General features: G+C 34.6%; 1 pseudogene across 1 annotated transcript; it reads left to right on the top strand.

Moving 5' to 3' along the window:
• The first annotated feature begins 50,093 nt into the window (after window positions 1-50,093).
• On the top strand, window positions 50,094-137,183 carry LOC308639499 (11-beta-hydroxysteroid dehydrogenase type 2-like; annotated as a pseudogene). The gene is made up of 4 exons: window positions 50,094-50,193; window positions 50,360-51,001; window positions 133,677-133,827; window positions 137,009-137,183. The product of its transcript is annotated as an 11-beta-hydroxysteroid dehydrogenase type 2-like (transcript).
• Window positions 137,184-144,179: the final 6,996 nt, after the last annotated feature.

Here is a 144,179-nt window from a genome sequence, read left to right as displayed (position 1 = left end):
TTAGTTTTTATTTTTCATTTTATCATTGATTTCTAATTTCATTCCATTGTGATCTGATAAAATGCAGGGTAGTATGTCTGTTTTTTTGTATTTCTTAAGAGACGTTTTGTGACATAATATATGACCTATTTTAGAGAAGAATCCATGTGCTGCTGAGAAGAAAGTGTATTTACTCATTGAAGGATAATATATACTATATGTGTCATTTAAGTCTAAGTTATTTATTGAATGATTGAGTTCTATAGTTTTTTGTTCAGCTCTTGTTTGGAAGATCTATACTTTTGTCAAAGAGGTATGTCAGAGTCACCAAGAATTATTGTGTTGTGATTGATTTTACTCTTGAACTTGAGTAAAGTTTGTTTGATGACCATATGTGCTCCATTGTTTGGGGCATATATATTTATAATTGTTACATTTTGTTGGTTTGTGGTTCCCTTGAGCAGTATGAAATGTTCTCCTTTGTCCCTTTTGATTAACTTTAGCTTAAAGTCTACTTTATTTGATATGAGGATGGAAACCCTTGCTTGCTTCTGCAGTCCATGTAAGTAGTATGATTTTTCCCAATCTTTCACCTTCAGTCTGTATATGCCTTTTCCATAAGATGAGTCTCTTGGAGGCAGCATATTGTTGAGTCATTTTTAAATCCAATCAGCTAACCTATGTCTTTTGAATGGTGAGGTTAGGCCATCAACATTGGGGGTTAATTTTGAGACATGCTTTATATTCCTACTTGTTTTGTTTATTTTTGGCATTTAACTGGACTTGATTTTTCCTTTGATTAGTTTTTCCTTTAGTGTAATAACTCCCTGTGTTTATTTTCATTCTTTTTTTCATTTCCTCTTTATAGAATATTTTGCCAAGGATGTTCTGTAGTGCAGGTTTTATCCAATTGGTGGGGTTTTCTGTTCTTAGTACCACCTGAGGATGGTAAGAGTTACCAGGGTGAGGGTTGGTCTTGGGTGCAGGGCACCTAGAAGTGGGGTATGGCACCTACCGGTCCCATTGAGATACTGCACATCAAGGATATCCTTTGGGTTCTGCTCCTGTGATGCGGGTGCAGGTTTATCTCCTCATTTCACTTGTAGACCTCACAGTTCCTGCCCTCTAAATTAGTCTCTATAGTGTATCTCCATCACCCTCTCCCTTTTTATTTCCTAATCAGGAACATTTCTTTCTGGTGGTTTTGTTTGTTGCACTCTGGTGGCTGTGCACCTGTTGCAGAGGGTTGTTTTGTATTGGGCACTCACTCTGCCAAGTCAGTGGCTGCTGGGAATTGGTGGGAATTAGAAAACTATGGGTAACTGGCTATACAGTGTTCCAAACTGGTAGTTGCCCCAACTAAAGATGGTAATGGAGGTGATCCAAGATGGAGGTAGCTCCTTTCAGTAATGGGGTGTTGGGTCCAGTGGGGGAAACTGGGTGATGGCATTGTGTGATATATTCAGAGATGAGCTTGGTGGCATGTAGTGTTGCAGCTGTCAGATTTCTTATGAGCCCAGGTACAGGCAGGCTACCAAGAGTTGAGGACTATGGCAGTCCCAAGATGGAGGCAACCGGGGGAATGCCACATTAGTAGATGGGGGTACACAAGGGAGTGACAGCTGAAATTCCTGTGGTTGGGTAGCAGCTGAGTGTCCTTTGTGGGAGTGGTGTCTGGGAATTCTGCACTGATGCTGTTGGTGGTGTTATGTTAAGGCACCCAAGAGACCTGCATGCACAAGTAGTCGGGAGTTGGGAATCCTTTTCTAACTTTAAGGCCCAGGGCCCTGTGTGACATGGCACAGTGATTCCTGCATGGGATCAGCTGTGGAGGGGTCCTGTATCACTTTCAGCAAAGCAGTATTCCCACTAGTTGAGACCCTGGTCAAAGAGCAACAAAGAATGTTGCCTCTCTCTGGCCTGCCATCTTGAATCTCTTAAGTAGTTTCTTAATGATAAGAGTTTTAATAAGGAGCTGGGGATGTGGCTCAAGCAGTAATGCGCTCGCCTGGCATGCGCGGGTGCTAGGTTCCATCCTCAGCACCACATAAAAATAAAATAAAGATGTTGTGTCCACCGAAAACTAAAAAATAAATATTAAAAAAAATATCTCTCTTTCTCTCTCTCTCTCTCTCTCTCTCTCTCTCTCTCTCTCTCTCTCACTCTTTAAAAAAAAGTTTTAATGAATTCAGTAACAAATCTCAAGGGTACTAGGAGTATCATAGATATAAATACAAGATTAAAATGTATTATTTTATAGTTTATTGAAATAAAAATGACACTTGTTAGAATACCAAATTTATTAGTCTAAGTAATAACAATTTTATCAGTGTCCTTACACATGCTAGGTAAGTACTCTACCACTGAGCTTCATTCCAAACCTCTAAATGATAACTTTTTACATAAACTGACTATATTCATTTTTATAAGTGGCAAGTATAAACACACATATAATACAAAGTACTCTACCACTAAGCAGTACTGTGAATGATGATATTAGCAACAGGGAAACTTGTAATAAAAATATTTGTTTTCTTTTGGTTTATCTTTGATTTGATGCCATAGAAAGCAGTAGGCCTTTCATGTAATAGTGCTATTTTTTATTAAATTCCCATTTAGTGTTAATTAGTTAAAAGTATCTCCTTTTTCCCACTTACCTCAAAATTATACAATCTCAGGGGTAAGCAATTATTTTTCAAAAAATATTTTAATATATATTTTTAAATTGATACAAAATAATTTTACGTATTTATAAATAACAGAGTGGCATTTTAATATACTAATGACGTGTAATAATCAGATCAGGGTGATTAGTATATCTGTCACTTTAGATATATATCACTTCTTTGTAGATATTCTGACTGGGGAAATGTACTGTGAAGCATTCCTTTGGTAAGCAAACTCCTGGAGGGTAACAGGTGCTCTGTTTTTTACTTTTGGAATGCCCAGCAGGTTCTCCTTGAAGCTAGAAAGATAACCATACAGGTGCAGTTTCTAGTTACTATGGTAATATCCTTAGAGAAATGGCCTCTGTGTCTTATCAGCTTGGATTTTGAACTCAGTTATCTAGCACCTGGGATTAAAAGAATACTAAATAATAATAATGTAGTCATGGCACTAACAACCTGGTATAACTTTTGATATAAATAAATGCAGCTGCTTGAAGGGGCAACCACTTCTTTTCCTGCCTTTGCATCTTGTCTCTGTGTCTCCTTTTATTTTCCTTACACTTCTTTGTATTGGAAGTTTCAAAATACATAAAAGCATTTCATTGAAAAGAACACAGAAGTTTTACTGAGAATGAAAGCATATGAAATTCATTTAAGAGATACCAAGATATGACATGAAAAAGTTGTATGTCTGTTCTACTAGAAATTATTTACAGAAATTCATAAAAAGATAGCAAAAAAAATCTTCAGAACAACATTTTTTTTCATCAAACTGAATGGTTAATGAAGTGGATAGGAGCTTGAGTTGCTGGGATTACAGGCATGTGCCACCACACCTGGCAGGAAACATAATTCCATAATAATGTGATAGTAGGAGCAAATGTGACTCCATTTTGTTTTATGAATTCATCCTGTAAAATAACCATGCCAAGTAGAAGAGTCATGACTGGAGCAAGATGTTCTTTTCCTTTTGCTATAGAAACCTTTAAGAACACAAAACTACCTAATGGGGTATTGTTTCTGTAACTAGGGTAGCGGGGCTCTGTTTCTGTAACAGGGGTGACTGGGCTAACTGTGATTGGTTAGGCTTCCCTCCGCTTGACTGCACTGTCCCGCTTCTGTAACCTGGCTTGCTTGCATTGGCTAGACCCCCTGAACATCCCTTTTGCGGTTTTCAGGCTTATAAGGAGTGCCCTTGCAATTGTTCGGGGCTGATCAGGGGAACAGCTTTATGTTCTGGTCAGCCGCCACCCGTGTGCTTCAATAAAGGCTTGATTCGATTATACATGAGTGGTCTGGAAGTCAGTTTATGAAACCCTGGGAAAAAGCTTTAACTATAACAATAACACTTCTACATCCTATAAATATTTTAATTCAATCACTCATAAAATATTTTAAAAGTTCTATGGTTGGAACCCTTTTAATCTAAGATTTGTTTTTAAACACTTGTTATAATTTACCCAAACAATTGCTTAATTTTGTATTTTTAAAAATTTATTTATTTATTCATTTATTTAATCTGAGGTTGATAGTAATCTTTGCAACAGAAAATGTATTCTTTGGAAAAGAATGGTACATGTGCTTCAGTTTAGCCTAATTTTAGGGTCATCCTAACATGGATGAGGGTAGCAGGCAAAATCCACTGTCTTATTTTAGTTGAGCCTGGCCTTTCAACAAAACTTAGATAAAATTTTTACATTTGAAACTTATCCTTGTCCTTATTAAAAACATTATTCTAGTTAAAAATATAAGGAAAAACAGTTTTCGTATATAATTTCCTGTGTCTGTCTGAATGTTAGTTAACATATTAACATCACATCTTAAAACTGAATCAAAGAGAAAGTCTAAGAATGTTTTTAATTTATTCTTTGTAGGAAAACCTAGAAACATATCGTCATGTTGTACATTGCCAAACTTTAAATCAAGCAGACTCTCATTATCTTTCCAAACAAATTTAGATTCCCACCACAGTGTAAATAATAATGTAATCATCCATAAACTTATTGATAACAGATTGCTTTTATTCACCTGCAAAATATTAAATGACATAAATAGATCACTATTTAATTTTCTTTTAAGAATAAATTAAATGTCAAAAAATTAAAATGTATTTGTTTACAGATGTACTCCCTAGGTGATCAATGCTCTATTATTTTAATTATTGGAATATCACATTTTAGAATGCCAAGCATTTGGGCCATTTAATTATATTTGTTAAAAAAATGATTGTCATAATACCAATAAAAGCATGCAAACATAAACAAGAAAAACTCTGTGCATACACAAAAAATTTTAGTTTGAATGAGACCACAGGTAAAGTGTTTTCCTAAACTTTGAATTTTTTAATACTTGTAAGCCTAGGGAACTAAATACATTTAACGTACTAAGAGGCCAGTAATAATTGGAATCATAATAACAGAGAAATCATATATACACATGTATTACATTTGGATACATATATATGTATATTGCATGTATTTATATTATGTATGTATGTATGTGTATATATATATATATATATATATCACTTATTTTTGAAGTAAAATTTAAAATCTATAGATTAATTCCAGAGAAGCATTCCAAGGCAAGTGTAGAGTGGAAAGTGGAAGGCTTTATTAAAGGACAGCAGAAAAATCTCGCCCCCCCCCCCAGGAGGAAGAAGGGGCCAGAAAGGCAGAATCCATGGAAAGGGGAAGTCTTTCTTCTTTTATATCTAGGGTCTTCTTTTGTCTTCCCACATCCCTGTTCTTTATTTTACTCTATCCTGCATATGCTGGAAGATGCAGGTGGGAAGGACAAAAGGTGGGAAACAGGTGGACTGATGGGGCAGGGAGGATTAATCTGGGAAGGAAGGGCCTAGGGTGGTTTGATTAACATCTCCCTGTTTTGCTAGGAGCTATTTTATTAATAGTTAATTAGGATGGACCTGGGGCCTTGAGGACATTTATATTATTTCAATTGCCCCAGTTGTTGTTCTGATTTTCTAAGGCTCATATCAGACTCCATTTTCTTTATGGACTCCATTTTTGATATGGTCTCCATTTTCCTTTTTGGACACAATATTAGACCCGATTTACCTAACTATACTAACTGCCTATCTTTAAATCTGGCTTTAATCTCCTAAAATGAGAAAACAATGCTAATTTCCACAAATAGTATTTATCACCTAACATACAAGTGAATCTCATATATTCAATAACAGGTTTCCCAGTTACACTGCATGCATTGAACCTATATATTTTTAACTTTACAAACTCTTATAGAACATTTAGATAAACCTTATGTGCATAGCATATTTATCACTCAAATATATACACATCTGTAGTAAGAGAAATATAGGTTGTTGGTAATTTATTAAATTAAGTTTCAAAGCAATCATTCAAAAGACTGTAAAATATATAGGTACTTAAACATACACTGATTCTGTTAAGATTTAATTTTCCTAAGTAATAAAAACCTAAGAGATACAAGAAATCATTTTGACAAAACCTGTTAAGATCTGTAAACAAGTCAAGATGGCGCCTGGCATTTTGCCAGAGGGAGTGGTTTGTGAAGTAACTCCAGAGAGCCATTAAGTGTGGAGATTCCTTATTGGTTGACTTCTGTATCTAGTTTATGTTAATTAAGATAAGCTGTGTGGAATGTATATATACCCCTCCTGTCCTACAATAAAGGGCTCCCACTCCTGCTGTATCAATCTACACAAGTTGCTCATCACCCCCCAGTTATTTTGCTGCAGCCGGATTGTGGCAAAAACCCAAAATATTTTTTCTAAAAACCAGTTCTTTGTAAATGTTATTAAGAAAATGTTATTCTAAGAAAACTTTGTTACTTTAAACATAGAGAATTAGATTCTGGTTTTATATCAGTACATTAAATTTTAACCTTAGAAATAAACTTATAGCAAATGTAATCACATACAAATTTTCTAAGATTTCTCTTCCATAAACATTCAGGAACTTAGACACTCTACAACTTATTTATACCTGTATATTTGTCATTTTTCTCTTTTATCTTTCTTGGACACTAGGACAAAGATCTTATTTTATCATGCAAAATTCTTTCTCATCAAAAAGCATTCCTTTTCCTTCTTTACTTTCCAAAACTTACCCACACCAGTAAATTTCTTGTATCTTTCTCCTATTTTCTGATGTTTTTCCTCTTAAATTTACATTATGAAACAATCCTTAACAATATTTCTAAATATAGACAAATTGCTTTTTTTCAATAAAATACTTCATGCTTTTTATACCTTTTAAATTAAGCCAGTTTAAATTATTGCTGTTTGATTGTATATCCTCCTCTGAGAAGTGTCTGTTCAGGTCCTTGGTCCATTTGTTGATTGGGTTATTTGTTATCTTATTGTCTAATTTTTTTAGTTCTTTGTATACTCTGGATATTAGGGCTCTATCTGAAGTGTGAGGAGTAAAAATTTGTTCCCAGGATGTAGGCTCCATATTTACCTCTCTTATTGTTTCTCTTGCTGAGAAAAAACTTTTTAGTTTAAGTAAGTCCCATTTGTTGATTCTTGTTATTAACTCGTGTGCTATGGGTGTCCTATTAAGGAATTTGGAGCCCAACCCCACAATATGTAGATCGGAGCCAACTTTTTCTTCTATCAGACGCAACGTCTCTGATTTGATATCAAGCTCCTTGATCCATTTTGAGTTAACTTTTGTGGATGGCAAGAGAAAGGGATTCATTTTCATTTTGTTGCATATGGATTTCCAGTTTTCCCAACACCATTTGTTGAAGATGCTATCCTTCCTCCATTGCATGCTTTTAGCCCCTTTATCAAATATAAGATAGTTGTAACTTTGTGGATTAGTCTCTGTGTCCTCTATTTTATACCATTGGTCCACCCGCCTGTTTTGGTACCAGTACCATGCTGTTTTTATCACTATTGCTCTGTAATATAGTTTGAAATCTGGTATCGCTATACCACCTGATTCACACTTCCTGTTTAGAATTGCTTTTGCTATTCTGGGTCTTTTATTTTTCCATATGAATTTCATGATTGCTTTATCTATTTCTACAAGAAATGCCGTTGGGATTTTGATTGGCATTGCATTAAACCTATAGAGAACTTTTGGTAATATCGCCATTTTGATGATGTTAGTTCTGCCTATCCATGAACAGGGTATATTTTTCCATCTTCTAAGATCTTCTTCTACTTCTCTCTTTAGGGTTCTGTAGTTTTCATTGTATAAATCTTTCACCTCTTTTGTTAGGTTGATTCCCAAGTACATGAAAAAATGCTCACCATCTCTAGCAGTCAGAGAAATGCAAATCAAAACCACCCTAAGATAACATCTCACTCCAGTAAGATTGGCAGCCACTATGAAGTCAAACAACAACAAGTGCTGGCGAGGATGTGGAGAAAAGGGTACACTTGTACATTGCTGGTGGGACTGCAAATTGGTGCGGCCAATTTGGAAAGCAGTTTGGAGATTCCTGGGAAAGATGGGAATGGAACCACCATTTGACCCTGTTATTGCCCTTCTTGGACTATTCCCTGAAGACCTTAAAAGAGCATGCTACAGGGATACTGCCACATCGATGTTCATAGCAGCATAATTCACAATAGCTAGACTGTGGAACCAACCCAGATGCCCTTCAATAGATGAATGGATTAAAAAATGTGGCATCTATACACAATGGAGTACTATGCAGCAATAAAAAAATGACAAAATCATAGAATTTGCAGGGAAATGGATGGCACTAGAGCAGATTATGCTTAGTGAAGCTAGCCAATCCCTAAAAAACAAATACCAAATGTCTTCTTTGATATAATGAGAGCAACTATGAACAGAGCAGGGAGGAAGAGCAGGAAGAGAAGATTAACATTAAACAGAGACATGAGATGGGAGGGAAAGTGAGAGAAAAGGGAAATTGCATGGAAATGAAGGGAGACCCTCATTGCTATACAAAATTACATATAAGAGGTTGTGAGGGGAATGGGAAAATAAACAAGGAGAGAAATGAATCACAGCAGATGGGGTAGAGAGAGAAGATGGGAGGGAAGGGGAGGGGGGATAGTAGGGGATAGGAAAGGTAGCAGAATACAACAATTACTAATAGGGCATTATGTAAAATTGTGGATGTGTAACCAACGTGATTCTGCAATCTGCATTTGGGGTAAAATTGGGGGTTCATAACCCACTTCAATCTAATGTATGAAATATGATATGTCAAGAGCTTTGTAATGTTGTGAGCAACCAATAAAAAAATATTGCTGTTATATTTATGTGCAGTATGTTAATATAAACTTCAACTCTTAGTAATCTTGCTTTTAGTGAAGATCCAACACAAAGCAAATTCAAACTGTTTTTCCACATATCAATTCATGTTACACACACACACACACACACACACACACACACGGTTTTTTTGTGTATATATATGTACAAAGAAAGTGTGTCTCATGAGACAGTGAAAGGGAGAGATATAGAGAGGTTTAATATTTTTAAAATATTGCATAGACTAGGACTCTATTTTCACATGGAGAGGATAAGAGAATCTATTTTTTATCTATCTATCTATCTATCTATCATTCATATCTTATAGAATTTAATAAGCCAAGGGTATTTGAATGTGTATTTAGCAATTTATATTTCAATATTTTAACTTACCAATGTATGTGTTAACAAATACATTTATAACTCTTTTTTCCATTTAATCAAATCTAATTGCCCTTTTTTTTACAACTATTTTTATGTTACCCATGGAAACCATGTTATCAGATAAGCAGAATGTTTTAATCAGTTTTTTATTGCTGTGATCAAAGTACCAGACATGAACAACTTAGAAAAGAAAAAGTATAATTTTGGTTTCATGATTTCAGAGGTCTCATTCTGTGGTGGGCAGACCTCATTGTCCTGGGTCCAAACAAGGCAGAACAACAATGCTGAAGGACATGGTGGAGGAAAATTGTTCAGCTCATGGCAGCTGGAAAGCAGAGAGAGAGAGAGTGGGAGAGAGCATAAGGATCCAGGGACAACATATATAATCCCCAAGGATACGTTCCTATTGACCTACTTACTTCAGCCACATTCTACTTGCCTACACTTGCCACCCAGAACACCCTTTTAAATTGTTAATCCAAAATATGGATTAATCCACTAATTATATTGCTGCTGACAATTTAATCATTTCATCTCTAAATATATCTGTCTTAATACATAAACTTTTGGTGGAACAACATATATCCAAACTATAATAGTTAATATTTTAAGTGACTTTTTTTTCCTGCCAAAGAGAGGAAAAAAAAAGAAACTTTAACAAAATGAACATTATTCTTCAAACATTTTAAGGGTGACAAATACAGTCTTGATTCACTAGTAACCTAGGCAAAAGCATGTGTTTTAATAATTCTAAAGGATCTTTACTTTTATCTTTCCAATGCATTTAAATTGATTTATTCATCAAAAAGTTTAAGTCATGTGAATTAGAGGAGTTTTGATGTATACTATTTTAAAATTCATTAGCACTCATTTTTTATAAGCAAAATTCATACCATGGTGACAAAACATATAATACACACACAGACACACACACACACACACACACACACACACACACACACCAATGTACATTAAAACAGAGAAAAAAATTAAGTTTTCATTTAGATTCATTTGCCCTTCAAAAAAAAAACTATATTGTTGATGTGATTGCCATATCTGTAAGCAATCCTTAATCTTAATTTTGAACTTATAAGGATTTAGTTTGAAAATGTCACACAACAACATAGACCGTAGTCTATACATCATTGTAAAATGTATAGGAAACTGCCCACTGAAAGCAAAACAGGTTTAAAGTTGGGACTTGTTATATTTAATTCTTCCAATGTATTTAAGAGCTAATAATTAGACGGAAACATCCTTAGAAATTAAAATTTATTTCATAAAAAGTCAGAAAAATCCAACTTTGGAGAACTATTTATTAAATTCTTCTGATATAATTTGTTTTTAAGTCATATATCATCCTTCAAAGAGTAAGAGAGAAGATTTTCTATGCTCACATAGCGTTGGATAGCTTCCTTTGAACTTTCCAAAGTCTTTTAAATTTATGCCCAGTGATATTTTTAAGAATCATTTTGTTAGAAGCTTGTCTGTTGTCTGGAGCAAGAGTTAATGATAGGCCTCATAGGGATTTATTTCAGATTCACAAATGGGCTCTCTCTCTCTCTCTCTCTCTCTCTCTCTCTATATATATATATATATATATATATATATATATATATATATATATATACAGTTTTTAAATATGCATAGACACGACCAGGTATTCAATTTCCATAAGGGGACAAGAGAGTTACAGATGCTCACTAAGCAGTGCTTGCACCATCTTAATATTCCAGAGACCAAAATAGTGCCTGTCACAGGTATAAGAAATAGGTAACAGAAGACACATACATGTAGAAAGCCTGTACACTTAAGAATGGCTGGGGAAGAGGGTATCAGTTGTGACTGATACTCACACAATGGTTCAGTGGCCTCTTGTCATTTATGAAGTGAACTTATGTCAAATATCATCACTGTTTATCCTTTTCTTTATGACTCTCTAAAGAGAAAGATCCCTTATTTTATTCTTCCTATATTCCCAAGTGAGTTGGAGAGTTAGCCCTTAAATAAATACTTGAGACACAAACCCTTGAACAACTGGCTTTCTTTGAAAAGAGAGCAAGTGAAAAATCTAGATAAATATTCAGATCTTTAATATCTTTCCCATTTACAAAACAATTCAAGCTTATTTTTTTATAACTTAAAAGTCCATTTTAGGCCATGTTTCTTCAGTTTCTAATTTATATTGAGGCCAAGCTTTATGAAACAAACAAAAAAAATTCAATTTCATTTTCATTAAATTCTCTGTCTTTTAAAATAATCCCTAGTATGTAATGTGCACACAAAGAATGAAATCTCAAGGACAGGCATTAAATTACCTATAATCTTGTAATTCCTGTACTGTATTTTCTCTTTTTTTAAGAAAAGAAAACAAATAATTTCTCAAGCTACTCTACGAATCCCTACTTAGATTAGAGTTTTATTCTGTCCTGTATTTCCACTTACTGATAATCAAGCATCCCTGAACTATTGGGGCAACTTAGATTTAGAATATAAAAATTCCAGCTCATACAATCTGCAAATTATCTATTCTACAAGCATCCCCACCTCTCATAAATGTGCATATTTCTATTCAGGATCTACTGAGCTCTCTCAAGTCTCTACAGGATCTTTGGAACTTGGGTAGTGAGTTCTTGAGAAGAAATAAATAAGTTTTTGTCCTTTATGAAATTTCCTGGAATTCCAAATAATCTAAGTGTGCTTGAAAATTTATGACTTTTAAAATAGTGAGGAGACAAAGACCCTCTATAGAGTTTTTAAGAGAATTAGCAAGCATTCTGAGATAGGAAATGATTAGGTAAATTTTAATAGACGTGGTTGATGTCTTATTCTAAGTAAAGAATTGGGATCATGTAAGTCTTACAGTGGCTTGGATTTTAAAGATATACTTTTTTTTCCCTTGCTCTCAAACACATCTGGGAGGCAACACAAACATAAGTTATATTCCACCACTTGATTAAAATAATTGAACTGAGAAAAGACAAATACAAGACAGGCAGAGAGGTTATCACTTTTACAATTAGTCCTGAAATTGCAGTATAAGTGAAAGGGGCAAAATGAAAGAATTTTTTCCTTAGTTGTTGATAGATGTTTATTTTATTTATTTATAGGTGGTATTAAGAATCAAACCCAGTGCCTCATACATGCCAGGCAAATGCACTACCACTGAGCCACAGTCAGCCCCCAAATGAAAGAATTTCAAAGAAAAAAAAAGTGAATTCCCAAATGATTTAATATTTCATTGACTCTACCAGATTTCAAAAAAAAGGCATCAATTGTCACCTTATTGCAATTTTAATCTACATGGCTCAGGGATTTCTCAAGAATTCAAGAAGTGGAGCCATGGCAAATAAGGTGAGTTGGGCCCTTATGTTATTTGAAAATGAAGAAAGCAGAAGGAAAGATGAGAAGTTCAGGAGATATTACAGCCAAAGCACAAAGAAAGGCAAACATGCCAAGGTTGGTGGCTCCATGAGCCCCACTTTGGGGACCAATGAGAGATGTTACCTGTGGAATTCCCAGAGAGGAGTATCTCAACTCAGAAAAAAATCTTGGCAAGTATCACAGAAATGAATATATGTATATCAGTTGGAGGTATCAGAGATTTATTTAGGAAAGCAGAGACACATTCTAGGGAGAATGTGGAGAACTTCAACAGTATAATGCTGCTTCTTGTTCTGGGCTTCTAGTATTTGTAGAGAGACAGTATCTAAGGTATAAACTAGAGGTGCATTGAGGACAGAGTAACACAGTTTACATTATTTATCTTTTTGTTGCACATTTCTCTCCTATCCTATTTGTTTTTACAGGCAAGGATGCAAGATAAGGACCTGGACTAGATTGCTCCCAAAGTTTTCCTTTTGCATTGCAACAATTCATGGATATTTGCTGTATACTCACTGGTTCATAGGATTTCCTGCACTCATGTGTTTCATTGGTGCTTCTGTTTGAGACATAGTTTATCTGTATTCCCAAATTCACAACTTATTCACTTATAAGAAAACTTAAAATAGTTTTTGTATTGTGGACAGAAATTGTTATCTCATATCAAAGACAATGTCATTGTAGGTGAAATCCATTTCCCTATCCATATCTGTAAGGGCATAGAAGATTTTGATGAAGACTGAGACTAATGTCACTGGCAACACTGTTGCAAACATCATTTGTTAGGTATACTAGGCATTTTGTATAATGTAAAATTGTGTTATTCTTCCCTGAATCCACCTCTAGTAAACCAATCCTGAACTTAAACAATAATGTTTGGAGAAAGAATTCCAAAAGACATTTTTAAATAGTTGGAAGTTTATTAGAAATCACTAGATACAAAATGATCTATCTTTATGATTTCAACCAGTATATACCTAGAAACACTCGGACTTGTATGGTGCATATTAAATTCATGATGTTAAAAAATTGAATTATTTTTATATATCCTAATCCAATGTTATCCATTTCAATGAAAAGCAACATTATATACCTATGAGCTAAGACCAGAAGTCTGTAAATCATATTTTATATTCTTTCTCTTCATCATCTCCTTGAACCAACCATTAACAACCTTTAGAATACACTGTGGAAATATTTACTTTTCTATTTTTCCAGATATATAATCTTAACCACTAATAACCCTCAACTGGGCTTTGTGGTAAATTCCTGAGTGGTCTTATTGTTTATTGCTATTCCTTACTTTTTACTCAGCAAAACCTCATTGGATGGTAAGGTATGATTTGAATATGACCTCACAATTTATGCTTGGAAATTAATTTACTAATTCATATTTTAATGATATTTGTATGTGGGTCCTTCAGATTAGATGAAGTCATATGGATTGAGTGCCTATGAGGACATCAGTAGCTTTTTAAAAACAGGAAGAGTGACCCAAAGTATTATACCTGCTCTATCCATCATGTGATGCTTTACAGTATATTATAATATAGCAAAAACACCTTCCCCAGATAGTGAGACACACTCTTGTACTTCCTAACTGCCAGAATCAACCAGAAGTCACATAAGCTTCTATAATTTATAAACTACTTGGTCTCAGATATTTGATTATAGCAATAGAAAGCAAACAGGATACACTATACCTTGGTTCTGGCATATTGAAGATGATCAATAAATATTTGTTCATGGGGATATATAAATGATAGAAGTAAAAAAAAGTGAAATGAATTAAAATTTAATGATTAAAATACAAATATGATTATTACTTCAGCTATCACTCAGTGGATTTCCATTGCTTCTAAAACTAAATATAAAATCTGTATTATACCTTATATGTTAGTTAATAATATTTTCACTATTTATCTGTTCAAGTTCTTCATTTGTTCCTCCCCTAACCAATGATCCTCTGAATTTTGTAAACTTCACATTAAAAATTTTCAGATTTCCAAGCATGGCATTTTTTTCTGTTATTTCCAGAAATACTCAGTTTGAGTCTCCTCCTTGAAATATTATTTCTTGTTTCATCTAAAAAACTTCTACTTATTCTTTAAATCATTCCCCTACCCCTCCCATTTCTTTTGGGATGATTCATATGTATGCCAATTAGTCTGAATTGGATACCCTCTTTCTATGCTCTCATATGCCTACTATTTCTGCATCTCTATGTTATTCAGTAATTTTTTTTTAAAAAAGCAATAACAACTCTTAAATCTGTGGCTATGTATTTAAAACATAGAACAAAGACTTCCACTGATCTTGTGCTCAATAACTATTTGTTCAATACCTTAGTAATGAACAAATGAATTATATCATAAGTAGAATCATTTATGGCCAATTGAAGAGCTAATATTCACCAGAAAGTTTTTGTTGCATATGTTGGCATGTATGACCTGGATATCCATTCATAAAAAGTGAATGTATTCTGCGCATACTGGCACTACTGCCATTAGACAAGTCTTTAGTAACCATCTTTTATTGGCACTGTTTCAGCTAAAGACGGGTGGGCTGCCAAATTTTATACTTACTTCCCAGTAGGTGTATACATTCAAATGCTTCATCATAGAAGCATCAAGACACATCTCTTGCCCTAATTCAGGACAGCTCTGCATGGTCACCCCATTACTGAAATTCCTCACAAAGTAAATTCAGGCTTTTAAGTCATATTTCCTTACAGCTTTACCTTACCCTCTTCCTAATTAAACTTTTTTTTCTCTCTCTTTCTAACAGGAATTGGTTGTAAGAGTGATATAGGACAAATGATGCTGGACACCTGGGGAATTTTCAGGAATCAAGTTTATTTAAGCTGCAGTAGTCCAGAGGGCCTAATGACTAAAAATCTCTGGAACCTAGGTATGGAAATTATTTTATATTTCTACTCAGTGGGGTGGTTATATGACAGTTGCTGAGTATACAACATTTACTCTTTGTCCCATAGTTTATTCAGACAGAGTTTTTACAAGTTTTTTACCAAGGAAAACAGAGACAGTAACTTTTAATGGAGCAAGCTCTCTTTGAGACAGAGTTTGTCACACCTTTTTCCTGCAAACCTGGCATTTACAAGAAAGAGGAAGCTTCAAACCATATTGAGCTCTCTGCAGAATTCCTGTGAAATCCTGTTGACAGTCTTTGTAAATTCTTGCTGACAAGAAACTTAATTATGGCTCTTTGATGTGTGTGGGGAGTACTTGGTGGCTGCATCAAGAATGCTAATAACCCCCTCTGCCTTCTAACCTTTCTATCAGAGCCTATTTCCTTAGGAGAAAACCCTAAAAGTGTCAGTGAATAGGAAAGTTTGAGGTTGTTCAACTTTTCAATAAATTAATAGTATTTTTTATCTTGGTTATTTGCTTTTGTCTCTTCCCTTTATCCCAATTCAATATCCATTTTCTCTACAGTTCTCTGTTCTGTCTTTGACACAGAAAATTGATCTTGATGACATTCCAAATATATTGCTTCAAACTATGGCACTTTGTCATTTGAGAAAACTGCTAAAAGTGGAAGTTCTCTCTCACTTTCCTCTCACCCTTCTCCCCTGAAACAGGTCATATACGCTAGGAATATTATTCTCTAATATTTTCCCACTCTGAATCAGGCCATAAGACCCTAATCTGAGACATATTTTTTAATACCCAGAGGGATACATTCTTATATGTGAAAACATTGGGATATAGAAAAGAAATTTGAACAAACAAGTTTTGGCAATCCCATTTCATTCTAATACCATTAGACTAAAATAGCCTGCGTTTTCTCCAATCACATTCTCTATGATTATCCAACTTTTTATGAAAACCAAGAATAGAAAATACATAGTTTTACCTATTTCTTTTGCCTTAATTTCTGAAAGATTTTACATCATATTAATTATATCAAATTAAAGCATATGTTGTTTTCTTTTTTAAAGATTTTTTTAGTTGTCAATAGATCTTTATTTATTTATATAAATTCCAGAGAATAAAACCCAGTGCCTCACATATGCCAGGCAACAGTGCTACAACTGAGCCCCAACCCCAGCCCGTATATTTTTTTTTTTCCTGGATGATCTATATTTTTCTACAAGGGACTGATCTATAAACCTAAGACAAGAAGAAAATATATTTATTGTCCTAGTTCTTCAGCCAGTAGAAGGAAGAAGGTGGAGACAAGATAGTTTTAAAAAAGAGTTCAAGAGATATTTGTTTTCTGACACTGCTCTGACACCAAATATAGCGGGCTAAACATATTTTTTTCCACACAAATTCTGCAATTCTCCAACAACAATCAAACTTTTGTCAATTTATTTCAATTCTGTAACTAATTCCTGGAGTTATTTCCGGCAGAACTTATAGGTTAAGAACTATCTCCTGTAAGACATTTCCTATTTCAGATTCCAGTCACAAATAGAGTTTCCAAGGTAACCACATTTCTTCCTGATCATATACAAGTTTAGAGGGATTTTATAGCCTTTTCTAAAGGATCAATAGTTTTCTAGAATGTCTTACAGTCCTCAGTGTTGCCAAAAGTTTGGTGTTTATCCTCAAAACCAATTCAATAATAAAAACAAGAAAAAGAAAAAAAAAGTTTTATTTTTTACTAACAAAGGAGAAACACAGGGGACTCCTGTCCCAGAGCATATGAATCTGATCATCAGGGGGAAACAGGATTTTTTTGTTTGTTTTTTTTTTTGGGGGGGGGTACCAGGAATTGAACTTGGATGCCCTGAGCCACATCCCCAGCCTACTTTGTGTTTTGTTTAGAGACAGGTCTCCTTGAGTTGCTTAATGCCTTGTTTTTGCTAAGTCTGGGTTTGAACTCCCAATCCTCCTGCCTCATACCAAGCAACTAGGAATACAGGTGTGCACCACTGTGCCCAGTAAAAGAGGTTTTATTGAAGGGGTGATTCAAAGTCTACATTCCAAGTGTGTCATTTTTGGGATTGTAATTCACTTAATTTGGGATATGTCTGTTTCTTAGGTCTTCTGGTGTCATCACTAAAGTCTAAATTACTCATTCTTGTGGTATGTGTGATTGTTCAAGGACAGATTACTCAGCCTAGGATAGGAAGAAGGGTAATTTTGCTTCCACCAAGATTTGGAGAGGGAGAGGGAGAAGAGAAGGAAGAAAAAAATAAGTCAGTTTTAAAATAAGCTGCAGTGGCAGAGAGTAAGGGTTAAGTTCACAGTATGAAGTGTGTCCCTGTTACATTTCCTTATTGTCAATTTCTATTTTCCTTTTCTATGAAAAAATGGGTGATGACATCTGCAAGCTAATTATTACTGAAAATAGATGATAAAAGGGGTCTTAGATTGGAAGGTTCTACTTGTAATATTTTTTTCTTTTGGAACTTTACTGCAAGGAATGGAGAGGTGACTTCAACCTTGGTGGGGACCTGGAAGAGTAGTTAATATTTGACTGAAAGTTGTACAGACTTCTGTAATCTAGTCTATTTCTTGATAGCCACATTTTCCCTTCTCTCTAGGAAAGCAGAAATTGTCTCTAATATATTATTTCTTTTTGGGATCAGTTTAAGTTTGCTTCCGGAGATACCCTCATTGAGGAGAACAATTGGCAAAACATTAACCCATTGCAGATAGGTTTTTTGTTATAATTTAACCACCATATTTTAAGGTACGATTATATATTTTTGTTTTTCCCTGTAAATCAGGGTCTCCAAAGGTATATGTAACTTCCATTGACTATTCACTGTCTGTTCATTTGGTGGGTCACTTGTAAAATGAAATATGGCCCATTGTCACTTTGTATCAAGGAAGGGAGCCCATATCTTAGGATCAGTTTCTTCAAGAGGACTCTGGTGATTTCTGTAGACTTTTCTGTTCTGGTAGGATAAACCTTGATTTATCTAAAGGAGAAATCCATCAGTACAAGCAAATATATGAAGTTCTTGTGGCACAGGGCATTTGGTTATAATATCTGCTTGTCAATCATTAAAATGCTGTATTATTGCACATTATGTACCTTTTATAGTAGGCTGCTTTTATGTTTTCAGATGGTTTTCGATGCATAAGACACAGTTCTCTCTCACTCTCTCACTCAATAGTCTTTTGGAGGTTTGGGCTTCCCAAGTTGGGCTTGATAAAATTCATCAAGCTATCTCCCCCATAGTGCATACTGTAATGTTAATGGTTTATGTTGGGTGCAGAGCAGGCTGAACTGTGTTGTCTGCAGGACAGGCTGAGCAGATGTTGGCTGCAAGATAGCCCATGCACTCACCCCTCCCATCTGGTCCTTTATCACCTGTTTGCTTCAAGTCTGAACATTCAACCCTGCTCAAGGCTGAACACTTAACACCCCCCCCTTGGGCCAACAAGGCAGCTTGCAGACCCAGAGGCCCCATTAGATTTGGGCTATAAAAACTCCCTCCTGCCAGGCCCCCCTCTCTCTTGCTCTCTCTATCTCTCTTTCTCTTGCTCTTTATCTTTCTTGCGTGTGCTCTCTGTCTCTCTCTTGCTCTTGCTCTCTCCCTGTTCATCTCTTCTCTTCTTTCTCTCTCTCCTTCTTTCCTTCTTTCTTTTCTCTTTGTTGCACTGCTGCAATAAAGATCTTTAGGTTGCTCCGAGTGTTGTGGTCACTTTCCTTTCAGTTTACTAAGGGTCAGACTAGTCTTTCAGGCAGGAGAATAAGCCCCCGGGAATTTTGTCTCCAATTGGTACTTCTATCACAAGAGTTAAAACCTTATATTTTAGCTCAATTTTTTTGTCACCTCACTATAAAGGGGTTTGTATTGGTTCATTTCTAACTGAGATATTAGGATGTCAATAAATTTTGATATTTGAATTGTTTGATAGGATGCCTTGTTACCTCCTCATCCTCTTAGCACTCAGTCACTACTCATGCTTCTGCCATGTGGTTAATCAGGTTTGACAAATAGGCCATTGGTCAGAATGTCTCCCAATGCCTGTAAGAGAATTTTAAAAGCTAATCTTTGTTTCTCATGCACATATACTCTGAATTCCTTTTGTTTGTAAAACTTAAGGAAAGAGCTTTCATGAGGCTTTGTTTTAACTTCTCAAAGGCAGCTAAGCACGCTGGGATTAAAGATTCTATCTTTGTTGCTTTTAATGCCTCATATAGGGTTTTCTCTATTAATCTAAAATTAGGGGTCAAGATAGAGTGGGATCCTGACATTCTAAGGAACCCACAAAACTACCTCCAGTTCCTAGGTTCCCAAAGGCTCAAGATAGTCTGCTTTCAATGTGACTTTGAATTTAAGGTTTCTTGGCTGATCTGTAATCTCCAGTAAATGACTTCTTTGCAAATCTGACCATCTTAATTGACATCTTATATCTACATGAAGGTAGATGGTTTAGTGTAGTAATAGTGTCTGAAAGAAAGTGTCCATAGATGGGGCTGGCTATAAGCAGAGCCACATACTTCCAAGGAATTCCCAATATATATTCCTTTTCAGTGTTTTCCTTGATTTTCATTAAGCAGAGTTGGTTATTTTTTTTGAGTACTTGAGAATTAACCCAGGGGCACTTAACCACTTAGCCACATCATCACATCATCAGCCTATATATATATATATATATATATATATATATATATATATACACTGAGATATTAGTATATATATATATATATATATATATATATATATATATATATACACTGAGATATTAGTATATATATATATATATATATATATATATATATATATATATATATAACATTTTGAGACAATTGTTGAGAGCCACAGCCAAGTCGGAATGGCCCTGGCATTTTGCCAGAAGTAATGGTTGAGAGGTGAGCCATTAGATGATGATAATTAAGTTAAACTGTGTATAATTGCTGTGACTGGATGATGCTGGATTGAAACAGGCTGTGTATTCAGTTGTATATAGACCCCTGCTGTCCAGCAATAGGGCGGCTCTGGCAATAGGGCAGCTCCTGCTGCCTCGGTGCCTGCTACTTTGGAGTTCTCACAGGGTTCCCATTGAGTTCTTGAGGAGCCCGGTAGAGGGAGTTTCAGTTGGTGTGTGGTATGCCTGAGAGGGCTGCGTGGGTGGAGTTTGGAAATAAAGTTTGTTCCTGCTTGAGTGGCTCGTGATTTGTGCCCAGACAGACTGTGGCAGACAAGATTTGGCTAAGTTGCTTAGAGCCTTGCTAAGTTGCTAAGACTGGTCTTGAACTTATGATCCTCCTGTCTCAGCTTCCCAAGTCATTGGATTACAGATGTGTGCCACCATGCCCAGCAGAATAGGAGAAATTTTAAATCTCTGAAGTATAACAGTTCAGAAATACTGGGTTGTTACTTGGTATGGGGTCCTAACACTCAAAAGCATATAGTTATTGGACTTCCTTTCCAAGGGGATAGCAAAAAAAAAAAATGTGAACCAGCCATAGTACTGGGGATTGAACTCAAGGGCACTCAACCACTGAGCCACATCCTTAGCCCTATTTTGTATTTTATTTAGAGATAGGGTCTCACTGAGTTGCTTAGTGCATTGCTTTTTCTGAGTTTGGCTTTGAACTCAAGATCCTTATGTGTCAGCCACCCAGGCTGCTTGGATTACAGGCATGTTCCACAGTGCCTAGCCACAGTGAAGTTTCTTAACATGCAGAATATTGTTGGGTATTTGGCAAAGCCAACTCAATCTACATTTTTAAAATTTGTCCAGAAAAAGATGGATTCCCATTAATGCCTCCTCTTAATGATATTTTCTTTCTGCCTGGAGCTATTACCACCTTCTCAAATTCTAGATTAATATAACATTAGTCAACTTTCATTTTGCCCAAATGGCCTTATTTACTTTTATCAGACTTTCAGCAGAGGAGGCTTTGTTTCCTTTTCCCAGATGGCACACAGGAGCTGGAATCACAGCCTGCACTCTGGAGTTTCTTGCAAATAGATTTATTGCTTTTTCAATAAGAAGATTATCTGAGTAATTGATTTACACAACAAATTTCACTCCAGGAGAGGGATCAATCTGGCATATAAAAAAACTGTGCCTTCATTGATATCTTCCCATGGTATATTCAAGGAGTTAGAGCACAGGACATTGTGGAGCCTGGCTTGTTAGTCTTATCACAATGATATCAATATTAAGTGAGTTGCTCACCATTAATTTTACCCAGAACCACTTTTGAGGTCTTTTCTTATGGTGGGTATATTGATATTAAATGGTGAAGACCCTTTCCATCCTTTACTTTAGACTCCCTGGAAGATCCCTTTGTAGAGACTGCCAAAGTTTCTATTCTTAACAGAAATTATATACCATAAAGACAATATCAACTAGCTATAAGGAGTTCTTGTCAGTTTGTCACCTCTGTCCACTGAAGCTTCTTTTTCTTATGTCCAGGGCACTCTGTCTAATGTTGGTCACATTAACTATACAGTCATTGTGAGGGATCTTTCTCTGCAAAAACCAACAGAACCAAAAGGCAGGTGACAGCAAACATGAGGACTCAAGGAGGTCCTTGTATTTCATCTCTGTGGAAAGCAAGCATGCACTCCACCAGAAGTGTCTCCTGGCATGTAAAAAACTCACCAGTTGATTCAGTTGTTTCAGGCTCCCAAGGTGGCGGAGCATGCACAGGCTGCTTTGGTCTCAGTTTTTATGATATAGTTAGGGCCTGAGGAGCTTAGTCCATAGGGCAGAGTCCAGACAGATGATTCCTCTTTATCTCTATGTGAGCACAACCCCTGCTGTTTGTGATGCAGCTGCAGTTTAGCCAAAGCAGTCCAGGCAAGGTCTCTACCTTTGCAAGCTGAACCTTAGGAACTTGTAGTTAGTTGCTTGCTCCAATTTTCATAGTTACTGCTTTTGTTCAGAGTTCAGGAGTTTGCATTTTTTAATTTACTTTGCCCATCTCCTATCAAGCTGCAAGCTGTTTTTTTCTTTCTTTTTCTTTTCTGTGTATAGGTGTTTATCCTATTAGTCCACCCTTAAATTTAGTTGGATGGGATGCTGTCAGACCAAAAATATTTTCCCCAGAAACAGATATTCCATGACCAAATGGGGTGTCCTATCAGATTTTAAAAGGGAGACAATTCCTGTCCCCAAGTCACAATCTAACAGTGTTGAACCCATTTCCACATACTTTGTGGATGGTAGCCTCCACCACTCAAGGGCAAAAGGAGCACAAAGGCAGGGCAGAGGCCAGGTCCTCTTTGCCCATTTCTTAAAGCCCTGCCAGCTTTCCTGGGTTTTGTTCCTCAATCATAAGATGGGTGTCCCTAATCCCTAATGAGATTATCTGCAGCTGCCTGGGGCCAGACTGAGAATCAGTGCCAGGATTACCAGCACTGGGTTGAAGGGATTAAAATTGTTTTTTTTAATATTTTCTTCTGGTGTTCTGCTTCTAAGCACATCAGAGACATTGCCTTTTTGCATTGTTGACTTAGTTCCTAGCTATTCAGACTCCTTATCATGCAACTGCATAAATGCCTGTGCATAAAAAATCTCTTTTACTTTGCCTCTGATAGAAAACTCTAACTGCAAGATTGTATAATTTGTAAAACCAGTCAAAGTCCTGATTGTATTATAGTAAAACATCATATTTTTCTCTAGACAGGTTTATACCTATAGGTGGCCATTTCAGTCACAATTTTTCCCAAGAGACTACCAGTAGGATCAACACAGCATTGCCCATGTCTTAAATGCCAATAACAGATACAAACAATAACACAGAGACATACAACCAGAGAGGCATACGTTGATACAATACAACAATGTAGCCCATGGCTTTTTAAGGAGGAGTTGTTAGATATATCACAATGGAACCATCATGGTGAAGATTTAAAAAGAATAGAAAAGAACAACCCAGGGACTCTGCCAGTTGGCACATTGACATTGTGGGCGTTAGTATCTGGTTTGCTTAGTCCAAAGCCTTCAATTCAGACAAAGGTAGAAGAAGGAGAAGACATATTGATTCAAGTAAAAGAGAAGGTCTCTCAAGTTAGTCAGAAAGAGGAAAAGATTCAAGTAAAAGAGAAGGTCTTTCGAGCTAGTGAGACAGAGGAAGGAAGTTTAGAGCAGAAAAAGCCATCAGCACCACCTCTACAGGAGACTGCTACTAACAGCATTCTATCACCAGAGGGCATAAGTGTCCAATCAACAGTACCACCTCCATATGCTAGGAGACTCCCAACCCCCGCAGTTGATAGTTTGGATCCTGAGACAGGATCTCAAGTATGCCCTGTATTTGAGGTAGGAGGGCAGCAAATTCACCATGCTTTAAATTTCTAAACAGTGAAGCAGCTAAAAGAGGCTGTAACAACCTATGGTCCTCAAGCACCCTTCACTGTAAGCTTGGTCGAATCCATTAACAACTTGAACATGACGCCAGCAGATTGGGCTAATATGTGTAAAGCTGTGCTAAATGGAGGACAATACCTGTTATGGAAGGTTGCCAATGAGGAATTTTGCAAGGAGACGGCTAGGCGAAATGCAGCAGCTGGTTATTCTCAGAGAAATCTAGATATGTTGTTAGGAAAGGGACCTTATGAGGATCCGCAGCAACAAATTGCATATGATCCTGGCGTATACTCACAAATTGCTGTAGATGCAGTTAAGGCATGGAAGACTTTACAAGGACATGGAGGTTTACAAGGTCAATTATCTAAGATAATACAAGGAGCTAATGAACCTTACGCTGAATTTGTAGATAGGCTTATTCAAACAGCTACCAGAGTTTTTGGGAATACAGAACAAGCAATGCCATTAATAAAACAACTGGCTTATGACCAAGTGAATCGTTGGTGCAGAGATATCATTAGACCATGGAAACAGGAAGATTTAAACACATATATTAAATTATGTAGAGACATTAATGAACAAGAGCAAGTCATGGCAGCTGCAGTAAAACAGGCTTTAGATGCCAGAGACATTAATGAACAAGGGCAAATTGTGGCAGCTGCAGTAAAACAGGCTTTATATACCAGGCCAAGAACATGTTACAATTGTCAACAAACAGGACATTTTAAAAGGAATTGCCCCATAGGAGGAGGGTTTAACAAAACTAGGTATCAAAGGAGTAGAATACCGGGTATTTGCCCACGATGCCGTAGAGGGAGACATTGGGCTAATGAATGCCGTTCTCAAACCACCATAGAGGGTACTCCATTACATTGGGCTAATGAATGCCGTTCTCAAACCACCATAGAGGGTACTCCATTAAAAAACGAACAAGGACAAGGTGTTTATCCACAATATCGTGGACAAAGGCATCGGGCTCCGTTGCCAAAAAATGGACAGGGGGCCCCAATGCTCCGGGGCCCCAAACCACAAATATACGGAGCACTGGAGGAACCCAGCAACCCCATCAGGGTAGTGCCCAGGACACACTGTCCATCAGATCCCTCATCAGACAAAGCAGAGGGAGCGCAGGGTTGGACATCTGCGCCTCTGCCAGATCAGTACTAACTCCAGAGATGGGAGTTCAAATCATTCCCACAGGGGTAAAAGGACCTCTTCCCAAAGGAACAGTAGGCTTATTATTGGGACGCAGCACTTCTACTCTAAAAGGGCTTTTGATAAGTCCTGGGGTAATTGATCCCGATTATGAAGGTGAAATAAAAATTATAGCCAGTTCTCCAAAGGGTATATCAGTAATTTCACCAAGAGATAGAATAGCACAGTTACTAATAATACCAAGCCTACATGATAAATTTTCCAGTCATGCTGTAGAAAGAGGTTCCAAGGGATTAGGCTCCACAGGTGTAGATTGGGCTATGCTTTCTTTAAATTTAGATTCTCGCCCCATGCTAAAACTATATATTCAAGGACATGAATTTAATGGGCTACTGGATACAGGTGCAGACCTTAGCATCATCTGTCGTCAAGAATGGCCAAAACATTGGCCATTAAAACAAGCCACTCAAACGCTTCGAGGCCTAGGAGTGGCGACTAATCCCGATAGAAGCGCAATGGTATTAGATTGGAAGGATCCTGAAGGATGTGAAGGAACTATACAGCCATATGTATTGGATCATCTTCCCGTAAATTTATGGGGACGAGATGTCTTAGATCAATTAGGTTTGACATTAACAAATAACATCAATCAAAATGCACCCACTATTATGGCTAGACAAGGTTTTAGGAAAGGAAAAAGCTTAGAAAAACAAGAACAAGGTATAGCAGCACCAATACAAATAGATCAAGGAACAGACAGACATGGGTTGGATTTTCACAAAGGGCCACTGAGACAATAAAAATTACATGGAAATCAGAAAGACCAGTATATAGTTAATGCTATAATATCCCTTGAAGATGCTGGTAGGATTTCCCCTTCTTCTAATGTTTTCTCTTTGTTTTCCACTATACAAAGTTCAATCTGGGACAGAAAACATCCATTCTTTATAGGACATATCAGGGCACATACGGGATTGCCTGGAGCCCTTAGTTTGGGCAATGATTTAGCAGATAAAACTACACATGACATACATACTTTCTCTACACTAGAAGAAGCTATAAATTTTCATAAAAGGTTCCATGTCAATACTAATACTTTACAAAAGCGTTTTAAAATAACTAAGGAACAAGCTAGACAAATAATAAAACAATGTCAAAATTTTGTGTCCTTTTTACCACAAGTTAATCTTGGAGTCAACCCTAGAGGATTGATACCTAACCATATTTGGCAGATGGATGTCACACACTTGCCAGAATTTGGAAAATTAAAATATTTGCTAGTTACAGTTGATACTTCTTCTGGATTTTTGATGGGCTCCCTTCATGCCGGAGAAAAAACTAAAGTTGTTATAGCTCATTGCTTACAAAATTTTGCCACTGTGGGCATTCCAAAACAGTTAAAAACAGATAATGCCCCTGGTTATACTTCTAGCTCTTTTAAACAATTTTGCTCATCATTTGGCATTACTCATATAACAGGAATCCCATACAATCCACAGGGACAAGGCATAGTTGAAAGAGCTCATCAAACTATTAAAATGTACTTATTAAAGCAAAAAGACGGAATTGGGAAGGGGTATATATTCCCCAAAGATAAACTTAAAATAACCCTTTTTACTCTAAACTTTTTAAATTTGGATTCATCAGGACTTAGTGCTGCAGAAAGGCATATGTGTCCAAAAAATGTACATAAGCCCAAGGTACTTTGGAAAGATATTCTAACAGGACAATGGAAAGGTCCTGACCCAGTAATTGTCTGGAGTCGGGGGTCTGTTTGTGTGTTTCCACAGGAAGAACAGCAGCCGATTTGGATTCTGGAGAGATTAACTAAAGTCCTGACCCAGTGATTGTCTGGAGTCGGGGCCTATTTGTGTATTTCCACAGGGAAAACAGCAGCCGATTTGGATTCAAGAGAGATTAACTAAAGCGATTTCTACAGACCAAAAAGAAGATGATTTGGCTCAAATCCATAACAGCTGATATCCAAAACTCCAATTTGGCTATCCTTACATCTGCGACAGAACCAGGATACTTTTTTCAATATCTATTTTATTATTGCCCTTTCCCATATCATGAAGTTCTATTTTGTTTTTTGAGCTCATACAGACCTAGGTTAATGTTTTGCTGTTCAGTTCTATTTTTTTTTTTTTGACTATAGAGTTTTTAAACATTGCAATGGAGATTTCACCTGTAAAAAGATATAAGGCCTTTACTATTATGTTATGTGTTGTATGTATTATATTATGTGTCCACACTTGTGTTTTGTGTTATATGTTTGAATGTACGTATGTCCATATATCATATATGATGAGCACTCATGAAAAAATGGATCCAAATATTTTTTTTTATTCACGTGATTTAAATGGTTTAATTTAAATTGGGTAAATAACTATTAAGAATTGTTTTAATATGTAAACAAAAAAAAAGTTTAACAGATCTGTTTGTTTACTTTCACCTTTCCTTTTCATTATATTTAATAATTCTCTTCAAGATAATGTAAATTGTTAAGAAAATTGGTTTCTTTTAGTGTCTTCTGGAATGTTACATAATTTTTTCTTTAGCCATTATTGCCAGAATTCCTATCTTCATCCCAGTGCCGGTGAAGACAAAGATAAAACTAATCTACAGCTTCTGCAATAGCCATCACTGAACTGCTTGCAGAACTTGCCTAAACTATGTGCAGGACTTGCAGAACTTGCCTAGACTTGCCTAGACTATGCATTGTGAACTATCTGTTGGTGCAGCGACTTGTGGTAGTGTTGGGGTATTTTTGCTGATGATGTCATCGGTGGTACAATTTTTCCAACAAGAGCCATCAATTGGCTTGGTGTATCTTCCTCCCTTCTGCTTGTCATGACAAAGACCTCTCCACAGGTGTGGCTGTATACTGGACAGGTAGTCAATGATGGGTAAGATCCAATTACAATGGTACCAACCTAAGACAGGAGGCTGACGCCCTGAGGTCAGCTCATCCGAAGACGGGTAAGGACCATATGTAGTATTGGACAACCTAAGGCAGGCACTGTCCCCAAGCCACATGCTTGTTGTTTAAACAGAGAGGGGGAGATGTTGAGAGCCACAGCCAAAGGGGCCCCAGCAAACTTCCAGCTGCCAGCAAACTTCCAGCTGCTGGCTGATGATTGGCTCACAGCAGCCCCAGCAACATCTAGCTGATTGGCTCCTCTGAGGTGATGTTCATTGGGCTGTTTCCCTGCCCTTCAGACTGCCAGCTGATGATTGGCTCACAGCGGCCCCAGCAACATCTAGCTGATTGGCTCCTCCACGGAGCTGCTCATTGGGGGACTTCTTTGGCTCCGCCCACACAACCCAGCCAATCGGCCTCAAGAACAGGAGGATTGTGGGAGGTGGTGAGGGTTGTGTGGGGGTGAGAGGCTTGTGGGAAGCCGGTGGTGGCAGTTGGGCTCTGAGGGTTTTTCCCTGAGGAGCTGTTTTGTTTGGCGTTTGTAGTTCTAAAAATAAAGTTAGTTTCTTTTGACAAGTGGCTCCTGAATTGTGCCCAGCCAGACTGCGGCAATGGCTGACAGATGAGAACCTCTAAAACAGACAGACCAGATGGCAAAGGGGGATTTCCTAAGTTTCATGTTTCCACTTAACCATTACTCCTATGCTAGTGGTGTCACAGATATTCCCATGAAGAGGTATCACATGTTTCCACATAGGGGAACGAGATATGTGCAATCAAGGGTCTCAGTGTGTACACCAAGGGAACTTACCAGATATCCAAGGTTTTACACATTTACTGCATTAAGTTTTGTTTTTCTCAAAGTAGACCAATTGAAGGAAAAAGCCCTACTGTTCAGGGAGAGAAGACAGGTGTTCCCAAAAGCAAATGGAGACTTGGCATCTGCTGAGATGATCCTGCCTTTTACTTAAAGGAACAGCTCCTTCATGTTGGCCTGAGGCTAACTCACACCTTTTCTTGATTTTCCAGCAGTGGTCTCTCAACAAGTTCACCAGACATATTGCATCCTCAGCATGGAAGGGGGCATTGCTTGGAGTACCACACCTATTCAAGAAAAACAAAGTGGGGCTGCTCTCAGGTCTCATATGTGTTGCTGATTTGTTACAAAAAGCTTGATCCTTCTCAATATCAATTCATGAATGAAGAAAGGTTTTGAGGGGAATAAAGGAAAAAGCAGTTTCTTTCTTTTTTTTTTTTTTTTTTGCTAACAAAGGAGAAACACAGGGGACTGCTGTCCATGTGGCTATGAATCTGATCCTCAGGGTGAACACAGTGTTTAAAGAGGTAATTCAAAAGATACATTCCAGGTGTGCCCTTTTGAGGGAGTGCATAACCCACCTGATTTGGGGGATATCCTGAATAGCTATTAAGTGAAATTTAATTGTATTTCCATACTTTATTCAGATCTTCTTCAAGAAAGTTACGTCCTATAAAACTTGCTTAAATTAAAGAAAATCTTTTTTCCAATTAGTCTGCTTTACAAGACACATGACCTGAATCTGAGATCACTTACATATTCCTGACTATATTGTTATTTACCTCTGAAAAATAAATGGAATAGTTTGCGCTTATGTACTGTGATTTGGTCTTGGCTACTTCTGAAATAAGTCAAGAAACCTCAAAAATTTAAGACAGAAACAAAATATGCACCAATTAATTTTTTTTGACCAGAAGGGTTATGACTAACTTCTTGTAAGAAAGTAAGTTATGATTTAAAGTTTTTTTAAATTAAAAAAAGACAGTTACAAAGGATTATGAACACCCTCTCTTCCAATGAAGATCTGCCTGATGACAGCTTCTAAATACATAAGCCCTGAAGGTAGGTAGTTCATACAACACTTTTCATTTCAAAATGTATGTAAATACAATAAAAATTAATTCTTGATTGAAAGGTGATGAGAAATCCCTAACAAAATAAATTTTTAATGGGTCTCTACCAGTTTACTATCATTTCCTCTTGATTATGAAAGCACATATATACAACAATTAAAACTTTTTTTCTACTGGCACAGCGATGTGCACAAAAGCATATAGCTCTCCTAGATTTCTTATTTTTAACAAAATTCTTGTATGTCTTACTTCATTCAAATTAACACTAGGTTAAAATTCTTCTTTATAATTTGTTTGAAGGGGTCACTGAAAACCACTTTAATCATCTTTTTTTTTTACAATTCTAAGGTTGATAATAAAGAGTTGGTGCAAATGAATTATTATGTAGAAGTAATTGAGCTTGATGTTTCCCTAAGGCTGGTAGACCACATGCATTATAATTTTCTATTTTTAGAGAAGCTGTAGAATTAGATTTGACTAGGAAACAAAATTATATAAGGTCTCTCTAACCCTTGGGAAAGATGAAATTAATTGTTTTTTTAAGATGATTCTATTAAAACAGTACTGTGTAGTTTGAAATTTGGACTTTGAAATACACATTGAATTTCTAACATAATTGTCAAAAAGTAATATATGTATTAAAAGATCTTAAAAATTTCTGAATTTCTCAATCCTATCTAAAGGGCAAAATTTTGGCACCCCAAAAAAGTAATTTGTCTTCATGTTATTGGCTAAAAATAGGAAATTGTTTAAGAAAAGGCTGGATGCATGGATCAGCTAACAAATTTTTATTTTATCTCTGAAAAAGAAAACTCAACCTGAGACATCAGATAATTACATACAAACATACATACATACACACATATACATGCATATTTAATGCATATAATTTTGTGTTTAGATAAAAGCATACACACGTGAAATTATCATCATATCATCAGAATCTAAATATTTCCATATATTCATCATGACCTGAAGTTTCTCATGTCCACCTTTTGTGTGTGCACACACAAGTGTTCATGTATATAATCAGAACATGAGACACACTCTCTTATTTTTTAACTATACCATACAGTGTTGTTTACTATATGTTCTACATTATGCAACAGACATCTAAAATTTATCCATTTGTATAAACAACACTGTAGGCATTAAATAACATCTACATACTTTCCTTATTACCATCCTCTGAAAAAGACCATTGTAATCTCTGCTTCTATGAGTATTATCACTTTACATTGCACATTTTTTGGAGAAGCATGCAGAACTTGGCCCTGATGACTATCTTATCTCACTTAGCAAAATATCCTTCATATTCATCCATATTGTCACATATTTCAGAATTTCCTTCATTTTAATGCTGAATGATAGTACATATATACTCAGCAGAAACAATACATGTTCTGATTTTATTTATTTATTTATTTATTTATTTATTTATTTATTTATTTATTTAATATCTATCTATTTATTACCAGAGATTGAACCCTGGGGCACTTAATCACTAAGCTACATCCCATCCCTTTTTAATTTTTATATTGAGATAGGCTTTCACTAAGTTGCTTAGTGCCTTACTAAATAGTTGAGACTAGCCTTGAACTTGAAATCTTCCTGCCTCATCGTACTAAGCCACTGGTATTATAGACATGTGCCACCAACAGTCTGATAATTTATATATACATGGTTATAATCTTCAAGTCTTCCTGATGAGTTCACTCTCATACCTTTATACTATTTCTTTCTTGTCCCTTGTGCCAGTGTTTAATTTATTGCCTATTTTGTATAGTATAACTATCATCACCCTGGTTTCTTTTCTTTACCATTTACATTTAAAAAAAAAAGATATATATATATATATATATATCTTTATTTCTGTCCCTCTCTTTTCATCTTAAGAGTGTCTGTAACTATAAAGTAGGTCTCTTCTAAATAGCACATGGTTTGTTTTCTTTTTCTTTTCAAATAATTTAGCCAGTTTACACTTTTTGATTGAGCTGTATTCACTTCATTTAAAGTATGCATATGAAAAACATCTTACTATTTTCAATTCACAAATTGTTTTCTGTCCAATTTATAGTGCTTTTCTTCTTCTATTCTTACCTTCCTGTCTTCTTCTTTGTCTTTCACTGCTTTATTTATTTATTTATTTATTTATTTATTTAGTTAGTTAGTTTTGGTACCAGGGTTTGAACCCAGCAGTGCTGAACCACTGAGTCATATCCCCAGCCCTTAAAAAATAAATTTTAAAAAAGGATCTCACTAAGTTGCTTAAGGCCTCTCTAAGTTGCTGAGGCTGTCTTTGAAATTGCAATTCTCCTGCCTCACCCTTCTGAGTCACTGAAATTTCAGATGTGCCCTGTGCTTGGCTCACTAATTCTTTTTTATCTTACTTTTTTTTCTATTGTGAATCTTTGATGGGTATTTTCTTTGCAGTTTCCATGAGGCTTACATAAAAATTTTATGATATAACAGTCAATTTTAAGCTGATACACATAAACTACAGTATCATACAAAATCATTACATTTTTATTTCTTTCCTCAACACACATTTTATGTTATTGATGTCAAATTTTATATTTTTTGTATTGTATGTACTATAATAAATTTGTGTTGTTATAGTAATTCTTAATACACTTATCCTTAAACTCTTATATTAAATTAAAATTGATTTATACATCAAATTTGCAATATTAAAGTATTACATATGTCTATATATTTACCTTTACTAATGAGTTTTATGCTATCTAATGATCACTTATTGCTTTTAGCATCATTTTATTTTTTAAATATTTATTTTTTAGGTATAGATGGACACAAAACAATTCCATTATTATTTTTTTTAATGTGGTGCTGAGGGTCGAACCCTGGTCCCACCCATGCTATGCGAGCGCTCTACTGTTGAGCCACAATCCCAGCCCTAGCATCATTTTCTTTCAATAAAGAACTCCCTTTGCCATTTCTTATAAGGCATGCATGATGAACTTCTTCAACTTTTGTTTGGGTAAAAGAAATTTCTCTCATTCCTTTAGGAAATAATGATTTGCATGGTATAGTATTTAGGGCTGAATTTTTTTTATCCCTTTGAATATGTCATTCCATACTGCCCTGGCCTTCCAAATTATCAGTAAGAAATTTCTCATTATCTTCTGGGATCCTATCAGTCTTTAGGGAATGATTCTGAGAGGGAAACACTTTTTACTCAGCCTTACAATAGTATCTAAGAGTCTTTAAAACTTTTCTATGGATGTGCATGCTCTACTTTTCCCCGTGTCATGTGAAAGAAGTCTGAGGATTTGTGCTTTCTTCCAATCTTGCAGAGCTGTGCTGGCCATAGTGAGCGACCTTCCCCTTTTTCCTAGGACACTGCAGTAAAAGAATTAGATATTGTTGCATGCTTACATTCTCATCTTCCTTCAGGAGAGGAGGGAAGTTGCAGTGTTTGTTGCTTTTTTCTATTCTCTCACAGCCATATTATCCATGTCATCTATCTTTGTGTCCTTTGTGCTGCTACAATAAAATACACAAGACTGGATAATTTATGAAGAAAAAAACATTTTTTTTATATTTCTGGGGGATGGAAGTCCAAGATCAAGGAGTCAGTAGGTTTTATTGGTAAAGAATGTTTTCTGTTTTTAAGAATATGTATGAATACTGTATCTTTCTAAGGAGAAATATGATGTGTCCTCACATAGTGGAAGAGACAGAAGGGCAAAAAGCTAACAACCTCTCTTTCTAAAGCCCTTTCATAATTGAAATAATCAATATAGGAAGAGCCCTTATGGCTTCAGTACCTCCCCAAAGGCACCAACTAGCAAAATTATTGCATTGGGGATTAAGTTTCCAATAGAAAAATTTGGGGAGACATATTTATATCATATCACTATCCCTGTGATCTTAGCTAATAGTTTTGTCACTGTTCTGGATTAGTTAAATAGAGTTAATTTTGACAGTGCTCTGAAATGCAGGGATGTTTCAAATATGGTCCACTAACTCCTTCCCTCCAGTTGGAGGCGTAATGAACCAAGGTGATTCCTCAGTTCTTTGAGCTGAACTGGCTTGAGGAAAGGAGTGATGGATATAAAATGAAATTGCTTTTCTTAGTATGTCTCAATATGCTTTTTCCCAATTTTGTGCTTTTCTGAGGTTTTGGAACTTATCAACGGCATTCTGTACTTCTTATAAAGATATTTTCTTACATGTATTGTTATTAAATTAGTCTTTCTGCAAGGATCTGAGTACTAGGGCTTTCTAGTCTTCGTTTTTTTTTGTTATATATTACTCCCTGACAAATTCAATGTTGCATATTATTCCACTAAAAAGGTCAATAAAACATTATTCCCTTTTCACACAGAAAATCTGATGAAAAACACACACAAAATAAATGTACATAAACCAACACTTTATTTGTAAAGGCATTGTACATTATGTAGTATTTCAGAAGTAGCCAACATTAGTCAAAATTATTTACTAGACATTAGTAAAATGTTATGAATTAGAACAATAATTTTTATATTCTGGATGAAGTATTTTGAGAGTTCATTTTAATATTGTTTATTTGTAGTCCTGTAACATTTATTAGCATATATTATTAAGAAATATGCTGTATGTGAACTGACCTTGCTCATAAGAACAGAAAAAAAAATGTTTTAAAATAAATTAGATAAATCTGTATGTGAGCATCTAGTAGTATAGTAACTAATATTTTGCTTTTTAATGTAATATCACAGTGAGAGCCGTAAGACATCAATACCCTGGCTCAAATTCAGATATACAAGTAGGTCTAGAATATCCTGGCAAATAATAGGCAAATATTGCTTATCATGTGTGGTTCTTTGAACCCATCCTGAATGGTCACAATTTATAATAGTATGCATAATTTTGTACAATGTTTAACAAGATGTGGGTGATTAATTTATAATGTATGATATTGATTCAGAATCAATAAAGCTACAAAATTGAAATTCTGATTTAAGAGACGTAAAGTGCTGACAGGTAAATAATAAATAAAGCATAGTGTCTTATGTAAGTAATTTTCAGTAGAGTAACAAAGCAGTTGGTGTTTGAGTATACATAAATATATAATTATGGCCTCATACTCATATGAATGAATAGATCTTAAGAATTAATCAATTTATCATTCATATGCTGTTGATGAAATATTCATTTTAAACAACAATGCTTAAAAACCTGAATGTTTCCCTTTATGGGTACAATGTAAACCTCCAATATTGACTCTGCAAAATTAATTTCCATTATTAATTGGCCAGGTATTCAAGATAGGCTAATTTTCTATTTGGTTTGGAACTAGATAAAGATACTGAAAATTAAAATTTAGTAAAAACGTAAAAATATGATCATATACACTGATACATTTCAATATTTGAGAGGCAAAATTTTTCACAGGTCATTCTATTTTAAGGAATAATAGAATTTTATCACAGAACACTAAACATTTGTATTGATATTATCTGAGTAACCATAAACTAACAGCTATCGATTAGCAATGTTGCCTAAAGATGGCAATAGAAAGCAAACACTATTCTAACTGAAGTGGTCAACTCTTAGTAGATTAATTATAAACAAGTACCTCTGAAAGGAGAAAAGGGGACTACTTCTCTTAGTTCCAAGTATGCTAGGATTTTTATTTTTTAACCATCTAATTATCTCAGGATTACCAATTATGCCTGTTAAAATGCAGATTGCTGCATGTCATCATAGATATCCTGAAATAGAGTATCTGGGATGCTCATAAAATTGTACATGCTGATAAGTCTCAAAGGTATTATGATGATGTAACTAAAATGCTGAGTAATTTTGTGCAAAGGCAAAGGTAGCAAGAAAGCTGCAATGATCAAGTAAGGTGCTGACTCAGAGACAAATTTTCTATTCAGGATTCAATTTAGATTTAATATTTTGAGATAAGATGGGATAGATAAATGTAATGCTATAGTAAGACACTTTAAAAGCTCTATATTGTCTTTGTCTTTTAAAAGGCAATCCATCCTAGTTACTCACAGTTCCAGAATTTTACTTGCATCTGTTAGGCAAGGGCTTCTCAAGAAAGGTATTTCCAGACTATAAAAGAATTAAATGAAATTAAATTAATCCACACTGTATGATAAAACTTTTGATGATCTTGTAAACATTTTTCTTAAGGATAATTTATACAATGGAGTCTTAGTGTTAAATGATTTTTCTGAAAATATCTATTCTGTTCTCTAAAAATTGATGAAACTACATTGTAGTTAAGAGTGTTCTCCTTTCCATCATATTATGGATTACTCTTATGATTTTATTTAGCTTGTCCAATTTTATTTCTCATGACCCCATATCTTAAATCCTGAATTAGTATTTTTTTTAAAAACATTACATTCTTTATAAACTTATTCAAAGTTCACTTCACATTCAGAATTATTACTAATTGCTTACATAATTTCTGAATCATTCTAAGTTCTTTGCAAAAATGTTTTTCTTCACATTTGTTATTTTTCTCTTAATTTATGAAGTCTTCCACATTTTTCTAACTAGTCTTAAGCACTTTTTATTTTTTGCCTCCTGTATGTGCTATAGCAGTGGAGGAAACTTAAAAACATAATTTCTTTGGCTAAAATGATAAAAATGATACCTACAGAAAAAGAACAAAGCTGAAAAGAGATTGCCCAGTGAGTAAAAACATGACTAATATATCTCCTATTTAGCATAATAAAACCCCACAGACATTTCCCACTCTTAGTCTCCATGAAGCTTTAATTTTTAACTGTTTCTCTGTTAAGATTATTTAAGCTATGTAAGTACCAGAGAACAAATCTTGGTGTGAATAAAGTAAGCAGTGTGCCAAGATTGGAGTTTGAGTAGTGACAAGTTCTTAGGTGGAGAGCTATATAATGTAATCTAGAAGCTAAATATTTAAAAGGAAGGCTAAGTGAATAACTGTATACAGCTCAAGAGTATGGTCTAAAACTAAGGCAGAAATGGTCTTTAGGGTTTCTTGCAAATAGATATATGAGTAGGAAAACACTTAGAAATGATCAAAATTCAGGAAAATTTTTCTAGAAAAGACAATTCAAATTATGATTTTGGCTAGGAAAATATGTATTTTTTAAACTATGTGAATGGTTTATTACAAGTATAAATGCTACATGAACACCAATACTTTGATACTGAGACAGGTGATCTGACACTGCGAGGTTCTATATATGCTCTTGATATTACTCTCTTACCAGGTATATAATATGCAAATATTTTATCCCGTTGTTTCAGTTGTCTTTATATGGAGTCTGTGAAGCAATTTTACAAAAATTTTAAAAATTTTGATATAATCAGATTATTTATTCACTATAGTTTTTACTATGACATTTAAGAAACCCTTATTATTGTAAATTAACAAAATTGTCTTTCAATCTTTTAAGTTTTATAGTTTTAGCTTTTAAATTTAAATCTTAATAGCAATATATTGTGAGGTAGTGGTACAATTTAATTTGGTGTTTTGAATTTTAATACCCAGTTGTATCACAAGATATTTCTATGATAATATTTTTCTTAGTGCATTCTAATTATACATAATAGTGGAGTTAATTTTGACAATTTTAATTTTAATTTTAATTATTTTAAAATTTTTATTGGTACCTTCTAGTCATAAATGATAGTGGTGATTCATTATGATATATTTGCATAGGCACATACTGTTATGGATCAGGCCGTATGGGCAATGAGCAAACAGACTCCATTTTTCCTTGAGACTCCATATCATGTGAAAACTACTACTTCCCTGGGAACACTCCACCTCTATACCCATCAATAGTTGCTTAGCAACATGTTCAGCACCACAAAATAAAAATTCTAATACAATTTAACATTTTTCTCTTTTTGGTTCCCATTTATCTTGGACAACCTGTCAGAGGTTGATTGTCTAGATGTAACCATTCATTAACTTGTACACAACTAGGGATGTTTTGACCCACTCCTCCTTTTCTGCTTATGATTTTAGATTTCATGACGTTAATTTATGGTTTTGAATCATGGAAACAGCCACCTATGATTAATATGGTTTTGGACTGCAAAAGGTATATTCAAACCCCACTAGGTAGTTGAAGGAAGTAGACTTGCAGCCTACCCCTTGGCATGCCAGCTGGTGGATCCAGGCGACCAACTGATAAATACAATTTCTGTCTTCTTTAAGATGGACTTGGTGATTTTTTTGCAATCTTCCCATAACAATAACATAAAATGGTCCTTTTCATTCTTCCTTACTTTCCCTTTCCTTCATATTCATATTCATGTGTTCCTATATGACCCAGCTTTTGAGGAACCTCTATACTGACCTTAGTTTATTGACCTTATGACTAAATTAGTACATAGTGGCTATACTAATTTACCACCCTGACAACAAGGCATAAATATTCCTGTTTCTGTGCATTCTCACTAGCATTTATTAGGTTTTATGCTACTCTAACTGGAATAAGATGAAATCTTGATGTAGTTTTTTAAAATTTTCATTCCATGAATACTAGAGATGTTGAATACTTTTTCATGTATTTTTTGACCATTTGTATCTCTTCTGAGAGATGTCTGTTTAGCAATTGGCCATTTGTTGTTTGAGTTATTTATATCCATGGCCAAGATTTTTTGTTATTTATATATTCTTGATATTAATCCACTATCAAAGAATATCTGGCATAGCTTTTTCCCCATTTTGTATGATTTCTGTTCACAGACTTAAATGTTTCCTTTACTGTGAAGAACATTTTAAATTTGATGCCATTCTACTTATTGATTCTTGGTTTTATTTTCTGAGCTTTAGGAAGTTTATTAAGAAAGTTGATGGTTGTGGCTCAGTGGTAGAGTGCTCACCTTGCATGTGCAAAGCCTGGGGTTCAATCCTCAGCAACACATAAAAATAAATAAATAAATAAAACAAATGTATTGTGTACTACTATAATTAAAAAATAAATTTTTTAAAAAAGAAAGTTGACTCTTGTTTCTATATTTTGGAATGTTGACCCTTTTATCTTCTAGGAGTTTCAGAGTTTCAGACTGAGTTCCTAGATTTTTGATCCACTTTGAGTTCAGTTTTGATTAGGGTAAGAGCTAGGAATCAAGTTGCATTCTTCTACATGTGGACATCCAGTTTCCCAACACCATTTCTTGAAAAGATTTTTTCTCCAATGTATGTTTTTGGCTTCTTTATCAAGCATCAGATGACTATATATATGAGGGTTTGTCTTTGTATCTTTTTTTATTCCATTGTTCTACATGTCTGTTTTTATCCAATGTCTCGCTGTTTTTGTGACCGTGGATCTGTAGATCTGTAGTATAATTTGAAATCAGGGATTGTGGTGGCTCCAGCATTGCCTTTTTAAAAAAAAATTATATATATATATATATATATATATATATATATATATATATATATATATAGATAGTTGTAGGTGAAGGTGAACACACAATATCTTTTCATGTGGTACTGAGGATCAAACCCAGTACCTCACGCATGCTAGGCAAATGCTTTACCACTGAGCCACAACCCGAGCCCTCCAGTATTACTTTTACTTATCAGAATTGCTTTAGATATTCTTGTCCTTTTATCTTTGCATAAAAATTTTAGGATTTTTTTCCATATTTCATTATTATTTTCATGGGGTTTGCATTTAACATGTATATCACTTTTAGTTAAATAGCATTTTTGCATTATTTTTTTGCCTATCTAGGATCATGGGGGAGCATTTATATATTCAAATTATTCTATAATGATCATCTAAATTTTAAAGATGTCTGTGGTAATATCTAATTTTTCCTTAATTTTATTAATTTTCTTCTCTTTTTTGGTATGTTTATGAACTAATTTGTCAATATTAAATTTTTCAAAGTGCCATTAAGTCTTTTTTTAATATTTATTTATTTTTTAGGTATAGAAGTACACAACTCAATGCCTTTATTTTTATGTGGTGCTGAGGACCGAACCCGGGTCCCGGCCATGAATAGGCGAGTGCTCTACCACTGAGCCACAATCCCAGCCCCCCATTAAGTCTTTTTATTCTTTTTCTTATCTATTTCACTAATTGTGCATCTTAAGTATTTCATTTCTTCTGTTGATTTTAGAATTGTTTTGCCATTGTTTTAATATTATCTTGTGATGTATCATGAGGTTATCTGGAATCTCTATGATTTTTTTATGGAATCACTCATAGCTATGAACTTCTCTCTTAGAATCAATTTCATCATATCTTTGAGTTTCTAGTATGTGGCATCTCTATTCTCATTTGAGTCTAGAATATCTTGAATTTATTTCTTATTTCAACTATAATCTATTAATCATTGCAAGTGTATTTTGTTCAATCTATGTAGTTATACAATTTCTTTTGTTTTTCCTTCTGCTAATGTCCAATTTTATTCCAGGTGTTCTGATAAATTGCAAGGGTTTATGTTGATGATTCAGTACTAGGTGAGCATTGTTTTGTGTGTTAACTTATGGTCTGTTTTGAAGATGCTTCCATGGGTAGATGAGAGGAAGTTAAATTCAAATATTTTGGGGTGAAATAGTCCATAGATATTTGTTAGTTTCACTTGAATTATGGCATTTTTTAGGTCTGAAGAGTTTGTTGAATTTTTGTCTAGATGTCATCTCTAATAAGTAGAGGGGTCTATTAAAATCTCAGTCTTATTGTACTGGGATTTTTCTAAGACTTTATGTCAAATAGTATATTTTATGTAATTAGGTGTACTGAGATTGGAGGCATACATACTATTACTGTTGTTATTATTATTGGTTTGTTGTTATTGCTATTATTATTACAGCTTCTTGTTGAATTGGTACCTCCATCAGCATGAAGAAAACATTATGTCTCTTCTGATTACGTTTGGCTTGAAGTCGTCATTGTCGGACATGAGTATCTTATTTTTGCTTGCTTTTGCATTCCATTTTCATCACATACCTTTCCAATCTTTCATTTTCAAATCTGTGGATGCTTTTATTTGAAAGATGAGTGTTTTAGAAACAACATATAGTTGGTTTGTGTTTGTTCATCTACTGTACAAATTTTGTCTTTTAATAAGGGACTTGAGCTTATTCACAATAAGTGTTATTATGAAAAACATTATTACTTAATGCCATTTTAATTCATTTCTGATGTTCAATCCATTCTTAGTTCACATTTGCTTAGTTAAATTTCTAATGAGATTCACATGTTTAGGAACCCTGAAGTCTGTTTTTTATTTATTCTGTGTGTAGTATTTTTTAAGTATCCTATTTAGTACTGGCTTAGTTGGCATAGATTTTTTTAAAGTTTATACTTATATAGAATTGTTTTTAATTCTGAAAAATAACTTAGCTGGATATAGGAATCTTGGTTGAAAATTATTTACTTTAAACCTTAGAATTACTCCAGCCTTTCTAGCTTTTAGAGTCTCTCCTGAGAAATCAGAAATTATTTTAATTAGTTTATTTTTAGATGTGACCTAAAATTTTTTGCTTGAGTCATTTAAAATTTCATCCTTATTCTCTAATCAGTTACCTTAATTATAATTCATTATGGAAAGGTTATTTTTTAATATTTACTTTTTAGTTGTAGTTGGCAACAGTACCTTTATTTTATTTATTTGTATGTGGTACTGAGGATCTAACCCAGGGACCCGCAAGTGCTAAGCAAGCACTCTACTGCTGAGCCACAACCCCATCCCAGAAAGGTTAGTTTTGATCTTCTGTATTGGGATTATGTATGTCTTTTGTATAGATGTCCTCATTGTCAATGTTTGGAATTTTTTGTTATTATTTAATTAAAAAGAGTATTCATGCCATTATCTTGTATCTCAAATCCTTTGTTCCCAATAATTCTTCAGTTTTGTCTCTTAGTGTCCCAGTGTTATTGTGTATTTTGATCATGGTTTCTTGTATTATTTTCCCTATTACTAGTTGTGTTTTCCTATTCAATATATTTTATCTCCAAAACCTGAAATTCTGTCTCCTCTCTTCTATGTAGTCTAATTTACTGGTGAGGCTTTGAATACAATTTTTATTACATTTCTAGAATTTCATTTTTCAATTTCTTTCATTTCCATGATTTATGTTTTTTTTCAGAATTTCTATTTTTCATAGAAAACTCTTTCACTTCCTGTGGTTTTCATTTATTTTGTTTATTCCTCAGATCTGTTTTTAGATCATTGAATATCTTAACCATCAGCTTTTTGAACTATTTGTTTGGGACTTCATCCCCATCAATATCTGATTTTACAGTTCTTGCACATTAATAATTTTTGGACATGTGTCATTATTCTATTTCTACATAAATCTAAACTTGTGTTTGTGCATCTTCTGGAATGGATTCATATTACTATTTTATATGAATGTTTTTTAGTGAGTAATGATCTGAATAATAAGCCTTGGCTAGAGATATATCTTAGATTCCACATATCTATATAATAAGTGTAAATTTCAAACATCTTAGCCTCTTTTAAAGGAAAATAACTTCCAGTAATATTGAAAATGTAAGAGCAAAACATATATCAACATATGCTACACAAGCTGTTATTTACTTAACTCTACAACTCTATTGACTAAAGATGAAAATGAGCAAGAATTTTGAATAAGTGAACAAGAGTAAGTATTAATGACAACATAATAGCTTGCATTGGATGAAGGGATTAGACAGAAATAATAGAGTAAAAAATGAAAAACGATATTTAAAAAGGTGGAGTATATAAGGGAAAATTTTAAAGTTGTTTAGTAGTGAAACAAAAGAGAGGGTAAGAGAACAGAGTTGGAAGAAAATTAAAAGTGTATTCAGAGAGAATTTGAATGCATAAGATTAGGTATAATTCTCATAAAACATAAAATGAGGGATAGGAATCTCTTAATATCACAGTGGTTGTAGTATCTGTTCTATAGAAATTCAGCTTTGTTTTCTTGCTAAGGTTTTTTAAAATAAAGACCTTTATTTGAATTTAGGGTCTCCTATTGAGAGGAAGGCTGGGTAATATAGTTACCCTGATGTTTATTCTCACCTGTGACACAAACTGGTATAATATGTTAGGGGCGTCTGCATGTTGAGATACACCCCTTTGTTGCCTAATAGATCTGTTGCACCTTCTCTGAAAGGTTGTGTTTGTGTTCTTCTAGGAGGTATGTGAGGTACATCAGCAAATCCTCCAGTTCCTTCTGATCTTTGGGGAGGTGGCACAGGGGACATCACTTTCCATCTGTCCCTGATCAGCCTCAATCCTCTCCCATCAGTCATTTATGTCTTTATTATAGAGGTCAGACCAAAGCTTCTCTCCATTCTTTGTTGCAGTGTTTACGTCAATGTCCAGATCAACTTAAGGTAGGGGCACTTACTAACACAGTGAATACTAGAACCTAAGTGTTTTATAGGTATTCCAAAAGCAAGTGTATCAGGAGCTAGTCAAAAGTTAAAAAAAAAATGAAAGCGGGGAAAAAGAACAAAAATAGAGAGTATAGTTAAAAACTGCATGAATTTATACTGTACCACTAGAGGAAATCCAAATAAAGAGTAATTTTTAGCCGTCTTTACTTGCTTTCTTTAACTTTCTCTGTGGGGCAGTAACAGAATTTTCTCACACTGATTCAGCTTACTATTTGTAAGCATTTTTATTGTTCATGCTGTGACTGTGATGGACAGTTGACTCTGCTTTTCTTAAACTTTGTAAGAGAAACGTCTTTGATTTCTTGGAGGGGGATTTTTTTTTCCTACTGAGCCACAGATCACTGGATGCTGCCAACATCTGATGCTTTTATTAATTTAAATTTTAATCTAGAAAATAATTTTATTTCTAATCTAGAATACGTGTGTGTGTGTGTGTGTGTGTGTGTGTGTGTGTTTCATCTGCTTCTTATACCTCTGTTTAGCCTACCAGAATTTCCCCACAATATTACTTCCTATCTGTTTGGATCTATAGAAGTGCTGCTTTAGTTTACCTTTATGAAGCTGCTACAATAATATGGGTTTGTCTCATTACTGAAAGTTCAGTCCTTGTCCTCTGTCGGGGTTTTTAGCCCTCGTTCCCTCCTGACCTGCATGAGAGATGGGGAGAGCATACCCTGACCATGATGAGCCAAGAAAGAATAGGGCTGACTGACCACCCACACCCATACCTCCCTCACTGAAGGACAATTAGAGACATCACGTCAGGGAGACCAGTCAAAGCAGGATCTCCTTTATTGAGAAAACACACATAGCTAATATAATGTACAGGAGCCAATCAGGATAAAGGTCAGCAGGGTGGGGAGAGTTCACTGGTACACCCATCCTACAGGCAGTAATGGGTGACATGAGCTGTCCACAAGGGCGGAAGTGTTCTGAGCCTATCCTAGAGGTGGACCGATTTTTCGTCACAACCCATGGCAACGCCTTCTGGCTGATCACCAGGCTCTATCTTAGCCACATGTGGCCTCAGGACCAGGAAGCGGGTAGCAGCCAGCAAGTTAGGTTTCCTCTTTTCTGATGCAACATGCCCCATGTTACATCATGCCCTACACTCCTCAATGCCAATCCAATAAGAGAACAAAGTTTTAAGAAAATGTAAAAATAAGATAGGTTTATTGCTTTCATACACATATTTATTTCTGCTTTATCATTTATAGCATTTCTTCAAAGTAATCATTTTTTCATACTCTGATTTTTGAGGGTTAGGGCTATTGATTAGTATATTTTGGATTGATTTTGTATCATCTTTTTCACAACTCTATTTCCCTTTGTTTTTTTTTCTCTCTCTTTTCTCTTGATAACACCCATATTCTATTTTTCTTTTATTCTTTCTTTAATTCTTTGAATTCTATTTCTTTCTCCTCCCCCACCATAAACAAAACATCCTGTGTTTCCTCTGCATTTGTGCTATTCACCTCTTGAAACTACAAATCCTTTTTCTACCCCATCACTTCTTCTTTTCTACCCCTTGTCATCTTCATACCTTTTAATGAACTCTACCTTTAAATTGTTCTAATACTAATTGGCTTATAAAATACTAGACCCTACCTCTAATGGTATAGCAACATTTGATACAATGGAAGTTATAAAAACACCTATTGCTTCATTTATGCTAAAAATAATTCATTATTACTTACTCATTATACAGATATAAATTTCTGAGCCTTCTATTGTTGTTTATTGTGTCAATTAGCTTTGTGTCAAAATAAAAATCAAGTACTTAATTTGGTGCTATATTTGTATTCATAGTTGTTTGCAATTATTTGGCTCCTTCCTAATCTGTGAGGCAAAAGAAAACTGCCAGATCACTAAAATCATATAGAATTGAAGCTCTGTTGCTTCAGATACACTTGACTACATGGCTAGATACACAAACAATATGAAAAAACAAGGGGAAAACAAAAGCAGAATGACTCAAGAGCAAACTTCACAAACACCACAGTGGATGATATATCAAAGAGAAGGAATTTAGAAAGTTCATAGAAAATACAAGTGAAATATCACTTCAATAAGGAGATAGTCTGATGTAGAATCAATCAGAAATCCTCAAAATAAAGGAATCAATAAACCAAGATAGAAATTCAATTGAAAGCATTACCTTTGGAAGAGAGATTTTTAATCAAGGAAGTACATAATCTTGAAAATAAATTTAAACAAGTAGAAAAGATGATAAGAAACCATGAACAGAATTTTCAAGACATCTGGGATAACATTAAAAGGCCAAACGTAAGATTCATAGAGGTAGCTGAAGGCTCAGAGATACAAATCAAAGAAATTTATGATCTTTTCAGTGAAATAACATATAATTTGTCAAATCTTAAAACTGAAATAGAAAATCATATACAGGAAGCATACAGGATTCCAAATATAAAAAAACTTATAAAAGACCCATTGCTAGGAATATTAATATAAAAATGCCTAAAATATAGAATAAGGGTAGAACTGAAAAAGTGGCTAGAGACAAATAACAAATAACTGGTCACATTTAGATTTAAGTCAATCTAGATCTCAGCTGATTATTTCGACCCATACCTTATGAAAGAACGAACAAGGCTCATCATCGGAGAAAATGCCCGTTTATTGAGGAACAGCTCTGTATATTTATAGAGCCGGGAGTGGTTTGATAGCTATGACAGTTTAATGGTTGAACGGTTTGACAGTTGGCATGGGGCGCTTTCTGATTGGTGGGTAAGGATCATGTGAGCCAGCAGGGCTAGTCTGATTGGTGGGTAAGGATCATGTGAGCCAGCAGGGCTCATCATTGGACAGCTCTTCTTGGGGGATGAGGAAGTTAGTCTTTGGAGCCAGGGCAACTCCCAAAACCTTAAAAAATAAGAGGTATTGGAATAATTTATACAAAGCTCTGAAAGAAAATGAATGTCAACCAAAAATACTATACTCAGAAAAATTAATCTTCAGATTTTAAGATGAGGTAAAATTCTTCCATGATAAAAAAAAAGAATTCACATCTAGAAATCTGTCACTATAAAACAAACTCAATAAAATACTTCATGAAGAAGAAATGGAGAATACCAGTGTAAACTGGCAGAAGGTGAAAATATAGGGGGAGAATTGTATATGAAAGGAGAATATAATTCAACTTACAAATTAGGAATAAATGAAAATACCAGGAAATAAAAATCATCTCTCAATACTAACAGAGATGTTAATGAACTAAACTAATCAATGAAAACACAAAGGCTGGCAGATAGAAATTAAAAATAAATTAAAATTTTTTTAAAAAACAAAATGCTTATTAAAACCAAAAAGATATCACATTATATACTTATTAAAGGGCTGGGGATGTGGCTCAAGCGGTAGCGCGCTCACCTGGCGTGCGTGCGACCCGGGTTCGATCCTCAGCACCACATACCAACAAAGATGTTGTGTCCGCCGAGAACTAAAAAATAAATATTAAAAATTCTCTCTCTCTCTCTCTCTCTCTCTCTCTCTCTCTCTCCCCCTCTCTTCCCCCACTCTCTCTTAAAAAAAATATACTTATTAAAGTATTAAACTACAATAATTTGCCATACAAGAATTGACAAGAATTTGGGGCAGCTAAAACTTTCATTGATTGCTGTTAAGACTGTAAAAATGGTACAAAAACTTTGGAAACCAGTTTATTTCTTTTTGTTTTATTTTATGTTTTCTGTTTTTTTTTTTCATGTTCTAATTACTTATACATGACATTAGAATGCATTTTGACACATTGTACACAGATGGAGCGCAACTTCTCCTTTCTCTGGCTGTACATGGTGTACAGTCAAACCAGTAGTGTAGTCATACATGTGTATATAGATTAATAACAATTTTGCAATTTATTAAATTGTTAAACACACACACATCCCCCCAAAAAACAAGATTCAACAATGTATTCTCTTCAAGAGACTACCCTAATAGGCAAAGATATCCACAAAATGAATGTTAAATAATGGGAAAAAAAACTATCATTCACATAAATCTCATAAACAAGCAAGGGTTTCTATTTTTGTATCTGATAAAGTAGACTTCAAGGCAAAGTTAATCAAAAGAGGTAGAGAAAGCAATTTCATGATGGTTAAGAAAGTGAAAAAACAGCACAAATAAACAGTCATAAGTATCTATGCCCCCCCAAATGTAGCATTTACATATATCAAGCAAACATTTCTCAATAAAAAGAATTAAATAGACCACTGCACAACAATGTTGAGTGACTTTAACATGTATCTCATTACTAGAAATATCATCTGAGCAAAATCTAAATAAAGAAGCTACAGAACTACAAAAAAGGATAATTCATAATATATATATATATATATATATATATATATATATGTAATATTTCATCTATCAGTGACTGAAGTGACTGAATACACTTTCTTTTCAGTTGCACATAGATCATTTTCCAAAATAGAGCATATTTGGTACACAAAGAAACTCTTAGAAAATGCAATATATATATATATATATATCCGTGCATTATATAAAATCATAATGGATTAAAGAAATCAATGATATGATAAAAAATAGAAAGCACTCTAACACCTGGAGATTAAAAAATTCACTATTAAATTATGAATGGATAGCAGAATAAATCAGGGATGAATTTAAAAAAGAATACTCAATGCTAAATGAGAATAATGATAAATGTATCAAAATCTTTGAGACAACATGAATGCAGTTCTAAGAGAAAAGCTCAGAGCATTGAGCTCACACATTAACAGAACAGAAAAATACCAAATAAATAAACTAACATTACATCTCAGTGTCCTAGAAAATGAACAAACCAATACCCAAATCAGCAGAATACAGGAAATAATTAAAATTGAGCTGACGTCAATGATGTCGAGATTTTTTTTAAATTAAAAAAAAACAATTCATAAAGTTTGTTCTTTGAAAAAAATCATCAAAATCAAAATTTATAAAACTTTAGCCAAAGTAGCCCAGAAAGAGAAAATGCAAATTACTAAATCCATGATGAAAATGGAAATATCTCTGCAGATACTCCTAAAATATGGAGGACAATCAGAAGCTATACTATATACTCCTGTAAGCTAGAAAATTTTGAAAACAGATCAATTTCTAGAGACATAGATCCTACCAAAATTGAAAAAGGAGGATATAGAAAATTTAAAAGATCAGTTTCAAGTAATGAGATCAAAGAAATCATCAAGAGCCTAGTGAAAAAGAAAAGCTAGAGGCATTCTCAGCTGAGTTCTACCAAATCTTTAAATAAGAACTAATACCAAAGGCTGGGTTTATGGTTCAGTGGTTGAGCATTTGTTCAACATGTATGTGGTTCTGGGTTTGATCCTCTGCACTACATAAAATAATAAATAAATAAAATTAATTTATATAGAAAATAACTAATATCAATCCTTCTCAAATTATTACATGAAATAGAAAAGCAGGTAACCCTTTCAAACTCATTCTATAAAACTAATATCATCCTGATACCAAAAACCAGACAAAGGAAATAACTGATAAATGTAGATGCAAAAGTTCTCCATTAAGTACTGGCAAATCTCAAAAAAAAATATTAAAAAGACAGTGTGCTATGATTAAGTGGGTTTCTTTCCAGGGATGGAAGTGTTGTTCAACATACAGAAAGTAATAAATATAATCCATTATAGCAATAGACTTAAAGATAAGAATCACATGATTATTTTAATAGATTCAGGAAAAAGCACTATACAGATTCAATGCAATTCTTATCAAAATTATAATGACGTTCTTTATGGAAATAGAAAGAGCACTCATGAAATTCATCTGGATAAACAATGAGTCCTAGAGTAGCCAAAATAACCCTTAGCAAGAAAAGTGAAGGAGAAGGCATCACAATAACAGAACTAAAATTATACTACTGAACTATAGTAACAGAAACGGAATAGTATTGGAACCAAAACAGGCAATAAGATCAACAAAACAGAGTAGAAGACACAGAAACAAACCCACACAAACACAGTTACCACATACTAAACAAAGGTGCCAATAATAAATATTGGAGAAAAAGCCTCTTCAACAAATGGTGATGGGAAAACTGGAAATGCATGTGTAGAATACAATTTAATCTCTATTTCTCATCCTAAACTAAATTCAATTCAAAGTGTATCAAGGACCTAGGTATTAGACCAGCATCCTGCACATATTAGAAGAAATGGTAGACCCCATACTCCAACATATCAACTCAGGAACTGACTTTATAAGACCCCTAAAGTGCAGGAAGTAAAATCAATATTCAATATATGGGTGGTATCAAATGGAAAAACTTCTACATAGAAAAGGAAACAATCAAGAGCATGAAGAGAGACCCTACAGAATGGGAGAAAATCTTTGCCATCTGCACCTCAGATAAGTATTAATTTTCAGGATATATAAAGAACTAAAAGTACTTAAAACACACACACACAGAGAGAGAGAGAGAGAGAGAGAGAGAGAGAGAGAGAGAGAGAGAGAAATCAATAAATGGACAAAGGAACTAAACAGACATCTCAAGAACGAAGAAATATGCATGGTCAACAAATTATGAAAAAAAAATAAATATCTCTAGCAAGTAGAGAAATGCAAATTAAAACAACACTGAACAGCACTTGCCTTGGCTGTTGGGTGGCAACTGTCTGCTCTTGGTTGCCCATATGCTGCTGTAGTTACTGCTTGCAGACCTGTGACTGGGCTGCCAGTTGCTGGCTGCACTGGCGAACTGCTGGCCTCACTAGACTGGCTATGCTGGCCACACTGGCCATGTTGGCTGCTCCCAGTTGGATTGCTTGTCCTGCCTAGCACGCCCACTGTGTCTGCCGATGGCTTCTTGCCGAGTACTCATCACTGGCTGTGACTCTGGTTTTGTCAAGGAGATGGCAAAGAAATTGGACACCAGGGTCTTCACATGCTGGCTACCATGTTAGAGTTCAAGAACCCCAGGGCCCTAAAGCTGCATGCCTGCTGTTTCCTTTGCCTAAGGCTATTGTAGATGGACCTCACTAAACTGCACACATTAGCTTTGCACTGAAGTTCACCAAGTCCCACACCAACAGCACTGGTGTGTGAGACCTGCTCAATAATGCAGGCTTCAGTGATGTGGAGCTGTCTCCAATGGCCACATTCTACAACTGCATGGAGGTGAACTTCTTTGACGCACTGTAGCTGACCAAGGGCCTCCTGCAGCTCTCACACCACTCAAAGGGTCGCATTGTGACAGTGGGCAGCCCAGCAGGGAACATGCTATATACGTGCTTGGCAGCCTATGGGACCTCCAAGGCAGCTTTGACACTACTCAAGGAAACATTCAGCTGTAAACTTCTTTCCTGGAGGATCAAAGTCAGTGTCATCCAGCCTGATTTCTTCAAAACAGTTAGTGAGAAATGTGAGTCAATGGGAACAGCTCAAGCAATTAAGAATACATTGAACACTTGCAAGGGCAGTTTCTGCATTTTCTGTGCCTGGCCCTGCCCAACCTCAGCTTGGTTGTAGATGCCATCATTAACATGTTGCTGGCATCTAGACCACACCACCCGCTATTACGCAGACCATTGCCTGGGGCTCATGTACTTCATCCACTACTACCTGCCAGAGGGCCTGTGGTGCTACTTCCTACAGAATATTTCCATCAGTCCTTGTCTTCCCAGAGCACTGCAGCCTGGCCCTATTCCTTCCCAGGACACACCCAGGACCCCAAACCCAACCCAAACCCTCCCCCAGTGTCAGCTCAGTAAGTTATGTGTATATAAGGCCCAGCTGCTCCAGCACAGGAGGATCTGTGAGCCCTTGGCTCTTCCCTCTATATTATGAGCCTCCAGGTCTACCCTAGAGCATGGCCTAAACAATCCAAGCCCCATTCACTGCAGATGACCACTCCAGGCTCAGAAGGCTGAGGTTTTTTTTCAGTAAGCCTCTGGGTCTCTCTACTGCTTCAAAAGCCCACAAAGACATCCTTGGTCATAGTGTTCTACCCTACAGCTTGTAGAACCCAGATGAATGGGGAGTTTAGTGCAAGATTTAGCTGTAGCCTTTGACAGGACCCTGCAGACAGTGTCTCTGCAAACCAAAGAGTGACCAGGTGATTAGGGACCCCTCCAGCATTATTTCTCAGCACCAGTGCCTCCGTGTTGCAATTCCATGGTTAAATTCCAACTATATCTTGACCAGCTCAAGAATTAGAAGCCCAACATCCCTCCCTAAGCCATAAGGAACAGCATAACCAACATGCCCAATTGCTACTTTTTAAATAGAGAAAAAATATTAGGAAAAAAAAATCTGCACTGAGATTCCATCTCACTCCAGTCAGAATGGCACTTTTCAAGAGTACAAGTAAAAATAAATGCTGGCAAGGATGTGTGGGAAATGGTACACTTTATACATTGTTGGTGGGACTACAAGTTGGTGCAACCACTATGGAAAGCAGTATGAATATTCCTCAAAAAACTTGGAATGGAACCACCATTTGACCAAGTTGTCTCACTCTTCAGTATATATCCAAAGGATTTAAAATCAGAATACTACAGTGATGCAGTTACATCAATGTCTATAGCCCCTCAACTCATAATAAATAAGTTATAGAACCAAACTAAGTGCTCTTTAAAAAATAATTGGGTAAAGAAAAGATGGTATATATATATATATATATATATATATATATATATATATATATATATATATACAACGCAGTATTGCTCAACCATAAAAAAGAGTGACTCTATGGCATTTGACACCAAATGGATGGATCTGGAGACTATCATGATGAGTGAAGTAAGCCAGTATCAAAAAACCAAAGGTACAATGTTTTCTCTGATATGTGGAAGCTAACCCAAAATAAGTAGAGTGGGGGCGAAGGGAAGAATAGAAGTGCAGTAAAGTAGACAAAAGGTAATGGAGGAAAAGGATGGAGTATAAGCAAAGGAAAGACAGGGTAATGAATCTGAAATAGTGCTATTAAAAATAAATTTAAACGAAAGATATAAAGAGAAAATGCTTTTCACATCTCTATGAAGTGTTCATGCTCTAATCAAAGTGTTTTTACAAAAAAATAAATTTAAAAAAATTAAAAAAAAATTACAGTAAGCTAAGATGAATTCATTATTAAAAGATTTTTGTAAATTGAATGTAACTTAAATGTATAATGTTTATAAAGTCCAAAATGGGTATGGCAAAGACTTAGGCCTTCACAATCACTCAGCCCTCATTCACTACTTACCTGGAAGAACTTCCAGTCACACAAGCTCCATCCAAATTAAGTGCCCTACACAGATGTATAATTTTTCAAACATGTTATACCACCTTTTATCTGTTTCTTATCTATATTGAGATAAACAAATATTATTCTGCATAATTCCTAAAATATTCACTATTGTAATGTGTTTTACAGGTTTGTTGCCTAGAAGCAATAGTATATACCATATATGTATGTATTAGACTATACCTTCTAGGTTTGAATAATTTATGATGTCTGAACAATGATAGAATAAATTATTGATGGATTTCTTGGAATATATATCCATTGTTAAGTGACACATGATTGTAGTTGAATAATAAAACAACATTTTTTTTCAGGAGAAGTCACTTATTAAATAAATACATGGGACATAGATAACATTGACTATTAACATTAATTGTTTTTAGTTTGCCATATAAGGTTTCTCATTTTATTAATATATACAGAATATTTTAGAATAGATTATTTTAATAGAGTTACTATATATCACAATTACATAAACACCTGTGTAAGTGTTTCTTATATTGCAATACTATAAACATAGCAAATGGAAGTAAGATATTTTGATACTTCTCAACTACCTACAGTATTTTAACATTTAAAAATTATGAAAATATTCTGTCAATTTTAAGAATAGTTTATTAATCAGAATCATCAATATATTTTCTTTATAAGTTTTTATTGAATAAACTGTCAATAATTTAAGTGGTCTGCCTTCAGCATATTAGATACTCTGTGTGAGTAGACATTTGTTTTTGCTTTCAATTTATGTGGAATTGGGTGCTTACTTTTAAGCTGAATATTCAAGATGGTAAAAGCAGGAAAGATAAGAAACAATAACTACAAAAAATCTAATGTATGTATATTAGAGAAGAGTGATAAAGCATCCACATTTCTGCTAATCTCCAGATTCACAGAAACTTTCCTAATTTATAAAAAATCAGAATTCTTATACACCATAATGTAGACTTAAAATAATATTTTCAGCTGTATGAAACAGCCTCTTGAATTCTTAAAATAAAACATTATTTTCTTTCAGGAAGAAATTAGTCATTTAGTTCAATTATCAATTTATTTTCATTCTTCTGTAACTTTACTAAGAAAAAATAGTAAATAGTCTCAAATTGAATTGCTTAATTATGAAGATGTTGTAAAATATCTCAGAAACAATAGAGTGATTTAAATAATTTCTGTCTATCCTTATCTATTCTTATTGGCTTACACTAGGATTTCTTATGTGTTATTTTCTCTTACATATTTAATTAATTATTAAATTCAAAACAAATAAATATTGGAGTGCCATGTAGATCAGTGGTAGAGCAGTTCACTACCATGAATAGGATGTGTGTTCCATTCTAAACACCACAAAATACTTTAATAATGCAAAATTTACTATAATTTTTATAATGAAAAGTAATGATGAAGCTATAATCATGCTATTTTAAATGGGCTGAAAGAAAAAGGAAGGAGGAAAACTAAAAATAGATACATTGTCTACTCAGTGAGATATTTCCATAGATGTTACACAAAACCTAGGAAAAATTAAAATTATAGTCTTAATGTCAATTAAAAATATGGAATATTTCTTTTTTTCTCCAGAATTTCTTTCTGTGCCTTCATTTTTGTTTAACCTCAGTAGTTATTTGCTTATCCTATCCAAACATAAGCATGCTTTTGCATTTCATGGGACAACACTTGACTTATCCTTGAAAGTATTCGGACATTCACAAGTATGGTGGCACCTCTAATAATGAATGCTGTAATATATGCTGCAGTAATATTAACTTGATTAATTCTCCCTTTATGTATATGTATAAAATTACTCCCTCTCTTCTTTATTAATAGTTGTACATTAATATTTAATTATGTGGCATTTTCTTTGCTTTGATTTATATAATGAGATTGTTCTTCTTTAGATTATTTATATATTATGTACATAGATTATTTAATTTGGGGCCAGCCTTACTTGATTTTAATAAAGCTTATTTACTATATATATATATATATATATATATATATATATATATATATATTTGTGTGTGTATACACATGTGTGTGTACTTATATATAAATATACATGTATATATAGATATATATTGCATTTGGTCCATTCATATTTTGATAAGAATTTATGTAATCTGTTAATCTGCAGTTTTTGTCTGGTGTTGGTATCAAGGTAATACTGGCATTGTAAAATGAGTTGGAAAAGTTTTCCTACAATTATATTTTATGGAAGAACTTATTTAGGATTAGAGTTAGTTTTTCTACAATTACATTGTAGAAACATTTGAAATAGTGAAACCCACAGGACCTGAACACTTTTTAAGATAATTTTACTCATTTATTCAATTTATTTGAAAATTAAACAGCTGGTATGTTTATTTATTTTGCTAATTTTTAATTTGACTTTTGTTAGCTCTTTTTATTGTAATCAGTCCATTATTTTAAATTGTAGAAGTCACAATATAAGTTTATATTTAGTATTAACTAATTATTATTTCTGCAAAACCTGTTCAAATCTTGATTGCCATTTGTAATATCGGTGGTTTACATTCTCTTTATTTTTATCAGTATTAGTAGAGGCATATAGAAGTATAGTGTAGATATTCTCATATGTAAGAAAGCAGATTTCAAACAAAAACTGATAAAAAAAAACACAAAGAAGTGCAGTACATGTTTGTACATGATTCAATAAGAAATTAACAATAGTAAATGTTTATGCCCCAAATATCAGTACACAAAATTAACTAAAAATACTTCTAGACACGAAATCCCAGATAGACCCAAATACAATAATGCTGGGTGATTTCAGTATTTTATATATACCAGACACACACACATAATAATGAAATAAAACCAGAAAACAATAGCAAAAAAATTATAGAAACCAAATAAACACATGGAGAATGAAATTACTCTTTTAAGTTAGGAATGGATCATAGAGGAAATGAGAGAAGAAATCAAGAAATTTTTAGAAACAAATAAGAGCTTAGATATAATACAACAAATATCTTCACTGTATGAGTTCAGTTTTAAAATGAAAGCTTATAGCCTGGGGTGCCTACATTAAAAAAAATAAGTAAATGAATAAAGCCAGGCACAATGGGACAGGCCTGAAATCCCAGAGGCTCAGGAGACTGAGGCAGGAGGATCATGAGTTCAGAGGCAGCCTCAGCAGAAGTGAGGTGCTAAGCAACTCAGTGATACACAGTCTCTAAATAAAATAGAAAATAGGGCTGGGGATGTGGCTCAGGGGTCAAGTGCCCTTGAGTTCAATCTCTAGTAGCCACAGAAAAGAAAAAAAAAAAAAAGAAAGTAGAAACATCTCCCAAAAGTAAGCTAATGCTAAACCTCAAAGTGATTGGAAAGGAAAGAAAAAAGTAATTCCAGAATCAGTAGAAGACATTAAAAAATTAAGATCAGAGTTGAAATTAATGAAAAGGAGAATTAGAAAACCACATGGGATCAACAGAAAAAAGATTTGATTCTCTTAAAAGGTAAACAAGATGAATAAACCCTTAGTCACACTAACATAAAGACAGAATGGGAATACCCAAATTAATAAATTTTCAGATGAAATAAGAAATATCACCACAGGCATTTCTGAAATACACAGATTCATTGCAAACTATTTTGAAAATATATTCTCCAATAATTTGTAAAATCTAGAAGACATTGACAGATTTCTAGACATGTATGACCAGACCAGAATGAACAAGAAAATTATAGAAATCTTAAATAGAAAAATATCAAGTAATGAAATTTAAACAGCAACTAAAATATTTCCAACAAAGTCCAGGACTAGATGAATGCTTAGCTGAGCCAGTTATTCTTTGAAGAAGAACTAACCAGTATTCCTCAAATTATCCCATGATATTGAAAGGGAGAGAACTCTGAGAAATACATTCTATGAAGCCATTGTAACCCTGATATCAAAACAGACAAAGGCACATCAAGGAAAGAAAAATACTGACAAAAATCCCTAATAAGCATAAATGCAAAAATCCTTAATAAAATATTAGCAAACCACACTCAAAAACACATCAAGAAGGTAGTGCACCATAATCAATTAGGCTTCATACCAAGAATGCAAGGCTGGTTCAACATTCCAAAATGTGTAAATGCAATTCATCTCATAAATAAAATTAATGACAAGAGTAATATGATTATATCACTAGGTAAAGAAAGGACATTGATAAATTCCAACATACATTCATGCTAAAAATGCTCAAAAACTAGTAATAGAGGTTACTTACCATAACATAATAAAGGCTATTATGAAAAACACAAAACTAACATCATAATGAAGAGTTTAAAAATATTAAAAAAAAAAACACTTCACCATAAGATTTCTAGAGCAGATATTCAAATATACAATTCCCTCCCCCAAAATAATTGAATACTTCATCTTATGACCTTACAAAAGGAAGAATGAAATAATAAATGATAAAAAGTATTGTAATATAAGATCAATATTCACAAATCAATAGCTTCCCTATACTCCAATAATGATTCTGCTGAGAAAAAAATATTAGGAAAAATATTCCATTTATAATAACTTCAAAAAATAAAATAAAATACTTGAAAAGTAACTTAAGCATGGAGGTAAAAGACCTCTACAACTAAAACTATAAAACAATGAAGAAAGAAACTGAAGAACTTCGAAGATGGAAAGATTCTTATATTCTTATATAAATTCCATATTTAGACAAATTTCTTATTGTTTAAAATTATCTAGGAGAAATATAAACATAGCCACTAAAATAGAATAGAAATAAAGGGAGAGAGAAGATACAAAGAGTTATTTCTTTCCCCTTCAATATCAAATAATTTATTTTTAATATATATTGCAGAAACTTATTTGAATTGATGCATGAAAGAAAAAAATGTAAATGAAGAAAAATTAAATTATTGCTAAACTACATTTTAAAGCTTTCAGAAGTTAATTCTATTGATAATGATAAAAATAATAAGGATTCTATCCAACAATGTTTTAGTAAAAACATATCTTAATTTTTTTGTATCAAGAAAGTCCATTTATCTCCTTCTAATTTGTCCATTTTTTTGAGGACTAGAAACTTATTTTACTTTCCCTACAACACTGATGCTTAAGAGTGTTTAACTACCTCTAAGCAAAAACGATCTAATGAGAAAACAAAAACAAGAGATCATACCTTAATCTCTGATGAAGCTTTGCCAAGGTGGTTTTTGTTTGTTTGTTTGTTTGTTTGTTTGTTTGTTTCTGAAACTGGATGTTTTCTAAGCTACCAGAAATTTTCAATAGTGTTCCCTGTGATTGATATTAATGTTGCTGTTCAAATTTTATTTCAATTGTGCCAGTTCATTTCCTGAAAACTTGTTAAAGGTCATACTGGCAGACTGCTTAATTATTTAACACATTCACAAAGATGAATACACTCACTTTGAATAAATAAAGTTAAATGCTAATGAGGAACTAAGTTTAAGATTTGGCTGCTTTAGATGATTAGATGCATATTTAGCAGAAAAAAATGGAAAAACATGTTACTTTAGATATGAAGACCTCCAGATTCAAGATTTATAAGCATGATTGTTTCACAAGATATTTTTGAAAAGTTAATAGAATTGATTAAAGATTAATTTACTCAGAAAAAGGTCAATGTTCTGGCCCCTCAAAATTATACAGGTTTATTTAGTATAATTTTCTAAAATGGTCCATATGCATTTTCCATTACAATTTCATGCACCTAGATTCAGAAGTAAATTGTATTTTCATTTTTCCTTAATATAAAATATAATTATTTGAAAACATAAAAAAATTGCAAATATAATACAGATTATTCCACATATTGTAACAGGGGTTCACTTTATGCTTTGACTATATATATCCCTTGTGGCTTTGAAATGTATATATATATATATATTTTTCCTTTTTCCCAAATTTCTTCTTCCTGATCTTCTCATTCCTGTTCTTTCCTCCCTAATCTCATTTCTCCAAATCACCTCTTTAACAAAAAATAAAAAATGAAAATAAAAATAAAAACTGTTTCTGCTGATGGGCAGAATCACAGCCTTTGGGAAAAGAGTCCCAATGTTTCTCCTTTACTAGCAAAGCAATAAACCAACTTTTTCCTTTTACTCAAAACAATGTCTTCATTATTAGATTGGCATCCAGGACAAGAACTAAGCTTTTGGCAGCAAATCTGGCACCCCAGATGGTACCCAAGAGCAGCCCCTTCTCCAGTTTTCTTGGGCATGTTTGGTACTCCAAGTGACCCTCACTTCTATTCTGAGGATACAAAGTGGCTGGTGAGTTTGTTAAGAGCCCATCACTGGAGAAATTGGGAGACTATGAGTTTGCCTCCAACTGAACCAGAGGAGTTCTTCCTGTGAGTAAAGCAGGGAGGGAGGGAGCATCCCATCAACTTCAGAAGCTCCTTTTGCTTCAAGGAAATCTCAGCTTCTCGCCCTGAACTGCACAAGTTGCTCCATCATTTGCTATACATTGAGAAAAAGGAAACTGAATTCAGGAAAGTCACAATACTGTTGGCCGTTTGGTAAGTCCTACAATTTACATGCCGAGACCCTAGGTTCCATACACCTAGTTACTCTTTGTGGAAACATCTGGACTCTCTTTCTGGGGACATCTTTGGCACCAGTGGTGTAGGAGTCATGGTTAAGTGGGACTTGAGAACATAGGGATATGAAGTATTCCTTTCTGATCTGTTCTAGGTTCTAATCTGTTTGCTGGCCTTGGACTTAGGAATTCCCTCTGGTTGTCTGGTTTGTTTGTATCTGCTACTGCCCACTTTTAAGACATGGCCATTACTGTATTGATTCTATTAGTAGTCACTTGGGAGAGATCTTGGCTGGTAAATTTAAATGATTCCATCTGTCAACCATGTTTTGGAGCTCTCATGGTGTTCTCTCTGTGCTTCTTTTTTGTACAATCTTGCAGTTGGAGTTGGTCTTTCAAAGGTAAAGCAAGTAAAACAAATTTGTATGTGCAGGTTTGTCTTTTTTAAAGTTTCCCATTTATCATCCCTGGTTTTGGTGATCCTATCTTGTCCTTTTTCCTGTATTACTTCCCCTTTAAGAAATGGGACATGCTGCATTTATCTTAAGGGTTGTGACTTGAACAAAAAGATCTTGGCTGCATGGGTCACCTATAGGTATAAGCCTGCCTAAGAAAAAGAGGGTTTACTGTAACAAAATATGGCTTTTAAATGGTTTTTCTGGATTATTGTACAATCTTGATGTTGAAGTTGGTGCCTCAGGGGTAAAGTATATAGAAGAGATTCTGTATGTACAGGTATTTATGCAGTTGCATTATAATGGGTCTGAACAGTCAGAATCTAAGTTGAAGGTGCCAAAAAGCACTGCCTATGATGTGCAAGGATAGAAGGACACCAGAAGAAATGATTAAAAGGATTTCAATCTTTTAAACCATGTGCTGCCACTGTGAGCATGATTTCTCAGCCTGGCCCCAGGCAGATAATTTCACTGTGGTCAAGCACACTAGTCTTAAACTGGGGGGAAATTCCCAGAAAAGCTGTCTGGCCAAAGAAAATCTGACCTCTTTTCTGCCTTCTAGGCCTTTTTACCCAAGGAGGGTGAAGATTCATGGCTATAAGGATGTGGCAGTCGTTTCCAGCACTATCAGTTTATGACCTGGGGACAGGAACAGTTCCCCTTTTAAGATCTGATAGGAGACCCCTTTTGGCCAGGGGATATTCATCATTGGGGCAAAACAATTCTTGCTATAAATAGTATCCTATCAAACTCAATGCCTGGGGAGATTGGCAGAATACATAATTGCACCCAGAAAGGAAAAAGAAACTGATGCCAACCTGTAGGCAGCCTCAGCAGAGGAATCTTTAAGGAGGCCCAAAGAAAAGGATGGAAAGGTCCTCCTCCATTGCATATTAGTATGTCTAGTATAAGAAAAAGGTCCAAAAGGAACCTCTAGGTATAATAGACATTGGAGGACTCAGTTAAAGTTGATGACATTGTGATAACGATAACAAATACAGGTCAAGTTCAAAAATATTCTGTGCTCCAAACCTTTGAATGCAACCTGGAAGAAAAAAAATATATTAAGACACAGATTTTTTTTTGTATATGCTGGATTGTCAAATTCGCTCCTGGGATAAAATTTGTTGTCTAAATTAAAAACACCAATACCATTCATAAGAACAGTTTCAGAATCTGAATTTAAGAATGGGTTCAAACTAGAGAAGATAAAAGAAAGTTATAGGTATGGAAATCTATTTTAGTATGGGAAATTAGAAGCTATCTTGTTTTCAGGATTTATTGCCTTTATTGGAATGAAAGAAAAGGCTGGTTATTTTCTATTTTATAATATTTTTAAATTACAAAATCAATATTTACATGAATAATACTCTTGGATAAAAATGCAAATACAATAGCAAAATGCCAAGCATATAACAAAAGTGAGCAAAGTATCATTTTGCTCAAACTTGATGTTGAATTTGTTTCTTATTTAAATTTAATATTGATTTAAGATAAAATAATGTTGTTTATGTGACACATTGTGATAATGTTTTCCCCTGTAAAATTTTGAATTTTAGTCTACAGATTGAATATTTATATGTCTGTCTTAAAAATATATAAAATGTATAACAATGTTTAATTGACATCAGAATCAAATACAATTATAGCAATTCACAAATTAAAGATGTTTACTGAGTATAAAAGTTAATATCAAATGGTGTTACATTGTGCTAATATATGAAAGGATATTTGGTGTACAGAATGATACATCCTATGGATACAAGTCACCTTCTTTCCACAATAAAGCGAGTACTCAAGGTGCTCATAGGCAGAGTACACATGATGGCAAGAATGGTGACAATTGTAACACAGGGTTATATGATTTCTGGAGGGTTCTTATCCCATGCAGGTGAAAAATGAAATATGCAAATGATGGATGGTTAGAATTCAGTAGCAGATTTATTAGAAGATAGCATGGAGGGTTTCTTCATCTAGGTGTCTTTATATTGTTTAGATGGAGAATGAACCTTTCATTGGAGGGTTCCCCTTTGTTGTTCTTTTTATTTCTGATTCAGTTGAAAGTATGTAATTTTAATTTCTTGTTATCATAATAGGACAATTTAATGTGCATATTAACCTGAGTTTGTCCTGTACTTTTCCTTAAAACAAAGAATTGCTTGAAGTTAAAACAACTCCCTGTGGTTGAATAATGTTAGGGTCATCAAGGAAGCCTGGGAAAACAACAGAATGTATGGGCATTTAAGCATGTGTAGGGCCTTGCAGTCAAGCAGCCAAAACTAAACAACAAAAACAAGCTCTATCCTAGGCTTTTAATCTGGGATGGTGGTCCTATCTAATTTTCCCCTCTGAATAGGTATCCCTGACTGCTATCAGGGGAAAGTGTTGATGACTATTCTGCTTCTTCAAGCTGATGTTGGGCTGTGGCAATCAGGTCAGGGATACCTCCCACAGAAGGCATAATTAAAAGGCCTTAGTAGAAGTCAGGAGGCAGTTCCACGTACTGTTATATTTAAATTAAAGAGCTGTTGCCTTTTTTTCTTAAAGTCCATTTGTGACTGTACTTTGTTTATACTTTTCTGTCAGTTTTATGAACCCAAGTTAGTCAAAATTGACCTTTTTCCTGTGTACTGTTAAGAGTCCACTGATATTAGTTAGAGGTCACACTTGGAAATTTTGAAAACCCAATTGGTTCCTTTAGCTTTCTTCTAACATTTGTATCATCTGCCAAGATGAGTCAGGGGCTTGCTAACCACACATGCTTCCCTGAAGCATCAGAGATATTTCCCTTTTCAATGGGCCTTGTCTTTGAAGAATATACACTGATTGTCTTTCTGTTCTCTTGATAACCCTGAGAGGGAAATTGGGAGACTCACTGGAGTTGTGGGACCCTTAGAAAAGTCCTGTTGATCCCTGAGTTCTCCCAGACTTTAGATGGCAAAGGCCAAAGTATTGCTTGTTCTTCCTTAGCCCTTTTAGTTCCTTAGCCTTAGTCTCCAAATTTTTGTTTTAAGCATCCAACAGACCAGTTTAACCATTTTTAAAGTGGGATTAATGGATTTTTACTTCAATGCCTATAATTTTACAGGTACCTATTTGCTTAATTAAGGGTTAATATCAGTACTAGGAAACAGCATTATATCTTATCTGTATTGGAGGTGATGCCCAATTGTCTTAACTCAGGCTGTTCTATTTTTGCATCCTCCAAGGTTTGGGAGGTAGAGAGTGAGAAGAGAAAAAAAAAAAAAAAACAACAGCTCTAAAATAAGCCACAGTTTCAGGACAACAAGGGTTACATTTAAAGCATGAAATGAACCCTTATTAAGAAAAAACAAATCAGACAAATTTTTTGAGATTTAACATATACAGATTTTTTTTAACTTAACGTAGATACTATAACTTGCTTACACCTTTTGTTTTCTGAGTTTATTTGAAAATTAACCCTGGAATATTTCATTTCTAAATAAATATATCAGGAAAAAGAAAAAGAAAACACAGAGGGCTAGAAACTCTACTTAGACAAAATAAGACTAAGTAATGCAAGACCAAAAGTGAGTTAATAAATATAAATAAATAAATTAAACAAAGCCAAAAAATGAAACAAAAATAACTTGAACTCAGAAGAAGACAGAGCCTTTGAAAACTGCAACAGCTATAATTGCTCCAGTAAAGGAATATATAGCACATCTTTATCAGACCAGAACGCAAGGAACTTACTGAAAGGACAGAATCCCAGAATATAAGAAAAGAATAAACAGTATTTTATGTCCTATAGAGCTTGGATTTAACATGGCACCTATTTTTGCTCTGTTCTCAGAAGCTTTCAATACTTGCTCTGTAGATTACATTTCAGTTGAACATCAGGAAGGCAGCTCATGAATAGGGAAAGCTGCCATTTTGAGCATGAGAGGTGAAAAGCTTATACATAGAGCATTTTGACCATTTGTTTTTTTCTTTTGGTAAAAACAAAACTAGTGGTAAGATTATGTTATAATTTGTTTCCCCCAAGAGATAATTTCTTATCCATCCTGCAGGTAATAATTACGGCAAGATAAGGTGCCAAGACATTTATTTCTTAAGGTCTGGGAATCACATTTATTGCCATTCCTTTAGAAGCATTCCAGAGGGGTGGAAGGAAATCTTATTTTCTATCTGTGAGATAAAGAAGTCAGGGCATCCTCTGAAATCCCCTTTTCCTATAATCAAAATGTCCTCTGATTTTCATTCCTTATTAGCAGATTCCCTTACATTTCTTGGACAACCATGAAGGGAGAATGCATCCTATTTGAGATTATTCGCCCTCAGCAATATGACCCCATTTTGAACCTCCTCTGGTGTTCTGGATGGTTTTCTGTGGAGAGCAGATGAGATCTCAGTAATTGGCTGATCCTGTGGCATTGGTAAATGCCAAGCCTGGGAAATATTCCTTGCCAAAGGAGAGGATGTTATCTGCCTTGACTCTCGGTTCTGATGCTAACAGTTATCAGCCATCCTAAGACAATGTGTTTCCTGGTTGCTGCATAATGTTCCTAGCAATGCAACAGTAGAACAGCTGCAAAAAAATATTTTTAGCTCTGTAACTTTTTAGTGCACAAAGATGTCTCTGACAACTCACAGGCCTTAAACAATTTACAATGTCCCTATACATAATTTTCTGATTATGATACCCTATATACTAAACTTGCAGAGCTAGTTCTGGGTCACTGTTCCTCCATCAGAGTGCAGTTTCCCATATGGCCTCAGCTTTACTTGATAATGTCTCTGTTTTTTTTTTCTTTGTCTCTGCATTTTTCTCCATCTCTAGTCACCTCTCCTTGAGACTCCCTTGTGCATGCTGCATGGGTCATGGCAGATTTCTAACAATCAGTTTAACTCTGTTCATTTCTGGGGTGCCTTGTTACAACCATGAAAGTAGCATTGGAGGTAGTGTTGGAGATCTATCTAGAGGGACCTCAATAATTTTGTGAAACAAATTATACAAAGGGAGAAACAGTGAGATTCTATCCAAGTCCCTTTCTTAAGGTCTATAGAAACTCTCTGATACCTAGAAGGCTAGGGGATTGATTTTGGGAGGTAAGTCTCTGGGAAAAAGATCAAGAAGCTTGAAAAAAAAAAACAACAATTTGCAGATTTGTGGAGGAGAACCCAAGATATTGGAAAAACATCCACCCAAAGTTATGTCATGGTGAAATCCAGTCACATGGGAAATGAAGTTATTCTCAACCTCCCAATAAAATAGGCAAGTGAAAAATAAAGGGCAGGAGTCATTCTTGTCACTCTGATGGATAGTTGGCAAGATTCAGATGCAGTTCAGGCCTTTATTTCACATCAGATAGTAGCTCCAACCTAAGACCCTCAGTTGCCCCTCGACTTATTCTTGATCCCTTGTGACATGCTGACTACACAAAGGTAAATTATTCACTCACTGAACCAACATTTCTGACAGAGTTGGGGGGATTAATTTCAGAGCACAGTAAGAAGTCTGTCATCTGACTCTTAAGACCAGCAGCATTGCTATTTACTTTTAACTGCCTGACAGGTGCCCAATATTTGGAGACATTTTGTCTATTAAGGAAAGCATCATCAAAAGGAGAAAGGAGAATGCCTTTGTCTATTTTACTCAAACCTCCATGGATTCAGGACAAGTCCCCAAAGATGTAACTCAGGGTCATGTGAGTGCTGGAGGGTTCTAATCTTGCATACTTGAAAGAGGGTGAAAATTCAGTTGCAGATTTATTAGAAGTAAGCAAAGAAAGCATGCTCCCAGAGCAGGGAGTGGTTCCAAAGATGGTACTGTTGTACTCTCTGCCTAGAGGTTTTTACATTGTTTGATGAAGAACTAACTTTTTTATTGGAGAGTCCCCTTTGATTGTTCTCTTTCTCTGACTTAATCAAAAGTATATAAATTAAATATTTTATTCCCATAATGGGATGATTTAATGTGTATGTTAACCTGAGTTTGTCCTATACTGGTACCTTGAAACAAAAGAATTGCTTCAATTCAAAACAAGTATTTAGGATTGACTAATGTTACGATAGTTTAGGAAAATTGACACAACGGAATGTATGGGCATCCAAACATGAGTGGGGATTTCCAGTCAGACAGTCAAAAACAAACAAACAAAAGAAGCTCTATGTAAGGATGTTAATCTGGGGTAGTCATGGATTTCCACTTACTAAGTTTCCTCTGGTTACCCTAGCTACTCAGTGTCTTACCTTCCAAAACCAGGTCAAAACTTGAATCAACAACAACAAAAAGAAGTATAGTATTATTTTCTTTTTTTAAAGAAAGAGAGAGAGAGAGAGAGAGAGAGAGAGAGAGAGAGAGAGAGAATTTTTTAAAATATTTATTTTTTAGTTTTCGGCAGACACAACATCTTTGTTTGTATGTGGTGCTGAGGATCGAACCCGGGCCTCACGCATGCCAGGCCAGCGTGCTACTGCTTGAGCCACATTCCCAGCCCTATTTTCTTGAATGTGTGCTAAAATCTTTATTTGATATTATCTAGGATGAGTTTTTATCATGGTCTTGACAAGAAACAAATGCAACATTCCAAAAGGACTTTTGAAATGAATTTAACAAAAGACCTCTTTACAAGTATGAGTTAGATTAAGGGAAATTAATAAAGCATAATGAAATGTCCTAGGTCTGTCAATAATAGAGAGTTCTTAACATCTTTAAGATGAAAGGATAAAAGACAAAGTGTGGTTGATAGAGACCCTAAGATAGTTCAAACAATAACTATAAGAGAGAGCTTCCCAGAAGTATCTGTAGTCTTGGGGAGAGAAATGCACCACTTCGAATGCATGGTTGGAAAGAACTAAGCCAAGGGAATGAATAATTTAATGTTATCTTTTACATTTTTAAATTGTTCTGAATATGCATCAGTTTTACAACCAAAAACCATAAGAAAAATTAGTCTGATTATTGCAGTTTATAAAGATAAGTATTTTGATATACAAGGAGGGAGGAAAAAAGAAAAGAGTATAGGCAGAAGAAGTAAGCTCATATATTTAGTTGGATCCCAACTTTCCATTTTTGTTTTTGTGTGGATTAAAAAAAGCATCCCAAACACAAGGATGACAAAAATTCTTTTTTTTAACTTTCCTTTCCCACATATAATCTAAAACACTGTGACTCATTAGTAGAGGATGGGTGTATAGTTAATATATCATGAAGCTTTTACCAATTCTGTTCCTTCTGTTATTTTCTCATGTTCTCATCCCCTTACCACGTGCTATTTTGCTTTTATGGTTAAAAAGCTACTGATCTGGAAATTGTATATAAAGGGTGACACAAGCAGAGTGGACAAATTGACTTTTCAAGATGCACTTGGTAAGAGTTCTGTTCCACTTAAAATAGCTGCTGAGTTATAACCAGATGTTAGCCACTTTAGAAGCAAGATCTGTGGATTTTCTGCTACTGAGCAAATGCCACACAGTAAGCATTATCAGAGGGATCTCATAATGCTGTATCTCCATGATAAAAATATGCCAGATAGATTTCTATATAAAAATTACAAGATAAGTCCTTCATTTTCATCAGTATCAAAAGTTACAGTTGCTATCCCTAAGCTTAGTGATTCTCTGTGTGGCTGAGAACATGAGAACAATAACAGAGGAAAAACTATAATCCCCAAGTATGTGTGTGTGTGTGTGTGTGTGTAAATATATATATAGTCTTCCTTTCTTTTTGAGACAGTGTCTTACTAAATTGCTTAGGACCTTGCTACATTGCTGAGGCTTGCTTTGAACTTGGAATCCTCCTGCCTTAGTCTTTGAAATTGCTGGAATTCGAGGGTGCACCACTATGCCTGCTGATGTATTGATTCTTGATGCCAGACACAATCTGGAGATTTGTTGTTGTTGTTGTTGTTGTTATTCTTTTCAAGTTTCCAATACCATAGAGTATATGTGTATGGCACTAGAATAAATTTAAACAATTGTTTCAATGATGCCAGTCTAACATTCAAAGCAGGGATTAGGCTTATTTGGCAAACTGTAATAACCTTGTTTCTTATTATAGCCTAAAAAGTTACTAAATTATTTTTTTTACTTCAAGTTTATTGCATGTTATTTAGAGAACAGATATCAAGGTGCTGTGAGGCTTAATTAATCATCATCTGAAATATGGTTTGAAACAGAGGCTACCCCAGAAACAGTGAAAACCAATGATTTTCAAACCATCAAAATGACAGAAAATTTAATATTTCTATTTAAAATAGTGTTTCTGGTGAAACCCTGAAAATTATACATCAATGCTGGGCCCCTAATGAATGAGTAATTGAAACTGAATAGAATACCAATGTATATGCTATCATATCCATCACACAGAAAAATTTAATTTAGGCTGGGCACATGCCTGTAATCCCAATGGTTAGGGAGGCTGAGACAGGAGGATCATGAGTTCAAAGCCAGCCTCAGCAAAAGTGAGGCACTGAACAACTTAGTGAGATCCTGTCTCTAAATAAAATACAAAAGAGGACTGGAGATGTGACGTGGTGGCTGAGTGCCCCTGAATTTAATTCCCAGTACCAAATAATAGTAGTAGCAATAGTAATAATAATAATATTAATGTGATGTAGGAATTTGGCTTCTCTGCATTTTTTGCTATATAAGTTATATTCCTGGGCAAGATATATCACTTATATTAGTGACTAACTAATGAAACACTTATAATAAAAGTTCATCATAAGGGTCTAGCTTATCAACTGGCATGTCAAACATTCATTTGTTTGTTAGCAATTTATAATTCATTTTGTCTGAAAAAGAATGTGGCGCATGGAAGGTACTTCTCCTAGGAATACTCCAATCCTATATTTAATCCATTGAAAAGCTGCATCATGATAAATTTCCATGAAAGATATTAAAAAAGAGTCAAGTTATACAGGTGCATTTTGATTTAAATCTTTCTAGTTAACTTGACAATTGATTTAACAAGTGTAAAATCATTCTGTACAAAAGTCATTTCACAACATATATAGAAAATGGGAACTTTTAGAACTCTGTTTTACAGTATGGAACAGGTGACTCACAGACATTAAGGAAATCAGGAACTCAAAATAGTAAAAAATAAATAAATAAATATGTAAAAACAGGGAAAAAATGAATAAATTTAGGACTAATGGAGAAAAGGAGGGATTCAAATTAATTTCATTTATCAAAATATCAAGATAGAGAATCTATACATTGATAGAAAGAAATGAAGATGTTCCTAAAATAAAACATCGTTACTTCATTTTGAAAAACACTGTAATGATCCTGCTGGCTTATTGCAATCTGAGGATGGAAAAAAAAATTAGGACACAAAGCATTAAAGAGCATAAACAAAAATTAAAATTTTATAAGATACTAATTAAAAGTTCCTTATCAAATAGGTGCAAAATAGTGTAAACAAAGGCAATGGAAGTGGAAAGTAGGTATGCAAGTGAATGAATACTGTATGCATGTACATATAGGTAAGGACAAATTTATTAGTATGTGCAATTGTTGCTCACTAATGCAAAAAGGGAAGAAAGCAAAAGTAAATGAATGTGTGAAAAAGTAGAAGGGTTTATATGACTCTTGATAGTAAAGTTTCATTAACTAATAAATGTACTTAATTTAGTTTTATTGCTGATATGTGATGCATCACAATACCAGACTTCAAATTATACTATAGATTTATGGTAACAAAAACAGTGCAGTCTTTGCACGAAAACAGACATAAAGACCAATGGAACAAAGTAGAAGACACAGAAACAAACCCCCATAGATACAGTCCTCTGATATTTGACAAAGATGAAAAAAATGTTCGAGAAAATATAGCCTTTTTAATAATGGTGCTGGGAAAACTGGGTATACATATGTAGAACAATGAAACTAGTCTTCCATCTCTCACCTTGCACAAAAGGCAACTGAAAGTGGATCAAAGACCTAGGAATTAGGCCAGAAACCCCTGAACTGCTTGAAAAAAAAATGCAGGTTCAACACTTTATTTTCCTTGGCATAGGCCCAACTTCCTTAACAAAACTCATAAAGTGAGAGAAATAAAGCCAAGGATCAAAAAAGTGTGACTGTATCAAATAGTAAAGTTTTTTGCATAGCAAAGAACACAAGAGTATGAGAAAAGAGCATACAGAATGGAAGGATATTTTTGCCACCTGCTCCACAAATAGGGAATTAATATTCAAAATACATAAAGAAATCAAAATTTAAGATCAGGAAAACAAATGATCCAATTAATAAATGGGCAAAATAACTAAACAGACATTTCTCAAAAGAAGAAACACAAATGACTAACAAATAAATGAAAAAAAAATCTTAACATCGTTAGCATTTAAGGAAATGCAAATTCAAACTACTCTGAGATTTTATCTCATTCTAAACAGAATAGCAATTATCAAGTACATGAATAATAATTGCTAGTGAAGATATAGGGAAAAAAGCACAACCCATATATCATTGGTAGGATTGCAAATTAATACAACAACTCTGGCAAGCAGAATGGAGATTCCTCAAAAAAATAGGGAAAGATCAAGCTACCCTACTCCTCAGTAGTTTCCCCCAAAGAATTAAAAATAGCATGCCTAGTAATACAGCAAAATTAATGTTAAGTCTAATTCACAATAGCCAAATCATGGAACTAGTGCAGATTCCAATCAAGAGAAGAATGGACAGAGAAAATGTGGTACATATACACAAGGAAGTTTTTATCATTAAGAAAAATAAAATTATGACACGTGCTGGTAAATGGATAGAAATGGAGAACAGGGGCTGGGGATGTGGCTCAAGCGGTAGCGCGCTCGCCTGGCATGCGTGCGGCCCGGGTTCGATCCTCAGCACCACATACCAACAAAGATGTTGTGTCCGCCGAGAACTGAAAAATAAATATTAAAAATTCTCTCTCTCTCTCCCCTCTCTCACTCTCTCTTTAAAAAAAAAAAAAAAAAAAAAAGAAATGGAGAACATCATGCTATGTGAAATAAGGCAATCTAAGAAAATCAAGGGTCATTTTTTTTCTCACATGCAAAAACTAAATGAAAAATAAGGAAAAGAAATGGGAGTAAATATACTATGAAAATAGAAGAGAGATCAGTGGAGTAGAAGAAGGAGACTAAGGATGAGGAAGGAAGAATAGGAAATGAGAGAAATGATAAAATAAAATTGACCAAATTATACTATATACATGTATGAATATATAACAGTAAATTTTACCTTTTTAAATTTTTTTTAGTTGCAGATGGACACAATGCCTTTATTTTTTTTTAATGTGGTGCTGAGAATTGAACCCAGTGCCCCACAAGTGTTAAGCAAGCACTCTACCACTGAGCCACAACCCAGGCCCTAAATTTCAACCTTACATAGCAATAAACATTAATTTAAAATAACCATATATAACTAGAAGGGAGACCAGTAGAATAGAATTAAGGAAACAAGCAGAAACAGGAGAGGAGGTAAAGGGGAAATACTGGGAGCAATATTGGAGCAACTTATAAGTTCATGCTTTTACAATTACATCAATAGGACCCACAATATTATGCATAACTAAAGTGCATTAATACCAAAATTATCTTTTCACATGTTAGCTTCAAAAGTCATCTGGGAAGATCCAAGACGGTGGGCCAGAGGGAGGCAGCATTCTGTGTAGCTCCATGACCTGGGACTCAAGTAGTGAGAATACTGCTTCTCTGCAAGCAATATTTGTGCACCTGTGCAGGAATAATGGCCACTGTGTCTGCCCAGGGCTCCATGCCTCAGCATCAGAGTAGGTCTACCAACTACTCACCCACGAAAGACCTACTATGTACTCAAGCTGCATCATTGGCATCAGTACCCGCACGGAACTTTCAACTATCCATCCAAGCAGAAAGCACAAGTGCTACTCTCACGCATAACACCTGGCAGCCCCCCACATGCAGAAACTCCAGCCACCACTCCCATGTGGACTCCCATCTACCAATGTAGGACTCCCCAGGTTGCCTGCAGCTTGGGGCTCTGCAGCAGCAGAAGTAGTCTCCTACATGCAGTAGCCTGCCTGCATTAGGGAACTTCACACATGCTCTGAAGTTAACCAACAGCCACACACCGCTCTCCACAGAACTCATCTCTGAACTCATTATCCAATGCCATTGACTAGCTCTGCCCATCTGACCTGACACCCCTTAGCTGAAAGCAGGTGCCTCCATGTTGGGTCACTTTCATTACCATCTTCAGTGTGGGCAACTCCAAGTTTGGAACTCTGTCTGGCCAGGTACCAAGTTTCTAACTGCCTCCTCTCCCCAGCAGCTGCTAACCCGGAACGATGAGTGCCCAACACAAAACAGCTCTTAGTAGGGCAGGTGTGCAGGTTGCACAAAGTGCCACACTCAAGAGCCCTGGGGAGAAATGTCCCTCATTAAGAAGTAGTAAGGGAGAGAGTGAGTGTGATACAGTTTACAGACTAACTCAGCGGCCAGGAACTGGGAGGTCTTCATGTGAGATAAGTAGATAATACCAGATACTCACATCATATGAATGGGCCCCCCAAAAGATCCTTGAGGTATAGTCTTCATTTGGGGATTGGTGGATCCCACACCCCACTTCCAGGTGCCCTCTAAGCAGGACCAACACTCCCACCATTGTCACCATCACCATCCTGAGGCTGGAGATACCAGCTAACAACAGACAACCTCAACTTATTGAATGAGAAAGAAAGCAGGAAAGGTACTGAACTCCAACCAAAACAATCCCTGTTTCTTCCACCAAGATTTTATGTTCTTCTTCTCTTATTCTCCCACCCTCACATTCCAAACATATGTGAAACCAAGCACTTTACATGAATTAGAATTTTGAGGATTGGGAAATCTGAAGAGTATATTACAGTTGTGTTGTATATTCTTTTGTTGTTTTTGTTTTCTTTTTTTCACCAATTTTTACTATTTTAACATTATATATATATATATATATATATATATATATATATATATATATGAGATTTTTGTATGCACTTGACTGTATTCACACTTGCTTGTCTACCCCAAATTACATACTTTCTCTTTTTTTGCTACTAATATTCCTTATTAGATTTCTCTTTCACACTTCCTAATATATAATAACTATATATCCTCACAACCTACCTCCTCAGCATATCATTCTTGTCCTCACCCCATTATTAGTCCACCATCAGAAACTATAAACACTTTTACAAATGTATTGACTATATTGTAGATAATAATTAAATTCACCATTTCTGTACATTGTGACCAGGCTGTAAATGACTTAATAGCAAGTATTTTTTAGGGTATATATTGTTTCTATTGGATGCTGTTAACATTGTCCTTTACCTCAATGGAGAGATATTGGAACCCTATAGGGGCGTTATAAGCCTATAGGGTAGAAATGGTAATTCCTCAGAACCACAGTGCTAGAAGGGAAGACACACAAGCCTATAGGGTGTGTGAAAGTGGAAGAACAATGGAAAAGACAATGGAAGAAAGTGAGCAAAACAAATCAAGATGCCACAATATTAGAATTCATGGCAAGCACAGGAGAAGAAATTACAGAGAATGTGTTCAGGGTGGACATAATTAAAATATTCTGTGAATTAAAGGATGATATAAGAGAGCAAACATGGGCCACAAAAGATCATTTTGACAAAGAGCTACATAAATAAAAGAAGCAAAATATTACTTCAATAGGGAGGTAGATGTTCTAAAAAACAAAACAAAACAAAATATCAACAAAAAAACAGAAATATTTGAAATGAAAGAAACAATAAACCAAATTAAAATTTCAATTAAAAGTATCACCAACAGATTAGACCACTTGGAAGACAGGATCTCAGACAATGAAGACAAAATATATAATCTTGAAAAGAATATAGACAACACAGTGAACATTGTAAGAAACCATGAGCAGAACATTCAAGAAATATGAGATAGCATAAAAAGACCAAATTTAATATTATTGGGATAGAGTAAGGCACAAAGTTACATACCAAAGGAATAAGCAATCTATTCAATGAAATAATATCAGAAAAAAATTTCCAAACATGAAGAATGAATTGGAAAACCAAATTCAAGTGGCTTACAGGATGCCAAATATACAAAATCACAACAGATGCACACCAAGGCATATTATAATGAAAATGCATAACATAAGAAGAGAGTATTAAAATCCATGAGAGAAAGGAATCACATTACATAGAGGGGGAGCCAATTAGATTATGTGCATATTTCTTACTCCAGACTATGAATGCTAGAAGATCCTAGAACAACATATATAAAGCTCTGAAAGAAAATGGATGCCAACCAAATCTTATGTCTAACAAAATTATGCTTTATATTTGATGATGAAATAAAAGCCTCCCATGATAAACAAAAGTTAAAAGAATTTACAACCCAAAAGCCTGATTAGAAGACATCCTCTGCAAAATATTCAATGAAGCCAAATTGAAAAACAATGAAAATCAGAAAAAGGATGTATTATCCTGAAGGAAAAACTAATCAAAGGAGAAAACAAGTCAGTTAAATAACAAAAATACCTGGGAATGAAAATCACGTCCCAACAATAACCCTGAATGTTAATGGCCCAAACTCACCAATCAAAAGACATACATTGTAAGATTAGATTAAAAAAAATACCTAACTGCCTCCAAAAGACTCATCAAATACAAAAACATATCAAAAAGATAGTACTCAATGATCAAGAGGGGTTCAACCAGGGATACAAGGGTGGTCCAACATAAGGAAATCAATAAATGTAGTTTATCACATCAATAAACTTAAGATAAGATTCATATGACCATCTCAAAAGATGCACAAAAAGCATTTGTCAAAATACAGCACCCCTTTATGTTCAAAACACTAGAAAAACTAGGGATAATAGGAACATATCTCAACATCATAAAAACTCTCTATGCTAAGCCCCAAGTCAACATCATTCTAAATGAAGAAAAATTGAAAGCATTTCCTCTAAAAACTAGAAAAAGACAGGGATGTCCTCTTTCACCACTTCTACTTAACATGGTTCTTGAAACACTGGCCAGAGCAATTAGAGAGATGAAAGAAATTAAAATGGTACAGATAGGAAAAGAAGAACTCAAATTAGAACTATTTTCTAACCATATGATTCTATAACAATAAGACACAAAAAATTTCACCAGAAAAATTTCAAACTAGTAAATGAATCCAGCAAAATAGCAGGATACAAAATCAACACCCATAAATCAAAGGCATTTCTATATATCAGTAACAAATCCTCTGAAAGGGAAATGAGGAAAACTACCCCAGTTACAATAGCTTAAAAATAGATAAATAAAACACTTGGGGATTCCCCTAACAAAGAGGTGAAAGATTTCTGCAATGAAAACTACAGAAAGCTAATGAAATAAATTAAAGAAGACCTTATAAGATGGAAAGATCTACCTTGCTCTTGAATAGGCAGAATTAACATCATCAAAATGACCATACTACCAAAGCACTATACAGATTTAGTAGAATTCCAATTAAAATTCCAATGGCATTCCTCATAAAAATAGAAAAATCAATCATAAAATTCATCTGGAAAAATAAGAGACCCAGAATAGCTCAAGTAATCCTTACGGAGAAGAGTGAAGAAGGTGGCATCACTATACCAGATCTTAAACTATACTACAGAACAATAGTAACAAAAAGAGCATGGCATTGCCACGAAAATTGACTGGTAGACCAATGGTACAGAATAGAGGGCATAGAGATTAACCCACAAAAGTACAATTTTCTTATATTAGACAAAGGTGCCAGAAACATACATTGGAGAAAAGATAGCCTCTTCAACAAATGCTGCAAGAAAAACTGGAAATCCATATGGAACAAAATTAAATTAAACCCTATCTCTCACCATGCACAAAACTAAACTCAACTTCTGAGTCTAATAGAAGAAAAAGTAGGCTCCAAGCTCCATCATTGTGGATTAGATCCCAACTTCCTTAATAAGATTCCTATAGCACAAGAATTTATAAATGTGATAGATTCAAACTCAAAAGCTTCTTCTCAGCCAAAGGAACAATCAGTAAGGTGAATAGACACCCTACTACTTGGAAGCAAATTTTGCAACTTGCTTATGTGATAGAGCACTAAACGCTAGGGTATATAAATAACTCAAAAAGCTAAGCAGCAAAAAAAAAAAAAAAAAACCCAAATCAATAAATGGTCAAAGGAACTGAATAGACACTTCTCAAAAGGTGATATACAATCAATCAACAAATATATAAAAATATTCAACATCTCTAGCAATTAGAGAAACTCATATCAAAACTACTGTAAGATTTCATCTCACTCCACTCAAAATGGCAGCTATTAAGAGTACAAACAACAGAAGTTTTGGCAAGGATGTGGAGGAAAATGCACTCTCATACATTGCTGGTGGGGCTGCAAATTGTTGTAGCCAATATAGAATGCAGTATGGATATTCCTTGGAAAGCTGGGAGTGTAACCACAATTTGACCCAGCTATCCCACTTCTTAGTTTATATCCAAAGGACATAAAAATAGCATACTACAGGGACACAGCCACATCAATGTTTATAGCAACACAATTCACAATAGGTTAACTCTGGAACCAAACTAGATGCCCTTCAGTTGATGTATGGATAAATGAAAGGTGGTATATATACACAATTGAATATTACTCAGCATTAAAAGAGAATAAAATCATGACATTTACAGATAAATGGATGGAGTTGGAGAATATAATGTTAAGTGAAGTTAGCCAATCCCCAAAAACCAAATGCTGAATGTTTTCTCTGATACAAAAAGGCTGATTCATAGTGAGATTGGGAAGGGGAGCATGGGCGGATTAGATGAACTCTAGATAGTACTAAGGGGTGGGAAGGGAAGGGAGGGGCATGGGGGTAGAAATGATGGTGGAATGAGGTGGACATTATTACCCTAAGTACATGTATGAAGACAGGAGTAGTGTGAATATACTTTGTATACAATCAAAGATATGAAAAATTCTACTCTATATGTGTAATGTGAATTGAAATGCATTCTGCTGTAATGTAGGACATGTCACAACATGTAGGGGCATGCTGCAACATGTGGGGCATGTTGCATCAGGAAACAGAAAGTCTTACTTGCTGGCTGCTATCCACTTCTGAGTCCTGGGGCCACATGTAGTTAAGATGGCACCTGGCAATCACCCAAGAGGCAGTTCTATGGGTTGTGATGAAAAAATCAGACCACCTCCAGGATAGGTCCAGGACTCTTCCACCCTCATGGACAGCTCCTGCCTTCCCTTACAAACCATGGGATGGGTATACATGTGGACTCTCCCTGCCCCTCCGACCTTTATCCTGATTGGCTCCTGTGCATTATATAGGCTGTTTGTGCTTCCTCAATAAATGAGTTCCTGCCTTGATTGGTCTCCCTGATGCGTCTGATTGTCCTCCAGCAAGGGAGGGCTGAGTGTGGGCGGTCAGTCGGCCCTCTCCTTTCTTGGCTCATCCTGGTCTGGGCAGGCCCTCCCCATCTCTCCTGCAGGTCAGAAGGAAACAGGAGGGGGGGTTAAAAACCCCAACACTGTCATATATAACAAATTAGAATAAAAAAATTAAAACTCTATTATTTGCTTTTATTAATACTTCATTTATTCATTCTGTTCTACATAAAATGTGAAAAGCCTCACTTGGGAATATATAGGGAAAATTTTAGTACCCCCCCCAATTGTTGGCCTTATTTTATTTAACTTGATTCCAAATTTTTAAAATACACATTGTGGGTTTTTTTTTCCTTTTAGTAAAACTATTATTTTTTTCTTCTGAATTGTTTGTAGCTCTGTCATGTTTTAATTTAGATTGGTAAATTCATATTTCTTTGGAAATATTTAATATATTCTTTCAATTTTAATTTTGATGACTGGATGATCAATATAATCTGAAAAAAAGTGCTAGATTCACAATCATTTCTGATATAGCTTTTTTGTTTCTTGCTCTAGTAGAAGTGAATTCTCATAAATAGTGTGAAAATCTTTTCATTAAACTAGTGTGTTTCCTGAATAATTTAGTATGATATCTATGTTTAGTTTCATGATTTGGCATAAAGTGCCTAAATGAAGTATAAAAAGAAACAAAGAAACACACACACACACACACACACACACACACACACACACCAGATAACAAACAATACAGATATAGGATACCTAATCTCTGAATCCCAAATCTAAAATGCTCAAACCCTGAAATTTTTTGTGTATTTATGTAATATCAAATGTGAAAAAATCCATTTTTGAACTCATATGACAATAACAGTGAAAATGCAACTTTACTAAACTTATTGTATATGGTAATTACCTTCAGGCCATGTGAATAATGAGCATATGAATTCCACCCAATTCATAATATAGATTTTGTATTTAAAATTGTATCCCACTGGGCTAGGGGTTGTAGATCAGTTGAGAACACTTGCTTAGCATGTGTGAGGCACTGGGTTCAGTCCTTAGCACCACATAAATATAAACAATAAAATAGTTATTAAGTTCAATTATAACTAAAAATATTTTTAGAAGTTTGGTTCTATCCCCATAATATGTCATTTTTTTCATTTGTAAATATTCCAAAATCTGAAAAAAATGACAAACTTCAAGCATTTCAGGTTCTAAGTGTTTTAGATAATATTTACTCAACCTGTATAATGCGTTCTTAAATGAACATTTAAATGTTCTTTGTTTGTATTTGTGTGTGTGTGTATACATAAAGAAACTCTGGAGTCTTTCTTTGCACTCCATACTGTAAGCACTGTATAAGCATTAAAACTTAATGTGTACACAAAGATACACACAAATAAACATGATAGGTAAATTATCATTTAAATTTTAAAGATAAGAAAACTGAAGCTTTCAAACATTAAGTAAATTTATCTAATACTAAAAGGCTTATAAGTGGAGGAGCTAAGATTTAAACATAGGGCAGAAAGATTTTGTAGCATACCCAGGAATTGATTTACAATTTCTAGATACATAAATACAAAATCAGTGTATAATCCTGGGCATTTTCCTTGTGAGGAGTGATGTTTCCTTACTGAATGAGTCAATAATTTGGATTTGGTACTGCAAAGGTTTTCCCTGGTCTTTCTTTATCTGTCTCTAGTATGGAGACATAATATTATGAAATATGTACAGGACTTTATCCTAGTTAGAATTCAAAATATACGTGTGTGAAGTGAGATGGGAGGGTTACAAAACAAAATATCAGTATATTAACGTGGGATAAACCCCCCCCCAAAAAAATAAAGAAAAAAGTAAATGTGAAAAAGGAAGAAATTTTGTTTCCTATAATCAAATATACATGAGTTCATTGTTGAAAAAAAACAATGGTTTAGAATAAATTCATTTATCTATGTTATTTAACTTTCCATAAAATTTATATTTCAGAGAAACAGGTAAGACAAAAACATTTTTCAGAGTAATTTAAAAATAATGTTATGAATTTTTTTTGTCTTAAAATGACAGGCTATCAGTGACTTGAAATGTAATATTATTCAATCACATTTTAAAATGACATATATTATATGTGATAAGTATTATATATATATATATATATATATATATATATATGAATATGATAAGTAGTATATATATGTATATATATAGAGAGAGACAAATCTAAAACAAGCTGCTTGAAAACTTAGGCAGAAGTTAATCATTTACCTTAATATTATTTAACTTGTTGAAGTCAAGAAGTAAAACTTGACATTTTTATTCTCCAATAAACATCAAAATACTTTTGGTGGCACTTGTTTTTTCCTAGTAGAATAGCACTTATCAAGAGTCATTTCTTCCTAACTGCTAAAAAAATAGTAAATAAAGAAGTGAAAAGAGCAGGGTTGTTTGTACAAGCTACCCCTGCTCTAACATTTACCTTCATGTTGAATATTTTAAGATATTTCAAATATCAAATTTGTATTTTTTAATCATCATACAAAGCATTTGGTGATATGTTTCAGGGGTTGATATAATGATTTTTTTTGTTCCCAGTACATTCTTGAAATACAAATAGGTTTGTGTGTGTGTGTGTATATGTTTGCTGTATTTTTACAATGTATTAAGTTGACCACATAAAATGAAAAAAAAAAAAATCTTATTAGCACTTGTTGCGCATGATACAGCTACTGTAGCTGGTAAAATAACATAATAGATCAATTGAAAAAATGACTGAACTGAATAAGCCTCATTTGTGCTTTGTCTCTGAAAAGGCTGAAACAGCTTCTCCCATAACATAATACCATAGGAAAGTAACACATTTCATCACCCCTGTGCACTAATTAAACTATTTTCTGGATTATTTTAGCATTATTCCTAGTCACAAATCCATAAACTGAAAATATAAATTTATTAAATATTTTACTGCAAATGATAAAAATTTATTTATAGTTGTTACTGAAACATTTGGCTCTCAATTTCATTTTTTTTAATTAATCTGCTACATCATTTTAGATGCTTGCTTTACCAATAATATTTTGGCCTCCTTACAACTTTAGTAAAGAATTCCAAAAGTCTACTTCTAATGTGAGTTTTCAATTTGGCAATGTCATTTTCTGAGAATATGATATGTGTACAGGATATTTTGGTTTAATGACTTGTAGCATCCTGTTACTTTGATTCAAACCCCAAAACAAAATGTAGTAGAAGCTATCCATGAAAATGCATGCTCATCCAATATTATAGATCTGGATTTTTAATGAGACCCCAGATATGATGTTTGGCTGCCATTCTAGTCTTCTGGCATTCATTTTGAAAATGCAATGCTATTTCTTCTTATTAACAACGTTTTGAATTTGCTTTGTTTACAATTATTATTTGAATACTGAGACTAAAGAGCACATTAATATTGTAATGATGCTTGTTGGTTCACTAAAATATTTTTGACAATGAATTGTGTGCTAAGGAATTTTTTAGCTTCAACATAACCGTGGATAATAAATTCAGTATTTCTTGTTTGGTATGTCTTTAGCTTGTGTAAAAATTTGGGGCTGTTAATAATTGAAATTTTTCAGCTTTTTGGTATACTTAGGAGGTAGAGGCAGGAAGATCCTGAATTTAAGGCCAGCCTGGGAAAAATAGTGAGACCTTCTCAAAACCAAACAAAACAAAAACACAAAAATTGTGGAGCTGAAAGAGTTGAATGTTGTCAACAATGTTTCAAATCAGATGTATATCACAATTGTACTTAAGTTTCCTAGAAGTTGCGTTAAACCATTGCCTTTTAACCTCAGCTTTCCATTAAGACAAAAAAGTATGAAAGACTTTTCAGTTGTTTAAAACATTTATGTTTTTTTTTTAAATTCCATCTTGTATTTCTTGTTTATTTTTAAAAGTATGTATTGGAAATACCTATCCTCTGATTATGTTTTTTCTGTATTCATGTTAAATATAAATATTGCAATTAAATTTAAATATTTTGAAGCCTAGTAAAAATGTAGCTATTGATAAGTAAACACTATTACTTGATGTCTAAGACAAGGATCAATTTCATTCATTCAAATTCTAATTTAAGAGAAAGGATGAGGAGAACCGCTTTCAAGCTTTGAAAGTAAAATGGCCAATTGAAACCATCAAGAAGTATATATAATAAATCAAAGTCATTTTTCTCCCTAGGGAGTAAAAGTTGCAATAACCATTTTAATGTAAGAAATAAAAATAAAGCTGGGATCACTGGCACATGCCTGTAATTCTAGCTGGTGAGAGGCTGAGGCAGGAGCATCACAAGTTCAAAGCCAGCCTCAGCAATTTAGTGAAGCCCTAAGTACTTACAAGATTCTGTCTCTAAATAAAAATATAAAAATTGGTTATATAGATGTGGCTCAGTGGTTGAGTAGACCTGGGTTCAATCTCTAGTATGAAAACACATAACAAAACAAAAATTAAAAAAAATATAAGAACTATATACATTCTGTTAAGATCTTATTTTTAAAAGAAATCAACTTTAGGGCTGGGGTTGTGGCTCATAGGTAGAGCACTCACCTAGCACATGTGAGGCCCTGGGTTAGATCCTCAGCACCACATAAAAATAAATAAATAAAATAAAGGTATTATGTCCAACTACAACTAAAAAATAAACATTAAAAAAGAAATAAACTTGATTTAAAAATATTGATTAGCTTTTTCCTGACAACCATAGATTTTTTTTTTTGGTTATATATTATATCATCCATTTATGGTGACCTTTTTTTTTATTAGCTACACATGAACCATAGATATTTTGGAAAATAATTTCTAACTGTTAAATTTAAAACTATTTGTTGGAATATTTTTGGCATTATAAAATGAGATGCTCATTTAGTAGGCCATTTAAAAAAATTGTCAATCAGGACTTGGAGGACATGGCATGCATCTTTAAACTAACTTACTTGAAATGGACTGATGAAATAGACAAATATTTGAGATGATTTAGATTAAATTCTAATATCATCTGAAAAATCTAGCATATTTCAATTTAATTTCCTTAATTTAAATCTTTATATTTATCTCATTTTGGTGTCCTACTTATTTATGGTTTTTTTGATGAAAGTGAGTTGTTTACATGGTAAAATTATTTTTCTTCAAATTAATATGACCACATTTTTCCACATATGTATAAAGTAAGGTAAATCTTCAATTAGCACATTTCCTTCAAAAGCAATACTAATGCAGTGCTGTGAGCATTTGAAGGTGGCCAAAATTACTTTTGAAATTTGATCAAGTCATATGTGCTACAGATAGTTCTTTCATTGAATACAACTATATCTCCAAAAGCATTTCTAAGTTCTTGAAACTTATTTTTATGCTTTTTTTACATTAACTATTTCATGCAATATTAAAATTCCCATATTTCTCTTTTCAATGTAGGCTAAATCCAGGTTTGTATATATTATAAACTTTTAATTTTCTGCTAGCAGATTTTCTGCATTATAGCTCAACTTTAACAAATCTTATTTTTAGCTTCTTAAAGACATTATTAGCAAAACTGTTTATTTTGGGTTTTTTTGTTGTTTTTTCTTTCATATTTATGTTATATGTTAGAAAATACTGGAAGAAGAGATGTTATTTTGTCCCTACTTATTCTGACACATGCATCCTTTTGCTTAACAAGCACTAAGTGTTGAAAATTAAAACACGAAATTGCTTTAATCTGTCCCAAAGCTAAATATGGGCAATCTATTAGATAATATTTATAGATAAAACAGAATTTAAAAGAGCCTTTTTTTGGTGGGGGTTTGATAGTAGGGATTGAATTCAGGGGCACTCGACCACTGAGCCACACCCCTAGCCCTGTTTTGTATTTAGAGACAGGGTCTCACTGAGTGTTTAGCACCTCACTTTTGCTGGGGCTTGCTTTGAACTCAACATCTTCCTGCCTCAGCCTCCTGAGCTGCTGGGATTATAAGTGTGTGCCACCATGCCTGGCCAAGAGATTATTACTAAGAGGAAAACACATAACAGTTTTAGAAATTTTGTTTTTCCACAATATGACATGAAAAATAGATAAATTTGAGAATACTACAGAAAACAGAATATATTGTGGGCCATTATAAATTTGGGTTTTATATCATAGGCTATCTACTGCCAAAAAATATTATCTTGAAATTAATCAAAACACTTAAGGAATATCCAGTTCTTTTGATTGGCTTACTTTAACAAACCAATGCCTTCTAAATTACAATATAAAAATTCATAGTGACACTTCAGAGTATTATGGTTTGCATCTGGAATATCCTCCAAAATATTACGTGTTGAAGGCTTGGTCCCTAATTCAGCAATGCTTGGAAATGGGACTTGAGGAAAATAATAAAATCATGAGTGTTCTGAATAGATCAGTTGATTAATCCATTGATAGCTGAATTGATTATTGGGATGTGATGACAATTGTAGGCAGGTGGGGCTTCATTGAAGGGTGTAGGCCACTGGGGATATGCCCTTGGGAACTATGTATTTCCCCTGGTCCCTTCTTCTCTCTCTTCTGCTTCATGGATGCCATGAACTGAGAAACTTTTCTATGCTTCACAGTTCTGCCATAAACTTTATGACTATGAACTTAAACATCTGATCCAAAATAAACTCTTCTTTCTTTGTGTTTCTTTGCTATTTGTCATAGCAACAAAAAATAACATAAAAGCATGTATTTAATTTGGGTAAAAATCTCATATTCATTGCCTTCACATTTTATTTTGTACCTATTAAACTGAACAATTCTCCACAGGTGTAGTCTTTGACTTTACTGTATTTGTCCTTGGATAATTTTAAATGATTGGGAAAATATTTCAGGGATAAAGCCTCTTCATAGTTAATGGTGGAAAGTTACAGGAAAAATAAATAAAAAATAAATTATTTCCAATTGATTAAACAAAATGAGATAAAAAAAGAAATAGAAAACCTTTTGGTAGGTATGTTTGTGATATCAGTTACTTGGGAAGTTGAGATGGATGATTACAATTTCAACTATCGCCTCAGAAATTTAGCAAGACCCTGTCACAAAAGATGGGGGGAGGTGCTGGAGATTTATTTCAGCAGTACAGTGCCTCTGAATTCAATTTCCATTAATGAAAAACAAATAAAAAATTCCATATATTTTATGGAAGTAATGAAGACCCCAAATCATGACTCTGATAGGTAAGAAGATTAATATGCTTCACTTGGAAATTGTAGTGCTTTGTAAAACACAATATCATTATAAAGGCAAAATGTACTGGGTTTAAAAAAATAGAAATTTCTGTTTTCAATAGAGATGAGAAATTTGACTAAATTGGGTTTGAGCTCTGCAGAGTAGATTATTTCTCTGCATTTTCCTTGAAATTTATCTGGTAGTGGTTTCAAAACTTACATTTCTTATCAGATTCTCTGATAGTTCTTTAGTAATCAGAAGAGGCTATTTTGTGTATTTTGGTTGCTAATTTTCTTGCATCCTCATATTTGAAAGTGTTTATTAAATTGAAATAAAATTTTCCTTTCACAAATTTTTCTTTCTAAAAAACAATGGTCCCTTTGTCATTTTATCAGGTAACATATCACCAATATATTTTTATTTTCATATTGAAAATGTCCTAATTTTCCCTTGAAAATTGAATCATATTATATTACTGATATTAAAAAATAATCTGAAATGTTAGGAATTAACTATATTTAGTGATGAGTTTCTAGGCAGTTTATAGGGTTAGTAATACACCTGGACATACTCTTGACATTTAAAAACAAAATAAAATTATCTTCTAGGTGAAGAGAATGAATCATTTTTATGATTATAAAACACATTGCCTTGCTCCGACATGTACCCATAAAGTTACCTTGGCAAACTTCCTTAATATGTATTTCTATATTAAGATGTAAAATACTATTTTCAAACTTTTGTGTTCCAACCCTGAACTCAAGCAAGGGAAAAGTCATCCAGACAGTTGCCCATCCAGACTAAATCTGCCAAAGACAATAAAATGCAATTACTGTAATACCACTGTAAATATGTCCACAGCCAGTTCATCTTTAATGATAATTTTGTGCCCTGTGTTATGCAAATCGTGTTGTCATGAATTGAAGGAAAGAAGGTTATAAAAATTTGCAATCCACTGCAGTACTAAATCCTGGAGTTGTGTCTTTGTCTATGATATTTATGTTCTGCCAGATATGCATTTAGAATAGATACCTGTTTTCATTAAAAAAAGATAAAAACTTTAGTTTTTTCTTCAATTAACTTCTGTATCACTGCTGGAGATTATTTTAGCTTTACTTGTTATCATAGATATTTACTAGTAACTCTTTGTGTTTTAATTTGCATTTCCTTGATGACTAGTGATTAGAAAAATATGGTCATATGTTTGTTGGTAATCATATATCTTCCTTGGTGAAATGTCTATTAAAACTTTCCCTGTTACAATATATTCTTCTTGAGCTTATATATATATATATATATATATATATATATATATATATATATATATACACTATATACAACAGATATTAATTTTTGTCAGAAATATGTCATTCAAATATTGCTACCTTCTGAAACTTTTAACCTGTATCTGTCAAAGATCAAAAGTTATTTTTAAAATTTAATTCAGATTAAGTTGATATTTCAAAGTTTGATAATATTGGTGTTTAATAAATATTTGTCTATCCCAGTTTCACAAAGATGTACTCCAATCCTTTCTTCTATAGAATTTGAAGTTTTTCTCCTATGTTTAAGCCTTTGATTAATTTGGCTTGATTTTTATGTATTATAATTAGAAATTGTCCAGGTCCTGTTAGAGTTTGCATTTGCAATGCCCCCCCCCCCAACAAGGCTTGTGCATTGAAAACATGTTACTCAATGCAGCAAGGTACAAAAGTGGGGATTTATGCAGTGATTGTGGATATAAATCATTAGTGGATTAATCCACTTGGTGAATTCATAGGACCACTGGATGGTAACTGTAGGCAGGTGGGCCAAGGCTAAAGGAAGTAGATCACTGGGGTGTGATCTTGTTGATTATATCTCTCCCTGGCATCTTCCTGTCTCTGCTTCTCAGCTTTCATGAGCTGAGTAGCTTTCTTTTGCCACACCCTTCTGCCATGATGTTTCTTTCTTAGTGTTGGCCAACAATGAACTGAATTTCTGAAATCATTAGCCAAAGTAAACTGTTCTTACTCTAAGTAGTTTTTTCCAGTTGTTTTGTCAGGTATTTTGGACACAGTGATGAAAATATGACTAACACAGGTTCATTATAGTTTTAACAAGACATACAGTTTTTCAGTACCAATTTTGAAAACAATATACTACCTTCTATTTAATTACATTGGCACCATTATCAAATTAATTAGTCATTCAAATGTGTGGTTTTCTTTCTTGGACTTTCACTTAAGTTCCAGTGGTCTATATGTCTATCTTTGTGACAATAACCAAATTCTTGATAATCAATCTTAAAAATAAGTAATTTAATTCTTGCATAACTATTAAAATAGTTATTTTTGCATGTTTGAATTTCATATCTTAAATCCACATTATAGTTCTTGGATAAGTACTACTTGACCATTATACCATATTTTTTTCCATCACTCTTTTTTCTTTCTCTCTTTCTCCATTTTATTTAGTATATTTTATGATAAATTTTATTTCCTTATTAGGAGGATTATATGTCAGCAAAATTATGTGTCAGTAATTTTGTTTTTTAGATTTCTTGGTTTCAAAAATCTGGGTAATGTTTTGTGTTAAAAATTCTTGTTTAAGTATGTAAAATTCTACAATATTTTCTTAAAGTAGGGCTAGTTTTCTTCCTGGAAAAGAATCCACAAATAAAATTTGTATGGGTATGTGGAAGAGGGGTTTTAATTAAAATTATTCTTTATTAATTTAAAGATTTTTATTTATTTATTTAAAATTTTATATTTTTAATATATGAAAGCAGAATGCATTGCAATTCTTATTACATGTATATACCACAATTTTTCATATTTCTGTTTGCATTAAAGTAGGTTGATACTCAATTCGTGTCTTCATACATGTACTATGGATAATGATGTCCATCACTTTCCATCATCCTTGCTAATCCTGTGCCTCCTCCCTTTCCCTCCCTCCCCTCTTCCCTTTTTAGAATTCATCTATTCCTCCCATATTCCCCCACCCTACCCCACTATGAGTCAGCCTCCTGAAAACATTTGGCATTTGTTTTTTGGGGGGATTGGCTAACATCACTTAGCATTATCTTCTCCAATGCCATCCATTAACCTGCAAATGCCATGATTTTATTCTCTTTTATTGCTTAGTAAAATTCTATTGTGTATATATACCACATTTTTTTATCCATTCATCCACTGAAGGGCATCTAGGTTGGCTCCACCGTTTAGCTATTGTGAATTGTGCTGCTGTAAACATTGATGTGGTGTTATGCTCGAATTCAGGACCCCCAAAAGACCACCAGAGACCCAAGACCCAAGATGTAAGCAGCAAAGAGGTTTTTATTGCGAGCTAACTCAGTCCTCCGCGCGCGCGCGCGCGCGCGCGCACACACACACACAACAACTGGTGACTCTGAGAGGCCCCAAGCCCAGGGTTTGCAGCAGTTTTATACATTCTCTGGACAAGGCAGGGACCCCCACATACATCATAGCATCTCTTACCAAATCATCACACACCACAGGAAAATCAAATAACAACTCTAAAACATGATTAGCACATTCACTGGTGGGAACAAGTTGGGTAGGGGTGATTGGTCAGTACAAAAGGGGTATTCATTTGAACTGATTGGTTTGAGCCAAAAGGGGTGTATGTGCTGAACTACACGGTTTCCCAACATGTTATCGACCACCATAAACTACTGGGAGAGTCATCTGGCATCCCAGGTATTTCCTTGTCTCATGCTGATTGGTGGCTGCTAGGGGGTTGCTATGGATCCCCACCTAGCCTGACTGAGTCAGGGACACCTGGGACAGCAGATCTCTCCTGTTATTTGTAGATAAACCACTTAGCAGGGTGGGGATGTGCCTAAGAGTGCTCTGTGGGTTTTTCCAAGGACAAAGGCCATGTCCCTTCCTTGGACAGGCTTTGCTCTGAGGTAGAGGTTGGTTTTTCAGTGGTTGTGTCCCTGTATTTTTTTTTTTTTTAATCTTTTGGGTATAGTCCAAGGAGATGGATAGCTGGGTAAAATGGAGCTTCCATTCCCAGATTTCCAAGGAATCTCCATACTGCTTTCCATATTGGCTGTACCAATTTGCAGTCCCACCAGCAATGTATGAGTGTATCTTTTCCCCCAAATCCTCACCAACACTTATATTTGTTTGTCTTCATAATAGCTGTCATTGTGACTGGAGTGAGATGATATCTTAGAGTAGTTTTGATTTGCTTTCTCTGATTGCTAAATGTAGGGCATTATGTAATGTGGGGCGTGTTGCATCAGAAAAGAGGAAACTTAATTGCTGGCTGCTACCCGATTCCCAGTCCCCGGGCCACACGTGGCTAAGATAGTGCCTGGTGATTAGCCAGAAGGCATTGCCATGGGTTGTGACGGAAAGACCACCTCTAGGATAGGCTCAGAACCCTTCTGCCCTCATGGACAGCTCCTGTGTCTCCCATTACTGCCTGTAGGATGGGTGTACTTGTAAATTCTCCCCACCCTGCTGACTTTTACCCTGATTGGCTTCTGTACATTATATTAGCTGTGTATGTTTTCTCAATAAATGAGATCCTGCTTTGACTGTTCTCCCTGGCACCTCTGATTGTCCTCTGGAGAGGGAGGGCTGGATGTGGGCGGCAGTCGACCTTTACCTTTCTTGGCCGTCCTGGTCAGGGCGTGCTCCCCCATCTCTCCCGCAGATCAGGAGGGAAGGGGGCACTAAAAACCCCCAACACTAAAGATGATGAGCATTTTTTCATATATTTGTTGATTGATTGTATATCCTCTTGATTGTATATCCTCTTCTGAGAAGTGTCTGATCAGGTCCTTGGCTCATTTGTTGATTGGGTTATTTGTTTTTTAAAGCTTATCTTTTTGAGTTCTTTATATACCCTAGATATTAGTGCTGTATCCGATGTGTGAGGGGTAAAGATTTTCTCCCAGGATGTAGGCTCTCTGTTCACCTCACAGATTGTTTCTTTTGCTGGGAAAAACTTTTTAGTTTGATTCCATCCCATTTATTGATTCTTGGTTTTAATTATTGTGCTAGAAGAGTCTTTTATTAAGGAATTTGGAGCCTAATCCCACATGATAAAGATTAGGGCCTACTTTTTCTTCCATTAGGTGCAGAGTCTCTGGTTTAATTCCTAGGTCCTTGATACATTTTGAGTTAAGGTTTGTGCATGGGTTTTATATTTCTTCTTTCCTTAGTACAGTTGATATCTATTTCCCATGAATTTTGTTTTCATCTAACTTATGGATATTATTAGAAAATTTGTTCATAAAAATTTTCATATCATATTTTTATGTTTCCAGAATAGTAAGTAATTTCTCCTCTTTATTTCCTGATACTGGAAATTTGTGCATCTTCAATTGTTCATAGTTAATCTAGATATGATTTATCAATGTTGTTGTTATTTTGAGAAAAAAAAAAGGTTTCATCAATTTTTAATTCTTTCTATTCTATTTTATTAACATATTCTTCATTATTTAATTTGGCTCAATGTGCTCTACTAACATTTAGTGTAATATTGATCATTGTAGTTTTTTATGCAAACCTTTAATTTTCAGATTATTCCTCTGAGCAATACTTACCTGCCTCACAGATTTTTGATGAGTTGTATTTTTGTTATCTTTGATAGGATATGATAAAATTCATTGACTGATTTCCTTATATCTATATTCATTGAGACTTTTTTATGCCCATTGTATAATCTCTATTTAAGAAAACAGTGTCTGCTTGAAAGGAACTTGTATTCCTTATTTAGTGACTGAAATCTTTCACAAATATAAATTAAAGTTATTTTACAGTGCTTTTCAGACTTCTGTCTTTTCCAGGTTTCTCTTATTTATTCCACTATATGTTAAGATAAGAATTTACATTTTCCAACTATGATCATAAAATTCCCTCTTTCTTCTAATGCCTTTTGATTATTGTTTCTGATATTTTGGAGCTTTGTTCTTAGTTAAACACATATTTATGATTGTTATGTCTTCCTAATAAGTTGATACTTTTATGTTAATATTGGAATCTACTTTTTTCAATGTTAACATAGTAATTTTAAGATTCTTTTTTATATACTTTTTCATGGCTTGTTATGTTTTACACCTTTATTTTTAAGGTAACTCTATTTATATAAGTATTCTTATCTGTAGGTGTTATATAGTAGTTCCTTGGTAGTTATTTCATTATAAAAAGCTAAGTGACTTAACTAATTTTTAATATTTTACACCTTTGTGGGCTGGGGATGTGGCTTAAGTGGTAGCACACTCGCCTGGTATGCATGCATCCTGGGTTCGATTCTCAGCACCACTTACAAAGATGTTATGTCTGACGAAAACTGAAAAATAAATGTTAAAAAAAACTCTAAAATATGTGTAAAAAAAAATATATATATATATAAATATTTTAGAGTTTTTTTCTTTCAAAATTGTTTCCTAATTATCACCATTATTTTTTCCTATATTTCTTTTTTAATTGTTTCATTAGATTATTTGGAATATTATAAAAGTTTATAATCTACTTTGGTATTTGCAATTGATTTTTAGTTTCACCTATCTGCATTAATGTATCATTGATTAAACCAAGAATTGAAATAAGCATTTATAACACTTCTTGTTCTAATTGTATTTAATATCATTTTACTTTATATAGAATGTACAAAGCTTCCAACTATATCAGAAAATGTTTCTTCCTCATGTCATCCATTATTCTATAGTATTTTATGTTTTATATAAAATTATGTTTACATCCAAGCCAATTTATTTAATAAATCATGAATTTTTAAGACATTAATAGAAAAAATAGTATTTTATATTTATTATAATATTTGACATTTCCAATACTTTTTGTTCATGCCTAAAGATTTGAGGGTCTGTTTACTATATTTTATATAAGCGAGGGAACATTTATTTATTATTTTTTACTGTAAAGGTTTGAAAAAAAATACTTTCTAGATTTTTTTCCTATGGATAAATATAAGGAGTGGGATAACTGAGTCACATAGTGGTTCCTCACCTAGTTTTATTTGTGGAAACTCCATACTGCTTTCCAGAGTGGTTGTACTAATTTGTACTCACCCAAACAATGTATTGGTGTACCTTTTTCCCCACATGATCATCACCTTTATTATTACTTGTATTCTTCATAATAGCCTTTCTGACTGAAGTATATAACACAGTGAAGTTTTACTCCATTAAGAAGAATGTAATTAGGGCTGGGGATGTGGCTCAAGCGGTAGCGCGCTCGCCTGGCATGCGTGCGGCCCGGGTTCGATCCTCAGCACCACATACCAACAAAGATGTTGTGTCCGCCGAGAACTAAAAAAAAAAATAAATATTAAAAAAAAAAATTCTCTCTCTCTCTCTCTCTCTCTCTCTCTCTCTCTCTCTCTCTCTCTCTCCCCCCCCCTCTCACTCTCTCAAAAAAAAAATACAAGGGAGAAATGAGTTCAAAGCCCAAACTTTAAAAAAAAAAAAGAAGAAGAATGTAATTATGGCATAAATTATCCCATAAAATCCGATATTTGTAGGCAGACATATTTGAATTTGAATTCAGGTTTTAGTTAATTTATGTTTACCTCACAGATCTTCAACAAACTGGAAATTTAGTTTCCAAATAAGGTACATTGATTTGTCAGAATCTTCAAAAGATTTTTTAATAGATATTCATAATAAAGTTTTAAAACTATTCATTTAGCATTATAAATGGAGTTATATACTTTGTATTTCCATTGTTATAAAAGGAAATTTATAAAATTTATGAGGAAATATCTATTTTTACTATAATTAATTTTTGAAATGTCATTGTAGCTTATCTTTTTTTTCTTTCATCCACAAATGACATGTGAAATTTATTCCAAATTATGGCTAAAGAGATCAAATTATCCTGACATTATTTTTTTTTCATGTGGAGTTGAATAAAGTTTAATCCATCCCTAAAAAATGATTCACAATGATTCCAAACTTGTTTCTGTAACCAGACTTGCTCTGAGAAGATAACATTGGTTCTGAGATAATTTATGATCTTTCATATATGACAACTAATTTAATGCATAGCAAAACTACTAATTCTCATTTTCCTCCCAATATAACTGGAAAAGGGTTCTGTGATAGAATCATCAGAGAGATATGCAGCTTAATTTATAGGTATCACAGACAGCAGTAAACAAACTTATGTATCCATTTCTCAGGTAAAATAAAATTTAATGAAAGCCACTTTGTATGTTCCATATTATTTTATCCTCACATGCTCTTATTAAAAACTCACATACTGGTGTTGGGGTTTTAGCTCAGTGGCAGTGCACTTGCCTAGCTTATATGAGGCTCTGAGTTTGATTGTCAGCACAACATAAAAATAAATAAATAAAATAATGATATTATTTTATTACAACTAAAAATATTTTTTGAAAAACTCAAACTTTTCATGCTCTAAAAGTTCACTTAAAATCTAAATAAAAGAAGAAAAATTTGAAGAGCAATAATTACAGAATTATTAAAAAAAACTATCACATCTTCATACCCATCTGCCCTTATTACAGGAGCAATATGTTTCAAGATAAATAAATTATTAAAAGAATATAACAAAAAGCATAAAATGTATTTAAATTCATATTTTCCATTAGCTTTAGAGACAGAAGATATAAATTGCCTTCTCTAATGCTAAGTAGATTATAAAACATTTTGCTGTGAAATTATCTTTATTTCAATATAATTTTGTAAGTCTTTTTAAAAGTTTGCAAACATTATTGCCACAAATGTTGTTTGAGTCACTAAAAAATATTATAATGTGAAGAAGTTTCAAAAGTCTGAGTCTCACTAATATATTTTACTAACTAAAATTTAACTGGGACCTTAAATTAGAAAGCATAAACAAATTTAAATATTTTATTATTAGAACACTAATTCAAAATGTGTCAATTATTTTTTTTAAGTTATATAAATTGAAAACTGAAGGTTTTTCTCTCTGAGCATTTTTAGAACCACTTGAAACTATACCAAGACCATTCATTAATATATTTTATTCTGCTTCTGACTTATTCTGAGTGATATCATACATATGGTTATCAGTGGTTGAACTATTTTATGGGTTTTATTGTGAATTGGGAAATGTTATAGGTTGGACATATGAATCCTTTGCTTCCCAATGTATACATCTGTGTTGTTTAAATTATACTGATGAATTTGGTTCACGTGCAGAGCCTAAAAATGTAATTAAACCTTTTCTATCTATAGCGACTCAATGGAAGAATTCTGGATTTTAAAATTAGCTTAAGTTATGTCTTTATATATTTATCTATCTATCTGTTTATTTTGCTGTTATGGAGTTACACATCCACCTTTATTTATAAATGACAGTATAAGCAGAAAGTGAGGAAAGAGAAGCAGCTATGTTAGATTCTGTACAAGTGCTGTGATTTATTTATCTTCATGGTTTGTAACTCCTTTACTAATATTAATAATTTGCATATATGTATTAAAAATCATGGTTAGATTTACAACAAACTCATATGAAAAATAAATTTCCAGAATATGACCTATCAATGTTAGGGCACTATTTTTAATTACAGTGAATTATAGGTTTTTATAAGAAATGTGTTAAACATGTCATGCACAAATTACGTCTTTAACAAGTTCCCCTTATCTTATACTCCACCTATCCTTTATTCGGTTTTGGAGCTCTGAGGACAAAAAGAGATTCATTTATATTCACATTAACATTAATGGGCAGCTAACACAGTCATTAATGTCATAGCTCAGGTGCTTTGAGAATTGAATTGTACTATCATATGTCACCCAAATGAAGAGTAGAACAAAGCTATTTCAACAGCATCATTTACCTCTAAAGGTAGTTTTGTCACACATCTTTTCAATGATACTTAAAATGATGAACTAACCTTTTCATCAAAATAAAGCTGTCATGGATGACATATTGTTTTATAGATACCCTTTTCCTAGCTTGATGTTTAAACAATGATATTAAAGGTATATTTTTCTTTGGAATAATTGCATTTAACATAGAAATCTTCTTTTCATTTTCTGAGAACATTGACATGTCCTAACTTTACAAAGAGAATTGTTTCATTTGTAGTCAAAAATATTTAAAATATGGCATAATTCAATAATAAATAATTAGGCAACTGGTACCATGATTCTGACAAAAACTATTTATACCAGTATGAAGAATGTAGATTTTCTCAACAGAACAAAGAGTTAGGGGAAGGTTTTAGATTATTGCTTGTCTTTGCATTGAGGGAATTCTGATGAACTGATATAAAACTAATACTTAATAGTCATCTAAAGAAAATTTCATTCTAAATTTTACAAATTTGAAGTAATTAGAGGAATATTAGGCATCTGAATTTCTGTAAAACAAGAAACTATATAGGTATATGTAAGTTTATAAACTATTATATATCCCTAGGTAATTCTACCAATATCATATCCTTATATCTAATTTTCTGTTAACAAATATCAGATTTTATGGGAGTGTTATCCAGTTTGCACATATTTATTCCATTACCCGTTTTCACATATTTATGGTTTGCCTTTGAAGACATATGAAATTTTCTTGTAGATAATTTCAAGAAGTGAGATAACTGAGTTATATGGTGGTTCTACTCTTAGTTTTTTTCCCCCTTTGCTTTACAGAGTGGTTGCAGTGATTTGCACTCCCACCAGCAATGCATTGGTGTATCTTTTTCCCCACATGCTCACCACCATTTATTTTTACTAATACTCTTGATAGTAGCCATTCTGACTGAAGTATATATAGAGGGGGTTTTACTCAGTCATTAAGAATAATGCAATTATGGCATTTGCAGTTAAAACCATTGAAAATTTATATCATTTCTTCATTTTACTCAGGTCTTTATACAAATATTTCTTCTCATAGTTGACAATGGCTTCCTATGTACAATATAACCACTTTATTTTTCATTTATTCACTGTATTTGTTTTTTTCAACTTCATATTACTACTTGACATGATACAAAATATTTGTACTGTTATGTTCCTACCTGTCTTCTAAAATATAAATGGAAAATACTGTTTTTATAATACTAATCTTTTCTTCACTTATTAATTTTTTTCTAGCAGAATTCAAAAGCTCTATACAATAGTGCGTACTTATTGAAAACAGCATGTAATCTTTGAATCTAAACAATGGATATCAATGCATAACATTTGAAGCTGACCTTTAGAGGACTAGTATTTTTTTTTTTACATTTTCTTGTGAATGTCTTCTTCCTTAAAGTGTAGGCCTCAGTTTTCCTAGTTTCTGAGAGTTCTTTTCTAAAATGTCTTATAAAATTTCCATGAGTCTTCACAGGGCATTTTTCTTAAATAATCTCCCAGGGATATTTTTAGAACATATGCATATGTTAAGATATCACTATCATCATCATGTTATATTATATGGTACAGTTGATCTTAAAATAGGATATTTATCATTGGTAATCTAGAGGGCCTAATGTAACCACATGAGACCTTAAAAGAACACAGATTCTTTGGACTGGTGACAGAAGAAAAGGAAGGAAGAAATATTAAAATCATTAGTGCAATTCAACACACTATTTCTGCTATGAAGATGGAAGATATCACAAGAGAAGAAATGTAAGCGACCTTGGCCTTCTATCCTATCACCACAGATAACTAACTTACACTAATCACTAGAATATTATTGGAAATGGCTTTACCTCCAGAGCATCCATATAAAAGCCCAGAATCACCAGCATCTTGATTTCAACTGTGTGATACTCTGAGTATAGAATTAGCTTCCATGTACTAAATTTGTGGTAATTTCTTAATGCAGCAATGGTAAACTAATATTTCTCCAAGGGTATTTACCTTTTCCTAGAACCAGTATATATTCTGGGAAAATGTCAAAACAAATATTTGTAGAATAAGCACTTTATGCTAGATATTCACAAGTGGAGACTGAATTTCTGTATATAACCACATTACTTCTGTTCAGTTATGTTCAAATGAAAAGAATCATCAATAGTAGCTATAGTCTGATAGCATGATGTATTTGCTGATATATCCAGAGTCATTAGTTTAGAATTTTTCCATTTGAAACATGCATTCACCACTTTGATGATGTTTTTGATTATTTAATGCTACATATTATTTTTTTCTTAATTTCTCCTGAACATTTACAGTTCCTACTAGGCTAACTTCTTCACTTATTTCTCCAGAGTAGCTTTAAAACGGGAGGAATTTTAGTTATCTATAAACTTGTAAAATACCTTGGCTTATACACATTTTATCACTGTAAAAACTATTTACAGCAATTGCATCCTGCATTTCTCCTCTTGCATGCCAATCTTTTATTTATTGAACCACTATATTGAGGAACAGAAAGATTACTTGTTGATATTCCAAGATAATATTATGATCTCTCATAAATAAATTATACATTACAAATAACCTTAAGAAATATTTACTCAAAAATATGAATATAAATAGATGTCAGTGCTATATTTCTTTTGTATAATCATAAGAGTTTTCAAAATATATTAGCATCAGCAACTTCAGTTTGAATTGATGGAAAACTTGCTTCTGATGTTATAACTAATTTTTACAAAACTTCACTTATCACAGTAGGAAACTCTTACACTAAATTGCTTGAGGACTCTTGAAGCTTAAGTGATTTAATTTACAAATTTTATTCTGTCAAAGTTATATATTATCATCACGTCTGCTTAGAATTTGGTTGGTGACACTTTTATTATTTTCCTGTACAAAATGTGTGTCATACCTCATATTTAAGTGTTTTATACTGTGGTAAATCTGAATGAGACTATATAGCATAAACATATAGAAGCATAATACATTAAACAATAGTTAATTAACCATAAAAGGCTAGCGAAGATACTACTAAGATATTTATATTTCTAAATTTTGATGACTGCAATGAATAATTAATTAAATGATTGTAGCAGTTTATCTATAATTAATTATCCTAAAACTAATATCTAATGTATCATTTAAAAAAAAAAAACTATGCTTCCCAAATACAATAGTTGAAAATCAATCTTAAGAAGATGACTCACACTAGATTAAATTTTCCCACAATCCAGTTTTCCCCTTTCTTTAAACAAGGAAACTTATTTATCCCATCTTCCACATATTTATTTTTAAATTTCCCTAGAATATTCTTATTATGAAGTCTGTTGATTTACTTACATTATGCCTGAAATTCAAATTTTAATTCACTAATATCTTGGCTGGTTTATCAGTTTTCCTTAGAGCAATCCTTAGGGAGTATATAAATATATATCTGTAAGTATGTGTATACATACACACACATATACATATATATATATATATATATACATATATATATATATATATATTTGTATTTGTATATACACACACATATATGCAAAGCACATATATACATTAAGTATGTATAGTTTAACTTGTAGTTGGACACAATAACTTTATTTTAATTATTTATTTTTATGTGGTGTTGAGGATCGAACCTAGGGCCTCACACACGCTAGGCAAGCACTCTACCACTGAGCCACAACCCCAGCCATATAAATATATTTTAAAAAATTTATTTACCTACCTCAAGGTGTTCAGTTATGCTATGTCACTTTTTATTCTCTAAGCAGTTTTTCCGAAATGAGGACAAAACTAACAGTTTGGGTTTCTCTTGCTGGGATTCATGTGTGTTTGACCACATGTTGTAAACTATAATACAGTAAGCAAGGAGTGTTTAATCACCTTCTATGAGAAATAACCAATTTTACTGGGAACGGAACCATTTGACCAAGCTATTCCTCTTCTCAGACTCTACCCAAAGGACCTAAAAACAGCATACTACAGAGACACAGCCACATCAATGTTTATAGCAACACAATTCACAATAGCTAAACTGTGGATCCAACCTGGATGTCCTTCAGGGGATGAATGGATAAATAATGTGGCATTTATACACAATGGAATATTACACAGTACTAAAAAAGAACAAGATCATGGCATTTGCAGGTAAATAGATAGAGTTAGAGAAGATTATGCTAAGTGAAGTTAGCCAATGCTAAAAAATCAAATGCTGAATATTTTCTCTGATATAAGGGGGGGGTAACTCAAAGTGGGGTAGGGAAGGAGAGCATAGGAGGAAGATTATTTCTAGATAGGGAAGAGGATGGGAGGGAAAGGAGGGGAAAGGGGAATAACAAGGATGGTGGAATGTGATGGTCATCATTATACAAAATACATATATGAAGATTTGAATTTGGTGCCAACATACCTAATATACAGATATAATAAATTGTGGTATATATGTGTACTAAGAAATGTAATACAAAAAAGACAGTACATGTATAATGGCATAATTTGGCATGAACATACTTTACATACAGAGTTATGAAAAATTGTGCTATAAATGGGTAATAGTGAGTATAATGCATTCCACTGTTGTCATGTATGTAAAAAAGAAATAACATAAATAAAATAAAACATCATGTTTTATGCCTTAAATGTATTAAATTTTAACTTTTCAGTTATATCTCAATAAAATTGGAAAAAAATAACCAATTTTAAAATATAATACAGAGCCATAGTAATAAAAATTGAAACAAACTGGCAACACTCTCACATACATGCACACAACACACACACACACACACACACAAAAAAAAAAAAAAACAAACAAACAAACAGTGGGATAGAATACAAGAGAGAGAAATAAACTCACAGAGTTCTTGCAATCTGATTCTTGAGAAAAGCACCAAAAAAGATATACTGTAGAAAAGACAACATCTTCAACAAACAGTTCTGGGAGAACTGGATATTCACATGTAGAAGACCGAAAGTAGATTTCCATTTCTCAACCTGTACAAAAATCCATTTGAAATACACCAGTCAATTTTGGTGCCAATACCATGCTGTTTTTGTTACTATTGCTCTGTCATGTAGTTTAAGGTCTGCTATAGTGATGACACCTGCTTTATTTTTAGTACTAAGGATTGCTTTAGCTATTTTGGGACACTTTTTTTTCCAAAAGAATTTCATAATTGATATTTCTATTTCTATGAGGAATGCCACTGGGATTTTGATCAGAATTGCATTAAATGTGTATAGTGCTTTTGGTAGAATGATCATTTTGATAATATTAATTCTGCCTATCCAAGAGCAAGGTAGATCTTTCCATCTTCTAAGGTCTTCTTTTTTCTTTCTTTAGGGTTCTGTAGTTTTCATTTTATAGATCTTTTACCTCTTTCATTGATTCCCAAGTTGTTGTTTTTTTTTTTTTTTTTGAGGCTATTGTAAATGATGTAGTTTTCCTCATTTCCCTCTCAGAGAATTTGTCACTAATATACAGAAATGCCTTTGATTCACAGGTGTTGATTTTATATCCTGCTACTTTGCTGAATTCATTTACTAGTTCTAGAAGTTTCCTAGTGGAGCTTTTTGGGTCTTCTAGGTATAAAATCATATTGTCAGCAAATAGTGCAAATTTAGGTTCTTATTTTCCTATAAATATCACTTTAATTTCTTCCATCTGTCTAATTGTTCTGGCCAGTGTTTCAAGAACTATGTTGAATAGAAGTGGTGAAATGGGCATCCCTGTCTTGTTCCAGTTTTTAGAGGGAATGCCTTCAATTTTTCTCCACTTAGAATTATGTTTCCCTGAGGATTAGTGTAGATAGTCTTTATGATGTTGAGATCTGTTCCTGTTATCCCTAGTAATTATCTTATATTAGACAAAAGTGCCAAAAAACATGCATTGAAAAAAAATAGCATCTTCAACAAATCCAGCTGGGAAAACTGGAAATCCATATGCGATAAAATGAAATTAAACCCCTATCTCTCAACTCAAAGTGGATCAAGGACCCAGGAATTGAACCAGAGACTCTGTGTCTAATAAAAGATAGGCCCTAATCTTCATCATGTGGGATTAGGCTCCAACTTCCTTAATAAGACTCTTATAACACAATAATTAAAACCAATAATATTAGTGGCATAGGGAGGGGGAGCATGGGAGGAATAGATGAACTCTAGATAGGGTAGAGGGGTGGGAGGGAAAGGGAGGTGGCAGGGGATTAGCAAGGATGGCGGAATGTGATAGACATCATTATCCACAGTACATGTATGAGGACACGAATTGGTGTCAACATACTTATATACAAACAGAGATATGAAAAAATGTGCTGTATATGTGTAATAAGAATTGCAATGCATTTTGCTGCTTTTATTTTTAAAGAAATCAATTAAATATATAGGAATAAGCCAAAGCCTGAAACTGAAACTACTAGAGGAAAACAGAGGGGAAATACTCTAACATACAAGCACTGGTGATAACTTCATGAATAGGGCTCCTATAGTGTAGTAAATAATAGAAAGAAAGAACAAATTGGATTATATTCAAAAAACCACTTCTGCACAGCAAAGGAACAGATTAACACAATCTATAGAATTTGAAAAAAATCTTCGCAATACACTCTTCTGAAAGAGGAGTAATAACCACAATATATAAAGTATTAAAAAGTAATACAAAATAAAACAACACAATCAACAAATGAGAAAATTAACTGAACAGATGTTCCTTGAAAGTACACATGGTTAATAATTTTATGAAAAAAACTGTTCAATGTCTAACTATTAAGAAAATGCAAATTAAAACTCTCTTGAAATCCCAACTTTCTCCAGTCAGAATAGCAATGAATGAAAATGCAAATAATACAGGTAAAAATGTGAGGAAAAAAGAAGTTGGATACATTGTTGGTTGGAATATAAATAAGTAGGGCTACTATAGAAATTGCTATTAAGCTTTCCTTTCAAAGCTAAAAAATTCTCCCTTATGATCCAGCTTTACCATTCTTCTGTATATATACAATGTATATACAATAGAATTAAAGTCAGCTGCATAGTATACAGATATCTGCATACACATATTTTTTGCTGCACAATTCACATTAGCCAAATTATGAAATCAGGCTATTTACCCATTAAAGGTTGAATAGATAAAGAAAATATGGTATAAATACACAATGAAGTATGGGTTCAGTCATATAGAAAATTGAAATTATGTCATTTGAAGGGAAATGAATTGAACTAGAGATATCACTGGGTTAAGCAAAATAAGCCAGACTCAGAAATATAGATAACATATGTTTTATCTCACCTACAAAATATATACAGAGAAAAATTAAGATACTAATGTAAAAAGGAGATTGTTAGAGAAAAGAAAGAGAAACAGGGTAAGGGTAGAGGGTTAGGGTAATAGGTAGTGAAAATGATCAAAATATGTTAATCTCATGCAAGAATATGTCACAATAAAATCCACTGTTCTGTATAATTAATATTCATTGATAAAAGAGAAAAACAAATCTATAGGAAGACTGCAGAAAAGAAGTTCTAATATCTGTAACAGCAGCAAACCTGACAAACAGTAAAGATTACATGAGAGTAAACATGTATAAGCTTTCTTGAGAGTGTTTCTTTGAGAACCTCTGCAATAACGTTTGAGAAATTATAATAATTGACAGATTTGTTTCTAGGATTGTAGAAGTCTGTTACCAATTTTTTAGAATTACAGGGACAAAGAAATTATATTTATTAAGGTCAATATTTCATTTTTGTTGACATAGGCTAGTAAATACTAGTAACATATTTGTTTGTATAGGTTTGGTGAAGTTTTTGTAATGTAAATAATATGTAGAAATTAAACTGGAAGAAAAAAAGGAAATTTGTAGCAGAAATAATATATGAAGCTGTCTTAATCATTTTCTTAATGCATGAGAAAACATCACTGTGATTAGAAAAGAGAGGTAAGGGTCAATAAACATGTTTAAATTTTACACAGAACAAACACATGGACACTAATTTAAAGAATGAATCAAAGAGCATGAAAAATAATTTGGTCAATTTCATCTCACCGCTCCACCCTTTTTCTGCCCTCTTCACTATGCTCTGTACACATATTTATATGCCATAGTGAATTTCACCTTTATGCATATCTATACAGCACTAATTTAAAATTTAAAAAAAACAATAGGTAAATACAAGGATGACCAGTAGAGAAGAGGAAGGGGAACAGAGGGAGGGAAGAAGAAAAGGAAAAAGGAAGTACTGGGCACTGAATTGGAGCAAATTGTATTCCATATATGTATAATGATGTCAAAATGAATTATAATATTATGCATAACTATAATGCACTAAAAATATATAAAAAATAACTTGGAATGTAATTAGAATAACTAATTCAATTTAATTAATGTATATCAATTAACATATATAAAGTACCTAGCAGTTTACCTGACATACAGTCACACTTAAATACTTGTCATGATGATAATGGTTATTAAGGAGTACTTTTATAAAAAAATACTTTTAGTTGTAGATGGACAAAATAACTTTATTTTATTTATTTATATGGTGCTGAGGATCAAACTCAGTGCCTCTAAAGTTCTAGGAAAGTGCTCTGCAACTGCGCTACAACCCTATCAGGAGTATTTTATTATGCAAATAAATAAAACAATTATGCTGTTGGTGGTGTGATGACATAAGGTGATATGAGGAGAGGGAGGCAAAATGACATCCTCAAAGTATCTTGGGGTTCTAATCTTATTATTATTATTATTATTATGAAATACTTGAGTATTTCATAAAAAATATTTCAGACTCAAAGATTTTAAAAAGTGTGAGCCAAGATATGAATAAGATACATACCTCCATTGATCATTATAACCTTCCTTTCTTCATTTCATGCTACAATTGCACCCGTTACCCTTGGTCACCCTTTCCTTTGTCCCTCACTTCTGCTCATATTCTTTTTTTTCCACTGTGAGGGTTTCTAATTAAAGTACTTTCTTGCTCTTAACATTATTTGTATTTTCATAATGACATTTTTCTGAGGAAAATTTTTGGACCTGATATTTGTCAATAAATCTATTGAAGAAAAATTTATTTTAGCATTTTTCTAAAAAAACTAATACCTCTTTTTAATATATATATATATATATATATATATATATATATATATATATATATATATATATAGTTATAGGTGAATACAATATCTTTATTTTACGTTATGTGGTGCTGAGGATCAAACCCAGTGTCTTACACATGCTAGGCAAGCCCTCCAACTCTGAGCCAGAACCACAGCCCTAAAAAAATATCTCGTGTCCATCTAAATTATCCTTTTGAACAGGCTTTAAAGTTTTTTTTTTATTCAAACAAAGAAACAATAAAACAACTTCTATTGCCTAGGTATAATCTTTAATAAAGTCCATATTTCTTTTTTGCCATGTAAGTCCCCTAAATTTTGTGCCATGTAAGTCAAAACCTGACTTACTTGTCTTATCACCAAATATTGTCTCCCTTCACACTGCAGTTCTCAATATTATTCTATAGAAAACTCATACTCTTGAATGGTATATTCTTTATACATGTTATTTCTTTGCCTGGAAGATGTTCTCCAACTTTTATATATTATCATCTAATTCTGAGCCTTCAGCCAAACTAAATTTCATTTTTTTGAGATATCATTTTTTTATTTGCTCAAAAGATGAGATTTTATCTTACCATTTAGCTTTGATATTAGCCGAATTATATTGTTATATTGTGTGCATGTATGAATATGTAATAAAAAATCCTGACATTATGTACAGTTATAATGCACCAATTTAAAAATGTGGAAAAATGAAATAATAAATCTCTATTAGAGAATTCAACATACTAAAGTTATGTGGATATATTTGTTCCTTAAGCTTGAACAACTGGAAGGAAAGGTGGCATTTTAACAATTTATATATACCCTGAAGCTCTCACCAGAATGATTGACGGGTAGTAGCTGCTTAGCAAATGATTGAAAAAAGAAAGAGTAAACAAGTGAGGGAATGGATAAATAATTTATGAATGTCTGATGACTGATGCTGGGGTGAACACCAGGCTCCCTGTGCAGCCCTTGTACAGCTACTTCTGTTTTCCTTGAAGGCATTATTGTCAATAAACTGAGAAAATATGTAGGGGCATCTGAACTAGCCAGGAGATAGAGGAAGCATCCTTATTTGAGGCTGAGGTGATATTCATGATGATGGAAGAAGGATGAAAAGGGAACATCAATCACTCAAATGTTGGAGAAGTTATTAGGACTGGAAAAATTGGGCATTATTAGAATATGTAAGACCAGATTGGAGAGCATAAAGATTCTAGAAAATAAAATGCTTATGACAGGAATACTATATCTGAGTCAAGGAGGTGATAGACTATGCATCAGGACTGAGTTCACCATAGCCCAAGACAAGAAGTAGGGACTAACTTTACATCAACAATATTTACTGAGTTCCTACTATGTGTGTCAAGAGAAAAGTAAAACTAGGCACTAGGTAAGAAATAATTGACTATGTGAGCAGAAAAAACAGCAAGTAAAATGTGGAATTCTAAAGATTTAATTTGACTTATCTCATACACTGATTTTGCAGTATCCCCAAATGTAATTTTGTCAGATCTGAGTAGTGGCAAAATATGGTATTGTTCTTTGTAGCTACAAGTATCCCTTCTGAGAGTTGTTTCCTGTGCTGGATTTACAATCACAGAGAGTAGAGCTATAAAAAATGAATATTTGTTATTAGAGTTGATCTTGGAACAGAGACTGATGATATACTTGCTTACAAGGTTTAAGTGCTATAGAAGGCAAGGCTTTTTGGAGGGGACTGTCATACATACTGTCTATGATTTTTTGCATTTAGTTTATGGGAAATATTGTTAAGACCCTCTTAGGAGGCACTCAAAACCACAGTTACTGTATCAATGCCCCCATTAAAATGTGAAATATAAGTATATATTCAAAATTTTGCCTATGTTGCTTGGAATTCTAGTGCTTGCTATTATGAGTTCTAAAACATAAGTATGTCCTATTTTAGGAAATATCACATTTAAACATCTAAATGTAGAGATTGTGAGAATAAAATTGACAATTTTTTGCCATTATAGAAGGAGTGTTAACTATGCAAAACATTCTCTAATTAGTGTCTTAAGCCACTTGCGTACACTTGTAAGGTATGTAACATTACACAAATTACACACAGTTTTCAGTATGTGCACATATATATGTACCCACATATGTATATATGTTCTATAAAAGTGAATTATTAGGCTGGGGTTATAGCTAAGTGGTAGAGCACTTGCCTAGCATATGTGAGGCACTAGGTTTGATCCTTAGCACCACATAAAAATAAAAGCACTGTGTCCATCTAAAACTAAAATATACTTTAAGAAAAGTGAAGTATCCCTAATAATAACTACACTAATTTAAGTACCATTATGAACTGAAACAGAGATTTCTAGATTCAACTATTATTCTGGCAATTTTTCTAAGATGATAATTGTGCATAATTACCATGCTATGTAACGTTCATCAGGTGACAGCCATTTGAGATATTAGTATCTGAATGGGAACAATGAAGCTGAATATGTTCCAGGGAAAATGCAAACAGGTTGGCAAAGGTCACATATTTGGAACTGATAAGGAAGTTCATGAGGAACAACTAAGAAATAGATGAAGTCAAGCCTTAGCTGTAGAAAGCAGTGATTTGTGCTCTAGGGCCTTTGAAAACCAATAGTCTTATGCATATGGGCATGCCTTTTCTGACATGAAAGACTCATATCTGGGACTTGACACCTTATAAGAAAGAGAATTTGATAAGTATTAGCATTCAAAAATTAGTTTGGTAAACTCCTATTTTTCATGTATCCTGGATTGAAAAACCATTGCTTTATGTTTCCCTGAATATGTAGAAATTAATGGGAAAGTTGTATGAAGAGCAGTTTGCTACACCTTATATCTAAATAAGAAAACTCTTTCATGCATATGTTCACTTGATTCTAAAAGTTGATTCTAATCTAGATAGGTAAACAAAGATCATAAAAGAAAATTGGATGACTGCCAATGTACATCAAAGGTAATTTACCTCCACCAAGAATTACTATTTAAAACGGGCTGGGGCTGCAGCTCAGTGGTAGAGCATTTGCCTAGCACATGTGAAGCCCTGGGTTCGATCCTCAGCACCATATACAAACAAACAAATAAAGTTATGTTTTTAAAAAGTAATAAATAAATTAAATAAATTCTGTCCATATATAAGTACAATTTTTTTAAAAAAAAATTCTATGAAAGACAACACATTTTATGCAGTTAAATATTTAATTGTCCTTATGTATTGAGACACCAGTGAATTTATTTTTCTTTCAGCATAAAAACTAATTGAGTAGTTTATTCTGATTTCTAGGAATAAAGAATGTACTGATCCTTGTCAGTGCATTTTAGAAGCACATTATTATTTAAATTTAGCATTCTTAAAATCGACAAATACAAACAAAACCATTATGGTTATCTTTGTAAGGAAACTTTTCATTACAGTATTTGGTAAAGAATAGAAGAAAATAGGCCAGGCATGTGGCACATGCCTGTAAGCCCAGCTGTTTGGAGGCTGAGGCAGGAAGATAGCAAGTTCAAAGCCAGCTTTAGCAAACCAAGGTGCTAAGTTTCTCAGTGAGACCCTGTTTCTAAATAAAATACAAACTAAGTCTCTGGATGTGACTCAGTGGTTGAGTACCCCTGAGTTTAATCCCCAGTACTCCCCTCGAAAATAGAAAATAGTAAAAACAAAACAAAAAAAAACTTATAGCTATGTAGTATTACTTTCAAAAATGAGATTTCAGGAATAAAACCTGAAATCCAGCATTATGATCCAGGCTATGAGAAGGTCTTCTGTCTAAAGTAGTTAAATCTTCATCAGGTCAAATCTGTGAACACCACTTACCATCAGATTTAGAACATTAGATCTTTTACCACTTCTACCATTAAAAAGGTTGACTTTCTTGGATTCTTCCTCCCACTATTCGAATATTACCCTTTGAGGAAAGCGAGATTTATTGCTTTTCTCAAAATATAGGAAGAATATTTTCTTCCTTAGGGTTAAAAAAAGGAAACTGTTTTCTTTCATCAGGGAGAATTGGCATCATTTACAAGATAGATTGTACTTTTTAAAAATTACTAAGTTTTATTTTGGGGACAGATTTAGGTTTAGAGAAAAATATAGAGCCATTATATCCCAAGACAGCTAGGCCCATTAACCTTGACAATTGACATTTTTTATTGTTGTTGCTTCTTGCCTTAGAGTGTTTCAATGGTTGCGATTGATTATCATATAAAGATACATTGTTAACTAAACTCTACATCAGGGTTCACTCTTTCATTTGCATATTCTTTAGGTTTTAGCAAATGTATGGTGACTAAAATCTGGTATGACAGTATCATACCAGATTTTAGCCAAACAAAATAGCTCCTCAGGAAAAACCCTCAGAGCCCAACTGCCACCACCGGCTTCCCACAAGCCTCTCACCCCCACACAAACCTCACCACCTCCCACAATCCTCCTGCTCTTGAGGCTGATTGGCTGGGTCGTGTGGGCGGAGCCAAAGAAGTCCCCCAATGAGCAGCTCCGTGGAGGAGCCAATCAGCTAGATGTTGCTGGGGCCACTGTGAGCCAATCATCAGCTGGCAGTCTGAAGGACAGGGAAACAGCCCAATGAACATCACTGCAGAGGAGCCAATCAGCTAGATGTTGCTGGGGCCGCTGTGAGCCAATCATCAGCTGGCAGTCTGAAGGGCAGGGAAACAGCCCAATGAACATCACTGCAGAGGAGCCAATCAGCTAGATGTTGCTGGGGCTGCTGTGAGCCAATCATCAGCCGGCAGATGGAAGTTTGCTGGCAGCTGGAAGTTTGCTGGGGCCCCTTTGGCTGTGGCTCTCAACATCTCCCCCTCTCTGTTTAAACAACAAGCATGTGGCTTGGGGACCGTGCCTGCCTTAGGTTATCCAATACTACATATGGTCCTTACCTGTCTTCGGATGAGCAGACCTCAGGGCGTCAGCCTCCTGTCTTAGGTTGGTACCACTGTAATTGGATCTTACCCTTCATTGACTACCTGTCCAGTATACAGCCACACCTGTGGAGAGGTCTTTGTCATGACAAGCAGAAGGGAGGAAGATACACCAAGCCAACTGATGGCTCTTGTTGGAAAAATTGTACCACCAATGACATCATCAGCAAAAATACCCCAACACTACCACAAGTCGCTGCACCAACAGATAGTTCACAATGCATAGTCTAGGCAAGTCTAGGCAAGTTCTGCAAGTTCTGCACATAGTCTAGGCAAGTTCTGCAAGCAGTTCAGTGATGGCTATTGCAGAAGCTGTAGATTAGTTTTATCTTTGTCTTCACCGGCACTGGGATGAAGATAGGAATTCTGGCAATAATGGCTAAAGAAAAAATTGTGTAACATTCCAGAAGACACTAAAAGAAAACAATTTTCTTAACAATTTACATTATCTTGAAGAGAATTATTAAATATAATGAAAAGGTAAGGTGAGAATTATTAAATATAATGAAAAGGAAAGGTGAAAGTAAACAAAGAGATCTGTTAACCTTCTTTTTTGTTTACATATTAAAACAATTCTTAACAGTTATTTACCCAATTTAAATTAAACCATTTAAATCACGTGAATAAAAAAAAAATATTTGGATCCATTTTTTCATGAGCGCTCATCATATATGATATATGGACATATGTACATTCAAACATATAACACAAAACACAAGTGTGCACACATAATATAATACATACAACACATAACATAATAGTAAAGGCCTTATAACTTTTTACAGGTGAAATCTCCATTGCAATGTTTAAAAACTCTATAGTCAAAAAATAGAACTGATCAGCAAAACATTAACCTAGGTCTGTATGAGCTCAAAAAACAAAATAGAACTTCATGATATGGGAAAGGGCAATAATAAAATAGATATTGAAAAAAGCATCCTGGTTCTGTCGCAGATGTAAGGATAGCCAAATTGGAGTTTTGGATATCAGCTGTTATGGATTTGAGCCAAATCATCTTCTTTTTGGTCTGTAGAAATCGCTTTAGTTAATCTCTCTGGAATCCAACTCGGCTGCTGTTCTCCCTGTGGAAATACACAAACAGGCCCCCAACTCCAGACAATCACTGGGTCAGGACTTCAGTTAATCTCTCCGGAATCCAAATCGGCTGCTGTTCTTCCTGTGGAAACACACAAACAGACCCCCGACTCCAGAAAATTACTGGGTCAGGACCTTTCCATTGTCCTGTTAGAATATCTTTCCAAAGTACCTTGGGCTTAGGTACATTTTTTGGACACATATGCCTTTCTGCAGCACTAAGTCCTGATGAATCCAAATTTAAAAAGTTTAGAGTAAAAAGGGTTATTTTAAGTTTATCTTTGGGGAATATATACCCCTTCCCAATTCCGTCTTTTTGCTTTAATAAGTACACTTTAATAGTTTGATGGGCTCTTTCAACTATGCCTTGTCCCTATGGATTGCATGGGATTCCTGTTATATGAGTAATGCCAAATGATGAGCAAAATTGTTTAAAAGAGGTAGAAGTATAACCAGGGCCATTATCTGTTTTTAACTGTTTTGGAATGCCCACAGTAGCAAAATTTTGTAAGCAATGAGCTATAACATCTTTAGTTTTTTCTCCGGCATGAAGGGAGCCCTTCAAAAATCCAGAAGAAGTATCAACTGTAACATGCAAATATTTTAATTTTCCAAATTCTGGCAAGTGTGTGACGTCCATCTGCCAAATATGGTTAGGTATCAATCCTCTAGGATTGACTCCAAGGTTAACTTGTGGTAAAAAGGTCACACAATTTTGACATTGTTTTATTATTTGTCTAGCTTGCTCCTTAGTTATTTTAAAATGCTTTTGTAAAGTATTAGCATTGACATGGAACCTTTTATGAAAATTTATAGCTTCTTCTAGTGTAGAGAAAATATGTATGTCATGTGTAGTTTTATCTGCTAAATCATTGCCGAAACTAAGGGCTCCAGTCAATCCTGTATGTGCTCTGATATGTCCTATAAAGAATGGATCTTTTCTGTCCCAGATTAAACTTTGTATAGTGGAAAACAAAGAGAAAACAGTAGAAGAAGGGGAAATCCTACCAGCATCTTCAAGGGATACTATAGCATTAACTATATACTGACTATCAGAAAATAAATTAAATACAGAATCTTTAAACATCACAAAAGCTTGTAATACTGCATTAAACTCTACCTTTTGAGCTGATTGTTTGGGTACTAAAAATGTAAAAGTTTGATCAGGTGTAACTATTGCTGTTGTACCATTATTTGACCCATCAGTGAATATATTTGGAGCATTCATGATAGGTGTTTTTCTTGTCATTTTTGGAAAAATTACAGGATGAAATGACCAAAAAGACAATAAAGGATTAGATGGTAAGTGGTTATCAAATGAAACATTAGATTTGCACATGATTATTGCCCAAGTATTTAACTCATTAGCTAATTCATCAATTTGATTCATAGTATATGGAGTAATAATTTTATTGGGAGAAATTCCAAATACTCCCTTTGCTGTTTTTATTCCTTTGAGTATTAATTGCCCTACAGCCTCAGGATACCTAGTAAGAATAGTGTTAGGAGAATAAGATAAATGTATCCATAATAATGGACCTTCTTGCCAAAATACTCCTGTAGGAATATTTTTTGTCGGTAGTACAATAAATAATAAAGGCAAACTTATATCAATTCTATCCAAATGTATATTTTCCATATATGTTTCAATGATTTTTAATGCCTTTCTTGCTTCAGGTGTTAACATTCGGGGTGAATTTGGATCTGATGGACCTTTTAAGATATCAAATAAAGGTCCTAATTCTCCTGTTGAAATACCTAGATAAGGCCTTATCCAATTTATGTCTCCTAATAATTTTTGAAAGTCATTAAGTGATTTGAGTTGATCTACTCATATTTGAATTTTTGGTGGACGGACCATGGTTGAGGATAATAGAACTCCTAAACAATTAATAAAAAAAATTAATTGTACTTTATCTATTGCTATCTCTAGATTATAATTTTTTAATAAATTTGTAAGTGTGGCATAACATTCTAAAAATGTGTTTTTAGCTTTGTGTGCTAATAATACATCACCCATATAGTGAAATATTTGTAGTTCAGGATTTTGATTTCTAAGTGGCTCGATTACTTTGTTAACATAAATTTGACACATAGTTGGGCTGTTAGCCATCCCTTGAGGGAGTACTTTCCATTCATATCTCTGATCAGGACCTTCATGATTTAGTGCAGGGATAGTAAATGCAAAACGTGGACTATCCTCAGGAAGAATTGGAATTGAAAAAAAAAAAAACAATCTTTAATATCTATAACTAAAACATACCAAGTTTTTGGCAAAGCAGACAATTGAGGAATCCCCGATTGAGCAGGTCCCATAATGACCATTTCATTATTAATGGCTCTTAAATCTTGCAATAATCTCCATTTACCAGATTTCTTTTTGATGACAAAAATGGGAGTATTATGGGGAGATACAGAAGGTTGTATATGTCCTTCCGCTAATTGTTGTTTGACCAGATCATGGGCTACTTGTATCTTTTCTTTAGTCAAGGGCCACTGAGGAACCCATACTGGTCTTTCTGATTTCCATGTAATTTTTATTGTCTCAGTGGCCCTTTGTGAAAATCCAACCCATGTCTGTCTGTTCCTTGATCTATTGGTATTGGTGCTGCTATAACTTGTTCTTGTTTTTCTAATGTTTTTCCTTTCCTAAAACCTTGTCTAGCCATAATAGTGGGTGCATTTTGATTGATGTTATTTGTTAATGTCAAACCTAATTGATCTAAGACATCTCGTCCCCATAAATTTACGGGAAGATGATCCAATACATATGGCTGTATAGTTCCTTCACATCCTTCAGGATCCTTCTAATTTAATACCATTGCGCTTCTATCAGGATTAGTCGCCACTCCTAGGCCTCGAAGCGTTTGAGCGGCTTGTTGTAATGGCCAATGTTTTGGCCATTCTTTTTTTTTTTTTTTTTTTTTTAAAGAGAGTGTGAGAGAAGAGAGAGAGAGAGAAAGAATTTTTTTTAATATTTATTTTTTAGTTCTCGGCGGACACAACATCTTTGTTGGTATGTGGTGCTGAGGATCGAACCCGGGCCGCACGCATGCCAGGCGAGCACGCTACCGCTTGAGCCACATCCCCAGCCCCTGTTTTGGCCATTCTTGATGAGAGATGATGCTAAGTTCTGCACCTATATCCAGTAGCCCATTAAATTCATGTCCTTGAATATTTAGTTTTAGCATGGGGCGAGAATCTAAATTTAAAGAAAGCATAGTGCAATCTACACCTGTGGAGCCTAATCCCTTGGAACCTCTTTCTACAGCATGACTGGAAAATTTATCATGTAGGTTTGGTATTATTAGTAACTGTGCTATTCTATCTCCTGGAAAAATTACTGATATACCCTTTGGAGAACTGGCTATAATTTTTATTTCACCTTCATAATCGGGATCAATTACCCCAGGACTTATCAAAAGTCCTTTTAGAGTAGAAGAGCTGCGTCCCAATAATAAGCCTACTGTTCCTTTGGGAAGAGGTCCTTTTACCCCTGTGGGAATGATTTGAACTCCCATCTCTGGAGTTAGTACTGATCTGGCAGAGGCGCAGATGTCCAACCCTGCGCTCCCGCTGGTTTGTCTGATGAGGGATCTGATGGACAATGTGTCCTGGTCACTACTCTGATGGGGTTGCTGGGTTCCTCCAGTGCTCCGTATATTTGTGGTTTGGGGCCCCGGAGCATTGGGGCCCCCTGTCCATTTTTTGGCAACGGAGCCCGATGCCTTTGTCCACGATATTGTGGATAAACACCTTGTCCTTGTTCGTTTTTTGATAATGGAGTACCCTCTATGGTGGTTTGAGAACGGCATTCATTAGCCCAATGTAATGGAGTACCCTCTATGGTGGTTTGAGAACGGCATTCATTAGCCCAATGTCTCCCTCTACAGTATCGTGGGCAAATACCCGGTATTCTACTCCTTTGATACCTAATTTTGTTAGACCCTCCTCCTATGGGGCAATTCCTTTTAAAATGTCCTGTTTGTTGACAATTGTAGCATGTTCTTGGCCTGGTATATAAAGCCTGTTTTACTGCAGCTGCCACAATTTGCCCTTGTTCATTAATGTCTCTGGCATCTAAAGCCTGTTTTACTGCAGCTGCCATGACTTGCTCTTGTTCATCAATGTCTACATAATTTAATATATGTGTTTAAATCTTCCTGTTTCCATGGTCTAATGATTTCTCTGCACCAACGATTTGCTTTGTCATAAGCCAGTTGTTTTATTAATGGCATTGCTTGTTCTGTATTCCCAAAAACTCTGGTAGCTGTTTGAATAAGCCTATCTACAAATTCAGCGTAAGGTTCATTAGCTCCTTGTATTATCTTAGATAATTGACCTTGTAAACCTCCATGTCCTTGTAAAGTCTTCCATGCCTTAACTGCATCTACAGCAATTTGTGAGTATACGCCAGGATCATATGCAATTTGTCCTCTGGTGATAGAATGCTGTTAGTAGCAGTCTCCTGTAGAGGTGGTGCTGATGGTTGGACACTTACGCTCTCTGATAGAAAGGTGTTATTAGCAGTCTCCTGTTGTAACTTTTCCCCTGATGGCTTTTTCTGCTCTAAACTTCCTTCCTCTGTCTCAGTAGCTCAAAAGACCTTCTATTTTACTTGAATCTTTTCCTCTTCCTGACTAATTTGAGAGACCTTCTCTTTTACTTGAATCAATATGTCTTCTCCTTCCTCTACCTTTGTCTGAATTGAAGGCTTTGGACTAAGCAAACCAGATACCAATGCCCACAATGTCAATGTGCCAACTGGCAGAGTCCCTGGGTTGTTCTTTTCTATTCTTTTTAAATCTTCACCATGATGGTTCCATTGTGATATATCTAACAACTCCTCCTTAAAAAACCATGGGCTACATTGTTGTATCGTATCAACGTATGCCCTGACTGTTCTTGATTTTACTGAGATGCCTCCTTCTTCTAACAATTTACTTAACAGTCTTTCGGTTTGTTTTTTACTAATTTCTGATCCCGTATTTCTACTATAATACAACCCAACAAGATGACGCCAAACAAAACCGAGACAGAATGCAATAAAAATGGAACCACACAAAATCATTATATCATCCTTTCTATCTTCCTGACATGTGCATCCGTCCTTTCTCCCTATCTGTTCCTCAGACACAAATAGTTTTTCCTCAGATGTGAGCGGTTTTTCTTCCGTCTCACTCATCTCCAGGGACAGGCAAGTTAAAACAAAAATGAAGCAAAACAAAAGAGGAAACGTAGAATGGCTACCCATCCTCTCGCCATGCCCTCAGGGGCGAGCAGTTTACTTACCCTCAGTCGCTCCCGGTGCGAGCCACCAAATGCCGCTGTCTGGCTGGGCACAATTCAGGAGCCACTTGTCAAAAGAAACTAACTTTATTTTTAGAACTACAAACGCCAAACAAAACAGCTCCTCAGGAAAAAACCCTCAGAGCCCAACTGCCACCACCGGCTTCCCACAAGCCTCTCACCCCCACACAAACCTCACCACCTCCCACAATCCTCCTGCTCTTGAGGCTGATTGGTTGGGTCGTGTTGGCAGAGCCAAAGAAGTCCCCCAATGAGCAGCTCCGTGGAGGAGCCAATCAGCTAGATGTTGCTGGGGCCGCTGTGAGCCAATCATCAGCTGGCAGTCTGAAGGGCAGGGAAACAGCCCAATGAACATCACTGCAGAGGAGCCAATCAGCTAGATGTTGCTGGGGCTGCTGTGAGCCAATCATCAGCTGGCAGTCTGAAGGGCAGGGAAACAGCCCAATGAACATCACTGCAGAGGAGCCAATCAGCTAGATGTTGCTGGGGCTGCTGTGAGCTAATCATCAGCCGGCAGCTGGAAGTTTGCTGGGGCCCCTTTGGCTGTGGCTCTCAATAGTTGCTTCTTGCCTTAGAGTGTTTCAATGGTTGCAATTGATTATCATATAAAGATACATTTTTAACTAAACTCTACATCAGGGTTCACTCTTTCATTTGCATATTCTTTAGGTTTTAGCAAATGTATGGTGACTAAAATCTGGTATGACAGTATCATATGGAATAATTTTATTATCCTAATAATTCCATGCTCATCTATTTATCTTCTCTTACGTCCCCTTAAATTTCATAAAATCTTCAGATCCTTAACAGTCTTGAGAAGGTTAGATATTTAGAAACAACTAATATTTACCCTTTTCTTTTTGTTTCTTTTACTTAACATTATTTGAAGTTCTTTCACTTCTTTTGTGGCTTGAAAGCTCTTTTTTTTAACTCTGTATGATTATTCATTGCATGTATGTATGACAGTGTGTTTTTACATTTACCTAGTGAAGGACATTTTGATTGCTTTAAATTTTGGCAATTGGGGAAAAAACTGTTTAAAACATTTTTGTGCTCATTTTTTTCATGGATGAAAGTTATCAACTCATTTGGATAAATATCAAGAAATGTGGTTCTTGGATCATATGGTAAGAGTATGTTCAGTATTTTAAGAAACTGTCAAACTGTTGCAAAATGACAACATTTTTTTGTATAACTAATAGTGATGAATATGTGTTCTTATTGCTACTTAGATTTTAATAATTCTAATAGGTATGTATTTGTATCTCATTGTGATAATTTGCAATGTGCTAATAAAATGTTGTATACAATTTCTTTTGTTTATTTTCTCTCTGAATAACTTATTTGGTGAGGGGTCTGTTCAGATCTTTAGTAATTTTTAACTAGATAATTTAGTTTCCTTTTATTGAAATATAAATTCTTTCTTTTTACATATACAAATATTGATAAATATTAATTTCAGTATCCATAAATTTATTACCAGCCCTTTATCTGATATGGGGTTTGCAAAGATTTTCTCCCATTATGAGGCATATCTTCCTTCTCTGACAGTGTCTTTTGCAGAGCAGAAATTTCTCATTTAAATAAAATCTAACATCAAATTTTAATACATTTTACTCTTGGAATTATAGCTAAGAGTAATCTCCAATCCAAGATCATCTATTATATGCTCCTATGCTATCCTCTAGGAGTTTCATAGCTTTGCATTTTACATTTGGATCCATGGGTCAATTTTATGTTGAATTTTGTGAAAGATGTAAGGCCATTTCTAGATTTTTTTCTTTTTTGAGGGGGAAGGGGTGTACCATAGGGTAAACTCTAAGACACTTGACCTCTGAGTCACATCCCCTGCCCCTCTATTTCATATAGAGATAGGGTCTCACTGAGTTGCTTAGTGCCTCATTTTTGCTAAGGCTGGCTTTGAACTCACTATCCTCCTGCCTCAGCCTCCAAGCAGCTGAGATTACATGTGTGTGCCACCACACCTGGCAAGATTCATCCTTATTTTTATGAAAAGTTCAGTTTTTTGTACCACTGTTTTTTAAAAAAGGTCTTTGCTTTCTACTTTCAGTTGCCTTTTTTTTTTTGTCAAATATCATGAAAGTTACATGATTTATTTCTTGGCTCTTTTACTATCCCATTGATCTATTCATTTATTCTTTCTCCAGTACTGCATGTTTTTGATGACTGTAGATATCTAGTAAGTTCTGAATCACATAGTGTAAGTCCTCTATTTTTTTTTCTCTTTTAATATTTTATTTGTTTTTCTGGAACTTTTGCATTTCAATGAATACTTTAGAATCAGCTTGTTTATATAGATAAATTAACGGGTTGGGGATTTATTAACTGATAGATTTTGTTTCTGTGTGATTATTAAAATGTTGTGTTCTTGGTCTTCCACACATTATAAATCTCAAGAAATGTATAGATTAAGAAAATATTAGTTGATAAAGAAAGGAAATTATCCTTTCAAGCACATTTGAATGGTGGTAGTGTCTATAATCACTGGTCATTTGTGCTTCCATTCCATTCAATCACGATTTGAATGGAACCTGTTATACAAATATTGATAAATTGTAGCAGAAGTGATAATACTTCATAAAAATTTTTTGTGAAGATAATATACCTTGGTATCTATGTGTGTTTTTAAATGTTACTATGAAACTATAACTGGAATTTACGATTTTGAGGGCAAAAATAAATATCATACATTGATACTACTTGAATTTGCAAAAATAATCAGAAAATGTATCAAGATACAATTTGTTTTATGTAGAAGTTCTTTTATCCAGATTGTTGTGTAGTTGTGCTTTCTTATGACATAGTGGGGTAGCCCTGGATTTCTTCCCCATATTTAATAAGATTCCACATTATATTGAAAAAATATGTAGAAAAATATAAATATATATTTCAGTATATTTTACTATAATATCTATTTGTTACCATTTTGGTAGATAACTTTATTTTGTTTTTACTGTTTGTTTGAGTATATTCCCCCCTTTGTGAAGTTTTGACAGTACCTGGAAATATCATTTTGTTGTTTCCATTTCCCACTTGCCATTAGAATTTTCAACAAAGGGGGTTTGATTCATTAAATTATTATCTATTATGAATAAAACAAATGACTGTATTTTAAATACAACTGGTTGATTTCACACTTTATTTATGATAAAACTAGTTGCTTCTACATTATGGAAATTTAGTTGTTTACTTGCAGATTAAAATCTTGTTGGCACTTATAAAATATTTGTTAATAGCAGAAAGAAAACAATTATGAACCATTATTTACACATATGCATCTGATGCTAGGAAAAGTATATGCCAGAGCTACATTTTATTTCTTTTTGCATTTATCCCACAGACATGTAATTGCTTAATCATAAGCATTTTTGATTTGTCAAATATTGCCATAATAACTTCCAAAATATTCACAACCCTTTAAATTTTCACTGACTAAAAATGAGAGTTTATAGTTCTCCAAATAACAACTAATATTTGAAGTAATCTTCCTTTATAATTTTTCCCTCTAAAGTTTTAAAGTTTTGTGTCAGGGTTCCTTTAATTTTTCTGAATATTACTGAGATTTATAATATTTTTCTATAATCACTGGTAAAAGTGATTATAGAAAAAGCTAAATCTTTTTCAAGTTACAGCTTACTTCCCATTCTCTTGATATGAACAAATTTAGGTACTATATTGTGTACCTATTGATCAATCAGTGGATGGTTCTTTCATAGTTTGCAAAGTTTGTACATTACTTTTATATTGTATTTTCTATCATTTTATGGCTTATTTGCAAAGAGTGCTTTGAATGTTCTAAGTATTATTGTTTCTAAGTCATGAGTGTTGTAAATAACTTATGCTGTAAGGGACCGGTGAAACGTCGGAAGAAGAGACCACAAGAGACTGGCTTCATGCAAAACACACAAGGGGATTTTTATTTAGGATCCAATTCAGCGCTGAGACTCTAGGCCCACTCAAGAAGCAAGAGCAGCCCAGAGCAGGGGTTGAACAATGCTTATGTATACCTTTTGGGGAAGACGGGGGTGGGGGGTGGGGGGTGGGCTTTGCATACATCACAGTCTCCTTTAAAAAATCACCTTACACCACGGGAAAAACAAACAATAATTCTTAGACTTGATTAGTACATTTATTGGTGGGAACAGGGCTGGCTGGAGTGATAGGTCTTTCCTAAGGAGGGGGTTACATTTAAACTGATTGGTTCGGACCCTGAATTTCTACGTGAGGAATTGCACAGGACCCCAGGCCATAATTCAACTAAATGGCCAGTAGGGCCTTGTCCTAACTGCCTCAGGAATTTAACCCATGCTTTGCAGTTTAGAAGCAGGTTTACAATGCCTGGTCCTTTACATTTTAACTCAGGCTTTGCAGCTTAGAAACTTTACCCTTTCAATGCCAGTCTTTTAACTATATATTAATTATTTACTTGAACTTCTTTTATGAATAAAAATGTTATCTTCATTTCTAAATAGCACTCCAGGTGATTCCAGTGTGGGTGAACTCTGACAAAAAATGGATAACTATTGATATAAAGTTATTTTCAATTACCCATATCTTTTTAAAAAACCTGTAATACAATTGCACCATATTTGTTGTCTAAAGACATATAACTATTTTAAGACTAACTGTCCCACTATCATTGTCATTATTTTAAATTACATTACTATCAATGAGTCTTTTGAAAATGGTATAGCCTATTGCTACAAACTAGATAAACTATAGCTCCCTAAGTTTTATCAAGCTATATGATTTTCAGATTATTTTTTATTTAATTTTATTTGATTCCATTTCTTTCTTCACACCATAGTTTTATTAAAAGACTGAGAGGTAAAATGCCCATTTTCATATGTAATTTCTTTATCCTTTTTTTGTACCAGGAATTGAACCCAGGTATGCTTAACCACTGAGCCACATACCAACCCTCTTTTATTTTATTTTATATTTTAGAGACAGGGTCTCACTAAGTTGCTTAGGGCCTTGTTAACTTGTTAAGGTTGGCTTTGAACTCCTGATCCCCCTGCCTCAACCTCCTGAGATGCTGGGATTACAGGCATTTAACAAGGTACTCGGCTCATATGTAATCATTTTAAAGACTAATTTTTGTTTTCCTAATAGGAGTTTTTATATTTTTTTATTTTTAACTTTATAAACATAATTTATATGAAGGAAATACAATAAATACATGAAGAAAAAGAATTGTTGAGCATCCATTCTTCAACTATTTTTTTATTATAATTATTATCTAAAATTAAAGTATAAAGTCCCTTTTGCTCTCTATGAAGGTCAGTCCCCATAATTAATCGCTTTTACATCACATGTGTTTAAGCAATACCTTCAAACTATACTTTGTATCTAAAAAACTCAATTTGAACTTTGGAAGGGCATTCCAATTCTATCAACTTCTGTTTGTATTTATTTAATTCTAAGTGGTAAGTTTAGTAGATGTGTTTATTCCTCTTTACTTATTTTGGTAATATTTATGTACAACCAATATTTACTTGTGAAACTTAGTTCAAGTCCTAGCTAAATCTTTTTCAAGTTACAGGAAGGAGAAACTTTCAGTACCAAATATTCAAGACTAATGTCTCTAACAGTCAAACTTTAGCGCCTTTCTCTCTCTCTTTCTCTCTTTCTCTCTTTCTCTCTCTCTCTCTTTCTCTCTTTCTCTCTTTCTCTCTTTCTTTTTTTCTTTCTCCCAGGATTGAACTCAGAGGCACTCAACCCCTGAGCCGCATCTCCAGCCTTATTTTGTATTTTATTTAGAGAAAGGGTCTCACTGAATTGTTTAGTACCTCACTTTTGCTGAGGCTGGCTTTGAACTCGAGATCCTCCTGTCTCAGCTTCCCAAGCCGCTGGGATTATAAACATGTGTCACCATGCCTGGCTAGCCTGTATATTTCTTAGGGTGAGCATTGTTAACAGCAGTAGCTGCCACCTGGAAACCCCACAAAAGAGAGTCATTGGTTAATAAAAAATAAAACCAGTTTTTTACAAGACAGGTAATTTCTGTCTGGTGTCCAGTCTAAGGAGTCAATTGGTGCTGACAGAGTTACAGAGGCAGAAAGTGGTGTATGAGTGGAAGCTTCAACACAACCAGGATTTTACTAGGCTTGGTTGCTGCCATTGCAGCTGAGAGACAGAACAGGACTTCCCAGTGCCCATTTCATCATGCTGCAGAGGAGTGGCCTGTGGCTCCAGCAACTACAAGGGATGGCAATGACATTTGGAAACTTTGCATGCATGGCTCTATTTATTCACTCACGTATTTGTATGGTGAGTCAAGTAAAGTTGTACTCCACAAATCTTCAGAAGGAAGGACAGGGATCAAACTCTAAGAGTGAAAAAAGTACAATGATTTGATGGAATAAAAGAAAATATATGCAGAGAACTCAAAGCTCTAGTTAAACAAGAACCTCTCCAAATAAGATTTGTCAAAACAGTCCTTCAGAAAAGGGAAGATGTACCATCACACAATCAGTACAATTGCATAATTCTAATAAAAGCAATGAATAATTTTCATCTTAAATCTAATAATCTAGAGAAACTCTTAAAAATCAATCAGCAAAATCCCCTTGAAAGTATTGAGTTCTTTCCTATATACTTAAAATCAATTATGGAGGTAAAATATTTGGAATTTTGAGGAATCTCTTAATCTCTTGCCAGAGAGAAGAAATCACATAAGGAAGCATAAATAGAATAGAAAGAATGGCTGTTTAGAGACCAAAGATTATTAAGAGAATATAGAGATTTCTTGGAAAACACCAGGTTATGCTCCAGAAAGACATTAGTGTTCTTTAAGAGACCAGTAGAAATGGTTGCCATTTGCATCAATGTTTCAAACTGATTCTTTAAATTTCTTCTCTGGATTTATGCTGCTCAGCATGTTTGTTCTTAGAAGCTACAAACTCATATCTGATACTTTTAACTGATCTTCATAAGAGATTTTCAAATATGTGCTATATTTCTTCACTAATTAGTAATGTTGTTATTTCCACTATTGATATAGGACTCTTGGTACCATAGAGTTATGAGATTGCTTCATTCTTTTTTTTTTTGATTGATTGAGAGAGAGAGAGAGAGAGAGAGAGAGAGAGAGAGAGAATTTTAATATTTATTTATTTATTAGTTTTCGGCAGACACGCATGCCAGGCAAGTGTGCTACTGCTTGAACCACATCACCAGCCCAAGATTGCTTCATTCTTAACCAATGGTATCCCTTCTATGAGCATTTTTCATCATATTTTCAAGGCTATGACTAAAATAGCTGACAGACAACTTAGAAGAGGGAAAGTTTATTTAGGGATCATGGTTTCAAGAGGTCTCAGTCCATAGTTGGCCCCGTCCATTCCTGTGTGTTCAGGATGAAGCAGGACATCAGAGTTGAAGAGTATGACAGAAGAAAACAACTCACCTCATGGTAGCTAGGAAGCAGAGACAAAATGGGGGAGGGAGATTCAGGGAAGATAAACCCTTCCAGGGTATGCAAGAGTGATACATCTCCTCCAGCTATGCCCCACCTATATAAAGTTACCACCCAGTTAGTCCATTTAAACTGAGATGGACCCATTAAATTAGAGCTCTCATAATCTGATAATTTGATCTCTGAACATTCCTGCATTAATTCAGGAGCATTTGTGTAACACTTCATATCCAAACCATTTTATTTTTCTCTTGGCTTCCACAGGCTCCTGACCATTTTACAATGCAATATCCACTTAGTTCATCTCCAAGTGTTCCTTAGTAGTAACAATTCCAGCATTGCTAAAAATCCAAGTATAAATTCTCCTCTGATAATTAAAGTCAATTCTTGACTGAATCCCTGTAAAAATTAAAAGCAAGTTACATTTATCCATTACACAGTATCACAGAAAAGCATTCCTTTTCCAGAAAGGAGGAATAGGGGCATAGTAAAAAAGGGATGGGGCCCAAACAAGTTCTAAACCCAGACAAGCAATGAGTTTCTGTAACTCAACTTATAACTCCTCATATATTATCTGGGACACCACCACATTATGTGATTTCCAATGGGCTTGGACAATCTGGTTCCTTTGGTCCTACTGGGAGTAACATACACAGTCTATTTTTTAGCCTCTCTCTCTCCATACTTAGCAGCTTTTCTTGGCAGACAGTCCACATTACTGGTATTTCTGAATTCCTTTGTCTCCATTTTAGCTTTGATTTCACTTCACAGTTTCACCCATTTCCACCCCTAGGGCAGCCCACAGGGAGTCCAACTCTGACACTTTGTCTCTTCTCTAATGCTTTCCTTCAAAATCTTGGTAGAAGCCTCTGTGACCATAGAACCAGAACCATGTACATGATGCCAGGGTGTGTGATCACTATACAAAGAACTTGGGTCCCCTGGAATCATGATGCCTGGGGTCTCTGAATGCTTAGGTGGCCGGTGAAGCTACTTTTTTTACCTCCTTTGTAAATGGAGTGCTCTGTGATCTCTTATCAATGGCATTTTCCCACCAAGCATAATGACACACACCTGTAATCCCAGCAGCTCAGGAACCTGAGACAGCAGGATCTCGAGTTCATAGCCAGCCTCAGCAAAAGTGAGGTGCTCAGCAAAAGCGAAATGCTAAGGAATTCAGTGAGATCCTGTCTCTAAAAAAATACTAAATAGGGCTGGGGATGCTGATCAGTGGTTGAATGCCCCTGGGTTTAATTCCAGGTATGCCCCCCCAAAAAAAATAAAAATATTTTTAAAAATTTAAAAAAGGAATTTTCCTTTCTACATCCTTGAGCCTTTAATAGGTATCATATGGCTCATACCCAGGTGCTTCCTCAGCCATCTTTCCTATTGTCTAAGTTTCAAAATACTAAGTATCTGTTTAGTGGCTAGAGTTCATTTAGGAAGTGTATTGTTGAAGGTTCTCTAGGGGAAAAGAACCAACAGGATGAATATTTTATATATATATATATATATATATATATATATATATATATATATATATGCAAGTTACATTTATCCAGTATACAGTAGCATAGAAATGCATTTCTTTTCCAGAAAGGAGTAATAGGGGAATAGAAAAAAGGAATGGGGCCAAAACAATCCCAAAACTCAGATGAGCAAACAGTTTCTGTAACTCAGCTTATATATATATATATATATATATATATATATATATATATATGTGTGTGTGTGTGTGTGTGTGTGTGTGTGTGTGTGTGTATGTGTGTGTACACACATACACATACATATTCACTCTTCCACATCAGACTCTGCCAGATGACTCTCCCAGGAGTTTTTGGGCCTTTGGTACCAGACTGGGGTGTAATAATTAATCTCTCTCATTCCGAAGCCTCAGCAGCTGAGGCTATTTAGACTGAGCAGGTATTTGTTGCTCCATCTGTATAGTCTTTGATTTCACTTCACAGTTTCACCCATATCTTTTATGGGACTATTACATGATTATAAAATTATAAGAATGGGATTATTAGATTGGTTTATAGAACCAGAAGCTGGATAGTCCCATAAAGGCTATTTGCATACTCCTGGGAGAGTCATCAGGCAGAGTCTGCTGTGGAAGAGTGAAGAAGCTGGAGGCTAAATTCTTTAGGCAATTAAAGCAGCAGTCAATAACCCATTCAAGAAGAATCCAGCTTGTGAGCTGGCATCTGATGCTGCTTCCTTTTTCTTCCACCTTTTGTTCATCCAAGCCTCCAACCCCTTGAATGGTGCTGCCTGTACTTAGGGTGGATGTCCACTTCACTGTCCCACATGCCAATCATTCCTAGAAATATTATTGAGATATCCAGAAGCCTCTTAGTCTTAGACATTTCTTAATCCCTTTAAATTGACAATTCAGATTAACCATTACAAAAAGTATATCTTTCTTGACCCCAGTTTTTGAAGCATTTTCCTAGTCAAACTGAAAATAGTTAAGATTCATAATCTCTGCTTTCTGCCTCCAATTCTCAGAGTAAAACTTGCTAAAACTTTCAAAAACATCTTTGCCACCGATTGAATGCTATGCTGACTTAAAATTTTCCCATCCATATTTATTAGTCTATCACTTTAAAATTAAGCCCCATATAAGGTCTCTGGACATGGACAAAATATATACAAATTCTTTGCCAGATTTAGCATGAATGGCCATTATTCCACTTTCCAATAGAGTCTTTATTTCACTTTGAAACCTCATAATCTTGATCTTTTATTGTCTGTGTTCTGGTCTTCTGAGCTTCCACCAGAATTGCCCATGAATCCCTGTTTTCAACAATATTTTTCCAGCTTTCATCTTCAAACTTTTACAAATTCCTTCCACAAACTGTTCCCCAAGGCTTCTGAAACACATAGTCAGGTTAGTCACAACAATGACCCCATTTCTAGTGCCAATTGCTATTTTACTGAGCTATTCATTTTTGTGACCAATATACCTGACAAAAAATACTTTGAGGAGTTTTCTTACAGTTTCAGAGATCTCAGTCCATAGGTAGCCAAGTCCACTGCTCTGGGCTCAAGGTGAAGCAGGACATTATGGCTGAAGGTCATAGCAAAGGAAAACAACTCACTTCATGGTAGCCAGGAAGCAGAGAGAAGGAAATGAGTAGGGTAAGAGCCTCATGGAAGACAACCTCTTCCAGGTTATGACTGTGTGATACACCTCCTCTAGCCCAGCTCTACATGTTTGTAGTTGCCACTCAGTCAGGCCAGAATCAAACTCTAATAGCCATATTGTATTTTAGAATGATCATTTGTACCTGAAGGAACAACACTTTTTATTGCAGTAAATGGCCAGGCCCTGAGAAACTTAGTGAGACACTTTCTCAAAATAAAACATAAGGGCTGGAGCTGTGGCAATGCAATAGCGCATTTGCCTGGCATGTGTGAAACACTGGATTCTATTCTCAGCACTGCATTAAATAAATACAATAAAGGTATATCAACAACTAAAATAAATAAATAAATAAATAAATAAATAAATAAATAAATAAAACATAAAAATGGAGATAGGGATGTGTCTTAGTGGTTTAGCATCCTTGAGCTCAATCCCTGGTACAAAAAATAAAAAGTCCGAGATGAACCAATGGGAAAAATATATAGTCCAAAATTAAAAATGCAGTCAGTAATTATTAATAAAAATTAAGTAAAGCCTAAACTAGTATAATGAACATTTCACATTTAGATGTAATTTTCTAAATACAAAATATCATAGTGGTGATAAATCTTAACAGTTTAATGATTAAAATTCTGCTATTAATTGTTCATATAATTAAAATAATCAGCAACAGAGTTTGCAACCATGAGGGACTATTTTACCTTAAAATAATAATTAAGTCAAATTTTTTAAGAAGAAATGCTTAGGACATGTATTTCTATAATTATTATATGACACAAAAGGTACTGTACAAACCCAGTATATTTTTATATTGCTTTTTTTATTATTTTAATTCCATTTTTTTCAGGGTAACTGTAGTTCTGACCTTTCAGACTATAAAAACCAACAATAGACATTTCCCTCTTTATTAAAAGATTGATTTCCAGAAACTTGAAAGTATAAGAAGGAAAAACTGTAATTCAGTGAGAAAAATATCCATTCCTCTGACAATACATTGCCTGTCAGACAACACAGAACATTTTATCTTGGTATTGAAAAGTAACTAGGTCAACACTGTTTCTAAGCTGTAAACAAAATTAAGTGATAACATACACTTCTTGGATACATTGATGGGCCTGAGCAGGCAGCATGCAAGGTGAAAGACTCTAAAACATCACAAAGAAACCCTTTGGGGCTTGAAATTGAGCTGGTTTATTTTGTCCCTCAATACATAACAAAGAGAGACCTACTGCTTTTTCCTCTATGAATCATTTATGGAAAACCATGAATTTGTACAATAAGCAATCCAAAACACTCATGTTCAAAACTGTTCAGAATCAAATATTTGTGACTTAGGATTCATTTGAAAATAACTATGTTCTCAAAATCACTCGAATAATGTCCTTTCCTAAAAACAAGTTTAAGCATGAGAGAAAGAAATATATGACTAGAAAAAAATAAAACAGAAGAATAGACCTTTTCATAGAAAATAAATATCAGACATAGGAACTCTGAACTTAGCTCTCTCACTCTCCCACTCTCTGTATAAATTTGTGCGTGTGCGCACACACACACACACACACACACACATTTTAAAACTTTATTGCTTTTCATTTTGTTTTTTTTCTTTCCATTTTTTTGTTTTGCTGTTTTTGAAAGAGGTACAGCTATTTATTGAACAACAGAGCCAGAACACAAACTCTACTCCCGAAGTTGAATTCCAGCTCTGCCTACAATATTTCAGAGTATGTATTCTAATCATACCAGACTTGAAGTACTTTCATTGTGTGTTCCATTCATTCCATTGATCTCATCTTACCAAGAAAGCCTCAACAATTTCTCAAATGAAAGAGGACCCAAGGAAAAATGGAAATAAGAAAGGAATATAATAGGCCAATAGAATAGAAGAGGGGAATCAAGTATATTAGACTCAATAAATAATATATGGTATTTATCCAAAGTAACTTAAATTGGCATACTATAGTGCTACATGTATCCCAATGTTTATAGGAACACAATTCACTATAGCCAAGTCATGTACTCAAACGAGGTGTCCATCAACAGGTGAATGATTAAGTAAAATATGGTGTATATACATGATGGAGTTTCACTCAGCCATAAAGAAAAATGAAATTATGGCATTTGCTCATAAACAAATGGAACTAGAGAACATTATGCAAAGTGAAATAAGCCAGACTCAGAAAGTCAAGGGTTAAATGTTTTCTCTCATATGCAGAAGCTGAAAAGGAGATAAAGGATTAATAAAAGGGAATCACATGAAAAAGGAAGAGAGATCAACAATATAAAGGAAGATGATCAAGCAGAAGGGAGGAGAACAGGACATAGGGAAGTATTGAGGAAAAAACGGGATGTTTTTGTACAAATATACCATGTTGAATCCTATTCAGTGTTCATGTACAAATATACCATAAAATCCTACACACACACACACACACACACACACACACACATATTACTAATTAGAATAATAATAATAGAAGGAAATCAGTAGAGTAAGTGGATTGGGGGAGAGAAAAAGAAGGTACTGGGGAAGGAGATTGAGCAAATCATGTTATGACCATGTAGAAAATGATATAATAAATCCCACTATTATGTATAATTATAATGCACCAATAAAAATAAAATAAAAATAATGATTATAAAGATCGTGCTTCCCTAAAATGTGTATAAATCTCTTGCTACATATGTTGGATTGTATGATACATGATCTTCTCAGAATACACCACCCTTGAACAACATTGAGGAGTAAAACAAGTCAATTACTCAACATGACTAAAAGACACCATGATGAAACTATTAAAATTCAGTAGTTGGGATCATTCAAATATATATTTCCTTGATGTACCAGGCACATTGCTCCCTTTCTTAATAATGTGCCTCTGCTCTTAAATAAACTTGAGGATGCATGAGATTTCAAAGTAAACAAATGGGCAACTCCTAGGTTAGTACTGAGCAGAAAAGTTGATGAGCCTTCATCTCTCTTTAGAAAATCCCGCAAACAGCCCTTGTCCATGTACTCAGTGATGATGTAAATGGGCTCTTTCTTAGTAACCAAGGTGTAGAGTCTCACCAGCTTGTCATGCTGAAAGGTCTTCATGAGGTTTTCTTCTTCAAGGAATACTTGCACAAACTTGTTTCTGGGCTTCAGAGTCTTCAAGGCCACTTTGGCACTTTTCTTATAGGAACCCTAACAAATTTCTCAAACTGTCCAGCAGCCGGCAGTAGAGCTCCAAGGTGACTTGAGTTCATAGTTGGAGGCAAAACCAGACAGCCCAGCAGAGTGAGGGGCTGCAACCAGAGAATGCAGGATGCTTGGTCAAGGGGTTACATGTCGGGGGCAACAGCTGCTCTGCCTGCAGTGGGCCAAGAAACACCACCATCAGACAGAAGCAGCATGGGACAGCATGGAGGGAGAGGAATTGGCTGTTGTAGGTGTGGGCCAAGAGGTCCCCTAAGAACTTTATTTCTAAAGCTATTTCTGAAACCTTTCCAAAAGTTTGAGAGGAACACAAACTTCTCAATTAATTTTAAGAGACCAATAAAACCTGAAAATTTAATGCCCTTTGGTGAAGTAACTCCACATTACCCTTCTTAGCCCCTGGTAAATTCCATTCTGCTCTTTTATTCCATGAATTTGAATATTTTAGTTATAGCTTGTAAGTGGAATCATGCATTATTTATCTTTCTGTGACTGTCTTATATTGCTTAGCATAATCTCTTCTAAGTTCATCCATGTTGTCAGAAGGCCAAATTTCACCATTTGTTAATGCAAAATTATATTCCATTGTATTGGATGTATATGCCATGTTTTCTTTGTCCATTCATTAATGGACATTTAAATTGTTTCCTCATTTTACCTACTATGAATAATCCTGCAATAAACATAGAAATGCTAGTAGCTCTTCAAGATCCTGATTTTTATTTTATTGGAAAAATTCTCAGACATGAGGTTGCTGTATCTTTTGACAGTTCATTTTAATTTTTTTAGAGGGATCTACATACTGTTTTCTAAAACAGCTGGACTACTTAGTCTTTCAGTTGACAATGAGAAAGAGTTTCAATTTTCTCTAGGTGATTTTGTTTTTGAAAGTGCTGGAGATAGAACCCAGGGCTTTGGAATTGCTAAGCAAGCACTCAACCAATAAGCCAGCTCAGATTTAGATTTCTTGTATCCTGAACAATTTTTTTTATAACAACTACCCTTAAAGGTGTGAAGTGACATTACATTAAGTTTTCATTTGCAAACTTGATATCTAGTGAAATTAACATTTATTTATACTAACCAGTTTTATGCATTCTGTGGAGAAATGTATATTCAAACCTTTTTGACCACATTTAAAATCAGCATATTCATTTATTTGGTTTTTGTTACTGATTTTTGTGAGTTCCTGGTTTACTTTGAATCTTAGCTTCTTGTCAGATATATGATTTTCTTGTATTTTCCCTCATATATAGGCTGTGTTCATTTTGGTTTTTCTTTGGCTATACAAAATCATTTAATTTTGATGTAGTAAAACTTGTTTATTTTTGATTATGGTACAATCCAAAAATATACTTCCCAAAACCAATGTCAGTATGTTTTTGCTCATTCTTTGTTCTAGAAATTTTATGATTTCAGATTTTTGTTTTCTTTTTTCTTTCTATTTTCCAATGCTACATAATAACTATACATAATAATGGGGCTCATTGTGACATATTCATACATACACAGAGAATAATTTGCTCTAATTTATTCCCACTACCTCTCTTTTCCTTCTCCTCCTCCCTCCCTGACCCCTGTGTTCTTGTCTTTTGATCTGTCCTTCTATTTTTGTGGGATATTTTTTGTTGTTGTTGTTGTTGTTGCTCTTTTTTCCCCTAAAGCCTCCACATATAAGAGAAAATTGAGTGTAATTTATTTCATTGAACATGAAGTTCCCCAGTTCCATACATTTTAAGTCTTTCATCAACTTTTTGTTGACATAATTGTGTGGTGTAATATTTTAATTTAATTCATGCCTATATGTATATCCAGTTTTCCTGTCACAATTTATTTAAGATATTACCGACTCTCATTGTGTGTTCTTGGCATTTTAAAAAATTTGTTGGGGCGCTAGGGATGTGGCTCAAGCGGTAGGGCACTCGCCTGGCATGCGTGCAGCCGGGGGTCGATCCTTAGCACCACATACAAGCAAAGATGTTGTGTCCGCTGAAAACTAAAAGATAAATTTTAAAATTCTCTCTCTGTCCCCCCACCTCTCTCTCTCTCTTTAAAAAAAAAAATTGTTGGCTACATATGAATAAGTTTATTTCTGGGGTATTCTATTCTGTTCCATAGTTTGTTGTCCACTTTTATCCATGTCATACTATTTTCATTACTTTAATTTTGTAATATAATTGAAATCAAGATTTATGATGCCTGAAACAATTTTATGTCTCTCAAAATCACTTTGACTATTTAGGGTCTTTTGTGATTGCAAACAAATTTTAGAATTATTTTACATTTTTTTGAAAAGTGCCTTTGAAAGTTTATTAGGAATCACATTGATTCTATGAATCAATTTGAGCAGTATAAACATTTTAACAATATTAAGTCTTTCAATGCATGAGCTATTATTTCAGTTACTTATGTGTTCAATTTCTTTCATCAACATTTTATAGGTTTGTATAGTTTTTTCATCTTCTTTTAAAATGTATTAATAATTATTACTGGGGGCTGGGATTGTGGCTCAGTGGTAGAGTGCTCGCCTGTCATGGGTGGGACCTGGGTTCGATCCTCAGCACCACATAAAAAAAATAAAGGCATTGTGTTGTGTCCATCTACACCTAAAGAATAAATGTTTAAAAAAAATAAGTATTACTTTTGATGATATAAGTTAGGTTGTTTTCTTGATTTGAGATAATGTTTAAGATAAATCATTTTTACTGTAAAAACTGCAATTGATTTTATAGGATGATTTTATATCTTCAACTCTAATGAATTCATTTACTTGTTTTAACTATGTTTTGTGTATCTGTGTGTATTCATGCATGAGTGTGGATACTAGAATTTTCTATCTGTAGTATCATGTCTTCTGGAAATAATGATAAGTTCACTTCCTTTGTTTTGTAATTTGTTCTGCAGTACTATCTTTAATAGAAGTGGCAATAGTGGTCACCCTTGTTTTGTCCTAAATCTCGGAGAAAAGCTTCAGTTTTCCCCATTGATTATGATAAGGACTAGTTACAAATGGTCTTTATTATATGGACATGTCCTTCTCTATCTAAATTGTAAAGAGGTATTTCTTTCTTTGTTTCTTTCTTTTTGAATGATACTGTAGACTGAACCCAGTAGCACAATACCACTAAGCTACAATCACCTATCCCCTCCCCTTTTTTTGAGACAGAGTCTCACTAAGTTGCCCAGACTGTCCTAAAGCTTATACTTCTATCTCAGCCTTTCACAAAGCAAAGTTTACAGAAATATGCTCATGACCAGGCTGTTGACAGTTTTAATCAAGAAAGGATGTTGAACTTTGTTAAATTATTTTTCTCCATGTATTGAGATAATAATATACACTTTCTTTTTTTTTATTTTACAATACCTTTATTTTGTGTATTTAGTTTTATTTATTTATTTATTTATTTATTTATTTATTTTAATGCGGTGCTGGGGATTGAACCCAGTGCTTCATGTGCACTCGACAAGAGCTCTACCACTGAACCAAAACCCCAACCCAACATTTTTATATATGTGGTGCTTCACACTGATTGATTTGAATATGTTACCCCACCACTTGCATGTCAGCGATATATCCCACTGTTTCATAACATATAATATTTTGATGTGTTGTTCAATGAGTTTAGTATTTTATTGAAGATTTTTGTATCTATAGTCATTACACATATTTTTTCCTCTGGTATCAGGATGATGTTGGCCTTATACAATGATTTTGGTTCCCTCTAATTTTTTTTTGAACAGACTAAGAAGGATTGCTTACTAATTATCAACCTCTCATTTTATTTTTTTATTTTGTTTTATATTTTTAGTTGTAGATGGACACAATATCTTTATTTTATTTATTTATTTAGTTTTTATGTTCTGCTGCGGATCAAACCCAGTGCTTCATGCATGCGAGGCAAGCACTCAACCACTGAGCCACAACCCCAGCTTTCATTTCATCTTAAGTACTCCCTTTATCTTTTCTTTTAAGATAGGTTAAATGCAATCAAACTCCTTCAGCTTTAATTTGTCTAGGAAAGCCACTCCTGGCTGCAAAGTTTTCACTGTAGTATACATTGAGTTTTTCAGATGCCCTTGTATGCCCTTGTATATTTTATGCTCCTATGATCACCTTCAGAATTTTCTTTTTCTTTGATTTTTGAGAGTTTGAATATAATGTGCCCTGGTAAAGTCACCTGTGGACCAAAACTGGAGACCTTTGAGTTTTATATACATGGATGTCTATGCCTCTTGCAGTTTGGGAAAGTTTTCAGCCATGATTTATTTAAATGAAACTCCTGTCACTTTCTCTCTCTTTTATTATTGCTATTATGTAGGATTTAGCTCTTTTGATAATGTTCCAAATATCCTGTAGACTTTCTTCATTCATTTTCACTCTTTTTTCCTTTTTTCTCTTTGCTCAGTATTATTTCAAATGTTCTGCCTTTGAACTTGCTTATCCTTTCTTCTACTTTATTTAGCCTGCTATGGAAGTTCCAAATTGCACTTTTTAACTTCAGTTGTTGTGTTCTTCAGCTCTAATATTTCTGTGATTTTTTTCATGTAGGCTTTCTTTGTCACCTTTTCATTGTATTTTTGTATTTTTTTCTGATTTCTTTAAGTTATTTATTCTTAACTTACATTGCAAATCACTGGAATTTTTGAAAGCAATTACTTGGATTTCTTTGTCTGGAAGTTCCTGTATCTATAGTTCTTTGGGATTTGTTACTGGCAGTTTTACTGTGTTTCTTTGGGAGTGTCATGTTGTTCTGACATTTAGTGACTGTTGAGACCTTGTAAAAGTGTAGTCACATTTGAAGCAGTTGCCTCTTCCAGACTTCATGGATTGGCTTTAATAAAGAAATAACTTCACTGCCACTGATAGAGAACATGCAATGTTATATTCAGTCACTCAATCAAGTGGCTCAGGTCATCAGGTATGGAAGAGTTGTAGCTTCCAGTCCCAGAAGTCATGAGTCTCCCATTGGCCTGTGTGGTTGAGTTCACAATGTTGACAACATGCTCCTTGGTGACAAGAGATATGAAAAGTTAAGGCTGAGAAAGTCGCTGGGAACCTCAGCTGCAGATCTCTTTGTAGTGGCAATGTTATGTGCCAGACTATATGGGCCATGACCAAAAAACTCCATGTTACCTTAAGACTCCATATCATGTAGGAAATGCCTCTTCCATGGGAAATTCCCCTGCTCTTTACCTATCATCAGTTGCTTAGCATGGCATATATGGCAACATAAAATGGCACTTCTTATAAAATATAAAATTTTTCTCTCTAGTTCCCATTTTTCTTGGGCAATATACACTAACTGCATAGAATGCTAGTGTTTGTTTAAGCAAAGGTAATCATTCTTTAAATTATACTCAACTAGTGTCATTTTGACCCCATTCCCTTCTGATTATGATTTTAGATCTCATGATTATTTTTATGGTATTAAATCATAGTAACAAACACTTATGATTAATGAACTGATATGTTTTACTTGTTACCCATAAAAGATTGCTCTGACTCTTAGAGAGTGCAAGTGCAGACTTGCAGTTTGCCTCCCATCTCACCAGCTCAGCAAAAACAGGTAGCTTCATTCCTTGCATTAATATCGACTTGGTGATTTATTTTAATCTCACCATAACAGCAACACGTCATAGCAAGAAACAATTTGGGGCAAGGTTTGTGGCAAGGGGCATGGGGCAATTGATAAACACATATATGGTGTTTGCAGTTGAATCTGGGGTCAGGATGACCATGCTGGCAATAGCTGGACTAGCCGCAAGAAGTAGGGAGAGAGGAGGATATTTCCCTCAAAAAAAGACTGTGGAAGACTGAAGCACTGTGTTTTTGGGCTGATGTTCCTGTGGCAGTAGCAACTAGGCCAGCTCTGGGGAAATGGTAAAAGGCAGGGAGTGATGACTCATGAATCTGGAGACTGAAAGCTGCTGTGCTGTATGCCTGGCTTTGAGCATGAGGTTGCAACAGCTTAAATAGTTCCCTTAGGAGGGAGTGGGAGTTGTGGTGAGTGGAGGGTGCAAAGACTAAAAACAGAACAAAACAAAACAAACTAACCAATCAACCAATCAACCAACCAAACAAACAACAACAACAACAACAAACTACCTTGGGCTTTAAGTGATAAAGCAGACAGCCATTCAACTCTGATCATCCAAGTATCTGATCATCTTAGTGGCAAAAACTGTTGGAGTCTTCTACAAGGTGATCCATTGGGATCTATGACAGTGAACACATTGGCAGTAAAAGCAGTTTTGGTTACCTAGTAGCCAGGAGGTTTGTTGAGGTAATACACAGAGAATTCTGCTGGAGCTTTAGATAAAGCAGACCACTAGAAAACTTGGTAATTCCTGCTGTGTGGTAGGTATTGACATCCCTCACTGCCACCCCTCACAGTCATTCCCAAGCATCCCCTGATATTTCAGCTGTAGCAATATCCTCAGAAATTTGGGTGAGGTGAAACAGATGCTGATTGTAAAGCACCACCAAAAGCTGAGGAAGATGGTTGTCCACTCCACTCTCATTTCCCTACAAGGGGAACTTGTGTGTTTCTTGCAGATGAATTTATCAAGTTGAGAAAGTTCTCCTCTATTCCTGTTTTTATGAAAGTTTTTAAAAATATAAATGGATATTAAATTCATCAAATATTCTGCTGCATCAGATGATATGTTCATGTTACTGTTCTTCTTAAGTCTGGTAATATGATAGGTTACATTCATTAATTTAAAAATTTTAAGTAAAGTATATTTGATCATGATATTTAATAACTTTTCATTGATTAATATGTTCCATTTGCCTATTTTAAAGGATTTTTGTGTATATATTCATGACATATTGGTTTATAATTTTCTTTTTATATACTCTCTTCTTATTTTGATATCAGAAATAATTATTTCATACATAAATTAGAAAATGTTCTGTTCACTTTCATTTTATGAAACAGATTATAGAGAATTGTTTTTGATTCTTCTTTGGAATTCTCCAATGAAACCCCCTGGGTGTAGAGATTTATTCTGGGAGTCTTTAAAACATATTGAGTGAGTAATGGTAGTTTGTTTTGGATGGGGGATCATTTTCATTTGAGTTGTTTAATTTATATGTAGACACTTATAAAATTTTTCTTCTATAATTCTCAAATAATAGTATATTTCTATCATTTCGAAGTCTTCAGAGTGTTTAACAATATTGTCTCTTACCAAATACTTTAAACATGTTGCCTTTCATACTTTTAAGTCAATTTTAGTGAAAAATAAGGCCTAAAGCTAACAATGAAATGACAAATTATCTCACCTATTCTAGGATTAATTAGATAATAGTATTAAAGATAATTCTAATGCAAATTTTATTTTATTCTAAAATGCAAACTTGAGATTTTGTTGTTATTGTCTATTTTCGTATGCTCACAATTAAACATCTAATAAGTGGCAGAACCTGTATTTGAGCATATAGCAGTATGACTACATAATCTAGCTTTAGTATATATTACTTTGATTTTATTTAGATAGACTTTTTGTAACTTAGTTTTTAGAGAGAATGTATTTTGATTTCCAAATCTTGACTTAAAACTCTTTCATATTATTTTCCATTTTCAAATTAAAGAATTATAAAAACACATATATCTGATTTCTAGGTTAATTGGTAATATATAACTAATTGCATTTGATAAGAACAATCCATAAAATATATCAACAATTGTAAACATTTTCATAATAAAATTAAACTATAGATATTATGAAAAAGTATGAAGTCAAACACAAATAAATATTATCCCTTAATAGAAGCTAGAAGAGGGACTAACGAAGATGGCCACGAATAGAGTGCATCACACCCTGTGTACCGTGCCACTGCACGGGTGAATAACGAGTTAGAACGACAAAAAACTATCTTGTTAGGAACTTACAGCAAAATGGGGGTGCACCGAAACCTAGAGGAAGGATTTCCAGCACCGAGGTCCGGTAATTGAGTCTCATACACGAGCCAACTGTGCAACCGGAGATCTGGGCTGACTGATCCGCGAGGCCCGCCCCGCGGCTACAGACGGCGGGGAGCCGCCGAGAAGCGACCAGCAAGCAGGGAGATTGCTGCAGATTCTGTGGAATCCTGCCGCCTGAGCACTCATGGAGCCCCGGGCTGAGTTCGGGATTTCAGACGGGGAAGGAAACGGGACAGTTCTATCCCCCACAACGGAAACTCCACCAAGGAAACCAGAGGCCACCATCTTGGAGAGCTGAAGTAACCACCGCCACTCTCCGACAGATTGCAACAATAAAACAGGTGTGTGTTACTCAGCTCATCTCCCATACAGCAGGGAATTCGCATAAAATCTCTCCTAGTCTCTCCGGGGGAGGGATTATCAGAGCAAGCCTGCATAAAGACAGGAGGAAAACTAGAGAAACCCGAACTTCAACTATCCCTCCCATCAGCGGGGGAAAATGAAACCTGTATTGCCAGTGCGGGGGGAGGGGCAAGCGGAAAAAATCAAAACAATAGAGTGCTAGGGGGTTCTCAATAGCCATCCTCCACGCCCAACAAACCGCAGGCCCAGAGTACAGTTTGAACTGCCGAGAGGCATCACTCAGGGGAAATTTGGTCTAAAAGGAGAAACCAGGACTAGCAGGAGAAACCAGGGGACTAGAGGCCAGGCCCTGGAGACTGGGCGGCCGGAGAATGCATGCCTGCCAGCGAAACTCCACCCGCCGCCCGCGAGACTGGGCGGCTGGAGTCTGCCCCCTGCCGGCGACTAACCGTACGACTGGGCAGCTGGAGATTGCCCGCCCACCAGCAACAGCCAGCCCATTGCCCCTGCGACTGGGTGGCTAGAGATCACCTGCCCACCAGCAACAGCCGGCCCATTGCCCCTGCTACTGAACGGCTGGAGACCGCCTGCCCGCCAGTGACCGACCACACGACCAGGCGGCTAGAGAACACCCGCCTACCAGCGACAGCCGGCCCGTTGCCGCTGCGACTGGGCAGCTGGAGACCGCACGCCCGCCGAGGACAGCTGGCCCATTGCCCCTGAGACTGGGTGGCTAGAGATCGCCCGCCCACCAGCGACAACCAGCCCATTGCCCCTGCGAATGAGCAGCTGGAAACCGCAAGCCTGACCGTGACCAATCGCCTGCCGGCTGCCCATGCGACTGGGCAGCTGGGGACCACCCGCCCACCTGCGACAGCTGGCCCATTGCCCCTGTGACTGGGTGGCTAGAGATCACCCGCCCACCAGCAACAGCCGGCCCATTGCCCCTCCTACTGAACGGCTGGAGACCGCCTGCCCGCCAGCGACCGACCACACGACCAGGCGGCTAGAGAACGCCCGCTTAACAGCGACAGCCGGCCCGTTGCCGCTGCGACTGGGCAGCTGGAGACCGCACGCCCGCCGAGGACAGCTGGCCCATTGCCCCTGCAACTGAGCAGCTGGAAACCGCATGCCTGCCTGCAATCAATTGCCCGCCAGCTGCCAGAGCGACTGGGCGGCTGGAGACCGCCCGGCCACCGGCGTCCAGGAGCTGAAACCAACCAGAGACAGTCCAGTCCCACCCCTCCATTTGGACACCCCAATAAGGAGCCTGGGGCCCGCCATAGCAGAGAGGTGACGTCACTGGAGCTCGGCCATCGGAATTCCTTCCCAGCGGAATCCACTTTAGCAAGCATAGTCTACCAACACAAAGGAGAGAAAACAGAGATATAAAAAACCAAAACAAATTTATAGAAGAGAGCAGAAACACAGCAATCAAATAGAGCTGGAAAGTAGTGTGAACATCATGAAAAAAACAAGGGGAAAAAGGAATACAAACAATGCAGGACAACTTAATTCTACAGGAGGACTTAGAAGCATCAGAAACAGGGATAGGGAAAGAAATCAAGGCGTACCTAACTCAGATGGAAAGGAATATTAGAGAAGACATGAGACACCGAGTCCAAGCAATAAAAGTATATTTTGAAAATGAATTAAACAAACAAATTCAAATGGCAAAGAACGAGCTTTACCAGGAGATAGAGATCTTAAAAAAAATCAAACAGTAATCCTAGAAATGCAAGAAACTATAAAACAAATAAAGACTCAAACGAGGATATTACAAATAGACTAGATCAAGTAGAAGTCAGACCATCAGATAATGAAGACAAAGTTTATCAACTTGAAAAGAATATAGACAACACAGAAAAGATGCTTAAATCCCATGAGCAATTATTCAAGAAATATGGGATGTCACAAAAAAAAACAAATTTGAGAGTCATCAGGATAGAAGAAGGCATAGAGATTCAAACCAAAGGAATGGACAACCTATTAAATGAAATAATTCTAGAAAACTACCCAGAGATGAAAGATGGAATGGATGGCCAAATCCTGGAAGCCTACAGGACCCCAAACATTCAAAAGCGTAATAGACCAACTCCAAGACATATAATTATGAAGATAGCCAACATACAGAACAAGGAGAGAATATTAAAAGCTATGAGAGAAAGGAGGCAGATTACATTCAGGGGTAAACCAATTAGGTGAATGACTGATCTTTCATCACAGACTTTGAAAGCGAGAAGATCCTGGAACAATGTATTTCAAATGCTGAAAAATAATGGATTCCAACCAAGAATACTCTATCCAGCAAAATTAAGCTTCAGATTTGACAATGAAATTAAAATCTTTCATGATAAACAAAAGCTAAAAGAATTCACAGCCAGAAAACCAGCACTGTAAAGCATTTTGAGCAAAATACTACAAGAAGAGGAATTGAAAAATAGTGCCCAAAACTAACAGCAGGAGGTATCTCAGTAAAGGTGGAGGAAAATAACCAAAAAGTAAAAACTAGCCAAACTAAAATAAATAAATAAATAAACATGACTGGAAGTACAAATTATATTTCAATTGTAACCTTAAATGTTAATGGCCTAAAGTCACCAATCAAGAGACATAGGCTAGTAACCTGGATCAAAAAAACAAATCCAACAATATGCTGCCTTCAGGAGACTCATATGATAGGAAAAGACATACACAGGCTGAAGGTAAAAGGTTGGGAAAAATCATATCACTCACATGGCCCTTGGAAGCAAGCAGGAGTGGCCATACTCATATCGAATAAAATCAACTTCAAACCTAAATTAATCAAAAGGGATGAAGAAGGATGCTATATACTGTTAAAAGGAACCATCCACCAACAAGACATAACAATTATCAATTTGTATGCACCAAACAATGGAGCTGCAATGTTCATAAAACAAACTCTCCTCAAGTTCAAGAGTCAAATAGACCACAACACAATAATTATGGGTGACTTCAACACACCGCTCTCGCCATTAGACAGATCCTCTAGACAAAAACTGAACAAAGAAACTATAGAACTCAATAGCACAATTAATAACCTAGACTTAACCGACATATATAGAATATATCAACCATCATCAAGTGGATACACGTTCTTCTCAGCAGCACATGGATCCTACTCAAAGATAGACCATATATTATGCCATAGGGCAATTCTTAGTAAATATAAATGTGTGGAGATAATACCATGCACTATATCTGATTATTATGGAATGAAACTGGAAATCAATGATAAAGGAAGGAAGGAAAATCCTACATCACATGGAAAATGAACAGTATGTTACTGAATGATCAATGGGTTATAGAAGACATAAAGGAGGAGATAAAAAAAATTCATAGAGACAAATGACAATACAGACACAACATACCAGAATCCATGGGACACAATGAAAGCAGTTTTAAGAGGGAAATTCATTTCTTGGAGTTCTTTCCTCAAAAAAAGAAAAAAACAACAAATAAATGAACTCACACTACACCTCAAAAACCTAGAAAAGGAAGAGCAAAACAACAGCAAATGTAGTAGAAGACAAGAAATAATTAAAATTAGACCAGAAATCAACAAAATTGAAACCAAAAAAACCATTGAAAAAAATTGAAAAAACTAAAAGATGGTTCTTTGAAAAAATAAATAAGATCAACAGGCCCTTAGCCATGCTAATGAAGAGAAGAAAAGAGAGAACTCAAATTACTAACATACGGGATGAAAAAGGCAATATCACAACAGACACTACAGAAACAGAGAAGATAATTAGAAAGTATTTTGAAACCCTATATTCCAATAAAATAGAAGATAGTGAAGATATTGATAAGTTTCTTAAGTCATACTATCTGCCCAGATTGAGTCAAGAAAACACACACAATTTAAACAGACCAATAACAAAGGAAGAAATTGAAGAAGCCATCAAAAGACTACCAACCAAAAAAAGCTCTGGACCAGATGGGTATACAGCGGAGTTTTATAAAACCTTCAAAGAAGAATTAATACCAATACTTTTCAAGCTATTTCAAGAAATAGATCCTGGAATAACATATTTCAAACACTGAAACACTGAAAGAAAATGGGCTCCAACCAAGAATCGTGTATCCGGCGAAATTAAGCTTCAGGATGGAAGATGAAATTAAAACCTTTCACGATAAACAAAAGTTAAAAGAATTCGCAGCTAGAAAACCATCTCTTCAAAAAATCCTTGGCAAAACATTACAGGAAGAGGAAACTGAAAATAACATTGAAAACCATCAGTGGGAGATAGGACAGTAAAGGGGGGAAAGTAACCAAAGAGGAAAACTAATCAGGTTTAGTAACATAAATAAACAAATATGACTGGAGGAACAAACCTAATCTCAATAATAACCCTAAATGTTAATGGCTTAAACTCACCAATTAAGAGACACAGGCTAGTCGAATGGATCACAAAACAAGATCCAACAATATGTTGCCTACAGGAGACGCATTTGATAGGAAAAGATATACATAGACTGAAGGTGAAAGGCTGGGAAAAATCATTCCACTCATATGGACTGCGGAAACAAGCAGGAGTGTCCATACTCATATCAAACAAAATAGATTTCAAGCCAAAATTAATCAAAAAGGATAAAGAGGGACACTGCATACTGCTCAAGGGAACCATACACCAACAAGACATAACAATCATAAATATGTATGCCCCAAACAATGGTGCACCTACGTTCATCAAGCAAACTCTTCTCAAGTACAAGAGTCTAATAGACCACCATACAATAATCATGGGAGACTTCAACACACCTCTCTCACCACTGGACAGATCTTCCAAACAAAAATTAAATAAGGAAACTATAGAACTCAACAACACAATTAACAACCTAGACTTAATTGACATATATAGAATATACCACCCAACATCAAGTAGTTACACATTTTTCTCAGCAGCACATGGATCCTTCACAAAAATAGATCATATATTATGTCACAGGGCAACTCTTAGACAATATAAAGGAGTAGAAATAATACAATGCATCCTATCTGATCATAATGGAATGAAACTGAAAATCAACGATAAAAGAAGGAAGGAAAAATCATGCACCACGCGGAGAATGAACAATAGGTTACTGAATGACCAATGGGTCATAGAAGACATCAAGGAGGAAATTAAAAAATTCTTAGAGATAAATGAAAACACTGACACAACATATCGGAATCTATGGGACACATTGAAAGCAGTTTTAAGAGGAAAATTCATTGCTTGGAGTTCATTCCTTAAAAAAAGAAAAAACCAACAAATAAATGATCTCATACTTCATCTCAAAATCCTAGAAAAAGAAGAGCAAAACAACAGCAAAAGAAGTAGAAGGCAAGAAATAATTAAAATCAGAGCTGAAATTAATGAAATTGAAACAAAAGAAACAATTGAAAAAATTGACAAAACCAAAAGTTGGTTCTTTGAAAAAATAAATAAAATTGACAGACCCTTAGCCATGCTAACGAAGAGAAGAAGAGAGAGAACCCAAATTACTAGCATACGGGATGAAAAAGGCAATATCACAACAGACACTTCAGAAATACAGAAGATAATCAGAAATTACTTTGAATCCTTATACTCCAATAAAATAGAAGATAGTGAAGGCATCGATAAATTTCTTAAGTCATATGATCTGCCCAGATTGAGTCAGGAAGATATAGACAACCTAAACAGACCAATAACAATAGAGGAAATAGAAGAAACCATCAAAAGACTACCAACTAAGAAAAGCCCAGGACCGGATGGGTATACAGCAGAATTTTACAAAACCTTTAAAGAGGAACTAACACCAATACTTTTCAAGTTATTTCAGGAAATAGAAAAAGAGGGAGAACTTCCAAATACATTCTACGAGGCCAACATCACCCTGATTCCTAAACCAGACAAAGACACTTCAAAGAAAGAAAACTACAGACCAATATCTCTAATGAACCTAGATGCAAAAATCCTCAATAAAATTCTGGCGAATCGGATTCAAAAACATATCAAAAAAATTATACACCATGATCAAGTAGGATACATCCCTGGGATGCAAGGCTGGTTCAATATACGGAAATCAATAAATGTTATTCACCACATCAATAGACTTAAAAATAAGAACCATATGATCATCTCGATAGATGCAGAAAAGGCATTCGACAAAGTACAGCATCCCTTTATGTTCAAAACTCTAGAAAAATTAGGGATAACAGGATCATTCCTCAACATTGTTAAAGCAATCTATGATAAGCCACAGGCCAGCATCATTCTGAATGGAGAAAAATTGAAGGCATTCCGTCTAAGATCTGGTACAAGACAGGGATGCCCTCTCTCACCACTTCTGTTCAACATAGTCCTCGAAACACTGGCCAGAGCAATTAGACAGACGAAAGAAATTAAAGGCATAAAAATAGGAAAAGAAGAACTTAAATTATCACTATTTGCAGACGGTATGATTCTATACCTAACAGACCCAAAAGGGTCTACAAAGAAACTAATAGAGTTAATAAATGAATTCAGCAAAGTGGCGGGATATAAAATCAACACGCATAAATCAAATGCATTCCTGTATATCAGCGACAAATCCTCTGAAACAGAAATGAGGACAACTACTCCATTCACAATATCCCCCCAAAAAATAAAATACCTGGGAATCAATCTAACAAAAGAGGTGAAAGACCTATACAATGAAAACTACAGAACCCTAAAAAGAGACATAGAAGAAGACCTCAGAAGATGGAAAAATATACCCTGCTCATGGATAGGCAGAACTAACATCATCAAAATGGCGATATTACCAAAAGTTCTCTATAAGTTCAATGCTATCCCAATCAAAATCCCAACAGCATTTCTTGTAGAAATAGATAAAACAATCAGGAAATTCATATGGAATAATAAAAGACCCAGAATAGCAAAAACAATGCTAAGCAGGAAGTGTGAATCAGGCGGTATAGCGATACCAGACTTCAAACTATACTACAGAGCAATAGTAACAAAAACAGCATGGTACTGGTACCAAAACAGGCGAGCGGACCAATGGTACAGAATAGAAGACACAGTAACCAATCCGCAAAACTACAACTATCTTATATTTGATAAAGGGGCTAAAAGCATGCAATGGAGGAAGGATAGCATCTTCAACAAATGGTGCTGGGAAAACTGGAAATCCATTTGCATCAAAATGAAACTGAATCCCTTTCTCTCGCCATGTACAAAAGTTAACTCAAAATGGATCAAGGAGCTCGATATTAAATCAGAGACACGGCGTCTGATAGAAGAAAAAGTCGGCTATGATCTACATACTGTGGGGTCAGGCCCCAAATTCCTCAATAGGACACCCATAGCGCAAGAGTTAACAACCAGAATCAACAAATGGGACTTACTCAAACTAAGAAGTTTTCTCTCAACAGAAGAAACAATAAGAGAGATAAACAGGGAGCCTACATCCTGGGAACAAATCTTTACCCCACACACTTCAGATAGAGCCCTAATATCCAGAGTATACAAAGAACTCAAAAAATTAGATAATAAGATAACAAATAACCCAATCAACAAATGGGCCAAGGACCTGAACAGACACTTCTCAGAGGAGGACATACAATCAATCAACAAGTACATGAAAAAATGCTCAACATCGCTAGCAGTCAGAGAAATGCAAATCAAAACCACCCTAAGATACCATCTCACTCCAGTAAGATTGGCAGCCATTAAAAAGTCCAAC

The sequence above is a fragment of the Spermophilus citellus genome, assembly GCF_964194105.1.
Source record: "Spermophilus citellus genome assembly, chromosome: X".
Taxonomy (NCBI): Eukaryota; Metazoa; Chordata; class Mammalia; order Rodentia; family Sciuridae; genus Spermophilus; species Spermophilus citellus.
The sequence above is the reverse complement of the archived record's forward strand: the minus strand, read 5'-3'. Positions and strand labels throughout refer to the sequence as shown.